The sequence below is a fragment of the Erythranthe guttata genome, chromosome 13 (assembly GCF_056151865.1).
Source record: "Erythranthe guttata isolate IM_541 chromosome 13, IM_541, whole genome shotgun sequence".
Taxonomy (NCBI): domain Eukaryota; kingdom Viridiplantae; phylum Streptophyta; class Magnoliopsida; order Lamiales; family Phrymaceae; genus Erythranthe; species Erythranthe guttata.
Window position 1 is genome coordinate 13,575,095 of NC_142545.1, and position 123,584 is coordinate 13,698,678.

Below are 123,584 nucleotides of genomic sequence, written 5' to 3' on the forward strand. Positions count from 1 at the left end.
ACTATAAAAACTATAAAAATACATTTCTATCTAGAGTAATGCTTAGAGAAGACTCTAATCAACCGTTTAGGAAAGGAAAATTTCTAGCAAATTACCAAATCTTCTGGGAGAAAATGTTAGAAACAAAATTAGAAAAACTAGTGGAAAACAGGTTATACAGTAATGAATTCAACTTTTTTTGTTTTTCTTTTACAAATGCTAAGCCCAGAAAACACCTTCTCCTTGTGTTATGAATCATGGAGCTCAATAAATCGATTTTTTTTTTCTTTCTAATAGTTATATCTAACTAATCTCTAGCGAACCGCGGTCAAAAAATTGTGCATGCAGCAATCCGTTTTTTTCCGGAAGAGAGGTTAGCTGGAGAGCTTAATTTGTTGACGGCAATATATAAATATCGCGGATAGCGATCCAATAATTATGAGAGCTTAACTGATGTACCACAATATGTTAATAACCTGCATTCTATCCTTTTAAGCGCACACCGAGACCTTCATAGGCAAACCGTTTTCGGCAAATGAAAAAAAATATCGTTACAGTTTTGAAGGTGAGCAGAAAAAAACCGAAAAACCGAACAAAAAACCAATAATTCGAAGTGTTTCTAGCCGTTCAGAGTGCAAACTAGTTCGGAGTGGAAACTATTGGTATGGTTCGTTTTTTTTTCGTTCCCCTGAAAATTTGAACAATTCGATTCATGTATAGTGCAAGGGTGAATAATCGAAGCGAATAGAAACTTGAAGAATGATTTCGTTTTATGTAACAATATATGAAAAGATGCCTCTAGAGAACATGAATTAGGCAGCATCATGTTTCCTAAGTTAATAATACATGCAAACAACCACCCAATTGCTTCGGAACGGGAGCCCCGCAGAAGCAAAGACCACGCATTATATTCGAAAAATATTACAGCATAGTAAGAACAATGTGATTACTTAACTCAGTTTTCAAATTACTTTTAACACCACCATAATCAAATTCGAAACTCTTGCCCCGATTTGGAAACTTTTCGTCATCATCTTTAACGTTCTGCAGAGGTGCTCCCTCTGATAAGTGAACCTCGTCGGTTGCCACCTACAATCACGTCTTTAAACCTATATATCGGACCCAGCACCCGGCCCATCCTCTGCACACCATATATACATGATCAAGTCAATATAAACAATAAACCAACTAAATGCAAGAGCCTAAAACACTACTTCTGATCGTCTATATTAATATACACAATGTTCACATGTCAAGATCACATAGTATATGAGATATATTTAGTAGCAAAACATTTACTATGGCCGATATAAAGAGGTAAGGAGCAACAGCTACAAAGCCCATGAATGGTTTCTATCTGTAAATTACAATAGTGAAGTTTCGTCGGAGATCTTCAGCCAGTAATAACAAGCAGTCTTTGGGAAAGTGTGAAATTTGTTACATTTCTTTCTCCTTTTTGTCCAAGAACGGAGGGAAAGGAATTACGTTGATGAGGTACACCGAACAAGGCAATGCTTTATAGAGCTCCCTCAAATGGAAAACTGAAATATCTAATAACAAACTCCATTTTGGAATAGGCCCTACGCAATCTACAACCGGCCCTTTTTTCGTTTTTTTAAACGTATAATTGTATTTTTTTTTAAATTTAACTGAGAATGATTTTTTTTTTAAATTAATTCTTTAATAAGACCTCAAGAAACTAGAAAACATGTATATAATATGTAATAAGGCCTTGATAAACTTGTTCTGGAAAGATCTGTAAATGATAAACAGAGCCAGAAATATATTGTTGCTCTCTGATTCCTTCCCCCCTCAACAAGCAATCCACTGTCACTAAGGTGAAGATACTGGTTTCTCATACAGACACGAGTTAAGACACACGCACAAGGTAAAAATAGCATTTTGGGACTTCACCATGCTCTCCCTAATAATTCATGGAAAGTAAACACAACTACAATAATCAAGTCGGACATAAATCAATTACATATCAGTAAATTAGGTCTACCATGATCAAGAAGATAGTTCACATATAAGCATGGCATACTGATCTGGAAAATACAAAAGACCATCCATTACTAGCTTTCTCAGCAGGTAAAATCACTAACTAAACAGTTACTATGAGTTGATACATATGTTAAGAGTGATTACCTCGTCGTTAATACCAAACTGCGACTTGAGGTGCAAAATCTGCCACCTCCCTTGCTGCCACCTGTGACCGATAATTACAAGTCCCATAACAGTTGCCGCAATGAAAATAGACCAAAACGTATTCGCCTCCTTAGCGTGTTCATATAGAGAAATGGCCCGTCTTTTCCACCAAGCTTCACAAGGAAGGTCAACACCATCATATTTATCTCCCTCAGCCGACTTCTCGAAATTCTGCAAGTCTGAATCCAATGAACTTTCAAGAGGTTCAACCGAGTCACCACTCTCCTCGGTATTATTAGAATTGCCTATTGCTGTTTCACTATGCAACGAACTAAACTCGGCAGTGCTGTAAATATTCTGCACTTTGTCAAAGGACCCATCTTTTGCAAAATTCTCACCACTGACAGACAACGTGTTAGCCTTCTCGTCGAAAATCTGAGTTCCAGGAAATTCATCAGAAATCAATCCTTTGATAGTCGCATTTTCTTCATCCTTCAACTCCGATGTAACCCTTTCCTCTTTAACCAACTCAGAAACACCATCTTCACCATCCTTTTCATCATCTATCTCATTGTATTCAGGTTCCACTGGCAAATTCTCGTGCTGACTCGGAGGAAAAACGAAGTGGCCGGACATAAACATAGGGGTTGAAGTTTCGGCGTCGTGTTCTCCTCCACCTAATTTACCTTGGCTATCTTGGCTTGAATCAACATGCTCGGGACCAGGAGCAGCAGCATATGCTGATGCAGTGAGTGATACAACTTCCCACTCATTTCCTCTGGGAGCAGTTTCCTTCTCTTCTTCATTATCCGCCATCTAAATCCAAGAACTCCTATTTACAACAAAAATCGGTGCAAAAATATAGGTAACAGATATTAATCACAACAAAATCGCACGAAGCTCGATGTACACGAACCGCATGACATAATCCTGCTCAACGAGAGCATTCAGCTATAAAACATCGCTAATAGACATATTCTCAACTCAACGACGACAAAAAAAAGCACAATTATTTCCGAGCCAATTTACTTTTGTCTGATATTTTACACATGGTATCAATCTGAACTTATTCGGTGAATAGATGCCAGGAGATTACACAATCAGCAAAGAGTTCGATTAATATTCGATTATTCCCCAAAAATAAAATATTCAGCAACAAAAGCTACAACAATCATTCAATTGTACAAGCAAGCACACACGTCTGCTGCAGCTGGATTAACGATCGGCGACGATAAATCAATTCACAGACATAATCGAGATTCCAAAATAATAAATTAAAATCAAAACTCATCACATAAATCAGCTAAAACAAAAACACGCAACAGATCCGAAAATAGAGAATCGGAACACAGTAAATAATCCAGTCAAAGCAGAGCTTAAAATTCGAATCGGATCGTTTTAAATTCATCACCACATAATTAAATGAAATAATTGATTGCAAATCAAAGAATACTTACGGAAGAGGAGAGTAGAAAAGATAACGATCGAATGGAAAGAAGAGAGGAAAATGATTGAAGATGTCTTGGGAACTGTAATTGCTAAAAGAAAAATAAATAATTTAAGGGCCAGTATTTATATGACGATAATTTTGGGGTGAGGGGACAGCCGGTGATGGAGTAGTGGGGGTCTTTCATTTTTTACCGGCTATGGAATGGAACGACGTCGTTTAGAAATGGTTGCGTGCGTGGGGAGGGAAAGGATTTACTGTTTCGCGGTTTATGTGGGCTTGCTTTTTTTGGCTGTAAATTTTTGACGGCTGAGATTAAGAGAAATATAAATTTGTGGTGGATATGAGTTGTTTATTCATCAGGCGAAATGTAAATTTGAGGAAGCTTATATTCATCAGGCGAAAATATAAATTTGGCATCACACTTATAATTCAATAAATTCAAATATTCTCAATTTTACAGTTTATATTTAAATCATACATACATTGATTGCATACATCAAGTGTTTATATTCCATTAATTTGTAGATTCTACTAATTAAATGGGTTATGTTAATTTTTTTATTCATTTCATAAAAACTTAATAGTTTACGAATTCATAGAATTATTTAGGGTTGGGCATGGGTCGGGTTGGGTAATTATCGGCCAATTATTTACCCGACCCGACCACCCAATTTTGTACAAAATTGAAAACCATTATCGGTCCGATTATTATGGATCGGATAATGGTTGGCAACCGACTTTATCGGGTAAACAATGGTGGTTGGTCGGTATTATCGGTGATTTATTTATTGTTATTTTATTTTATTTTAATTTTTTTTACAGTAATATGATGTTTTTTTAAAGTTTTTTAAAAAATATTCAAAATTTTGGGAAAATTTATATTGTAAAAATCTTAACTTTAAAATTAAGAGTTTTTTATTAAATTTTTACAATAAGTAAATATGTAATGAAGAATATGAAATAAGAATTATAAAATAGAAATAGTACGGAGAGGTTTATAAATTTGTGTTTTGAATTTTTGAATTTTAACTTTTTTTATATATTATTTTAACAATTAAAAAATAAAAATTACAAGTAAATATTTATAATAAGAAAAATTATTAAAAAAGTTGTTAGGTCGATAATATCGACCAACTAACTTTTAAGTAAATTGAAAACCACCGGCCGATCCATTTATATATGGGTCGGTTAAAATTACCGGCTCGAAAAAAAAAATTATTGGCCGAAGAAGGGGGTCGAAACTGGGTCGGTTGGCCGATACAACCGACCCATGCCCATCCCTGGAATTATTAGAGGAAAACAACTTTATTCATCTATGATCCACGAAAACTTCTATACACCCGCGTTTTCACGTTTCAGAAGTGTTTTGGGGTTGCTTCTCAAATATTTAAAAATATTGGGATGTTTATGGTAATAATGAAAAATACTTAAATGCGCTTCCACTAAAAAAAAATCCAAAAGCTATTGAAAATAAAGACTCGGAATTACCTACACCTAAAAACATCTTAAATCTTACATCTCTTTTTTCACTTCTAGTAGTGTATTAATATATTTTTATTTAAATACTAACTCCATACTAAAATAAATTTATATGTCCGAATGTAAGTTGGGAATGATAATTCAAATTGAAACTTATAAATTATCTATAATTTGTAAATACAAGTATGTAATAATATATATATATATATATATATATATATATATATATATATATATATATATATATATATATATATATATATATATATATATATATATATATATATATATATATGGGGTTATTTTACATACCCCTAGCCACCAAATAAACTAGGGATAAACCCAAGCACAAATCATCCTTTGACATACCCCCTGGAGAAGCGAAAGTACTATACTACCCTTCTATGCAATTTTCGGCCGAACTGCATCAGCATATATGGTCCTGCATTTATCATTTTCGCTGATTTATTTATTATTATTTTCAATTTTTTTTTAAATAAACCTGTTTGTAAAATATATATATATATATTTTTTTAATTTTTTTTTAATTTTTCTTTTTTAATTTTCAAAACAATATGTTTACAGTTCTGAAAATAACTACATGTAACTATAGTACCTATAGTAATTCATAGTTATGTCCGTTTTCTTTCCCCATGGTTTTAGTCGATCAATTGTATGCACACACGAATACTGACTTATACAAAATAAATTCATAAAACCCCAACAAAAAATTTACAAATTTCAAATTATAAATACCATCAGAACCAATAAAATACAAATAAAAAATACATACGCATATGTAACTACATGTTACTATAGTAATGTATACAGTTTATTGAACAAATCAGATGTAACTTCAAAGAAAAAATTTGACACCTTCAAGGAAAGGATCAATGGCCTTCATTAAGCTGCAATTGCAAAATCAAAACAAACAGAAATTATTTTAGTGCAAATCAACAAAATTTGAAGAAAAACATCAAAACACTCAAAAATCAACAAACACTAAGAGATCGAGAGATAGAGAGAGAGGTTATTGCTGGGGAATGCAAAAAAATATAGAAATAAATATGAAAAGATAAAAATAAACGAAATTACCATCAACATATAGATCCCGACGAGAGGAATCCAACGGTGGATGACCCGTCAAATTTCGACGGGTGGAACACAAAATAAAGCTCCGGCAAGACCACCGTCCTCGAATGAAAAAAAATTGCAGAAACAGATCCGCGCTGGAAACTGAATGAAATCACCACCAAAAGAAAGAGCTCGACGAGAGGAATCCAACGGTAGTTAAACCATAGAATTCCGACCACCGGAGAGAGAGTTATGGCTCCGGGAAGCAATTTCGCCGGTGAGAGGTTTGTAGAGGCGGAATTTTGAATCTGGGAGAAGAAGATAGAGACCGTGAGTGGCTAGGGTTAAAATTGATTTTAGAAGGGTATTATTGGAACTTCAGGGTAGCCCAGGGAGTATGTCAAAATATTTTCGAAATGACGGGGGTTTCCCCGGGAGTGTAATCCACTTGGTAGTTTGTTCTATATAATTTGGAAATAAAGGGGGTCTACAAAATAATCCATATATATATATATATATATATATATATATATATATATATATATATATATATATATATATATATATATATATATATATATATATATATATATATATATATATATATATATATATATATATATAAGTTAAGCATTATAATATTTTTTAGAAAGTATAAATATACCCCAATACTTTTATTATTTACATATTTTCCCCACATATCCGTATCCAACTTTTTGAAAAATGAGGTTTTCCCATGTCTATTTTCCGGTTTCACAATGTCAGCGTTCCGGTATACCGTATACGTGCTACATAGTTATTCATACATCATTTTTCTTCAATATTCAAACAAACTCAACTATTCGTTTCTTGAAATCTATATATAATATAAAAAGAGGATCTATGCCCTCAATGATTGACATGTGGCAAATGATGATGTCATTTATCAAAATTGCTTAGTTGGAGTTCAATTGATGATGTGGATTTTTCAATTGGTGAGTTGTCAATTTTATTTTGGTATGTATTTAAGTTATTTCCTATTTACCATTTATACACTCATTTAAACAATTACCACGTGTATATATATTATTTCCAAAATTAATATTTTATAAATTCGAAGTAAAAAAAATCTTATTTACATTTCCAGTATTTCAAAATATATTTATTGGCAATCTTTTTAAAAAATTCAGTACACTCAATTTTTTTATGAATATTCAAATAATTTTCAGAAAAAAAAAATATTTTTTTAATATTCAAATATTAAAATAAAGGAATACAGTTTTTTTTTTTAATTTTCAATATTCTGGAATATTCGAATATCCATTCAATAAAAAAATATTAAAAACCATATATTAATATTGTTTAATAATGCATTAAAATTCGATTTCAAATTAACATATTAATAATATATTATGAAATTTAAAATTTTATTATTAAAATACAAAAAAAAAGACAATAAAAAATAAACCGTGTATATTTTATTTATTTTAAAATTTTCTAAAATCAGAATATATATTTTATGATATGAAATTTGATTTCTTACCTATTTAAGATGATTATATTTAATTGATATAGTTAGTTTAATGAAAATATTCAATAACTATAAATATTGTTTAATATTTTAAAATTAATTCCTAATCAATAGAAATCAAATCATCCGAATTAAATTGATTTGATTTCTTACCTTTTCTTTTTTTCCTTTTCCACCTATAATCATGTCATTTGAAATTTGAATTCAAAAAATTTCCTAATTACTATACACTTATCAAAGCTATATAAACCCCCATCTATTTTTTTCACCCTACACTATTCTTCTTCACCCATTCCATTCGAGTTGTTTTTGTTTTCCGTTTTTCGTTTTCTCTTTTTGGTTTTTTTTTTCTGTAATTTTTTTTGAATTGATTTCATTCATTTATCGTATTATAATTGAATTTAGATGGTTTAAATTCGTTTAATATTTTTATTTAATTGAAGAACTATGCTAATACTTTTTCTTTATGTATTTCTTGCAGATGTTGTTTACGAATCCAACTTATGTTCTATGTGCGACATTGTTGCGGTTTGCATATAATTTCTGTAATTTCATTTATTTATTTATTTATTTTATGTAAAAGTTTGTATTTAGTTTTTTAATTTAATTGACTTATACATTTACCATTATCAAAAAATCCATTATTGTTTTGTCAAACAGAAATGAAAGAAATTGACATGTATTGCATGTGGAAACGTGAACATCAAAGATTTTTTATTTTTCTTTGATTTTGAAAAGAGGATTGGACAATATTGTTGTATGAATAAGTTTCACCACAATTGACATGTCAAACGATATCTGTACTTTTGCTTCATTAGTGCAATTTTGGAGTTTGATTTTATTTTCTTATAGTTTACATATCTTACATTCATTATAATTTTCTATTTTATGTTTCAATCTTATTTTTTTTTTTGAATAAGTTACTACATTAACATTAAGAATATTCAAATATATTCGTTTGAACGTCCATTTTTTATGAATATTCAAATAAATTATCAAAACAAATTATATATATATATATATATATATATATATATATATATATATTAGAGTAAATTAAAATCATTTATTAGGATATTATAATATTATATATGGTAGTTATGGAAATGGTAGACAAAACCGATGGAATATGACAAATCATATTAAAATTTATTTTTTTCAATATTTTTTTAACATTCCAAAATCGGTGCATTAATTGTTAGATATACTTTCATAATTATTTTTATTGTGTTTGACTTTTATATTAACATTTGATTTTATTTATATAATCGATTTGTTAATACGATTTATTACTATTTCAAATAAAAGGCAAAAAAAAAAAAAAATGATATTACCATGTTTGACTACAATATTCCGACAATTTCTATTAATGAGGATTCAGTCCAAATTCAAATAAATGTAGAATAACATTAAAATGTTAACTTATGATCTTCCGGATTTGATTTGAAGATTTTCTGCCGATTTTATACCATTATTTCGTGATTTGATTTAATAAATTATTACAATTAATAATGATTTCCTTAACATGTGTTATTAACTTATTTAGTGTTTTTTTTTTGAAGAACTTATTTAGTGTTTGAAATTAAGTATAAATAATCTCAACCACAACTCACTCATCTCATAATTCATCTACACATTTTCTTATAATCACATCAAACAACGGTTTTCACCCTAATTTTTTTTTCCATCTTTCTACTTTGCATTGTATTATTATTATTTTTTCACGTGTTTGTTTAACTATGTTATAGTGTATTATTTGCTTTGGTATCCGTTAAAATGTATGCGTAAATACAACGATCTAGCTCAGGATTTTTTCTTTTTAGATCCATGGATAGCATCACTTGTGTCATATGCGGCGACATCGATAAGGGAGAAGTCCTCCAATGTTGTGTAGCACGCAACGACACGATTCACTTTTAGTGTATTGATGAATATTCAGTGGATGCACGGGGATATTTTTCGATGATTGTTAAATTGTTTTCGATAAAGAACCATTTGATATAAATGAAGTTAAACATGTAATAGCAAAAAAGGTAATCGTGTATTTATTGATTTGTAATAGGGGTTCCTCTGTCGTTTATTGAATCCATTTGAATAAATTTTCTACATTCTTTCATGTTCTTTATTTTTATTTTTTATGAATCTAATCATATGATACATGTAATTTCATTATTTTCTATTCTTCAAGGAATGATAATATGCATTATAATCTTGAAGTGTTTGATTTGTTTATTTTATGTGAAAATCACTTATTTCTTCATAAAATTAATTAATATAATATAATATAATATAATATAATAATATAAATAAATAAATTTATCTTTATTTATTCATATTATAAAATTTCAAATTTAAATATATATCTACAAGTACATCTATCTCTCTCTCTCTCTCTCTCTCTCTCTCTCTCTCTCTCTCTCTATATATATATGAATTTTGTTTTTCAAGTACACATAGATTTGTAGATATTTTAAATCAAACTCTTCAATATTTATTCTTGATCAGTAATATATATATATATATATATATATATATATATATATATATATATATATATATATATATATATATATATATATATATATATACACATTTGTGTGATATCGAATAAATTTTGTATATTATGATAATTCTGTCTCATTCTTATTTTTTATTTTTTTTATGTGCTCGATCAAAAGTTATATTGTGCTATTTTAATTAATCACGAATTCATCATAATTAATTAAATGTTCTTATACACATTTAATATATAAAACATATATTCAATTACTATTTCTACACTTCCTATAAACAAAAATGTTAATTTTTTTAATCATAACTTTTTAAATATAAATAATAATATTTAGATATTTAAGTATCCAAAAGTGGTATCCTCAAAAAAAAAAAAAAATCCAAAAGTGGTAAAATATGTTTTTTTTTTCCGGCTTGATCTTACACTTCTAAAAATGAGTGAAATACCATTCAAATTACTCTGTATACAATATCATAAAAAAAAGTTTTTTATAAATTTAAATGGTTTAATACTAATATTATTAATTTTTTTAGTGACATATGTTTGGTCAAATAATTGAATATCTTTCTTCACAATTGTTTCAATAAATTAGTGAAATAATTTATAAACTATTAAATATATAAATATTTATTTTTATAATCATATATTTATATATAATTATATAATATACTTAGAGGGTGTTTGGCTAAGCTTATTTTAAACAACTGATAAGCTCTTACGTCCGATAAGATATTTTTTGAGCTGATAAGCTGTTACAACTTATTTTTAGGATTAATTTTTAGAGTGTTTGAATAATGAGCTTATTTCCTATTTTTACTCATTATAAGATCTTAAATAAAAATGTCGGATAGATGTACTTTTTTTAAAAGATCTTATTTGCTCTCCAACAGCTTATTTAAAAAAAATAAGATTTTTTTAAAAAAAATTACCAAACACTTTAGAAGAACTTATAAGCTCTAGAACATCTTATAAGCTCCTTTAAACATCTTATTAGCTTAGCCAAACACCCTCTTAATGTGATATAACATGTCCAGTTAGTTATAGATTTGATATTACATGATATTTAGTCACTTGCTATATTATGTTTAATTAGTTTAAACAATAATTTAAATAAAATCTTAATTGAAAATTGACATTGGAAAATTTGGTTTCTCTTAATTTTTTTTTAATATTTTCAAAATTTATTTAATCAAATAATGAAATACCAACTATCTTAAGAAATAAATAAAATTAAGGATTGTGGTGATAATTCAAATATTAATGAAATTTTACTTTAATTAATAATTCTATATTTTGCCAAAATTATTTAAATTTAGATTGATGTACAATCAATATTATTATAATTACATTATATGTGTAATCATTGCTTGAGGACTCATTGCTTTTTGCTGTGCTTGCACATTCTTATCTATTCAGTAAGGTATTTTTTTCTTCTTAATCCTTTGAGCTGATACATGTATTTTTATCAAAATCTTCATATTTGCGATTAGATTCAATGATTCGTTTCGAGTTTTCAATGTTTCAATGTGAATTTAATAAAAATCAAAATATAGTGAATTCATCATTGTTAGTGTTAGTGTTAATAACTTAATATAGTGTTAAGATTAAGATTACGATTGCTATTAATATTAGTATTAGTATATCATTAGTATTAGCATTAGCACTACCATTACTATTAGCATTAGGATTATCATTACTATTAGTATCAGCATTAGCATTAGGATTATCATTATAATTATTATTAGCATTATCATTAGAATTAACATTAGAATTAGCATTAGCATGATCATATGCATTATCATTAGTATTAGTATTAGTATTAGTATTAGTATTAGTATTAGTATTAGTATTAGTATTCTTAGTATCATTTTTAGTAACAGTATAAGTAGCAATTTCAATACCAGTATCAATATTGGGTTCAGTATTAGTATCAATATTAATACGAGTATCAGTATCAATATTAGTATGAGTATCAATATGAGTATCAGTATCAGTATGAGCATGATTATCAATATTAGTATCATTAATAGTATCAGTAGCAATATCAATATTAGCATCAATATCAGTATGAGTGTGTGTATCAGTATAAGTATAAATATCACTATGAGATGAGTATCAACGTATCAGTATGAGTATATGTATTAGTACCAATATAATTAGTATCAATATGAGTAGCAATATCACTATCAATATCAATATTAGTTTCAGTGGCAATATTAGTATCATTATTAGTATCAATATTTGTATCAACATCAATATCAATATGAATATTAATATGAGTGTACTTATCGATATTAATAGTATTAAGTATGAATATCAATATTAGTATTAGTATTAATATCAAAATCAATATCAGTATCAGGTTTAGTATGAGTGTAAGTATCAGCATGATTATCAGTATTAGTATCATTATTACTATCAGTAGTAGTATCAATATCAATATGATTATCAATATTAGTATCAACAGTACTATCAATATTAGTATCGGTGTAATATCAGTGGTATTAGTATTAGTATTAGTATTAGTTTTTTTTGTTATTAACCCGGAATAGGCGACTAATATTACTTCCAATGTTGTTTACAATTAAGTTTTTTAGGGAATATGAGGTACATCATAAAAATTGTATATGTGATTCAAATAAACATTTATTTTTTGTATTATTTATAAGCATAATTATTTTATCGTGTTAAGTTTATTTGCAGTTTATGCTAATTTTATTGTCGACTCCACTGAAGCTTTTTTTTTCTTTTCTAAATCAATGTACTTTAGTATAAATTGTATTTATTTCTTACACTTTTAGGTGATTTGTGTTTCCGTATTGTGTATCACTTATTGCATTTGAACAATTAAAAATGTGCATGTTACTTGCAAGGTATTAGTTGAGTTATAGGCGATGTCAATGCATGTGTTGTAAAATACTACTTTGATAATTAAATTTTCTGTTAAGGATGCGAGCGTATGGGATGGGATAGTAGTACCATTTGGGTCAAATAATGTATCTTATTTTCATATCACATCTTTTCGTATTTTATATTTTCTTTATCATTTATTTTGTTTATCTCGGTACTTAAATCAAATGAAATTGATATTGTTTAAAAAAAATAGATTATACCGTATTATATATCGACCATTCAAAATTTCGTTCGATTATTTTATCTAAAAACGTATTTTAATTTTTTATATTAACACCATGCATCACATAAGAATGCTCTTTTTATTCGCAAAGGTGTTTGATTTACATTATCAACGTGTTTTAGTCATTGAAAAAATTGAATTTAAAATTAATCCTCGTGCATCGCACGGGTGAGTTACTAGTACAAGTATAAAATGAATATATTTAAAGAAAAAAATTCCCAAATATACCAAAAAAAAATATAAATAAATAAATAAAGAAAAATGGGAATTATTTCAATTTCTGGTTCTAGAACTTCTGTACCACAAAACGCAAAAACAGAGAACTCTATAACCAAAAACAAACCCCAGCATAACACCCAGATTACTCCATTTCTTCGTTTTCTCCAAGCCCTGCCGTTTCAGAAACTCATCCCCACCCACCACCGCACATCCGCCGCCGCCGTATTCATTTATCACCAAGCTCTCAAAAGGGTATTTAAAAAGGCTCAAATAATGCATAAACATCCAGTAATCCGGTATACTCTCCTTCTCAATAAAATACCCAGAGAACAAGAAGAAACACCCCATCAATCCCGCAGCCACCGACGTACCCATGATGTAATTCGGCACCACCGCGCCGCAGAACGCCGTGAACGAATTCGACATCAGAACCACCGCCCACACCACCAGTGTGAAGTACAGGAACCCGCCCAAATCGGGCCTCAGCCCGACTAGCCAATACGACGGCGTACTGTAGAGAAGAGCCACTAGTAGCAGAAACGGGAAGAAGACGATTGCGTTCGCTGCAACGTACGATGATACTCTGTAAGCTCCGGCGAAAGTCTCCCTCATGAAAATTGTTCTCTCCTGCAGGAAGATCGGCAAACCCTCGGTTGTGGAGGATAGCAGGAAACTGAGGCTGAATGCGAAGAACCCTAATCGGGTTTGTTGGGCGATTTTGCTCTGATCGTTGCTGATTTTCATGTAGACTGTACCGAGTATGATTCCGACGAAAATTGATTGCAGCACCCTCGCCGCGAAAAGCTCCTTTGTCCGGAAAATGTTCTTCCCGAATCTCTCGCATAGGATTGTAATTTCTCGAAATTGGGGGTTTTTTGTGTATGTGGTGTTGTTGTTGTTGTGATCGATGGGTGAAAAGTTCCCGCCTTTATCTTGATTTTGATTTCTAGTTTCCGAAATTTGTATGTCTCCTCCTCTGTTTGTGGTTTCGATTGCGAATTCGAGGACGTTGATGCGAGGAGGAATACGGTGGCCTGAATCCTCGAGACTCTCTCTGAGCGAATTCAGCGAGCCATGGTGAAGAACACTGCCGTTGGAGAGCAAAACGAGCTTATCGAATAGCTCGAGAATTCTGAATCCCGGTTGATGGACGGTCAAGATTACCGTCTTGTGCCGATCGCTCGCCATTAGTTTCAGGAGCGAGATGATACGGAGGGCTGACGCTGAATCCAATCCGGAAGTTGGTTCGTCGATGAGTAAAATTGTGGGGTCGTGGACTAATTCGACCCCGACCGAGAGCCGCCTCCTTTCGCCGCCCGATATCCCGCCCGTTGCTCCTCCTCCTCCGCCGATTCTTGAGCTGGCTATATGGTCGAGGCCGAGCTCTTTCATCAGCTTTTTCACACTTTGATAGGTGGCCCTCCGGCTGCCATCTGGCAGCCGGAGAAGGGCGCTGTACGTGAGAGTTTCTTGGACGGTGAGGAGTGGGAATAGGGCGTGGTCTTGTGTGATGTATCCCGATAATCGGGGGATGTTTCTAGGGTTTATGGGATTGCCGTTGGCTAGTACTTGGCCAGAGAACTTTCTTGGTGGGATTTTTCCGGCGAGGATTTCGAGCAGTGTGGTTTTTCCGGCTCCACTAGGTCCGGCGATTGCTGTGATTTCTCCCGGTTTCGCCTCGAGATTGACATTCTTGATGATGGTTTTTTTGGGCGATGTTTTGGGAGTAGAACAAAAAAGCCAACTAAATTCGTCGTACGGGATCTCGCAAGTGTAGGTCAAGTTCTTGGTTTCGATTGTGTAGGGTATTTTCCGGTCACCGGAGATTATCGCCGGTGTCTTGATAGGCAACTCCATAGAGTAAAAAGTGTGAAATTGGAGCAAAGTAAAGGAATTGAGAAAGAAAAGGTTTTGGTTTGTGAATGAGGAAGGGAGGATAAAAGGGGGATGAGCTAACACACCAAACTTTAGTTTATATGATATATATCTTTTTGGTCAACATTGGCTTGACTTGTTAGTGTTTCTTGTGGGATGATCAAATGAATTTTGAGGATTTGTTGAGAAATGCAGAGAGAGAGAGAGAGAGAGAGAGAGAGAGAGAGAGAGAGAAGAGAGAGAATATGGTTGTTGCTGTTTTTGCAGGTAAACAATATGTTGACCATGCATGGTTGGTGTTGGGACTCTCTCTCTCTCTACTTAGATTTTTGTTTAGTATGTCCTACATTTTGGTAGTCTGGGTCTACGTATGCTACATCTGATTATTTACATTGGATGTATTTGATCTGTACATTTGATTAAATGACCACCTACTAAACATAAACACACATACGCATATCTACGATTTAAATCCACCCAATGTAAATAATCAGGTGTAGCATCTAATTTTATCCTTATAACGGATGCGAACCTGAAGCTTTGTTCTCGAAGTGAAGCGATGAATCATGAAGAACTCGATAGATTTGCAGCTGAATTACATTGGATATTTGCGGTTCGACGTTGTTTAAGGCTAAAAAGTAGGTGTTTTATTTTTCGTTATAATTTCTTTATAATATTTGAAATTGTATTATTTTTAGTTGGAAAGTTGAATTTCAACTCAATAATTTGGTTGTTGTTGGAATTTTCAGTTCAAGTAGCAATAGGCTTTACCTATTTTTCCTATTCGTGGTAACGTTCATATTTTTGTAGTTTAATAATTGAGATAACTAACTAGACACTCCTTATTTGAAATTTAAATAGGTGAGAATTCATTTTGTTAGAAGGATATATGTATAGGTTTATTGACTAATAAACTAATATATACTAAATTAATTTATTAATGTATAAACATAAATATATGGAAATAATTATTTTGAAAATTGAGGTAACAAATTCTACGCCCTTTTTTTCTCACGCCTCTCTCCTCTCATATCTCTCAATATTTTCTAATTGATCCGGTTCAACAAACAACAAAAATAATTAGCAAATACATATTTAACGTCACAAAACTGTTATAATATATTAATTTACTTGCTACATATTTTGGTACGATTTCATCACATACATTTATTTGCATATTTTTTTCGATATTATTTCTGAATATCTAGTTATTTTGTCCATCAAATTTCATAATTTGTCCAAGTTATAACTTATAACACTAAAATGTAAATTGCATGCAACTACAAAATGCAAATTGCAACGTGTTACAAGCTGCAACAACAGAATAAAAATACAAAAGAAAGGATAAACAAAATAGACATTAGCTTTTATAATGTTACATGTTCTAACTTTTGTGTGGAAGAATGTCTAATGTTGGTGATTGCTTAGTCTTAATTACAAGTTTATTACTTTGAAGTTTCTTTCTTCTTGAAAGCTGAATTATTAGGTAACGATGTAATGAGTAATCTATGGAAAGTCATTTTTTTTCTCTTCCTACATTTACAACAATAATTACTTCAAAAATTCAAATGTAGTATTATATCATTAAATATGTTTAAAAACTACAATAACTATAGTTTAAATTAACTAAACACTAATATCTTATTAACACAATTTTATTTTCTTTCTTGAAAAAACTAAATATATAATAAGTGACCATAATTACATTATTTATATCTCTATAAACGAAAACAAAAACCCAAAAATAAAATAAAAAATGAAACTGAAATGATTTGTGCAGGCACAAATTAAACATTCAGGCACATTTTTTACCATTTCTCAAAAAACAAAAGGTAAAAAACTCAAAAAACTCTCTCTACCCTTTCGATTTTCGTTCGCAAAGCCCGTGCAAATCGTCAACAGATCGGAGGTAATTTTTACGTTTTTACGATCCTCTTGTTATGTAGATTACGAATCCGAAAAAAAAACGAAAAAAAAACGATACTTGGGAACGCTCGCGCGATTTCACGCGAGCGCATCCACTTCGCTCGCGTAAAATCGGGCGAGCGTTTCAATTTTAATTTTTTTTTTTTTTTTTTTTTTTTTTTTTTTATAAATTTATTGCTTAAAAAACCGGCTTTTAAGTTGCTCGCGTGGATTTACACGAGCGCATCCACTGCGCTCGTGTAAATCCACGCGAGCAACTTAATTTTAATTTTTTTTTTTTTATTTTTTTTTTAATAAATTTAATAAACTGCATTTATTCTGCTCACGCAAAAATGCACGAGCATTTCAACAGTGCTCGCCTGATTTCACACGAGCACTGTTGAAATGCTCGTGCATTTTTGCGCGAGCAGAACCAAGTAATTTTTTTTTTTTTTTTTTTTTCGTTTCATTATTTAAATGTTTTTTTTTATTAAATGAAATATTAATAAAGTGTTTATTTAAAATGTAGAAAGGTAAATAGTTATGGTAAAAAGGTAAAAAACCATGGTAAAAAAGTGCCTGAATGTTTAATTTGGCCTGCGTATATCACTACCCAAAATGAAACAATGGAAATTAAATTCCTAATTTAGTTTTAAACATATACATATGGTATTATTATATACACATTGTTAAAAATTTGGTAATAAAGTGACTAATTAAATATTTATACAAAAATCAAGCTAGTCGAACTCGATCAATAACCCACTCAATTAAATTTCACCCAAATTGAATTGAATTGATAATCAAGTTAAACACAGTTTTCTAAAATTTCCAGAAAACATTCAAATAAATATGAAAAATAATATAAAAATAAATAAATATTTAACTACACTTTTAACCAAAGAGTACCGCAAGTACAAATAAATAAACAACCAGGGCCTAAAAAAACAGTTGTAAATAATCTGAAAAACCTATTAAAAACCCTGGTTTAATAGAGCACGTCACCTGCATAATTCTCTCTGTTTATGCTTCTCCTTCATCACCAGGGTTTTGCCTTTCCCTTACTGGTATTATTTCTTCACTTTCTTACTCGATCCTCTTTATTTTCTCTCTCTATATATATATATGATGATGATGATGATGATGATGATCAGTATATATATATATATATATCTGGGTGTGCGCATATTTTTTTTGAATTGATTGAATGCTATTTGGTGTGGCTTCAGAATCTGAGATAGAAATCAAATAAGTGATTAATGTTGTGGATTAGCTTTCTGACAGACAGGTTTTTTTTCGTAAATTGTTCAAAAAAAAATGATTCTTTCGTATGATGGTTTTCTGAATTCTGTATGTATACGGAGCTGTTTAGATTGGTGTAATAATGATTTATTTTTTTAAAATTATTTAGTTACCAAAAATTTAGTAATTTTGCATCAGATTAATGGACTTTCTTGTTTAAGAAATTAATGTATCTTTCTGAAGATCGAAAAATTTCGCGAGTTTTTAATCGTAACCGATCTTTGCTGACAAGCATATGTTAATCGTTAACCGATCAATTTTTTTTTAATTTTTTTTTAATTTGAGGGATCGAATCCTATTGGTTGTTCGTTTCGGAAACAATGTAGGTGTTGCAATGGGCATAGACTTGAAAAATTTACCATGGGCTGGAAACGTATACAACCAGCTCGAGTCCCTTGTTCAGGATGTCGATGAGTTTATGAGCCAGGTTTGTTTCTTTTACTACAAGGCATTGTGTGTTTATCATTGAAAATAGGCGACGGGTTATTATTTTATGCCTGTAATTCTGTATAACATGCGTAGTTCAAGCGGTTAAAATTTGTTCGGTTTTTGTATAGGACCCTGTGAAATTGGTCGAAAACCAGATGCAAAATGTTGGTACGAATTTCAAAAGAATATACTCTAATGTGTTGCAAGATTTATTCCGTTTTGAGGACATTGGGGACATTGGAAGCCCTAAATCACAGTCAGTGGACCCTACTTGCATTGATGAAGAACAGCCGTCGGTGAATCAAGATTCCGTTGATAATACGGAAAACTCCGATGCGCCATTGCCGATTGAATGTACGCCTCTTCATGCAGATTCTTCACAAGAATCGGAGACTTGTCAACAGCATTTGAGAGAACATGAACATAGTGAAACTGTCATAATGAATGAAATATTTACTGAAACCTCTAGTCAATGTGATGAAAATTCCAAACTAGCCATTGAAAAGGAACAAGGGAAGGAACAAGGGGTTTTTAACGAACGGAAAGGGGACGATGGCCCTTCAATTGAAGGTGAGTGGGTACCTAATAATATTCCGAGCTGTCGTTTGTCTTTGTCTGAGATTCAGTTACGGTTGTTACTTGCGTATTCAAGTTTTGATCCATATTATGATGAATATATTGACCTGTATGCACCACAAGCAGAAGAAGAAGGTTATAGTCTTGAGATGGATTTACCCATTGATTTGGCTGATGGAACTCTTTGTCGCAAGTTCTCGATGAAAGATACTTTTGATTCGTCGAGCTCTATCCAATTACCTGCAATTGTCAATTGTGATGATGACGATGAAGAGATGGGGTTTACGAAATCCACTTATTCTACGTCCACAAAGTGTTCTTATACTTTGGCAATCGAGAGGCCTGAAAACATCTCCCGCTTTCCTGCTGAACCTGATGACTTTGCTTATGAAAGGAAAATCGAGGACATGCTTCCTTCTTTTCTACTCTCGGAATTATACGGTTTGGCATTTCTTTTAATCACTAACTTCTTCATAGATATTTAAATAAAGCTTTATGTAACTCATTTTCTTTGTTTCCTTTCTCTAAAATCTCCTCACGTTTCTGTATCTCTTAGTTTCTTTTTCTTCCCCAGTGATATGTTCCTCAACACAAACTTATACTTTGGCAGGTGGTAGTTCTTTCCCGACAGATAGGCCAGATTCTCCACTTGGTTCGTTTGAAACGAGGCATGAACAATCGTACGAACATGATCAATCAGAAACTGCAGTAATTCCATCTGAAACTGGTAACTATTAGCTGCCACCTAAGCATTTATTACGAATCTTTACATTGGTTTGTCTAGGCTTTGACAGTCTTAACTAACTCGAGAATTTTTTTTGTTGAACAACGTTAGTACCAAATTTCGAATACATACACTAATTTGTATGATTATCCTCGCTACTTTACAGGAACCTCGTCCGAATTTGGTGTTGGTATTGATGATGATAATATGGAAACAGTGAACCTCTCCCCTAAAGTGAAGCACAATGCGACAAGTGTTGGCTCGAACGTTGACCTTGCCCATTCTGCACCTCGTAGAAGAAAAGATTTCAAGTATTTTAAGGTATATCTTCTCTTTGCACTTGTTTATAAAAACCGTAAAAAATAAAAAATAAAAATATTTTCACAATTAACAGAAATCCGTATTTTATTTCTTCACCAGAATGTAATACAGGGTGCATTCACCTCTCAAAAGAGATTGACCAAGGAATACGAGCATTTAGCCGTACTGCATGGGGAAATTGATTTGGAATCAAGTCAGAATTTCGAGGCAAGTTCAATAACCATTCATTCGGTTAAGAGTGAATCCGACTGGGAGCTGCTCTGAATGTTAGTTTTTTCCATTAATCGTTTAGACAATTGCCGATAAACGGTATCTATTTACGATAAAGCTAAAAGCTACGGTTTTTTTTTTTTTTTTGAGAGAAATTTTTTATTACTATTATTACTGTGCACGATAATCTTGCAAAAGAAGTGCATACAGAATTTCATTCCACGTATCGGGCACTCCAGGTGAGCACCAGTGAATGCAATCAGCGTAATTTTTCGGATCGGATCTTTGTTCTTTAGTCAATAGCTTGCCTTTTCTTTCCCCGTAAATCGAAGTATGACCGTCTTTTCTGTATTCAGACAGCTGTGTAATGTTAAGCACAGTTACCTTAACTTTTTTTAGCTTTGCAAGAACATCTTCAACTATTCCCATTATTTCCAGATTCGAACCGGTTCCCCAGTACTTTGATCCTTCAACGGGTCCCGTTTCGTTGAAGCAGTTGCCTTCTGTTCCAGGCTTCCACTCCCAACTCCTACACACCAAATATAATTGTACATCTTTTGTCTTAATTTTTTTTTTATTTAAAGAAAAATGAAAAGAAAAACGGAGTCTCACCATAAGTGTGTGGGCGACATTGTTGTGAAAAAGATTTTCTGAGTTTGTGGATTTATTCTCGATTCGATCCAATTTGCCCAAGTTTCCATTGCCAATCTATATGCAGTGGTCACATTGTATTCTTGGATGTTGTCAAGAGATCCATATCTATAAAAAAAAAATCTTTAATCGATTTTTTTTTTCCGGAAATCGGGATTTAGAATTCAGAATTTTAAGACAAGGAGATTTATTACGTAGCGTTTATGGTGGGTTTGTACATCCACCAAACGTAGCTCTCGAAGATCAAAATGTCCGCCCCTTCCCACTCTCTGCTATGTTTAGCCACTGAATCGAGTTTCACCAAACGCTTGGAAACAGTGTGATTCGTAGCGTGGTCGGATATAGATTCGATTATGAAAGGTGCCCAATAATACTCGATTGTCGCATTGAATTCCTGAATTTTGAAATTAATCCGAAAAAAATAGGTTTATAAACAACATAATCTATTTGTGTTTTTTTCATTCTTTACATATATAAATATTAATTACCTCTACTCTGAAAACTTTCCTTGGAGGTATTCTATGAAGAGATGTCTTTACATAACTAGGAATTGCAGAGTGAACTAAACAAACCATCGACTCGAACATGCCTCGTTGCACTGAATCTCCGACAAACATCAGCCTTTTGTCCCTCACCATCTCAATCATTTTCAAACCGTCGAACCTGGTGGTTATATATATATTTATTTATTTAATTTAATTTTGTTCATTATTGATGAATAATGTTTAGTTAGTTTATATATTACCTCGGCAAATTGCATGCATTAGGCTGCCACCTCAAATTCTGGTAGAAAGAGTCAGGCCTCCCGTTTTTCAGACAAGTCGTCTGTTTAACTAAAAACGGACAGCTTTGTTCACTGTACAGAGGATAACTTGTGTTGTCCGTAATCCATTTGCCTTCGAATACGTTGCAATTATCTTTAATGGTTTCCTTTTCGGAAACTTCGATAGGCACTCTTATTGTATACATATGCCGGAGAAGAATATTATTGTTGTTGTTCCTCAGATTATCCAGTATCACACGTGTTGCACCTAGTGTCAGCAGTGCCGCTAGTGCGAGGCGGAAGAGGAGGTCGATCTGGTGGTGGTGACGTGTCGTCATGGGTGGTGGTTTGAGGGCGGAGCAGTGGTGGGGGCTGGTGGTGGTTTTGCAGTTAGTGTGGTTGTTTTATGTTGTGTATATATTTTCCTTGTGAATGAAGGCTGTAGTGCAACTACTGGTTGGTGAAGTTGGAAAGTGTAACAGAAACTAAACATTACTTGGAATGTTTGTAATGAATTGATGGAATTGCATTACATTTAGTTGGTAGTTTATTTTTATTTTATTTTATTTATTTTTTAATTGGTCAACATAAAAATTTATTTTGGCTTTCAAAATCTTGATTTATTTCCCTTTAGTTTCTAATAATCTTTCAACTATTTCGTTTTATTCAAATAAAATCATAATTTTCGTACTTACTGCTTCTTTTTATTCTTATAATATTTGTCACTTTGAGTTGTTGCGCATAGATTACAAAAACCAATAAATATGCATGAATTATAATAAACAAAATATGAAAATTACTAAAATACTCTATCATTAGTTGTTTATCAACTAATTATTTTTCAATCTTTTATTTAATTAAGAGTGCTAAACGGTAAAAAAAATATTGTATTTAATGCATCATTAAAATTCTAAAGTTACAAATAATTTGGAAAAAGTTCTAAAGCAACAAATATGTTGGGAACTGTACTTGACAGTGGGGTTATTAAAATCTTATGATTTACGGTTCAAATCTTACAATTCGAGTTCTACCTTAATCGAGTCGAATCTATGATTAAATCTTAAATGTCAAAAGACAGGTTATATTACGATATACGATTCCATTCTTACGACTCACAATTTTTACGATTTTAAGAAATTGAAGTTTACTACATTTTTCATGATAAAATTCAATTAAGAATACTAGACTTTAATTATTGAAAGAATCAATGGTCATGAAGTCGTAGTAAATAATTAAAATAAAGATGTTATGTGGAGTGTGAGAACACTTGACATAACATGTAGCGGGATAATTGGAAAGACACATAATTTAGTATTAACAAGTAAATAATTCTGGGTTGTCTTCAGAGGCGAAATATACTTATATAAACAGTATTACAATTTACTTGAATACAAAAGAAAAGGAATTAACATTTCTTACACAGATCCTTCGTACAATCAAGTCTACATTCTTCAACACAAACTATCAGATTTCTAGACTTACAAACTATGTACTCAAGATGAGTACTTACAACAGACTTTAAAAGGGATATTGATACAAACCTCGCCAACCATGTGACGAGACCCGATATCAATATTTCGGATATCAAAATCCCGGACCGTCCTAAAGAAGGAATCAAAAGGGTGTATGCGAAGACGCCACAATCGATTGCGAAAGTTCGATTGATAAGTCGGGGTGAACAAACGGAATCCACCGATATGTTCGAACAGTTCTTAAAGAACCAAAGAAAATAAACTCAATTTAAATCATCAAAATTCGTTCCTATAAAATAAGCCAAATTGGCAACCTATTTATAAGGTCTAAAAAGACTCCTTTTTTACAAGGAAAATGACTCCTACCTAAACTATAATAAGGAAACTATTAAATAAACAAATCCTAACCATAAAGAACTCTAAAATAATAAAAACATAATAAATACTAAATTAAAAACGTGCATAAATAAATTAGATAGCTTGATCTTCAAGTCGGCTTCTCGGTCACCCTTCTTAACTCGCGACATTGGGCTGTGCACGTGCATGCAATTAAAGCTCAATTTCGACACTGTTCCACTTCGAATATCTCTTTGCTCAAAACATGAAAGTTGTAGATCTCTCAGTTAGCTTTCCGAATCATTTTTAATCAGATTAAATGGACTTTATAGATCTCTCGGTTAGCTTTCCGAATCATTTTTAATCAGATTAAATGGACTTCAGATGCGAGAGTTATAACTCGAATGGCAAACTCTGCCAGAATAGGCGAGAATCTCGGATGCATGGAATTCGACTTGTCCAACGAATTCTTCTCTTTCTTTTCTTCCAATTCCAAACCATACACATCTCAAACATTTGATTCCAGCCTTTCTTCTCCAAGGAAAACTCGAATATCCTCTTAAAACTCGTACGCTTGCGCTTCTTCCAATTCTTCATCTTTGAGGTTATTAGGATCGTATCATACTCCCCCCTCTTTAAAAGGATTCGTCCTTGAATCCGGACAGATATAAAAAGGAGCATATAGAAACCATCTTTCACGATCATCTTCAAACAATTGTAGCTCATATGGTCTAGAATACTCCAAAGTTGATACACATAACATTCCCACTGAAGTATAGCTAGTCACATGGGTACAACCAACTCCATCAATAATTAAACTCGAGTATACACCTTCATCGCACTGTGTAGGAACAAGACAATCTTCATGTATTGCATCACCAACTTCATCAGCATGCACAATTGGAGTTTGTACTCCGGTTAGTTCAGCAGTAACTTCGATGCATGGCTGAATTATATCAGATATATAAATAACTCAAATCTATTTTTCTTATTCTCTCCTTAAAAGCTCTCATTTTTCTCTTCTAAACTCCACAGTAGAAATGGCAATGTGGACGAATATTTATAGATTTCAGCACGCGTCCACAACATGCACATATTAAGCGAGCAACCAAACACTAAGATAATAAGTTTGTGGATTAGTCAAATAAAATAAATATTCAACCACTAATCCATTATTAATAAACCCTTAACCCATGATCTAAATAAGGTTTTATGAAAGCTAAAAATGGCATAAATGAGCTTGTATTAGACGAGTATTTATTTATATTTAATTCAGTCAATTCTTTATATTTTTTTAAATTTATTATATATACATTTGTATATGCAATTAGAGTTTATAAATTCTAAAAGAAATAGTTTATTCTTATTTCACTATATAAGTTCATTTTAATATATATTATCTTTAAAAGAATTAAAAATTTACGATTTACTATTCTGATATTTTTATAATTCGATTTGTGATTGGATCTACGAGTTAACATTTCTTACTCATCAATGAATATAATGTAAAGAAAACGTTATATTTTTACAAAGGGTTTTTAATTAAAATGAAATTAAATATTGGAAAAATAGATATTTGAAAGAGGGAAGCAAATTGCAGGTTTTTTGTCTACCAAAAATGATGAGTGGCTTTAGAGTTGGAGGCTTCCGGATGAGTTACCTCCGCCTGCCTCACGCGGCGGAGGCGCCGCTCGGCACTGGGGCCACCCTCCTCCTCCTCCGCCCCTCACTGCGCAAGGCATGTAGACTCTTCGCCACCACCTGCTCGGCGGCGCCGCCCCCGAAAAGGAAAGGCGAGCGGCAGAAAGTAATTGTAATATCCGGTCCTACCGGCGCCGGCAAAAGCAGGCTCTCATTGGAACTCGCCAAACGACTCAACGGAGAAATCATCAGTGCTGACTCGGTCCAGGTTTTTTTACCCCCCCTGTCAATTGTCATTTATTTCCAAAAGTATTTGAGTAATTTCTTAATTCATTAATTCATTAATTCGTCTGTTGGTATTGGAATATGTGTGGCAGGTATACAAAGGTCTTGATATTGGGTCTGCAAAACCTTCAATTGACGAAAGACAGGTTTTTTTTTTATTCTTTTTATTTTTTTATTTTATTTTATTTTATTTTATATATGTGTATATATATATATTACATTATAGGTTCAAACATGATAAATGTAGATTTATACATTGATATGTAGATGTGATTGTACGGAAATTGTTAGATTAAAATCGTTTGTTGTTTCAATTTCCCCTTTGTTTGGTATATTGACAGGAAGTCCCACATCATTTGGTTGACATATTGCACCCATCTGAAGGTAAAGTAAATGGCTGCTCGATAGTTTTGAATTTTTTTACGTATTTCGTCTCGATGAAATTTTCTGCCGCGGATACAAAGTCTTGCTTGTGTGATGTTTTTACTTTATTTTTGGGTAAATACGACCCTCGAATATTTCCGATTATTGAGAAAGCAATTTCAAGAATGCTTAACATCATTTTAACCTTTTTTCGTTATTATCATCCATTTGCTGGTCATATGTTAAGACTTATAATTCGTATTATCTCCTAGTATAAGTATTGTATGTAACTAAATTGAGTTTGCGTTGCTAATTTAGTCACCGTTAGTGAAATTAAGGTAATTTATAAGCTGTTGTTTATGCAACTACTAGAGTCGGATCTCGTAACCTGAAAACCGACACTTCAATGAATTCTCGTTTACTTTGCTACATATTTGTAACATTAGATATAGTTACAGATGTTCACGAAGGGCCATTGGAGTATAAAACATCTGTAATATAACTTAATACAATAAATTATTTTGATAATCAGATTATTCAGTTGGAAAATTTTACGAGGATGCAAGGGAAAAAACAGAAGAAATTCTTAGTAGAGGTCGTATCCCGATAGTAACAGGTGGCACAGGGTTGTACTTACGTTGGTATGTCCTTTCTATTCTATTCACCGTCTTCTTTTTAACTTGGGTAAATTACAACCACCCCTTGAGGTATGGTCAAATTACGAAAACCCCCTCCTGTTTGGGTAATTACAATCACCCCTCTCAATTATAAATCTTCTTACACGTCCACCCTTGCGGTTTCAAATTTAGTGAAATCTTCTTGATTATATGGAATATTATCACTTTTGTACCCGTTTTATCCCATTCGAGCTCTAGATTTTGAAGCAAAATGATCATAAGATGTGTTGTTTGGCTTGTATATACAGATTGTGGTGCATCAGAAACTGTATTTTTACACAAAACGAGTACAAACTAGAGCACATTCAACAAAATTTAGATGATTATGTTGAATTTGACACCATAAGGATGGAGGTGTAAGAATATTTATAGTTGAGGGGTCCAAACAAGAGGTCGATTTTCATAATTTGACCATACCTCAGAGGTGGTTGTAATTTACCCTTTTAACTTCTATTGGTGCCTTCTTCGTTTTTTAAGTATGACTTATCCATTTATGCCGATTTATAAATGTTGTAAGGTTCATTTATGGGAAACCAGATGTTCCGAAAGCCTCCCCAGAGATTACATTTGAAGTGCACTCAGAGCTTGCGGTTTTGCAGAGAGACGGTGATTGGGATGGTGCATTGGATTTAGTAGTTAAAGCAGGCGATCCGGGTGTTCGATCTTTGGCTGCAAATGATTGGTACAGACTACGCCGTAGACTTGAAATTCTCAAGGTTGACTTTTGTTTGCTCGATGGTTTTTGACCGATATTCCCATGTTCGAATAATGTGTGAATTCATGATTGTTTTTACTCGTGCAGTTAAGTGGTGCGTCTCCATCAACCTTCCAAGTGCCTTATAATTCTTTCAAGGAAAAGTTTGAATCGAGTGAATTTGACTCAACTGCCGAAAGTCGAGAGCGGAATATAAAGGATTTGGACTATGATTTCATTTGTTTTTTCCTCTCGACCCAAAGGCTTGATCTTTACCGATCGATTGATTTCCGGTGTGAAGATATGCTTTTAGGTAAACGAGCTTTCTGCCTTATATGAAATTATTCAATAGTGGCAAGAATGTAATTTCTATAAGTGTCCTTATGCTGTGCCAGATGATGGGATTTTGTCAGAGGCGAATTGGCTTCTTGATTTGGGCCTAATGCCTAATTCAAACTCTGCAAGTCGAGCTATCGGTTACAGACAAGTATGCTTTTAATAGTTTTATTTTTTCTGTTAAATGAATTAAATATCGGATCTTTGCGAATTCATATAATAGAAGGATGGTTTGAGTATAGTTTCGTTTCGCTTTCCCTCAGGCTATGGAGTATCTGCTAATATCACGAGAACAAAGGGGTTGCAGTTCGTCTAAAGATTTCTACTATTTTCTGACTAATTTTCAAAAAGCGTCCAGGTATTCGTTTTTTTATTTTTTATTTTTTTAAATAAATTATTCTGGAATAATAACTTTGAATATTAACATGTGCAGAAACTTTGCAAAAAGACAATTGACATGGTTTCGAAACGAACCCGTCTACCAATGGATTGATGCCTCAAAACCGATGGTATGCTTAGGCATTGTAGACAGCCGAATAATTCATAGGTGGCTGTCGAAATATCTTGTGGTCTTGTCAACAAACTGAACTCACCCGTTTTCCGTAACTGCAGGAACAAGTGGTGAACTTCATATGCGACGCCTATGAAGACCAAACAGGGGAACTTAAAGTACCTCGATCCCTATACATGGACAAGGATATATCGAACCAGAAGGAAGTCCGATTGCTAAAAGCTTATCGCACGAAAAATAGGTTTGTCTGATAAATGTTTTGCACCTCGTACATAAAAAAGAAACCCGAATAATTATATAGATAACATTGTTTTTTTCATTCACTAACATGGCTCGGTTTTGCATGTGAATAAAAAGGCATTTCAGCTCGCGAGAAGATTGCGACGGTATTATAGATTGGGTGAGGAGAACTCAAGGAGAGCCCACTCTCTCCGTTTGTTAGAAACAACACGGCACTTTTTGAAACATGTAGTTTCGAGTTCTCTCTCTCACACACACACATAGGTGTGTCTTTTAGAGAGAGAGATTTTGCATAGAATTATGTACTCTGAGGTATGATTTTTTTATGCATCATGTTTTCACTTTGCCAGAACAACTCTTTGCTCGTAAATTTCGATCTGAAATCTCTCAAACTACTCGAATTGACCTGTAAAAAAGAAGAAGAAAAAGAAATCCCTCGCAATAGCTTTTTATAACTAGAAATACGTAACAAGCACATAAATTTACATCGGCTACATTCTGCCGTCACCATCATAACCAATCAAAAATACATTCTTTCTAACAGAAAGAAAAAAAACCTCCTTACATATTACACGTTCAAATGATGGTATGAATGAGATGTTGGAGCTGTCACAGACCTACAAAACATCGAAGAAAAAAGGTACAGCATTTCGCATCGAACCATCATTTGCAGGACAAATGCCTTTTGATCCATCATTGTTCCTGCAATGTACAACAAACTTCTCATCAAATTTGCTAGTGTCAAAAGTCAACTCTCGATGCCGAGTGTACCAAAAATACCATTCCTACTTGAAGAAATGGTAAAATAAATTCTTTTACAGGCACAACTCTGTAATAAAGACTGCTTTTACTTTTGGTTCTCCATAACATAATTGAAAATAAGATTGACCATGATATTTCCCTCCTAAAGACGAGCTATAAGTAGCACAACCAACAAAAATGGATTGGAGAATTTTTTTGAACTGTGGAACTGGTCGACAAAAGATTTCTGAAACCATCTTTGACTCAGAAAACAGTATACCGATTGCTCCAATACCTTAATTATTATGCGTTCATGTTTGTCCTGCATCTGATCCATTCTCAGAGGAACTGTCGCTATCCGAATCTGTAAGTTAAGTAGAAAACAAGGTCAACATAACTAGAGTCGAATCATACAGAAAGAAGAGAATCAACATTTACCACTCGAAGATGATCCATCACTGCTGGAACTACTTGAACTGCTGGATCTACCATTATCGCCTTCAGCGGCACGAGGTGCAGCACTCTTCTCAAGGGCTTAAAGAAAAAGGAAGAAACTAAATGTCAGGTTTCTGCTTCGAGAGTATAATTAAACCATAGTCCATACGATGAATCCTAAACACGAGAATCAAAAACAGAAGTAGCTTAACACCTGTTCCATTTTCAATCTGGACTTCAGCTACTACTGCACTTGTCGGGTTCTGCAATAATGTGAATCATAGATAGTTTAATGCATCTTGATAGGATCTGAAGATCTGAAGAGCACATGCAACAAAACGCAACCGAAAAATGAAAGGTCAACAAGCTCTTACCGTCAGTGCAACTGTTTGATTCGATGCCGATCTAGCTTGCAGCGCAAGTTCGGCTTTTCTTTTATTCTTGCTCAAGCTCTTCCTGAAGTTCGACACAAACCTATCGAGCTCCCACAATGTCTCCGCGTCAACATTGTCGATGTCCACCTCAATCTCATCGTCGTGTTGAGAAAGTGCGGTGCTCCTCTTCTTGATGATTTGAACAATAGCGTCGAGTTTTTCGGTGGGCAAGCTCTGAAGCTTTGTGCTAAGCCTTTGCTTCTCCTCGTAAGTCATGTCCCGTTTATCGAGATCCTTAGCTTTAGGTTTCTTCGGAACTCGCCTCCTTCCAACGTGGGTTCGTTGACCTTTCGGGTCAACAGCCATAGCTGTTGCCATTGTATCCGGCCTGTCGAAAGTCCTCATATGAGGAGCAGAAGGAACGTACAACGGAAACGGAATAGCTGGGGCAAAATGCGTTTGAGAGGGAGCATTTGGTATTTGGTATTTCAAGTAAGGATTATACTCGGCTTCTATAGCTGCCCACTTCTCTTCAAATACCTGCGATAATTCTTCGGCCATAATATGAACATCCTGCCCTTTCGGATTATAAGTCATGGCGTTTCGGAAAACAAGTCTCACATCCTCGGCAAACTCCCTCGGAATCTTGTACCAATTCTGAGAGAGTCGAGTCTTGATTGTACCGAAATCCATAGGGTGTTTAATGATGTCATGGTAATCGACCAACCCCATGGCCTTGGCATCCACCGGCTCGTTAAACACCCAAGCGTGCTTGTGCTTCATCAACTTCTGAAGTAAGCTGCCACAACTCCGAAAGGCCTGGTTCCTACTCTTGTCGAAACCAAAGCCGAACCGCATTGCGTGGTCCTTTTCTCCGTTGTGTTTCCTCCCGTTACTCGTCTTCAGCCGTTTGTTGCTCTCGGGCGGTAGTCTGTCCTTCCCCAGAAGGAACTCCGACTTTCTGTAGTACTGATTGGCCTTTGGAGTTCGTTTCTCCTTCTCAAGAAATACACCGGGCCCGTGGTCGTTCTCCATTACTGCAATAGTGAGCTGCCTACTGTACGTCCGCGGTTCTCGATTCCGTGTGGAGCCCACATCAGAATTCACTCTCGATAATCCGGTAGGTCTGATTTCCTGGTGACCCACCATACCCATATCTGAGTCAACTCTAACCAACACCCTCTTATCTACGAGGTCATGAAGTTGACTATAGCTATGCCCGCCTGCATTACCACCCTCGATACTAATATAATTACTATTACTAAGATTACTACTGCTAATCTGAGTGTTACATGAAGAAAGCTGAAGCTCCTTGGCTTCAACCTGTTCGACTAATCTCCTAACCTGATCGAGCTGAAACTCCAGTTTCGTAGTAAGCTCCTTAATCTCGACCTTCGATGTTTCTTTAACTAATTGAAATCTAATCTTATCATCGTCTTTCGATATAACCAGGGGCTTGACAACTCCATTCACCGTTGGGATTGATATCAACTGCCCCTCGTTATCTGAGTCAATCCCGATGGGAATCTGCGCCGATGCACCTTCTCTGCCGTTTGACAAACCGTTCTCACAGGACCGAGGCGACGACTCTCTCAAATTATGGGCTTCGTTACCGTCGTTGAATTGTTGCACTTGATGCTGAGTCGAAGAAGTGTCGACATTTTTCTCCACTGAATTATTCGAGGGACTTTGTTCTTGACCCAGTGACAAATCAGCATCTTTGCCTACTAAGGCTTCCAGAGGCTGGTGCAGTTCATCATCCGCGGCAGAACGCCGCGGAGGAGTGGCGGTGGGATAACCGCCAGAGGTGATGGGTGGAACAGAGGCGGCTGCAGAATCCTTGTGGCGGTCATTGAAGTCCTCGGAGGCGGAGGCGGTGGAAACCTTGGCGGTGGAGGGGGAGGCAGCGGGGGAAGAGGGAACGTTGGTGGGCGTGGGGGTGGTGGTGGGATTTGGGGTGGTCTCACGGGCGGCAACGGCGGTGGGGCTACCGGCCGTTGAGGCTTCGGTGGCGGCAGTATCGCTATTATTGCTGGTTCTATTGGGTTTCCGGTTGATTCTTCTAGTATAGACTTTGCGATTTTCGTTCCAGCGGCACCTTTCTCTCCAATTCAAATCATCACTAGAATCCCTTGTAATCCCCGAATCCATACATGTAATCACCGATTGGGATTATAAAAACAAAAAACCCTAATTTCTTAAAAATCGAACCTTCGAGAACCCTAACATGACCCGAATTCCAGAAACCTAGGGTTTCAAAAACCCTAGAATAACAAGACGACGAACATCACTCACTGCTCAGTACATCAGCAGTAACGATTTCACACAATAAATTGGAAACACTAGCTAAATTAACCCGGGAAAAACTGACGCTTTAATACATCAGCAGATCCAATTTTTTTTTTTTTTTATCACAGACTAAAAAAATCCCCAAATTGAAGAAGAGAAACTAAAGATCTAATGGTAGAACAGAAAATGAAAAAGAAAAAATACCAATTTTTTTGAAAAAACCGAGATAAGAGCCAAAACTGAAGACAGGAATTAGGGTTTGAGGTACGAGGGAGCGCGATCCGAACGAACTCCAGTCGATTTTCTCTCTCTAGAAAAACATATGTTTCTCTCTCTAACCGGTCCCGTCGAATGATATTTTTTTTTTTTTCGGGCGGCACAGTTGCTTCAAATCTCACGCGCTTTTTGACTAGTTACAAATGGGTGTGAGGATTTGCCACGTCGCACGCGAGCATTATCGATAGCCACGAGGATCCGTTCAATTCGTTGCATGAAACCACGCGCTGGCTGTGCGAAGATGATGGAGTTTTGTACCACGTTTTGACAATGCTGTTTCACGATTGGCTTTTGCTACATTTTGTAACTAAATAATAAATAAATAAAAAATCCTTTATTTTTAGCGAATCTTAAATAAAAGTCGTTAATCGTTGTACTTGTATTTCAGACTATGTAAGAAGGAAAATCTTGTTTCATACTGCAAAATTACTACATCTTAAATTATCTTTGTACTTCTTTTTTTTTTTCTCTTTTTTCTTTGAGAATAAAATATGCTTCTTGTACTTTGATTTTAATTGTAGAGACTTTATTTTTTTTCAATTATAAATTGATTTAAACTATTTTTATAGAGAAAAAAAACTCATTATGTATTGTTTTATTCATGTCCTAGTATTATTAATTTAATCGAAGCTAGGTCTATTCCTATTACACCTTAAGTTTGGTGAATTTGATTATTAAATGTAAACCTCGGTTGGCCTTGAATCGATTAGTAACAGTGTTGTTAAATTATGCATAAAAAAATTGATTTTCTTGAGTTTCATTCGCGTTTGATTTGAATAAAAATTATTAAATCTCAACTCAACTAACTTTAAATATATCTCAGTTACAAATTTTAAGTTGAATAACATTCCAACAAATTAAAATAATCAATGATTATACTAAATAATAATCTAAACAAAAATACAATTTTTGTTATTTTCTTTGAATACCATATAAAAATGAATGGGAAATATTGCTAATTTTGAAAAAGTCAAGTGACAAATGACTAGGTATTACGACCTTTTAGATAGACGATTGGCATATCTTGGTTCAACCAATAGTCTGCATTCTAAAAGTTCACAAATTTTACATTATCTCAGTTAATAGATAATTCGCATAAATATATTTCATTAAAGCACTATCAAATTTCAAGAAATAATATACTCTCTCTGTTCCATAATATCTGTCTCTTTTGAGAATTTTTTTTGTTCCATATTATCCGTCACTTTACAATTCCAATGCTGCATTAATTACTTATTTTTAAATTTTACCCTTATTAACTGTATAGCACTCTTCCTGCATTAATTAATAAACAAGGGTATTTTGGTCCATCAATATCTATTTTTCTAAAATCAAGACATATTTATTGAGATTCTTAAGATTTGTGTCAAAGTGAAAAACGACACCTATTTAGGAACGGAGAGAGTAGTAAACTTTGGTACAGTAAATGTCAATAACTCTTCAAATTAATTATAGTTAAGCATGCATATTATCTTGAAAGAAAAAACTTTGAAAATAATCAAAATTTGAGGATTAAAAAAAGGTTAAATTACGGCTACCCCTAATGTAAGGTCAAATTACGAAAGAACCCCTCATGTTTGGGTAATTACAACTACCCCTCAACTATGAATCTTCTTACACGTTCACCATGGTAGTGTCAAATTTAGTAGAATCTTCTGGATTATATAGAATATTCTCCAATTAATACCTCATTCGAGCTCCGTATATGAAATAATATGATTATATGATGTGTTTTTTGGTTTGTAAATATTAGATTTGATATGCATCAAAAACTGTATTTTTGCACAAAACGAGTACAAAACTAGAGAATATTCCAAATAATCTAGAGGATTATGTTGAATTCGACATCATACGGCCGATAGACATGTAAGAAGATTCATAGTTGAGGGGATGATTATAATTACTGAAATATATGAAAGATTTTTTCGTAATTTCACCATACTTTAGGATAGTGGCCGCAATTTTACTCTAAACAAAACATTAAAGCAAGATTAACAAAATAGTAATGGAGGCCGCATGGAAATGATAATAATTAATACATGCCAAAAATACATTATCTTTTTTTTTTCACTCCAGATAAAGATATTGCGTCATCCTTAATTGGATTAACTCTGTAAAAAGTTTTTTGCTCCACACGTTTTAATGGCGGCCAAAAATGATGACGTGGATTATGGATAAAATATTTATTTTGTGGATTATGCAAACACGTACTGTACTTTGTCTGTTTCATATAGTTGAAAGGGTGGCGCCTTTTTCTGTATATATTATTATTATTATTCTTAAATATAAATACATTATATATACATTCTTAAACTCGTCATAGGTAATAAAGCAACCTCAGTTTCGACAAACAAAGTCAATTTACGATAAACTCATGCTTCAATCATTTTATTGATTTTTTTTGTTCTCACAATAATTAGTTATATATTATTAGTTTAATAATTTATTTGATATTTTAAAAAAATTACGCCCACACAAAGACGTTTTTAGCTCCATTTTAATTATAACTCGATGCCCAGATTCGTCTACCATGTAAATTCGAATGCGATCACAATGTATAAACACTTTAAAATAAACTTTCGAGGTTAAAACAATTCAATTACTTATTTTCCAGTATACGATGGAAACATATTTCTAAATCTTGCCAATTTCGATCAACAAAAACTTTGATTCTAGAATCAAGGTTTTCCATTTTAAATTCCAAATATATTATCTTTGATGTTTAAAAAAAATAGTTGAACCGGAATATATATAATTCGATTTGATTAGTAACATAAATATTAATTTATTTTCTGAAAACTACACTTATAATTTCAATATTATTACGCATTATAATTATCGTGGACGGTTGAAAAAAAAAAAAGTATTATGTATTCTACCTTTTCCATATTTTATAGTTTCACATGGGGCACCACTTCTAATTAAGTTATTGTACTAGTGCATAAATAATACACAATATTAATGGGAAATACATCACAAAATTAACTACTAGAATATATACGAGTTCAAGTTATAAAAAGCAAAAAGTTCAACTTAAAACTTATATTATTCACTAATGACATGTTACATCGTGGTCGCATCCAAATGATCACCGCCGCATCCATTAATCAACTCAACTAAACACCGCATCAAAAATATTAAGTGAAAAAAAAAACAATAAAAGAAAAAATAGGAAAAGCCTCTTCAAAATTACAACAAGTTCTCTTATAATCCTTTATAAACCCTCTAGCATTCACCGTAAAACGGCACTAATGATGTTTAGGGTCGGGTCCCCCCGGACTAACCCGATTGAACTCGTACCAATTCTCTGCAATTTCTTTTCTCCTCAAGCTCTCTTTAATAATTTCTTGGGCGCTCTCAACCAATGCACGTTTCTCAGGATGTGATGATGAAAAAAGTAAACGCGACTCGCAGATAACGAACGAAGACGTGATTAAGACTAAACAAAACCATGAGTTTAAACCAGCCATATATATATAATATATGTGTGTGCAATTAAAATAGATATAATGAAGAATTGGAATAAGTGTGTTTGAAATTCTTTGTAGATGTGAGGTAGAAAATATGGGATATATATAGAACTCAACTCCAAATGGTGACAAAAAATAAATTAATAATTAAGTTTATTGGGGGGATATATAGTCTTAGTATAAGGATTCCACTTACAATGTTGGAGTGGGCGCACGTCTGCGATACCATGCAATCAAAATACATATGAAAATGACATTTGTTCATAAAGGAAATAAAATTATCAATATATATATATATATATATATATATATATATATATATATATATATATATATATATATATGTTTGGAGTTAATCTTGTTACTATTTAATGTTTGTTCATACGCAAAGTTCAATTTACATTCCTGAATTATAAATTGAATCGTATACAAACTCCTCAATTATGAAAATAATTAAATACCTTCCTATATTTTTTGGTCAAATTTAAAAAAATATAAAAATATTAATTTTGCAACATTTTTTTTTGTAAAAGTACTATTTTACCCCACCTTTAGTCTATGAGACATATATGTGGACTTTTAGTACATAAATATTTCAGCCAAAATACTAAATCACTCTCTTTCATTTGTTTCCAACATAACTCATCTTGCAAACAGTGCTTGGATGTTATTTAAGCAATTGTGTAACTTATTTTAATATTTTATTTACTTGAACATATGTTTTTTTAGATTATAATGACAGTTCATTTTTTTTTAATTAAAATCCATCACAAAGGCTTGTTTACGAAGTTTAAATATGTTGGGAGTTTGACTTACATTGAGAGATGTTTACCCTCATTTGATGTCATATTTTAAGATATTTGGTTTAATTAAAGAAATTATGTATCGAATTACTAATGTTGTTTTATTAGAATTATTGTATGAAATTGAGTTTGTGATGATAATTAGAGTTGGATATTATAGTGAAATTAAGAAGAGAAAAAAGAAAAAAAAGGAACTAATTTCAAATAAAAAAATGTGAAAAAAAATTAGGCACATGTAAGTTTTTTAATCATTAGAGCAACTCCAATGGGAGATATCAAAATGGAGCATTAAATATTCATTTGATACTTGATATAATACTTTGATACTTTAAAAAAAAAATTCACTCCAACCACAAGTATCAAATAGATTATCAAATTTTAAGTATATGAATAATTATATTTTTAAATGCCACGTGTCAAATAGTGATAGGTTAATTGGGTGGTTATATTTTTGATACCTTATTTTCCAGGGATTATTTTTGCACCTCGGGGTGGTTGATAATCAAAATAATTCTCCATTTAATGCCTCCATTGGAAGCGGATTTTTTAATTTTAGAGCATCAAAGTGGTAGTTTTTTAGTTTGATACCTCATTTAGTGCATCCATTGGAGCTGCTCTTAGGCAGTATATATAACCAACAAAGGGGTAAAAAGGTTAAATAATTATAAAAACTGCTGATAACAAGAAAGTCAATAAGTGATGTCAACATATTTAAACCGGTACAACCGTGAGGAGGGGTTTTGTAGAATCTCATAAGCCCGTAAGAAGATATATGGTACTTTTCGGTTTCGCAATGTTGTTAGAATCGAACCGAATCGGCCGATTGGACCGGTTCGACCGTGACCCGGCAATAAAGCGGTCCGGTCTAACATCTAAAACCGGAAAAATCGAAAATTCGGTTCGACCGGGTAAAACCCGAGAACCGACGAATCAGTCAAGGAACCCTGTTTTCGGCTAAAACGTCTCGAATCACCGTTAAGTTGGTTATTTGTGGCTAGATTTGAGTGAATCTTCACATACTTACTAGTGAGTGGCCGGATCTAGTCATGAGTGGTCGAATGATTATCGGATATGAAAGAATTTATGGTCCCGAATTCGTTTAATACAGAGATGTTATCTGAAGTGTTATGACACTTGAGAAAACATGCAGCGGAAATATAAAGATAAAAAGACAATACTCAGAATTAAAAATGTTCACGAGTAAAGACTTGTGAACTTGCCCTTTACATGACGGAAAAATATATTAAAACAGTATTCCAAGAATACAAACAGAAGAGGTGCGAAAACTTCTTCCTTATGAATGAATCATTCTCATGATCATTCTTACAATCAAATCTAGATACTAAAAGAAAAATATTAAAAATTCTAGATTTCAAAGATGTACTCGTGAGGAGTACGTAAAGAACTTATGAATGAATCACTATCTTGATCATTCTTACAACCAAGTCTAGAAACATATATACTAAACAATCTAGACTACAAAGAATGTACTTATGAGAAGTACGTAAAGAATGTACTCATAAGGAGTACGTAAAGATTGTACTCATGAGGAGTACAACCAACCGATTCTAAAAACACACTAAAAAACTCATGATGTAATCTTTTCAGCTCTCGGTGTTTTTTTTTTTTCGGAATCGATCAACTTTCTTGAGTCTTGAAGTCGGTATTTATAGACATTCCAAGCTTCCACTCCTCAGCCCATGATCTGCAAGAAAACCAACCACAAGAGCACTCAAGAAAATGGGTTAGTGGGTTAGTTTAAGGAGTTAGAATAATATTCACAATTAAACCCACTTAAGCACTACTTAGCCCACTAAGCACTATACTTAACCCACTAAGCACTATACTTAACCCACTAAACACTACTTATTCCATAACTAAAATTTAGTTAGAAAATAAGAAAGTTAAAACAAAATGTGGAAATAATCCACGTGTTTCAAACTCCCCCTTTTTAACTTTCTGATCAAAACTAAATTTTAGCTTAACTCCCCCTGAGTCATTGCTTGAACTCCCCCTAAATATGATAACCAATATAGCAAATAACAAAATAGAAGTTCAGGGGAAAAATAACAAACTGAACAAAACCAAGTATTGTTCATTAAAACAAATTAAAGTAGAATATCCAAAGTCTCCTCAGTATCAGCTGCTGCTCCTCCATCACTAGCACTGGATCCACTGCTTTCCTCTGCTCCTTGAACTTCACCCTCATTCCTTGCTCCCTCTTCATTGACTCCTTGCTCCCTGCCTCTGGCATCCAAAGGATGAGAAGTCCCTGCTTCAATCTTCATGACTAGCTTTTTCTCCCCCTTTTTGATCAGAAAGATCTTCTCTGAAGTATTTCCACCATGCACTGATGATAGGTGATCTGAACTAGGGAGTGAGTAAGCTGTTTTAACAAAATAAATCTCGAGAAACAGAAATAAGGATGTCAGGAGTGTTGTCAACATGAGGAGCAACACCTTCAGTACCAAGATTATTTTGACCTGATTCAGTTGAGAGGAAATTATCTCCATTCCAGGGAATATCTTAAAATTTTGAGAAATCAGAATGGAGTGGATGACAGAGGGATTTAAAACGATTGCCAGAAAGAGTCTTACAAACTTCAGTAAAATCACCATAATTATCCTCATCAATCACAGTAGGAGTTTGTAAATGAGAGTTGATAATTTTGAAAAAAAAAAATAGAATTTCGCACAAAAACTTTTTTCAAAGTTTGGAGAATTTTTCTTTAAAAAAGAAGTTTGTAAATTGGCATAAAAATTCCTTCACAACAGAAAGATCATAAGGACAGGCAACCTCAACTTTGATCAAGAAAAACAGTGATCCTATGCCTATCAAACTCATCATTTGAAAATTTTCTTTTCCTCAATTTGAATCAGATTCAAAATAAAATATATGACTGAAAGCATTGTTTTACCTCAAAAGGAGTTGACAGTTCCTTCCCATCCAAGTCTAGCTCTTCTTCTTCTGAAGATTCCTCTTCTTCTGAGTCTTCAAGTTCATCTGGTATGCATGCTGGCTCAGGTGATGCAACAGGTGGAACAGCATCTTCTTCCATCTGAGATGAGTCCTCGGAAGAATCACTGTCTGACTCTGAGGATGGTAAATTCTTGCGGAAAGAAGGCAATGGGAACTTCCCAGCTGTCATCACTTTTCTCTTCTTCTTCAGCCTGGGAAGGTGGTGCATCCACTTGAACAGCTGCCTTTGCTAGAATTTCCAGAGGATCTTCATGAGGAGCTGAGGGTGTTTCTTCAGTAGTGGTAAAGTCCTGAGCATTAACAGTGGGAATGTCAACATGCTCTGCAGATGACATCCCAGAAAAGTCAGGTATTTCCTCATCGTGGTAGGAAGCAGCATCCTCAGCAGCACTCTGAGGAACATTGTCTGAGGCAGTAGGTGCAGCAACATTTTCAGGAACATGTGCAGCAACATCTTCAGAAACAGGATGTTGAGAGGGAGTTGTTGCCATGTTGGAGTGAAATGTCTCCCCCTGAGTTGATGCTGTGGAGGTGAGTCTTTGGAGGATGACTCAGTGAAGCTTGAGGAGAGAGCTTGGGCTTGGTTCTGCAAAAGTAGAATCTCCTTCTTCATCATCAGTTTCTTCATCAACCAAATGAAGGCCTCTTGGTGGGTTTGGCCTAACTGGAGTGCGACCGACTCTGCCGCTTCTTCTTCCACCTCTGCCGCCTCTGCTGGGAGAATGTCCTCCCCTCCGGCGTTGTGATCCAGTAGCATTCAGATCTGGGAAGGGATTCATGCGCTTGGACCGGCGAGTTGGAAACCTTCCTGCATTGGAAGAGGGACCCACGTACTCGAAGTTGTCTGGGTCAATCGGATTCAGCTCGTCACCGGGCTCAATAAAACTGATCGGCATAGCTCCAAGGTTGACAGGATGAACGATGATGGCCAGATTTGGGTCTGCTGGTTCAGGTGCTGCAGCATCGTTGTGGACATCACCAACGGCGGCTGGAAGAGGATTTCTAGGAGGAGATGCCATGATACAGTAGATAAAGAAAGATTGCTTCTTTGTGCTTTTGATTTGTGAGTGTGAATTTTCAAAGGAAGAAGCACGAAATTTATAAGCCCTAATTTTTCTTAAAAAAAATTGAAGTGGAGAAGGTGAAGAAGTGGTGTGCGTTTTTCTTGGAGAAAGTGTGATTAAGGAGAATAAAAGGTCTATGTGGCAGTTTAAAACAAAACGTGACACATGGCACAATAAGGAGTGGACTTAGTGGAAAATAAAAGACTAACCCATGTACCCCATGACCCATATAAATAGGGATAATTCAATAAAAATAAAAATAAAAACCGTAGCACTCATGAAAAATTCACAAAAATAAAAAAACATATTTATTAATGATTAATAGTGAGAAAAATTGGCTAACAGGCATAGAATTTATTATTTATATATCTCTTTTTTTTTTTTTTTTTTTTTTGTAAACTCTTATTTTCAAGTCAAACAATTCACATGGAACATGATCAAGTGTTCAGTTTGAAGGTTCTTCAGTTACTAAGATATGACTATCAAAATAGAGGAGTTTGACTTATGTGAGTGTAATTATTCCCTAAATGTTTACATGAAGCATGATCACGTTTCAAGGTGAAAGACTTCCAGTTACTTATTTAGAAAATAATCCATCACAGTGAAGTCATTATTTAAAGAAGCTAAGCTTCAGTAAATTATGTTGCAGCTTAAGATATTTGATGAGGTGCTGCAACATATTTCAGGACATGTTTATTGAGTACACATCCCGAGAGATTTTCTGAGTTTAGAAAACCTCTCATAATCTAATGCCTTTGTAAAGATGTCAGCCAGCTGATCTTCTGTAGGAATGTACTTTAAGCACACTATATTTTTCTCAACTATATCACGAATAAAATGATGTTTAATATCTATGTGTTTAGTTCGTGAGTGTTGAACAGGATTTTTTGAAATGTCAATAGCACTTGAATTATCACAATATATGGTCAGGGTGTCACTGGTTAACCCATAATCTCCCAACATTTGTTTCATCCAAATTAGTTGACCACAACATCCTCCAGCAGCTACATATTCTGATTCAGCTGTTGAAAGAGATACACAATTTTGCTTTCTACTAAACCAAGAAACCAAATTATTCCCCAAAAAGAAACATGCACCTGAGGTGCTTTTTCTGTCACTAATATCCCCAGCCCAATCAGAATCACTAAAACCTATCAAATTTGTATTAGTGTCTTTGAAAAACTGAATCCCTAAGTCTACTGTACCTGCAACATACCTAATAATCCTCTTCACAGCTTTAAGATGAGTGACTTTGGGATTAGCTTGATACCTGGCATACACACAAACACTAAACATAATGTCAGGCCTGCTTGCTGTTAGATACAGAAGGCTTCCAATCATGCTTCTGTAAAGGGTGCTGTCAATATCTTCTGCAACATCATCCTTGGACAGTTTTTGGCTGGAACCCATTGGAGTTTTCATGTGCTTGGCTGACTCCAACTCAAACCTTTTGACCAGATTGAGAGCATACTTCTTATGATTTACAAACATTCCTTCACCTGTCTGTTTGATTTGGAGTCCTAGGAAGTAATTCAACTCTCCTACCATGCTTATTTCAAAAGTGTGAGATATAGAATCTACAAAAGACTGTAAAAGGTTAGCACAGGTAGAACCAAAAACAATATCATCAACATATATCTGTACAATAATGATATGGTTATTTGTTCTTCTAACAAATAGAGTTTTGTCTGCCTCTCCTCTGTTGAACTGTATTTCAAGTAAGAAGTCAGTGAGTCTTTGATACCAAGCTCTAGTAGCTTGTTTAAGACCATACAGAGCCTTCTTAAGCTTGAAAACATGATTAGGCTTGGCAGAATCTTCAAAACCTTTAGGCTGCTCTACATATGCTTCTTCATTTAAAACACCATTTAGACATGCACTTTTGATATCCATCTGATACAATTTGATTTTAAGAAAACAGGCTATAGCAAGAAGTAACCTAATAGATTCAATTCTAGCTACAGGAGCAAAAGTCTCATCAAAGTCTATACCCTCAATTTGAGTATATCCTTGTGCTACTAACCTAGCCTTATTTCTAACAACTGTACCTTTTTCATCAGTTTTGTTTTTGAAGATCCACTTAGTTCCTATCACATTAACATGACTTGGTCTGGGAACTAAGTACCAAACATCATTTCTGATGAATTGATTTAACTCTTCATGCATTGCATTGATCCATAATTCATCCTTCAGAGCTTCTGCAATATTCCTTGGTTCCACTGAAGACACAAAACAAGTGGTTCCAGTTAGTGCACATTCAGAAGATAAATTTGCAAATCTTACCATATCTTTGTAGTCCACTCTCTCTTTTCTTCTGGTTCTTATTCCATCAAAGATATCTCCCACTACTTGAGTAGATGGGTGATTTTTCTGGATTCTACTTGATGGTTCCTTTCTGCAGACATCAAAAGTTGGCTGCAACTCAGTCTCTGAATTCTCTGTAGGATGTACTGAGTCAGATGTGGTGACACTTGGCTCAGCACCTTCTTCTCTTGAATCTGGACTGTTTGTATCTGGGCCTTCTGTGGCAGAAGTGTTTTCCTCTGTTGTTTCTCTTTCAGCAATTAAGTCATCAACTTCATCTTCAGCTGTTTTACTGCGGAGATCAGCAAAGTCATCAAATACCACATTTACAGATTCAATAATGGTTCGAGTTCTTAGATTATATACTCTATAAGCATGACTGTTATTAGAGTATCCCATAAATAAACTCAAATCACTTTTTGAATCAAATTTAGCTAGATGATCTCTATCATTTAGAACATAGCAGACACATCCAAACACATGCATGTATTCTAGATTAGGTTTCTTACCATAAAGAATTTCATATGAAGTCATCATAGATCCTAATCTTAGATACACACGGTTTGAGATGTGACAGGCTGTGTTGACAGCCTCAGCCCAAAACCTTTTAGACAGATTTTTTGCACTCATCATCACCCTAGCCATTTCCTGGATGGTTCTGTTTTTTCTTTCAACAATGCCATTTTGCTGAGGAGTTTTTGGAGCAGAAAATTCATGCTTTATACCCTTTTTATTACAAAAAGCAAGAAATAAAGCATTCTCAAATTCTTTTCCATGATCAGATCTTATTCTACGGACAGAAACTTGAAATTGAGTTCTAACAAACCTGTACAAATTTTTGAAAACTTCAAAAGTGTCTGATTTTTCTCTTAAAAAATACACCCAAGTATATCTTGAAAAATCATCAACACATACAAAGACATATTTTTTACCACCTAGACTTTCTACCTCTATAGGACCCATAAGATCCATATGTACAAGTTCAAAACAAATAGTGGTACCAACGTGTTGCAACACTTTGTGTGGTACTCTGGTTTGCTTTCCCTTCTGGCACATTCCACATATAGGAATATCCTTGATCTTGAGATCTGGTACTCCTCTTATGGCATTGTACTTGTTGAGCAGCTTCAGATTCTTGAAGTTTGTGTGTCCTAGTTTTTGGTGCCACAGCTCTACTTCACTTACTCTTGAGCTCTTGCATGAGATGGTATCACCTGTTTGATAACAATTATCCATTGATCTGGAACCTGTTAGTACACAATGATTTTGATTATTAAACACAGAACAACAGTATTTATCAAATTCTACACGTAGATCATCATCACACAATTGACTAATACTGATGAGGTTTGACCCCAATCCTTCAACATGTAGGACATTTGACAGTTTTGGAAGTCCCTCAATACTGAGTGTTCCACGTCCAACCACTTTGCCTTTAGCTCCTCCTCCATAGGTTACACGTCCTCCATTAAGTGTATGGTAGTTTAATAGAAATTCCTTTGTTCTAGTCATGTGCCTAGAGCATCCACTATCAAAGTACCATGAACCTGAAATGTTAGCATTTAAAGAGGTGTATACTGCCTTGCACAAGAGTTTACCTTTGGGAGTCCATATTTTACACTCATTTTTGGTAGATTCTACCTTTTTCTTTGAGGTGTTCCTTGGAGTGATGTGGCTTATTTTATACAACATTTTGTCACTACTAAGTTTTTCACAAAATGGACGAATGTGTCCTGGTGAGAAACAGTAATGACAAACATAACCTCTTATTCTGGAATCTGGAGTGGTGACTGTGGACTTCCTGCAATCCTTTCTGTTTGCACCATTTTCTTTTACAAAGACAATTTCTTTCTTCTTTACTGGCTTCATTTGTTTTTTGAACCCTAGCCCTTCATGTTTGTAGTGCTTTTCTATTGACACAATCTCTTCAAGTTTAGTTGTGCCAGTATTCATCCTCTTGATTGCTAGAGTTGCCTTTATGAGTTCATCTTTCACCTTTGCCAGTTCAAGATCCTTCTTGGTGATTCCAACCTCCAAATGTGTGATTGTTTCTTTAAGGGAGGAGTTTTCCTTGTTGGCTGCATCTAGAGCTTGAGACTTCTTCTCCAGGTCAAGAGCCAGTTTCTTACACATTTCTTCCTCATCACTAGCTGCTTCAATACTGGATTCTGCTGCATTTAAAGAAATAGAGTTTAAACATGTATAATGATCAGTATTAAACTCATAAATTTCAGTTATTGAAAGTGTTTCAGAAAGTGTTGCAGCATCCAGAGAGACTCCTTGTGATTCTGTTTCAGAAGCATTTCCAGTGATATATCTGACAGAGAGAGCTTGTTTAGTGGACTGCTGTTCCTCTGTCTGTTCAGGTTGCTCTTCTTCCTCATCTTCTTCTCAAATCAAGCTCATTTCTCTTCTTCTCAAGGTATTTGCACATTCATTAGCATAATGTCCAAATCCTGAACAAGCCCTGCATTTAATGTGATCTAAGTTAGGTGGTTCAGAATTTGAACGAACAAATGAAGAATTTTTTAAAGTGTTCTGAGAAGATGTTTGAGGAAATGTTCTCTGTGGAGTGGATCTGTTCCGGGGCTGAGTTTGTCGATTTTGCGGAGAGCCATCTGGAAATAATTGTCTGGGCTTGATTCCACTTCGCATGTATGCCCTATTGAATTTTTGAATTTGGAATGCAACATTGTTGAGACATTCCTCTGCATCATCATCATATTCCGGAGCAACATCTTCCTTTTCCAATTCTGCCTGGAGTGCATTTGAGATAGCCTTTCCTTTCTCCTTTCTTTGATCTTCAAAGTTCATCTCTCTAGACTTTAGACTACCAATTAATTCGTCCAGCCGTAGAGATGATGTATCTTTGGCCTCTTCAATAGCAGTAACCGTCATGCTGAATCTTTCTGGAAGAGTTCTTAATACCTTATTCACCAGTGTCTCATTGCTCAAAGGACCACCTAAAGATTGAAATTCATTAGCTAAATCAATCAATTTCTCATTGTACTGAGAGATTGTTTCAGTTTCTTCCATTCTCAGTCTCTCAAATTTGGAGGAGAGTAATCTGAGCTTAGTTCTTCTGACACTGTCTGATCCTTCACAATGTAGCTGAAGAACTTCCCAAGCATCCTTCGCAGAAGTGCACACTGAAATCAATTTAAACATTGTTAAATCTACTGAATTAAAAATTGCATTTAACGCCTTTGAGTTTTGGTTAGCATTTGATAGATCGTCTGGTGTCCACCGTAATTCTGGTGTTGGAAACACGTCCCCATCCGCATCTGTGATAGTTGGTGGCTTCCATCCAGTGAGAATAGATCTCCAGGCTCTCTCATCAATGGCTTTGATGTACGCCCTCATCTTGACTTTCCAGTAGGTGTAGTTTGTGCCGTCGAGTACAGGAGGTCGCATAGAAGCAGTCATCTGAGTATCCATCACGAATTCGTTTCTGAAAAAGAAAATAGGAACAAACACTTAGTATACGTCAAGTGTTGGCTCTGATACCAATTGAAAGAATTTATGGTCCCGAATTCGTTTAATACAGAGATGTTATCTGAAGTGTTATGACACTTGAGAAAACATGCAGCGGAAATATAAAGATAAAAAGACAATACTCAGAATTAAAAATGTTCACAAGTAAAGACTTGTGAACTTGCCCTTTACAGGACGGAAAAATATATTAAAACAGTATTCCAAGAATACAAACAGAAGAGGTGCGAAAACTTCTTCCTTATGAATGAATCATTCTCATGATCATTCTTACAATCAAATCTAGATACTAAAAGAAAAATATTAAAAATTCTAGATTTCAAAGATGTACTCGTGAGGAGTACGTAAAGAACTTATGAATGAATCACTATCTTGATCATTCTTACAACCAAGTCTAGAAACATATATACTAAACAATCTAGACTACAAAGAATGTACTTATGAGAAGTACGTAAAGAATGTACTCATAAGGAGTACGTAAAGATTGTACTCATGAGGAGTACAACCAACCGATTCTAAAAACACACTAAAAAACTCATGTAATCTTTTCAGCTCTCGGTGTTTTTTTTTTTTCGGAATCGATCAACTTTCTTGAGTCTTGAAGTCGGTATTTATAGACATTCCAAGCTTCCACTCCTCAGCCCATGATCTGCAAGAAAACCAACCACAAGAGCACTCAAGAAAATGGGTTAGTGGGTTAGTTTAAGGAGTTAGAATAATATTCACAATTAAACCCACTTAAGCACTACTTAGCCCACTAAGCACTATACTTAACCCACTAAGCACTATACTTAACCCACTAAACACTACTTATTCCATAACTAAAATTTAGTTAGAAAATAAGAAAGTTAAAACAAAATGTGGAAATAATCCACGTGTTTCAGGATATGATTATGGGTGATCGAATAGGGTTAGCCGATTGCCAGATTTGAAGAATAAAAAATGGAAAAATATAGAGTATAAGCTATAAAATATAATAGAAAGTGAAGTAATGTAGATAAAAGTGAAAATAATAACTGGGAGATTAAAAATATAAAGAAAGTAATATTTTTAAAATATTAAAATTAATAAAATAATGGCATATTAAAAAAAATCAAAAACCCGGTTAAACCGGCTCGACCCTATAAACCCATGAATCAAATGATCGTTCGGTTTTATAGCCTGTCCGATTCTGAGATTGATTTATCATAATTAAAGGTGTGTTTGCGACACATTCCACAATTCAGAAATGCAAAGTGAACTTTGTTAAATGATCGATATTCAAATAAAATAAACTTTTTGATGTTATTGGTAAAGCCATTACTGCTGTTTGACCTCAAAAGTAATGTATATAAGTGGGGATATATTCAATGGCCGACGTGGATTCAAAGGTATATTTCTTTTTTCCGCAATGTGCTGCAGTTGGCCAATTTTTTGCCACCTTTCCGGCTGAGTTAAAGCAATATTTCTATATATATATATATATATATATATATATATATATATATATATATATATATATATATATATATATATATATATATATATATATTTCGAATTATTCTAAGTTGAATAATACTTTAGGTTTTACTTCTATTTCATCCATCTCTTTAGCAAAACATTTGTCTATCTTCATATGCCGTTTTAATTTCCAGGGCTTTTTAGGGATATGATAGATTTTGTTTCAGTTTTAATAATATTGTTGCGATTTCAAACATGATTTTGACTAAATCTGAATTTGACAAAATCTTAGAGCACAAAATTTGTAAATTCTTTGAGTTAGCTTTCTGATACGATTTGAATCACAAATATTGGATGTCGTGTGAGAAAAATATGCGTGAACCAACGAACATTGTCTACAACTTTAATAATATTTTGAGTTATATAGTATTCAAAATGCAACTCATTCGTGCATAAATTTTTCATTGGTTTAATCTAGTTGATTCAATTTAAATTAGAAAGCTAACTCAAAGAACTACAGTTTTCATATTTTGATTTTTGCCACAATCAGATTATAAAAGTGTCGAAATTACGTTAAAAGTCAAAACGATGTTAGTAAAATTGAAACGGAATATAACATTTTAATTGTTTTTATCATATGTTAACTGATACGAGCCGAGCCGAGGTTATCTTGTTACAAGTATGATGATGCTAAAATGTTTAGATCATCTGGGGTGGTGTAGAAAACGAGCTGGGAGAGCAAAGCGGATCAGTAGCTTGACAACTTGATGATCCTGAGGTACCTGCGAAATGAGCACACGTGAACTACGCCGGGGGTTGATCCGGCGGAAACCCCTCCGACGCTCAAGTCAGACGTGCTGATAGTAGAAATAGTCCAGAGAATACAGTTGATAGTATTACTCAGTTAATTGGACGTACCTTAATAAAATGAGTAAAACCTCTATTTATATGTCGTTTATTGGGTTGGGTTTGCTTTGTTGGGCCCAAACCTTACTTGAAGGTGCTTGGGCCTCGGTGATATTAGTCTTCGATATTGGGCTCGTAGCCCAGTAGGTAAAGAAATTGTAGGCCCATTGGGTTGGCCCAATTAGGCATATCATTAAGCCCCCCACTCTCGAGTCGATGTGGGGGCCATGTTGTGATGGGTCTCAAATCGTGTCGAGAGTAAAAATTGTAGAAGTCGATCGTTGGCGTATGGCCTAATGGTATGCGAAAACGCGTTGGAGCGTGTGTCGGAGGGGCGTGAATGCGCGTTGGTGCATAGCGCGACAAGGTCGTCGCGATGTAAATTAATTGAGTCCTCGGTTTTGTCCCGCGACGATGTAGTAGCGAATTATCTCCTCGTGGGAGTTGTTTCGTCGCGGGGTAATAGTGTTGATCGAGTTATCTCATCGTGGGAGTTGTCTCGCGATAATGTAGTAGCACGGATCAAGTAATCTCCTCGTGGGAGTTGTCTATGGGGTAATCGAGTTGATCGAGTTATGTCCTCGTGGAAGTTGTCTCACGATAATGTAGTAGCACGGAGCTAGTATTCTCCACGTGGGAGTTGTTATTTTTCGACATTGTCGATGTTTTGACGCGTTGCTTATATGTGTTTACATATAGCCTTGTGCGTGATGTACTTGAGGACGGGATCAGACTCTCAAGATTTTTTATGGGGGTCATGCCCCTTGTTAGACCTCGTGGGTCTTAAATATGTTTGGACCGTGGCCACGTTTTAATGAAGGACACATCGAAAACAAGTAGATAAATTTGAGTAATCAAGCTGGCCAGGCTATATAGATTCCCATAATATTTCTAAGTGTTTCTAGGGTTGTAATCGTGCTAACTTGAGCTTGCGATTATATAGTGAGTTTCGGGCGAGTTGTCTCCTCATGAGAGTTGTCTCGCAGCGAAGTTGTAGAATCATTGGATGACGCGCGACTGACGAGTGTGCGGATTGATGTCGCTCTGAGCGATTTTTCTCCTCGTGGGAGTTGTCTCGCAGCGAGTCTTATTATCGAGCGAGATGGCTGCACGTGGGAGTTGCCTTGCAACGGATTTGTAGTGTCGAGCGAGTTGGCTCCTCGTGGGAGTTATTTCGCTGAGGGTTCGTAGTACCGAGCGAGTTGGCTCCTCGTGAGAGTTGTCTCGCTACGGGTTGTGGGACAGAGCGAGTTTGCTCCTCGTGGGAGTTATCTCGTTGTGGTTTCGTAGATCCGAGGGAGTTGGCTCCTCGTGGGAGTTGCCTCTCAACGGGTTATAGTACCGAGCGAGTTGGCTCCTCATGGGAGTTGTCTCGCTGCGGGTTGTAGGACAGGGCGAGTTTGCTCCTCGTGGGAGTTGTCTCGCTGCAATTTGCGAGACGGAGCGAGTGGTCTCCTCGTGGGAGTTATCTCGCTGTGGTTATGAGACCCGAGGGAGTTGGCTCCTCGTGGGAGTTACCTCGCAACGGGTTATAGGACGGAGCGAGTGGTCTCCTCGTGGGAGTTATCTCGCTATGGTTTCGTAGAACCGAGGGAGTTGGCTCCTCGTGGGAGTTGTCTCGCAAGACCCCCACTCTCGAGACGATGTGGGAGCAAACTCGAAAGGGCTACCGGATCGTATTGAGAGTAGATCGGTGCTGTTATCTTGCGTTAATCGTTGGCATGGCGTGGAGAAATAATTTTTTTTATTTTCCATTAGATAGCGAACGCAATTTGGTAGGTGCGTTAAAGAGCTCGCGCAATTTGGTGGAGCGCGTTGAAATTCTCGTGCGATTTGGTGAAGCGAGTTAAAATCTACGCGCAATTTGGTAGAGGGCGGTGAAAGTTCCGTGCGATTTAATGTCGTGTGAAAAGGCGCGCGCGCGCGATTTTATGAGGCATAGGGGGAGGCGCGCGGTGTGACGTATGCTGCCGCAAAATGACAAAAAGGAGGGGGTGATGTGATGGTGGCAGTCAGTCACGTGCTGCTGCTCCTTTTGTTTTAATTTTTTTTTTTTTTTTTTTTTTTTTTTTTTTTTTTTTTTGGTCAAATTGCGCGCGTGTTATGTCACGAGCGCGTGGCAGTCACGCGCGTGTCTGTGCACGCGCTCCACCATTCTTTTTTTTTTTGCTTTTTTTTTGGAGTGGAGCCGCGCGCGCGGCTTGGCTCGGCGCGCGCGCGCGCGGCTTGGTTCGGCTCGGCTGCTCCTTTTTCCCTTTTTTTTTCTATTTCTTTTCTTCTTTTTTCTTCTTCTTGTTTTATTTTTCTTTCTTCCCATCTTCTTATTTTTTCTTCTTTTTTCTTTTCATCTTCTTCTTTTTCTTCTTTCTTTTTTCTTTTCATCTTCTTCTTTTTCTTCTTTCTTTTTTCTTCAACTTCTATTTTTTTCTTCTTTTGTTTTTGTATTTTTTCATCTTCTTCTGGGGTCTCGCGTGCGCGATTTTACCCTTTTTTTTTTTTTGGTTGATATTCACCCCCTTGGGGATGTTCTATTTTTTGAGTAGGAAGATTATCCTCGTCTCTTGCGATGTGATGTGAACCCTCTTGGGGATGTTCTATTTTTTGAGTAGGGAGATTATCCTCGTTCATTGAGATGAGATGTGCACCCCCTTGGGGATATATGGTGCCACTGATTCAGTGGCAGCACGAGTTGAATCTTCCGTGATCATACGCTGAAGGTCTTCTTCGGTTATCTGAACCGTTCAAGAAGTAAGTAGAAATTGATCATGTTGAGGACCCAGTGGGGCCTCACGAGGAGGAGCGTTGGCTCCTGCTATGACGATGTATGGTGCCACTGCTTCAGTGGTAGCACAAGTTGAAGCTTCCGCGATTATACGCTGAAGGTCCTTATCGGTTATCTGAACCGTTAGAGGAGCAAGTAGAAGTTGATCTTGTTGAAGGTTCGGCGATCATATTCTGAAGGTCCTCTTCGGTTATCTGAACCGTTCGAGGGGGGCGGAAGTAGACCCCCAGAGAGTCGATGACCCATGGCGAATGAAATGTTTTGGGGGCACTGTGAACCCCCAGGGAGTCGATAACCCTTGGCGAACGAAATATTTTGGGGGCAGATGTAAGCCCCCAGGGAGTCGATAACCCTTGGCGAAAGAAATATTTTGGGGGCGATGTAAGCCCCAGGGAGTCGATAACCCTTGGCGAGCGAAATATTTTGGGGGCAGATGTAAGCCCCCAGGGAGTCGATAACCCTTGGCGAGCGAAATATTTTGGGGGCATTGTATACCCCCATGGAGTCGATAACCCTTGGCGAGCTCAATATTTTGGGGGCAGATGTAAGCTCCCAGGGAGTCGATGACGGTGGTGCCATAGGTGGCTCCACATGTGGAGCAGGTGCTGGTATCGCGTTGGGAGCATTTGCTCCCATCGTGGCGATATATTGGGTCACGGCCTCTGTGGCAGCGCGAGTTGAAGCTTCTGTTATCATGCGTTGAAGCGCATCCTCGGTTATTTGAACCATTCGAGGAGCAGGGAGTGGTGGATCGGCGAGTGGTGTGTCCCGAGGGGGGATCACCTGAACCTCGCGAGGCGGATCCATGGGATGGGGAGGATGTGGCAAGCCAGAGCCTCCACGAGGTGGGAGGTCGTTAGCTGTGTCATTTTCTCTCCGAGCAGACGCCTCAGGAGGATCTTGTTGGCTACGTGATCTGGTTTGCATCGTTCCCACAGACGGCGCCAAAATGATGATGCTAAAATGTTTAGATCATCTGGGGTGGTGTAGAAAACGAGCTGGGAGAGCAAAGCGGATCAGTAGCTTGACAACTTGATGATCCTGAGGTACCTGCGAAATGAGCACACGTGAACTACGCCGGGGGTTGATCCGGCGGAAACCCCTCCGACGCTCAAGTCAGACGTGCTGATAGTAGAAATAGTCCAGAGAATACAGTTGATAGTATTACTCAGTTAATTGGACGTACCTTAATAAAATGAGTAAAACCTCTATTTATATGTCGTTTATTGGGTTGTGTTTGCTTTGTTGGGCCCAAACCTTACTTGAAGGTGCTTGGGCCTCGGTGATATTAGTCTTCGATATTGGGCTCGTAGCCCAGTAGGTAAAGAAATTGTAGGCCCATTGGGTTGGCCCAATTAGGCATATCAAAGTACTTTGAGTTTTCTTATCAAAACGATCAAATATCTTTTCATAATTCAAGATTAATATAATTGATTATTACGTAGTTATAGGTTTGATTAATATTACATAAGTACTTTTTGAGTGTGTCACAAAGTAAGCTATTTGACCTCTATTATTTATATATACAAACTTCTTGTCTCTATAATCTAGAGTGTAGATTCTTCCCCCATGGGATTCTCAAGGGCCAGGATTCCACTTTGTGTTTTGTTTATACATGAAGGGTTGCAGTTTGTATTTAATTTAAAAGATAATTAAAACTAAGCTTAAATTTCCTCTTAATTTAAGTGTTTTATGTCTAAACTATGCAAATAAGCCACAAATTAAAGGGCATCAGCTCCTTGTTTTCTAATGCTTTTCTTCTCCTATTGGAGAAAGCCCTCCAACTTCAGGTCTTGTAATTGGACAGGTACACTTCACTAATGCACATCTAATACATTAACTAAGTTCTCATCCTTAATTAATAGGATAAATTACGCCCACCCACTGAGATAAGGTTAAATTACAAAGAAAAAAACATTCTTGTTTGGGTAATTACAACAACCTCTCAATTATAAATCTTCTTACACGTCCACACTCATTGTGTCAAATTCAACAGAATATTCTAGATTCCGTGCAACGTTCTCTAGTTATAAATGTAATTTCTGATGCACCACAATCTAACATTTACAAACCAAGAGACACATCTCGTTTCAGGATGTGGAGCTCGAATCGAGTGAAACATGTACAAACTAGAGAATATTCTACATAATCTAGAAGTTTTCACTAAATTTGATATTGCAAGGGTGGACGTTGTAAGAAGATTCATAATACAAGGGTGGTTGTAATTACCCAAACATGAGGCGTTTTCTTCGTAATTTGACCTTACCTCGGGGGTGGCCGTAATTTACCCTAATTAATAAAAACAATGATGTCAACCTTTTTCGACCTCGTTTCAATTCGACGATAAAACAATGATGTCAACCTTTTTCGACCTCGTTTCAATTCGACGATAATCAAAAGCAGGAGTATCGGTCGATCAAATAATGATTATGTGAATAGGCAAAAAAAAAAAGGTAAACTGGCTTTCCATACCATAAGACAAGAAGGGATGCAGAAAATAGGAAAACTAGTGTTGAATGCCAGCTAGAGATCATGCAAGTTTTTGGAGTTTGAATAAAAGTTAAATCAACTGCTAATATAAACGGACATGATATTATTAAAATTAATCTCTAATGTCATTTGATTAGCAGAAAGGATGAGTGCTTTATATTGGACATTAGATTTCTTAAGACAAGTGCTTAATGTGCACTTAAAACATATTTTGTGATCCTCATGTTTGATTTGGTCTGCACAAAGCACCAAACACAACAAAAAGCTATACTATATAAAAATAAACAAATGCAGATGGATTTTTGAAAGCGGTTTTCGTTTCCATCACTAAACAGTTTTACTCGATTAGTGAAGGTTTTTCGTTTCTGTACTCGCTCGCCCAAACGAAATGCATAGGAGATAGTTTTAGAAATATATATGTACAAGTGTGTAGCGGAAATAAGTCGAAAGTGCAACTTCAATACCTTACAAATGTTGTTTTCCGAGCAAACGTCATTCTCGTACGGACAATACTTTGGATGTCGACGTTTTCTCCACCTAAAAAGGTGCAAAAAGAGTGAGGATGATCCCAAAACTGAAAAATAAAATAAACAGAAGATCCATTAACTTTAGATCCTTTTTTATTTATTCATTTAATTAGTTGGAGGGGTTATTATTTTTATCTCTAAAAGACAAGATTTTGGACGCATTCAGACAAATTAGGATGCTGAGTTGGAATGACCGGAAAATCGTCTAGTAAAGGCAAAACAAATTTCCAATTTCTACATAGGTTCTTGCTGGACACAAACAGATAGTTAAAAGGTCGAAGTTTGTTTCTAGAAACCTTGTTAATAAATTGAATTAATATTGAGAGCAAGAAATGAACTTCAAAGCAATAAATGCGCAAATGAAACTATGTACTTCTTGACAAATCTAAGTTGCACGATCTCCGTGATAAGCCGTTTGTTACTGCCATCACAGGAATTAACACGTGACTAGTTTACCAGGAAAATTAGTCCTCATCAAACAAATCAACATGGATTAGATTCAAACAGAGAAATGCAATGCATCGTTGATATTTATCGTTCTTTTTACCAAGTGTTGCAGTTAATTACCTCCCATTGTACCAGGTATATGTCTTAAAATGAACCGCAACGAACCAATATACTTCAGTTATATATAAAAATATGCAATACCACAACAATCCTTCAAATAAAATAAAAAAGAAAATGCCAATTGCCCAGGTAACCCGACTGACCCACCAACAATCTTAGGTCAACTACAGTAAAAAATATGATATTTAAGTCAGTGCATGATTAGATGATGCTTAAAGAAAACTACTAGTAGTCAGGGCAATGAATTAGACTCCTAAAAAAAGGTTTGACTATGGGATTCTGGATAAGCATTTTTAATACTGCTTCAAGTGGGAAAAAAAGAGCATAAAACATGAATTTAATAATTGAATCTTTAGCCGAAATTCGTGTTGGGCCACTAACTTTGATATACTGTCAAACACTGAAAGCTATCCAAATTTCTCATAATTTGAAGTTCATGTCATATTTATGCTTATCTTGTTTGTTCCGAGTGTTTTCTGGAGTCGGTTTCCTTCCAAAAGGCACGAAACAACTAACCGAAAGAATATTAATAGCATAAAAAAAAACTAGCACTAATAAATGGTCTACCTAATCAAATCTAGATGTGTTGCCTCAAGATTTGCATTTTCCTGAAGCAATTTTTTATTATTATTATTTTTTTTCTTTTTTTGTCCTTTTGCTTTTCTTTCTCTTATGGACATTAACATAATGTTTTTAGAAATAATCAAATAAAACACATAATACTTTTGTTAGAGATTGACATTCTATATAGTTTCCATAAACAGTGATGTAACAAAGTCAATGTAGCAATTGATTACTGGATTTTAGCCCTATCTTAATATAATTAACAACATTATGCTATGCCATTTTTTTTTTTCAATTTTCCGTTACAAATATAAGTTTACTAGATAACATAACTTTTATCAACAATCTTCACACATAATGCATTATTTTTTTTAAATAATTAGCAAGTTTGACCAAAATAATAAGAGATTTGCAAACATACCTGTGTTTTTGTAGTATTTTCTAATTTATTTTGCACTGCTCTAGTCAGGAAGGAGAGGTAATCTATCAACACCAAAGACAGACCCATTTGTGTGGTCGTTTAACCCGTATAACTCTCCAAACATGCTACCATCATCATCAGGTTCTTCACCTTCATGATCATCTTCATCTACTGTACTCTCGAGGGGGAGGATTCTAAGCCGCACACCGATCTCAGATTCTACTCTCTCAGTTTTAAGATTATATTTACGGATGAGTTTCTTCTGAAGCAACAATATATTTGATGGGCGGGGAAGCAGGTCGACTGGCTCCCCTTCTGGAATTACTCTTTGCTCGACCGCAATCCGTGCTTCCTTTTTGCACAAGAAACGTAACTTTGTTGAATAGGTTTCAATCAAACTATTACAATTAGAATAATCGTCATTGCTACATGGCAGAGGCGTTAGGGTATGGACAAGTTTCTTCCTCTTGAGGGAATTAATGACTTTCATTAGCAGATTCAGTTTTATGAGCTATAGGAAAAGTTTGTACTATCAAATATTTTAGCGTTAGGAAATAGTCAACTTGCAATTAGCTTATATGAGTAGTCTAACATTTTTAACCACTCAACTATAAGTTTTCCATATATAGTATCTAGCACATAGCACAATTTGCAACAGCAATCTTCAGAAGAAAGTAAGTATATCATATAAATGCACGGGGAAAAGAAATTTAAATTACCTCCAAGGCATCAATTTTCTCTGAGTCATTTGCCTTAACTTCTGATTCATAGAAGTCAAAACCATCGGCATAATCGGACATTAAAGCTTGCATGGCCTTTGTTATCTGAGCCAAAGAGCTAGTCTGCAAAAGAGTGAGAAAAGAAGAGGAAAATGATCAAGCATGACAAGACGGAAAGAGATATTCATCAGATAAAACGAGGCTAAAGATATTTGTATATATGTATATATATATATATATATATATATATATATATATATATATATATATATATATATATATATATATATATATATATATATATATATATATATATATATATATGTATTCAGTGCTTACTGTTAGTAATGATAAATGATAATTCATAATAAGAATCGAAAAACTAAACAATCGCAGTAATACCTTGCTGATATAAATAGGAATGCCACGAGATCTTGTAGCAGCTTGAAGACGAGAATTCTTTTTGAGCTTGGACTGCAATGCTAATAAGACATCTGCTTCACTGATGTTGTCTGTAAATTCAATTGTATCATCTAGCTTCAACTGTTTCATCCCTTGTACAACACTCGCCTCCGATATCTATAACACTGCTTGCATGTAAGTTCATAGTATACCAGTTCTCATAGTGAATCTAACCAAGGTATATCAAGTTTTCTACAATCTTGCTACATTAATTGATTTGAAACAGATTTATCATTCCCATCTACAAATCATGAACTTTTTAAAATCACAGAAGAAATGAAATGTGGTATAGAAGGAAGATGATTCCTTGTATGTTGCACTTCAGTTTTGCATAAGAAAAATTGCATGATAACAAGATCTTATAGATATGTATGTATATATACGTGAACTATGATGGTTCTTACCCCATAAAGAAATATACAGATGGCATCATCCTCTTTAGAAGAATCCTCTTCCGAGACAACATTGTCATGGCATGGGGATCCATCGTTTATTTCTGAACTATCTTTAACCCGACTTTCCCTGCTTGTCTCAAATAAATCATGCCTGTGTAATATTGGTCCAAATTCGTCTGTTGACCCCTGATTTATCTTTCGAATCTCATAATTTGGGTTGCGGCCTACTCAAGGAACAAGGGAAAAACAGCGCATTCAAAATGGTAAAAGGATAGTTGAAATGAGAAAAACAACAGAAACATCATTTGTAATACAGAAGGAGGAAATCAAACCTAAAAGTAAAGCATCCACTGTCTCTTCTAAATTACGATGGACTCGTAATTCTGTCCTAGTAATTATCTCCACCCCGCAACTGAATGTTGATGGCCCTTTCCTCTCCAACACGGATTTTTGAACACCCCTTCTACTTGCCTCTTCATCTCCTAATGTGACACTCTGGGAACAGTAGCGATAATGTGAAATATGTGAAAAAGTTAATCCAGCCAAGACATGAAAAATAACTGAAAGATGCCGTAAATAAATTCAAGTCATGAGGTAACTCTCAACCATAGCAATGTATTGGATATGATTCTAGCTTTTTATAAGCAACGGGTTGAAGTTTTTATCCACCATGTTCACTGTACCAGGGTTCCTGCTTCTATATAAGCAACATCAAGGTTCCATATTTTAAATCCTTCATATAGGATGTTTTTGAAATTTGCTTCAGCGTATTGATAACGGGTCTCGTAATAGATAAGGTTCATATTATAATCATATCAGTACTGACATTTCCATCTAATACAAAAAGTCAATCAATATACCTCCGTATGGTACAATCACTAGATTAAGAATATAGCAATATCAACAAGGACTTGATATTCACGAGTAAGGAAAACATAAGCCTGTAATCATTCCGTATAGCTAAAGTTTATGTCAAGCATCATCATCTACTCTGAGAAATGTGTAAAATCATAATGAAGAAAAAATGTTCAAAAGTCAGCCCTATAGATGACTAAAACTTCCCACGGCATGTGATGCATGATACAGAATTTGGGCCTGAACATGATCACCAACTGTCCAATACAAATTTTGCAGAACAGCGTGAGAGTTTGTTTGTCATCAAAAGCTGGTTGCAAGGGGTAAAGATCTAAGTAACGAGTGCCAAGGCAATCTAGAAAAGTTTGTCCAAGGCAATCTTCAATAGTTTTGCCTATCAGACCAAACATTCTTAATAGGTAAGAATAATTTATTTACGTGATCTTATTAGATTCCAGAATATTCATACCGAACTTCTTGCATTAATGGGCTTCTCAATACCCAACTACAGTATCACACATTTTTTTTTGCAGCAGGATCCCAATTAATATTAGCCTGTGAGAGTGTGAGTTCAAATGAGGTTTCTACCATGCAGAAAATTGAAAATATATCGAGATCATGTCTTAGATCAGTAGAAAATAATTTCATTATTACTTTTGAATACCTTAGTTTCACATCAGAAATTACCTGTACTCCACCAACAAGCATCTCTAAAGCAGGATTCATCACTAAATTTTCAATGGTTATTCCATGAGCAGTTGCAACAAGCTGAATTCCACGTTGTGCAATCGTACTTGCAGCCATAGCTTCAAGCTTTGTGCCAATTTCATCTATCACAATCACTTGTGGCATATGATTTTCAACAGCTTCTATCAGTACCTATAAGAATAAACCAAACATGCATTTGCAAATATAATTAAACTGTTTAGAAAGCTCTTACATAGAATGTAGAAGTCCAAACTTATTTTTGAGTTTCTTAAGCCAAGTAGATAATCAGCTACGCATGACATTCGCAGTATATTAAAAACACTTTATTCGAAAATGTATGTTTCCGCTAGGCAGAACCTGATTTGACAGACTGAGTTAACGCATAACCAAAAATTATTACTTCATACGAGGACCTATATCATTTGCATAAAGAACTAAGTGTCAGCTGAAATAATACAACTCGCTGTATTCATAATTGAGTAAAATGGTTCACAGTCATCTAAAACTTTGATGTGATTATATTTTTTTGGTAGAGATGGTAGCAATAAACTCTAGTCTAGATACTATAACCAATTTATGAAAATAAATTAGTAACAGCCACGTAGACCTTCTACTTCCATATCTATAATCACACCATTTTCAAAAAGTAGCATTTGTTGCATTTTACTTGTATCATCTTTTGGACATAGGGAGATGGTAGCAATTTTCATACCTTATGTTGCACATCAGTATGTGGGACTTGCATCCTTCGAGCATTTCCTATTCCGGAGTGTGGAATATCTCCATCACCCCCAATTTCATTTGAGGTGTCAACAATCATTACACGCTTCCCATACTCACTTGCCAGCATGCGAGCTATGTCCCTAAAGAACAATAAGTTAACAACCATTACTTTTTGCATGTTTGAACTGATACCTAAATATAAAAAAATCAATCAATTTTTATAGTGTTCAGTACCAGTAAGCTCCGTTGAAAGCATATACTGCATTTTTATCAAATTTATTACTCTTGTGTCCATCCATGTCATCCCGAACTCCTTCCTAAATTAGATTTTTTCAAGACTATCCTCTGATTGACGTAATGAGTGACTCCACTAACTCTCAACCCCGACTTTTATGGGGGATAAATACATGAGAAGAAGACTTTGGCACGTGAATTTTAGCGTGTGACTACTAACTTATTTCTGAATGTAGAAAAAAAAGTTCATAGAGAGAGATTGAGGGAGTCCACAACTATTGGTCACGGAATATATGGCATTGGTAGAAAGATGTTTCAAACTTAAACCGATCTTACTTTCTTTTCCAATTAAATGATATGTACTGTAGCTTGAGTTCAAGAACCAAGATTGGGGGCGGAAGCAGAAAAGAAGGAAAACAATGTCACGGGATTTAGACACCCACAGATCCGCACATGTCCAAGCATATATTAAATGGTACTGTTAAGTGACAACCTGTCAGAATTTAGATCAAGGTTTCATATGCCGACTATCTCAGCATAGGTATACAATATAACACTGAAAATAAAGCTTTCCTGAAATAGAAATGGGCGAAAATTAACATTTTTATACATAGTAGTGCGTGAGTTATGTCAAATTTGACTCATCTCACTAACTATTTTAAATATAAGCAACGCTCAAACTCAAGTACATCTGAAGGATCAGTATTCAGAATTCTAAAACTAATTAGTAGAAATTCAAGAAATACGAACACAGATAGAACCACCAAAATTAATGTAATCGTTTGTTCCAAATAATAGCAAAAATGAAAAAATTATTCTCACAATGCATTTCACATGCTAAAGTAACCACATCAACATGCACAACATCAAAAGGAGAATAAACAACATTGCCTTTTTACATAAATGTGCAAAATATTGACCTGATAATTGTGGTTTTTCCCACCCCCGGAGGTCCAATAAGTAGTATGGAAGCCTCATCTTTAACCAAATCTCGCAATAAGTTAGCACTTCCAGACACAGCACGACCAACGCGGCAAGTTAAACCAATGATTGCACCTTTCCTATTTCTAATGGCGCTAATCCGGTGCAATGTTCTGCTAATTCCAGCTCGATTATCAACTGCAAAATCCCCAACCTGTGACATGTAGCATCATATCATCAAGCTGCAACACTCACATGTCATGGAGTTAAAGGATTTTGAGTTATAGATTTCAATATTTTCCGATGTTTTTTCATATCATTCTAATGGATTTGAAATGCTCCCCATCGATAAAAACTTCACAATATTGCAAAAGCATGATTTCAAATGCTTAAGAAAGCGATTAAGTTCCAATCAATAGAAACTAAAACTAAACGACACAAAATCAAAGGATTCCAAATTCACCATAACTGAAATAACCGAAAACCGTCTAGTAATCTATATGTTTTGATTTTGAATGCACGCCAACCGGATGATTTACCTTCTATTTCCGCTTTACTAAAACAAAACCCTGACAAAACGTTGCAGCAAAGAACAAACACATGAAATCGAAACAGTATAAAAGGAACTGGGGGAGGAGATCAAAAGTAGAAATCACTACCTCCATACTATATCTGATTTCACACTAAATGAAACACATATACAGTCACCAAACATTAAAGCCTATTTCCCTCCATGAAACTAAAAAGCTAGTATAATAGAATCAGCACGCACCTGCGAAACGGCATGTTGGATTTCCTCCGTGGTAATAGGGTGCTCCGACAATACGAAATCCCCCGACGGAAACCTAGCCAGAGGCTTTCGTCCCAAGTCCATGACCACCTCAATCAAATCCTGGAGCTCCGGGTGTTCGTTCACCCTGCGCCGCATCTCCTCCGGCAAAAGCGCCAGCAGCCGGCCCAATTCAACATTGAAATCCTCGGCGGTGGCCGTGACATTATCATCAGACGAGTATTTCAGCGGCGATGAGTGTAGAAGAGGAGAAACCTGGAGGTGTCGATTCGGGAGACCCGGCCCGGAAAATGTGAGTTCGGTCGGGATGTGGAATCGGAGGCAGGAGAGTATTCGGGTCGGGTAAGGATTTGGCGGAGGTTTGAGGTGGAGCAGAGGATGAGAGTGGAGCATTTGTGTTTTTTGGCGGTAAAATTGGCATGCGGGGGTTAGGTTTTGGGAGTTGGGGATTTTTCGAAATGGGGACTCTCTCTCTCTCTCTCTGCTTATCCGAGATTTTTGGAGGAGAAAGAAAGCATATTCCAATTTGTATTCACAGACAAATAATATTTTTTTATTATTTTTTTTATATATATATTATGAATATCCCAGTTCTAGAACAAGGGTTTGACAGTAATTTGCAGACGCAGTTACAAAAAAAAAAATGAAACAAATTGTATTTAGTTTTTGCATCCCTAATTTTAATTACATACAAAAATCGTTATGAATACACATTAATTAAACTGGAAATAGGAGAGTGCATTCAGCTCATACATGCACCGTGCAATCGAGCGATTGAATTGAAGAGTCGAACCATGTGCGACAAGTTAGATTTAGTAACCGCTGGTAAAGAGATTCGATTTTAGGTCAATTGACATATACTTACTTGTTCCAACCGCTTAGTCATCAATATTCACTCGTAATCATAGAACACATTTTTTTTTAAGTCCAGGAAGATTGTTAAAGAAATATTATTTAAGAAGATGCATGTAAAGTACAGATCGATGTATAATTTAAGAGGTAAAATGCTACTTACCTTTTATCTTTGCAAGATTTTGTTTTTCTTTAATGCGATTAATCTAGTTTTTCTATTCTGTAAAGCTGTCATTAACCACCTCAATCGACAAATGAAGCCGCAAATGATTAATCACAATAATTATATACGGATTAATCACAATAACTATATACTCCGTACTACTTAATGATCGCAATTAACCAAATCCACTTTATAAATTGACATTAGCATAATTAAATAGTAATCAATACCGGAATGTCCTTCTTCGTGACAATATATTTGAATATTTTATTCCTTACTTTAATTGAATATTGTTTTTGTGTATCATAAATGTTTAACTTTAGTTTTCCATTTTTTTTTATTGATAATTGATAATTAACCGACTCATATATAGCTGGGCCGGCAAATTTTACCGGGCCATATATAAATGGGCTGGCCAACGTTTTTTAGTTTAATCAATAGTCAGTTGGTTGGATGACACCGGTCGATGAATTTTTCACTAATAAAAAAATATTATAAATAATTAATGTAATTCTTTATTTTATTAATGTTAAAATAATATATAAAAAAGGTAATACTCGAAACACAAATTTATAAACCTCTATGTATGATTTCTATTTTTTAATTCTTATTTTATACTCAAATACTCTTCATTATATATTTACTTTTGGGTTAATTACTACCGCCCCCTTGGGAGAAGGTCTATTTATAAAAAAAACCCATTATCTTTCCATAATTACATCTACACTCTTGAAATTTGTAATTTTTTTTACATTACCTCCCTTTTGAAGGGGGTTGATGTAAAAAATTTACAAACTGCAGGGATCTGCATGTAATTTCTACAAAATGAGGGTCTTTCTATAAATTGGCTCTACTTCAACTAGGTGGTTGTAATTCACCCTTTATTTTTTTCTAAATCTTTAATAAAAAAACTCTTAAATTTAAAGTTTTAATTTTTGAAATACAAGTTTTCACAAAATTTGAAATATCTTCAGATTTTTTTTTTATAAAACATCTTATTATTCTACAAATAAAATCAATAAATAAATAGATGGTAAATAATACCAATCAACCGACTCATTGTTTACTCCACAAAGTGGGTTGTCAACCATTATCTGACTCATAATGGTCGGCCCGGTAATGATTTTCAATATTCAGCAAAATCGATTGATCAAATCAGGTAAATAATTGGCCGATAATTTTTCGATCCGACCAATGCCCAGTTCTACTTTAAACTTGATAATTGGATTCAATGACGATGATTAAAGCTCGGTTCTTTATCATATCGATAAACTTTAACACGTATTTAAAAGTTGGATTAAAGTTTACTCAATTGATGAATTGGAAGAATTGTACTAGAGAAAAAAAGAGGTGACAGCTGGTGGGGTCGAGATGATTGATTTTTAGTAAGAATAGTTGTCGAATTCAATCTTGCAACAAAGTGATAGTAATTGCTTGTATAAAAGTATTGATCAAATTTTGGTGCCATTTTTGGAAAATACTTGGGAATATTGTTCTATAAATTAAATAACATTTACTTTCACTGCTGGTAAATATTCTAATACTTTATAAAACATTGTTTTGCTATTTCTGATGTTTATGGAGCCTCCCTACAAGCATCTAGTTTGTCCAAGAAAAGAAAAAATTGAATGGTTTTATTTATTTATATTTAGGGTAAATAACACTTAATCGTCCGTGGTTACAAGCTTTTGCAGATAACCTCCTTGTGTTCGTAATAGAGGTAGTGTCCGTTAATTTTTCCGTCAAACTTAACTGCGCGTGTCAAACTTCAAGTACTGGATCATCTGCAAAATATAGTATTTTGGCATTTGACATGCGTAGTTAATTTTGACGTAAAAACTAACGAAAGTTTCAACTATCAACCGCAAGGGAGGTTATGTGCTATATTACGAGCCACAAGAAAATTATCTGCAAAAGTTTGTAACCACAGAGAGATCAAAAAATAGTATTTACCCTTATATTTACCATAACAAACCCTAAATGTCCAAACTGAAATCCAGTATTGTACAATATTAATCTATGTTTTGATATGTGTTTGAACTATTCACATTTTCTTATGTTTGTTTCTTGACATAATGCCTTTCTTAATTTTATAATTAATACTAATTTCTCTCCTCTAAAAAAAAAACCCAATACGGAACCTCCGGTTCATGAACCAGGCTCGGAACTGTCAATCTCCGAGCCGATACTTCTGGTTCATGAAATCACGGAAACCGACAATTACGAAACTATGGACATGCTTACATATTTACCCACTAAAAATAAATGGAAAATGAAATGAAAAAGAGATGCCGATGGTGGTGTTTTTTTCTTCTTTGAAGTGAAGCAATAAAGAAAGAGAGAGAGGAATTCAAAAAAGGATGCCAGAAAAACCACAAAAGCTGTATTAGGTCACTTTCAAGATGGTGGCATTTTGGAGGATCTATTCCTCTACAATCACACACATATACACACCAATTTTCTAAGCAATTTTCTTAAAAGGTAAAAATTGAGAAAATTCTTTATTAAAAAAGAAAAACAATTATTTGGCCCTTTTTGAATTATTTTCAAACACCTCCCCCAAATAAAATTATATTGGTTTAAGATTTCTATAATTGACATGAGAAACTTTTGGATACCGAAAACAAATCTTTGATAGATATTTTCACTACAAATTAAAAATCAGTTTATTGTTTGGGTAAATTACGGTCACTCTCTGAAATAAGGTCAAAATACGAAAACTCTCCTCCTAGTTGGGTAATTACAACCACCCACCTCAACTATAAATCTTCTTAAACGTCCACACTTATAGTGTCAAATTCAACATATTTTTCTAGATACCGTGGAATGTTCTCTTGTACTCGTTTTGTGGAAAAATACAGTTTCTAATGCACCACAATCTGATATTTACAAGCCAAAAGACGCATCATATGATCATCTTATTTTAAAATATGGAGCTCGAATGGGATAAAATGGTACAAGCCAGAGAATAAATACTCCATATAATCTAGAAAATTCCACTAAATTTAACACCGCAATTGTCGAGGTGTAAGAAGATTAATAGTTGAAATATGATGGATTTTTTCGTAATTTGAGGTTACTTTAGGGCGACTGTAATTTACCCTAAATAATTTAAACAAATAAATAATCTTATAAAATAAAGAAGGAAAAATATTAATATTAATATCTCCCAAAAAGAAGCAAACATTGGCTTTGGGATTGAGAAAGCTGAGGGGTGGGAAATCGAAACAAGTAGGCAAGTAGACAGGGCAAATTTAGGTTGTGAATGAAAGAAAACACCACTGTATTAATTAATTAATTAATTTATTATTATTTTAAATATAGTTGAATTTGGGGGTTTTGTGTAGGCTGTACAAAAAGCAGAAGCAGGAAAGCAGAAGCAGAAGCAGAAAAGCAGAAGGGCAGTGATGGTATCTCTACAGAGATCTTTAATCTCCCTTCTGACCCAAACACTGCCTCCCACACCACCCCTCTTATAGCCCCTTGACAGCGACACACCTTTTTCTACCTTCTGTTTTCTCATATTATATTATTATAACCTCTATTCCCTGTTTGGATAACGATTATGAAATAACAATCACTTCTTCATTTAGCTTCCAGCTTTTTCGGTTGCTAGAGGAATTCCTTCATTCAGAAGCTTTGTGTAAATTTTAAAGAGGATGGGTTAGGGCCTTTAAAACGACGCTGTTTTAAGGTTGATGAAATTATTAGGGTTTTGATTACTGGTAATTGAAGGAAAATTCAAAATCTGGACGAGGGTTTCAGTCTGGAAGAAGAGGAGGGAGAAGATCAGTCGCAGAAGCACCGCCGCTATCAGGTGGAGCCGCCGGAGGGAGAAGTTTTCCGGCGGTATTTTTACGGAGGATTATTAGACGGACAGACGGAGAAGAAAAGCAGCGTGTACTTTCCTTCTTCTTCCTTATCGCTGGAGGCCACCGCCGAACATGCTACTAGACTGGCCGATAAAATGGCAGAGAGCAGCCATCCGCCGTCACGAGTGCGCCTGAGGAACGGCGGCGGCGGCGGCGGGGGGGAGATAGTGGAGGTGCAAGGCGGGCATATTGTGAGGTCCACCGGGAGGAAGGACCGGCATAGTAAAGTCTGCACCGCCAAGGGGCCGAGGGACCGGCGCGTGAGGTTGGCCGCACACACCGCCATACAGTTCTACGACGTTCAGGACCGGCTCGGCTACGACCGGCCGAGCAAGGCCGTTGACTGGCTCATTAAGAAGGCTAAATCCTCCATCGACGAGCTCGCCCAGCTGCCACCCTGGCACCCCACCAACTGTTCCGCGCCGCCACCGAATAACTCGAGTTTCGAACAACAACATGAAGCGGCGGCGGCGGCGGAGCTAGACCACCACCACCACAACAACCACCAGCAGCAGCTTGGTTTGCAGCATGATGATTTGATGATTAATAGTGTTTCCGGCGCTTCGAGTAAACGTTCGATGGCGGCAATGCTCGGAGGAGAAGACAGAGGACAGAGTTCGAGCTTTCTTCCGCCGTCGCTGGACTCGGACGCCATTGCAGACACCATCAAGTCCTTCTTTCCGATGGGCGCCTCCGCCGTGGCTAGCTCCTGTTCCGCCGCTATGCAGCAGCAGCAGTTCCACAGCTTCCCAACTCCCGATTTTCTCCAGTCAAGAAACACTAGCCATAGCCAAGACTTGAAGCTTTCTCTACACTCTTTTCAAGACCCAATTTTGCTCCACCACCACAATCAGCAGCAGCAGAACCCTACTCACCACAACACAGAACAAACAAATCAAGAACAACAACATATTCAAGGTCATGTTCTGCTAAGCGGCATTCCACTAGGTTTCGACGGTACTTCAGGCTGGGGGACGGAGCACCACCACCAGCAGGCGGCAGAGCTCAGCCGCTTCCACAGGCAGCAGTCTTGGAACTCCGGCGGCGGCGGCGGCGGAGGAGGAGACGGTGGAAACTACTTGTTCAATTCGCCTTCTCAGCCAATGCTGCAGCAGCTCTTAAGCCAAAACCAAAACCAGTTTGTTTCACAGAGGGGACCCCTTCAGTCCAGTAACACACCTTCGATTCGTGCTTGGATGGACCCATCCGCCGCCACCATATCAACAACTTCCACCACCACCACCACCTCCGATCAACACTACCACCACCATCTGCCCATCTATCCATCAGGATTTGGCTCCGGCATCGGTTCTTTCTCGGGGTTCAACATTCCAGCACGAATCCAAGGTGACCAAGAGGTGCACGATGGCTATCCCGACAAGCCTTCCTCTGCTTCCTCCGATTCTCGCCATTAAAAGTCCAGCTCACAAGACTCCCTTTTTTCCCATTAACAGGTGATAACACTAACAATTCCCTCTTTATTTTTTTCTTTTTTATTCACATTGTACTTTGTAATAATGAGTTTATGATACATTTTTTCTCTATAATGTACTCACTTTGCAGGTGTTACAATTTCAAGAAAGCAAAGGGAACAAGTTTGAGTGAGCTTTACTGAACACGGCAACTTACCGTTGAGGTGAAGAATCCCGACACTAGTTTTCGGGTTCTTTTTCAACTCCGGTTCGTTATTCTACGTCCGTTTCTCTTATTTTCAATTTTTTTTTTCTTCTCCAACGTTTAGTTTCCGTTCGATGCCTAAATGAGATGAATGGCGTCTGATCGACTATGTTTTCTATTTTCCGTTGTTGTCAAGACTCTCTACTATGTCCGGTTACTAATAATGCAGCTTCTAATATTCGATCACGAACTTTAGCATCATAGGAGGGGACAAGACATGTTTTAATGAAATAAAGTTTTTCATTTTCGTGCAAAATCTCGACTTTTATTTTTTTCTAATCTTGTTTGGGAATAAATAATGCAATCCAAGCTGGAATAGGGCCTTACAATTTTGAATATTCCAAGCAAAATACATACAATAGCTGTGTTGATGATGATTTCAGCTATTTATTGCTCCTTTAACTTCAAATGAAAGTGAGAGGAACAATTAGGTTGTTTCCTCTGTATAGAAATGGTCAATTCTTTGTTCATTTTATGTGATGATATATTGATATCGATACTTCTTACTCATTTCTTGATTTACTGCCTTCTAATTCATCGGTAAAACGACGACGACTCGTTTTTACATCCCTATCGCTGATTGGTTGTCGATCGGGGAGCATTCCGGATAGGGGGTCGTTTTCCATGGGGGGTGGGGGTGAAATGTTTCATTTTTGGTTCAAAGATTGGATTTTTAATTTTTATTTTTATTTATTTTTACAAGTAGCATTTTTAGGTAATTTACTGGTAACTCTATAGCTGTATATATTTATCCTTTTTGGGATTGGTTGGCAGAGATTTGAGGAGATTATTCTGTAAATGGACAAAATAGAGATTATGATACCTCACCCACCACTGCATTTCTATTGGTTGAGACTATATTCAAGAACCAATTTTTAATTTTATTTTTTAACAAATAATTTGTTTAATATTTAGTAAATTTAATTTGAGATTCTTTAGGAGGGTGTTTATTTGAAATTTATATAAGGTGATACTCTACTATTAGATTAGTATTTGTTGATTGTTAGTAGGACTACGATAATTCAGGGTTTATTTAATGCTATGCCCGATGAACTATATTAGGTGATTATTAATCGTTGATCGATATCAGATAATAACACCAACATAAACATGTATGTGTGTTTAGTAAGTGGTTATTTAAGCACACCAATGATTAAAAATCACCGGGTGTAGTATCTCAATAACGGATAATTCCGCTCACACACACACACACACACACATATATATATATATATATATATATATATATATATATATATATATATATATATATATATATATATAGATATGTAAAATAAAAAATATCTCAAGAAGATGGTACTTATTAGCTACCAATTCATGGTCCCCTAGCCTGTAATTCCCTGTCTGTACCTCTTAAGAATTTGTTATTTTAGTTGTAATTTCTTACCTTACAAAAAAAAAAAAGATAATAAATAAATAAAAAGTAAAGGAAAAAAAGATTTGGATAGTATTTAGATGGTGACAATTGCTGGATGGTTGTTGCATTGTTGGTTGGTACTTCATTATTGCTGATGAGTAACAACTCAGAAAACCTAAAAGGGTATTTTAGGGTTATATAGTGAGTTGACGGTGCAAAATTGTAAATCACCATAAATTGAGGCAAAGCATGTAGAAGTAGAATCATATAAAAGATAATGGGAAAAAGTAAAAAGACAAATTTGACAAGATAAGAGATATATGTCTATTATTAATGTACTTTTTAACTTCATTTTGTTCCTCTCAATAAATGTATTATATGATTTTTTTGCAAAATATAATATTATTCTTTTATTAAAAATCCTCCGGCTGAATAACTCATGTTGAGGTGGAGTATGACGAATGGTGCAAGTGGTATATTTCTCATGTGAGGCGGTTTTATGCCACAGTGGACACACCAACGAGAGCATTTAACGTATCGAACAAAGACCCATCTAGCTAATTCATTATGTTAGGGACTAAATGACACACGAGAGAGAGAAAGTGATCATTATTATATTGCTTGTGAAGAGAACTGTATGTTGTGAAGTTTTCTTGAGTGATTCTTTTTATCTTGTAATTTTTGAGTGTGTGTGTGAGGCGTTTGTGAATCAATAAAGAAGTTTCTCTCTCCCAATAAAGAAGTTTCTTTATTAATTTTTCACAAAATTAGGGTTTGCATGTATTGTGTCATTGATTTGTGTTGACGGATCAATTGCGTAGTTGTTTGTGTGTGATCTGCTTACTTTGAACTTGATATACAATATGGTGAAAGTCGGACATTGCGAATCAAAATTAGTCTTTTAATAAACTTTGCAACTTTTTTCCAAGTACAACACTACTTTCAATTCCAATTCCACATAATTCAAAAATTAGAAATCTATTTTAGATCTAAAAACTTTTGGAATTTTTTTAATTTTGAAAATCATATAATTTTCAAAAACTTTCAATATTTTTCGTGACCGAGGTGAAGAAAATAGTGGAGAAAAAGAAACTAAGATTTTTTTTTCATAATTTTTTTTTGGGTAAATTACACCCACACCCCTGAGGTATGCTTAAATAACTTCAAGGTCCCTGTGGTATCTATAATTACACTCACCCCCTTGAAACGTAGTTATAAACTCTAATGGGATCATGCATTGGATACGTTATTACGATAGAGTTCTAACGGACTATTGGTTTCAGGAACTGGTGAAGACAACAAAGAGTTATGGGTGATTTAAGAAATATTGGGGGAGCTATTTCACCACATAACTCCCCATAACTCTATGTTATCTCCACCACTAGCTAAAAATAATAGTCCATTAGAACCCTATCGGAATAATGTATCCAATGCATTATCCCGTTAGAGTTTCTAACTACGTTTCAGGGGGTGAGTGTAATTATCGATACCATAGGGACCTTAAAATTATTTAAGCATACCTCAGGGGTGTGGGTGTAATTTACCCTTTTTTTTATAATAAGATATACCATGCCAACGGAAAAAAAATGTATAAACTTTTGATTCTCATCATAGTCGCTTACGGCTACGTGGAACCCTTGTCTTTCCATCTTGGAGCATTGGATCATATGGCAGTTCAGTTGCTTATGCATTAGTCAACTTGAAATATCATGTCGAGTTGGCTTGTACCTCCACTGCAGTAGATGATTCGGATGGACCAGCTTGGATATCCATCTTTTTGACGTTAGTCTTCTACATAGGTGTCATGATTTTCACGTTTTTTTTCATTTTCGGCAGTGTCTATTTTAAGAGTTTTTTTTTCTATATTTGGCATGTTCTTGTTTATTCTATGTTGGACAATTTTTGGTTGTAGTCAGTTTGGTTGTATTTGGAGTTGTTTGTTAGCCGCGTGGTGTCACATTTTTTGCAACCGTTATACCTGCTTCGTCCATATTTAAAAAAAAACACAAATATATAATTAAACATTTATTGTTAGTAAGATAAAAAAAAAATATAGCTTATACATATGTTTTTTAGTAAAAAAAAGATCGGAACTTTTGGATAATTGAAATTCGATCGAAATTCCAATTATTTATATCTACTTCCAATCCAAAAAAGAAACCGCAAATCAAAATTCTTGAAATTCGGAATAGAGAAATTTGTTGCAATCTTGGAAAGAAAAATATAAAAGTGCACGATTACAAATCATACAATGAAAATTTTATAATATTTGTAAAGAATAATATTAATTATTTTTATGTCCTAAATTAAGTATAAAAACCACGAAATTGGGAAAAAATGTCACATGTGGGAACTCTTCCCTCTTACCAAGTAACCAATTTGGAGTCAAAGAGAAATAAAAAGTTCAAAATAGGGTCACATATATATTTTATCAAAAATGGTGGGGCTAAAAAGAAGTTCAAAATATGTAGGTCACAGATATATTCTGAACAAAAGGTGGTGTAGTCTCAAGACTCGAACCCACGACGCTGCCTACTAAATAAGTAACTAATTTGGGGCTAAAAATAAATAAGACTTTCAAAATAGGTCAAATATTAATTTAGTAACTAATTTGGGGCTAAAAATAAATAAGACTTTCAAAATAGGTCAAATATTAATTTTATCAAAAAAGGTAGTCCCGGCGGGGCTCGAACCCGCGACCTTCGGCTCATAAGACCAACGCTCTAACCAACTGAGCTACGGGACTATTTTGATAAAATACTTTATAACATCATATATAACAATTAACACAACATTTTCCCTATAAATGGTGCTGTTAATTAATAATTCTAGATTCAGATTTTATTTGTTGAACTAATTTTTTGTTAATTATAATATGTTTTATGAATAAACTATTTTAGTAAATAGACATTTGACTTTTTATTTTATTTTTTATTGAGAAACAATACGACAGTTGACTTGAACCATATCATGAAAAAACACATAACTGTACTTTGCAATTAAGTTAATCACATAATTAAAGAGTCAATAGCGTTTTAAGTGCTTTTTTTGGATTCGAAGTGATTTACATATCCCTTTTAAGTTTTAAACAACATGGCATGAAGAGTTGATATGATTTCTCTATGAATATTTCGATTATTTCATCTAAAACTTTAGAGTGTTATAACAGATGTAACAAATTTCAAATTGACGAGGACAAAATATTTATTAAATGAAATACAAAAGTGACATATTGATATCGATAGCGCAAAATAACCACGCGGTCAAGTTCTCGATAACGACTAGGTCAATGACACAAGCTTACTTCCAACTGATAGACCAACTATCGTGGGACAAAAAAATGATGGCATTGTGATTTGAATCATATATAACTACATGATTTCAATTATGAGATTGATGAAAGTAAATTGACGTTAGTACATATATTAATCATTTAAATATTTTATGTTATGTTGTATTTTATTTGAGTTTTTCTACTCCTTCGTAATATAGTCAAGTTAAAAAAAATATATAATTTGGTTAATCTCAACGTTTGTCATAGAATTAAGTTCTTTATCAGGCAACTTGCGCATGACAGCATTTCCACTTTGGATTTTTTGTTCAAAAAGAAAATCTTAGAATCCAATATATGCCCTCTTTGTCATGAAAAACCTGAAAATACCTTTCACATTTGCTTACAATGCCCGATTTTCAAACTTTTACTTTTAAAACTTCCCAACCTCATTCAAAAGAACAAATTACATTTATGTAATATGTTCTACTCATTATCCCACCAACCAACTCTATCGAACAAAGTAGCCGTTACGTTGTTTTTTAGCTTATCTGGAAAGCTCGTAACAAAGCTATCTTCCAAAACAAACCTATCAATAATACAAAAAAATGGTTAAATATTGACAAGTGCTTACTTCCTAAAGATCCGCAGGTTAATACTATCCAACAAAGTATTAACCTTAAGTGGACCCCCCCCCCGGGATGGTTTAAACTTAATATTTATGGCTCGTCTCTTTATAACTCAGCTTTTGCTAAGAATATTGGTATTGCTTCGAATAATAAAGCTGAAGTTTGGGCCTTTTATATGGGATTGAAAATCTCAAAAGACATGCATATTGAAAACTTTTTTATTGAAACTGATTCATCTTATCTTTTATCTTCTCTCAACAGGAAGGAGAATCATCACACTAAAATGCTTACGCTGTTCCAGGACGCAACATAAATGATTGAAGAATTCGAGCATGTCAGCATGAAGTTCTGCTATAGGAAAGTTAATGGTGTTGCTGACACACTTGCTAAACTTGGTGCATCCTTAGATCCTAACAAAGCTGTGTTTTTTTGATACTGCTCCAGCTTGTCTTTTTGAACCCTTGTATAATGATCGTTTTTGCTCTTTTGTTAGATGTATCACCAGACTATGTAACACTTCCCTCCTTTTGAAATAGTCTAATGGAAGTTGGTTTTTCTGCTTAAAAATATATATAATTTGGTTGTATGTGTCTACAAATAAAACAAATCGTTTATCTTGAACCGGGAAAAAATAATAATAACCCAAACACAAAGTGGAACCGAATTCAACCGGTCCATTACATAACCGACGTATTTGATTTTATAACTTTAGAGTGTGTTTGGATAGAGGGATTTTGAGGGGAATTTGATTCAGGGAAGGGGTTTGAAATGATTTCAATTTGGAGTCATTTGAAATCCACACCAATTGCTCAAAAAACAACTAAAAAAGAGGGGTGTGGATTTGAAATTCATCCCTAAATCCCTCAATCCAAACAAGTTCGAGGAATTTATTATTATGGATTTGAAATCCCTCCATCCAAATGGATCCTTACAACTTTTTTTTATATATATTTAGTTCATGTTCGATTTTAGCCAAACATCGAATCGTACCGTACACTGCACATCCATAGTGATGGATATATACTCATCATAGTATGATAGTGATGATGCTAGAAATTGATCACCTGGGGTATTGGAGTGGAAAGAAATGAGAGAGCAAGTTGGATCACGTGCTCACGAGTTAGATGGTCCTAAGACACCTTAATTAACTTGAGAATCATGCGAACAGAAAACACGTAATCTAAGTCGGGGGTTAATCCGAGGGAAACCCTCCGACGCTCAAGTCACACGTGCGGATAGTCGATGTAGTTGAGAGAATATGAATTGTAGAATTGTACAGATAGTAGGGCGTACATTTTATAAAGAGTAAAAAACAGTTTGCCCCCTAAACTATGACCCGTTTTGCGTTTTGCCCCCCAAACAATTTTTTTTGCACGTTTTTACCTAAACTCATTTTTTTTGTTGCACGGTGCCCTAAAAGTGGTATTTACCGGCAAATGTCACCGGAATCTCACGCACGTGCCATTCACAAGCCCCAAAAATTTACCGAAATCCCCCAAAATTTTCATCGGAGAAGCATTCTCCCCCGAAACAATTGGGCCAAAGATTTCGACCTATTTCTCACAGCCATGGATCAAATCTGTAAAGGAAAACGACAAGAAAATAGGTGGTGATGGATAGAGAGAATGGCAGAAATGGAGGCGGATCGAATCGGCGGCATGGGGAAGAAAGATTTTCTGGCTGGGGATGGGTTTGGAAGGGTTGGTGGGCGACGGGAATAAGAAGATGACACTTTCTTTTTTAATTTGTTTTGTTTTTTTTTAATGATTAATTCATAGTTAATACATAGAATATAAGTGAATGGACGAATTTACCCCTGTAAATATCACGTGCAACGCACGTGTTTTAACATTCCAATCGAAATTGTCGGAAACTTCAGTTTAGGGGGCACCGTACAATGAATTAACGAGTTCAGGTAAAAACGTGCAAAAAAATTTTGTTTGGGGGGCAGAGTGCAAAACGGTCCATAGTTTAGGGGGCAATCTGCTCTTTACTCTTTAATAAATGAATTATATTGTTATTTATACCTTATTGATTGGGCTGAGATTAATTTGTTGGTGTTGGGATGTGAAGCCCAGTATTCAATGAAAATTCGCAAGAGGTTCTAGATTAGCCGGTTTTAATTTTATTAACATGCTTTGATTAGATTCGTTTAAAACGGAATAAATCTAATCTAGCAACTTACAGTTTTCGCGAGCAAATTCGTTTCTATCTTCGGCGCACGAACAAGGATCCACACCAAGCCTTCAATCCTCGAAGAACTGCTGTTCAGAAATTTCCAGCCATCTTCTTTCACCGATATCTCCGTGATGGTTGATCTGATTAAGAAACCCTTCGGACGGATTATAGTTCTATGGGTTAGGAAGCCATGTATAAATTTCAAGTCAATCGGATAAACGGTTGATTTATGGTGAATTTCATCGCAGGACTGCTCAGAAATTTCGGGAATAATAGTTTGCTCTAAAAACATATAGCCTTCTATTGTATGTCCCGCATTAATAATTCTTCTACAAGGGTGGACTTGTACTTGAAGAAATCTAAACCTATAATCGAGAAATCTAGAGGAAAAATAAGAAGAGAAAAATATTTTCTCTTCACGTGAAATAGGCGTGTAGGAATTAATTATCTCATCAACCTAATCTCTATTATATATAGCTAGGGGTGGAGATCGGACGGATCGGATCGGATACGGTCCTTTCGGAAAATTTCCGATTTTTTTCGGAACCACAAAATCGATTCCGAATCCGATTCCGATTTTTTCGGAATTCAAGAACTGATTCCGATTCCGATTTTTCGGAAATTTCGGAAAATCGGAATATTTCGGAATTATTCATTTTTTGGATTTTTCGACGGTTTTCAAAGATAGAATGAGGGGCGGCGACAGGGCTGAGGCGCTGGTCATGCCAGAGCGAAGGAGGGGCGGTTTAGGTGTTGGTCGGCATAGGGAAATAGGGGCGGCGCTGGCTATGCTGCCGGAGAGAACGAGGGGCAGCGCTGGCGGTGCTACGCGCGTAGAGAAAGAGGGGCTGCTCAGGCGGTGCTCGGCGGAGAGAACAAGAGGCGGGGCTAGTGGAAGAGATAAGAGATTCTATACAGAGAAAAGAATGGCTGGTGGTGGAAGAAATGAGAAATTGCAGATGGAGAGAGTGGCTGGTGTGAGGGGAGAGAATGAGAGAGAGAGAGAGAGAGAGTTAGGCTATTAGGGTTTAGAATTCACGTAGGAAGAAATTGGGTTTGGGCTTTTGTTAGTGTGGGCCTAAGGTGTTGATGGGCTGATGTAGCATATTTTTTAATAAGAAAAATGTAACTTCAAATTTATAATAATTAATAAATAGTAATAATTTTCGGAAATTTTCGGAATTATTCGGAAATACTTTCGGAAATTTCGGAATTATTTTCGGATCGGAATTCGGAATTTCCAAATATTTTATATACAATTCCGATTCCGATCCGATTTTTTTCGGAAAAATCGGAAATCGGAATTTCGGAAATCGGATCACAAAAAATGGTTCCAAAATCGGAAATATTCCGATCGGAACCGGCGGAAATCGGAAATTTCGTTCCGATTTCCACCCCTATATATAGCACAAGGAATTAGAGTCACACATAGAGAGAATTACATGGAAACAAATCCCACTCCTTCTATAACTCTAAATGGTCGAAAATTGCAGTCCAATGGGACTTAATTTTCGCCTATATTAATTCCAGTATATAATATTGGTTGAACTTTATTTTCTCGATTAATTAGAAAATCCATTGGGCTACAATAGGGACTAAAGGAGAAAATATAAATCGGGCAACTAATAATTAATTAAATCCAAACTCTTAAAAGAATTCATTTAATTAATCATTAAATAATTATTTATTTTCCACTACCAAATAATTATTGAACTCCCGTTTATATTCTCAAATATTACATTCGAGCTCCGGTCGATCATTACTTAGATTTTCCTCACATTAAAATATCTTATAACCACCAAATATTTTATCTACTGCTAAATAAATTAAATGATTTCTTTTCATGAGTCTTACCCACTTAAATTATTTGAGTATGCCGGATACGAAATCCACCTGGCCAAGACTTGGCATAAACAAATCTTATAAGCTACTCAAGGGTTATTATCAATCTCATATTTCAGAGATGTGGATTCCTTTCGATAATTAATTTTCACCTGTTAATTCTTAATGTCTCTACCCAACGCACTGCGGGGCCATTTGACTCAATATAGGAATCTCTCCCATTGTGACATCAAAGTAGAGATCATCAATTAAATATGTACGTTAATTATCTAGAGATTAAGAGAGTAAGTAATTTACTGTCAACTAGAAATAATACATTTTCATTTTGAACAGTGATGAAACAATTATTTCACTTTGTCCGGTTCAACACATGCCGGGTGTGCTAGCACAATAAGTCAAAACAATAACTACAAAAGTTATTCGATGTTTACTGTGATCAAGACCAATCACTTAAATATTATGCTACAATCTTTTACCAATGGTTAGTCCATTTCCATCTAGATTGTGAACGTTTATCTTTACATTCTAAACGAACTTTCAAAATGATCTTTCTGTACGCTGTAGCACACCATCTCCAATACTATTAGAATATTAGACTTATGCTTTTAATTAATTGACAAACAATTAATTAAATGCATTGAATACCCTAGTGCAGATTCTCATAAAATGATAATAAACTATTTTATTAATTCAATAATAAAATTATGTAGCTAAAAGCGAGACTTTTAGTCTACTATCCTAACAGTTGGGTCCAAATCTTTTCTGAAGGTGATTGGGCCTTCGTAATAGTGTTCTTCTAAATGGGGTTCGTGGCCCAATAAATAGAGAGTTTGTAAACTTATTGAGCTGACCCAATTTGGCATATCAGATAATATACTAGTATTTATCATTTTATTTATAAAAATGGTCTAATTTTTAGAGGGTGAACAGCATAAAATCCTCCTGTATTTAGCAAAACCTGCACCAAACCCCCTGTTTTTCTTTGCATGAAATCCGTTTTATCGTTAAGTTATATATCATCGGAAATTGCAAATTGATAGAATGATAGTTCACAATAAAATTTATTTTGAATATATTTTTACAAAAGTATATAAAAAGAATTTATATATAAATAAAAAGTTATATATGTTTATATAGAATATTTATAAATATACCCATATACTTTTAATATTTACACGTTTCCCCAAGTTTCCGTATCCTCATTTTCAGAACATGCCGTTTCCCCGTATCCATTTTCCTTTTTCTCCGTATCGCTGTTTTGCATGTCCGTGCTACATAGGTTAATAGTTAATCCATCAATTGTAGAGTGGATTTTATGCAATTTTTTCGTAACATACGAGATTTTGTGCGTGTTTTTTACAAAACATGGAGTTTTATGCAAAATTAGTTTATTTGATTAAAAAACCGAACACATTTATTCAGTCATAATATTAAAAATAAAGAAAATAATATTTGGGGGTTAATTATTCGTTTAAAAAATCGAACACATTTAATATATATATATATATATATATATATATATATATATATATATATATATATATATATATATATATATATATATATATATTAAAAACAAAGAATGGAGCGACGATTTGGGCGAGAAGTTAGATTGAGAGAGAAAGGGCTTTAGATTTTCATTCAAAGAATTGAATTTTGAAAACGATGATGGAATTGAAATTGAATTCTCTTCTTCGATTTCTCTCCGACAAAAATGCAAATATTTGGATTGAAATTAAAAAAAAAAAAAAAAAAAAAAAACACAACCTAATTTGTGCTTACCTTTCTCTCTATCTTCATTTGCTTCATTTGGTATGTGTGTGAGTGTGTCTATATATGTATATCTATTGTTCGTTGTTTCCATATATATATATACATACACGCAATCTTGACTCCACTACATTCGAGATTTTTTGTGATCTGTATGATGTAGATTGTGTAGGTGGGTTGAATTCTCTCACATTTTTCAAACCCCTCAGATTTTTTCATGTTTTTTTCTTACAAGGACTTTCCATATCTAAGAAAGAAAAAATAAAAAAAAAAAATTAAAAAATCGAATTTTGGAAATCTAGGAAAATCGTTGGGATTCGGTGGATCACTTACCATTTACAATTAGCCCCCTTTTGATTTTCTCCCTTTAAATTCAAACATTTCTTCGATGGATTGGATTGGAAGAGGAAAAAATGGCACAGGAAGATCAGGAACAAACCCTAACCGGCAGCCACTGTGACAGCGCCGGCGGCGGAAGCGGCGGCGGTGGCGGCGGCGCCAATAATAAACCATCGAAAAACGGTAAGCCAAAAAAAGTGCCGCAGAGAGGGTTAGGCGTGGCGCAATTGGAGAAAATTAGATTGGAGGAACAACGAGAGAGGGATGCCCTAAAATTATCCCCTGGTTATCGTTTCGTAAGTGTTCAAACCCCCGATTTCGATCCACCGCCACCTAATTCAGCCCCATTTCGTATTACGAATCATCAATTAAATGAAGGCGGGGCAGAAATTAGCACCGAGGCGATTTCGAGTGTTCGAAACAGCAGTGAGTTTGAGGGGAAAAAGAAGCAAAAGGTTGATCTTGGGTTTACGTTTCACGGAGAATCGATGTTACGGAACGAATCGAACCCCTCCCCGTTTCAATCGGCTCTTCTGAATAATGTGCCTCAGAGATCACATCATCAGATTCAGCAACCTTCTTCTTCAGTGGTTAGTTTGAGTCTCTAGACCATACTCTGTGAGTTTTGTATTGCAGAATATCAAATTTCTTTTATATATATATATATATATATATATATATATATATATATATATATATATATATATATATATATATATATATATATATATATATGTCATTGTGTTTTTTCATCTGTATCGATTTGAACTATTACTTAATTGATAATTTTACAGGTGAATGCTTCCACAGAGATTAATTCACCATCGCCGCTAATAAGTTCCCAAACGGAGCTCCCTTCGAACCAAATTCTTCATTACAGCGGTGATCATACATCTTCGTCGCTAGAGGAAGATAAGGTATATATATATATAATATATTTACTCGTTTTTTTTTCGCTTTTCAAGATTTCTTTCTTCCTCCGTTTGTTGTTTTTGAGTTTCTTCGACTTGGTGCATCTTGAGTTAAAGTGTTGTATGATTCGATTGTTTTCTTATATCTATATGTCATGATAGTAGATACAGTTATATTTCAAAAATCGAAGTTTTTTTGAACTGCGATTCCGTTCATTTTATGGTTGCTCGAGTTTTTTTTGCATTTCTCAATTTTGTTGTGATGCAATGTAGATGATTGGCATGAAGAGGCCATCCCCCTTTCCTCTAGAAACTTCACCGCCGTATAACTCCCCCTTCGTTTTTCATCCTATCTTCGCTCCTTCAAAATCAACATCAGACGAATTACCTTCTAGTAACAGTGGGCATACAGCTAAAATCGAATCAATAAATAAATTCGTCAGGTTCATTCACTTTTTAGAAACATGTTGTTTTACGGGTTTTTTTTCGTGTTTTTGTGTGTGTGTGTGTGTGTGTGTGTGTGTGTGAATGCTGACAACATTTCGTTCACTGACGTCTCAGGGATGGGAAGCTAAATCGAGATTTTTTAACATTGGCTCCTCCTAAGTCTGCTTCTCCTCTTCCGCCTTTGAACTCGGATCAGGTGCCCTGCAAATAATTATTCATCCTTCGATTTTTTTAATTTAAAAAAAATCGATTTTCTTTTGACTAAAATATCACATTTATTAAATTGATAGGAAAATCTAAGGAGCCAAGTCGATCATACTTTTAGCTTCTTCCCAGATAAGTCAAACACCGACGAAACATCGAAGAGTGTAAAGAATGGCAACGGAGAAACGGGAGAATGGATTGATCTCAAACTGAAGCTTTAGAAGCTTGATGATGTACAACTTTTGTTTGGCTTTTCGGAATGCCTTTACATTTCGTCGAATGTCCATGAAAAAAATACTGGTATAGGTTTCCAAATTATTGCTAAGGCGTAATCGATTTATTGAAATTGTTTATTTATTTATTTTTATCGGTTAATATATTGTGCTTAATTAATAAAATAAATTTTATTTTTATTTTTGCATTCCCAAGTAAATGTTAATCGATTTGATTTTATTGCATTCTAGAAAATACTTAATCATCGATCTAGGGGTGGAAATCGGACGGAATGGAGGAAATGACTTTTTTGGAAAATTTCCAAAAACAAAAATGCGGAATTAGAAAAAGGGTTTCAATTTCCGTTCCAAAAAAATCATAATACAAAAATTCATTCCGATTTCAGAATAACTCGGAATATCAAAAAAATTGGAAATTGCATTAGTTTGTAATCTCTTGTTCCAAATTCGGATATAATGAAAATTTTCAGAATATTTTTCTATCGGTTTTTAAATTTTGCAGAAAAATAGTAGAAAATCCAAGGAAGAGTTCGACAAAATGCAATAAATAAAAATAAATGTAGGAACAACAAATTGAAATATACATTTCATTACAAGATAAAAATACAACAAAAAATTTCTGACACCAATTGATCTTTTCTTGGCTTTTAATTTACTTGCCTCCTCATTTTTTTCAAATAAAATATAACATATTACATAAGTTATATTATAGAATTACAAAATATATCATAAAATTATACAATATATACTTCAAAAAACTGTAGAAATATTCAGAAGTAAAATCATCGGAAATCGGAACAAAAAATACAGTTCCAAATTCAAATATTTTCGAATCGGAATTGACGGAATTCGGAAATTCCATTCCGATTTTCGCCCCTACATTGACTAAATGAAAAAAAAAAAAAAAAGGCACCGGTATATCAAATGAAATGAATCAAAATTTAAATCTCTTGCATGGAATATAAAATCGTGCTTACTCAAAGAGCGCTTTCTTACTTTGGAGAACGGAATCGCAGATTAACAAGCGGGCATCTCCTATCCTCGTTTTCTCCTTATCTACTCTTACCATCAAGAAAAAAAAGAACCAAGCAAAGCAACAATGGCGTCAGCTTCTCCTTCCACCTGCGCACTGATGATCTCAAAACCACCTCTTGCCCACCCGTACTCATCTTCTTCTCTCACTACTCTCTCTCCTTTCAAATCGAACAACCCCATTAAAATTCCTCAGATGGGTAGAAGAGCGAACCCAGCGAGAGCAGCGTTCACGCCGGCGAAGGCGCAGTTCGACATCGCGTTTTTCGAGAGAGATTTAGGTGGAAGCGATTCCCCACCGATGCCGACAATACCGGAGGCGGGATTTCCGGAAATGGAGGATAAGGAGGAGCCACAGTGCCCACCGGGACTCCGTAAGTACGAGTCCATGGTCGTTTTACGGCCCGACATGTCCGAGGATGAGCGCCTCGCCTTCACCCAGAAGTACGAGGAGGTATTTTTCTACATTCTAATTTTGTAGTTTCTGCTTCTAATTATTACAACAAGAAATACCACATTGTGTTTGAAATTGCAGGGTGTGGCATTTTAATGTGTGTTCTTTATTATATATATTTATGTATTTATAAAGAATTGGGAATTTGGTGTATATATGATTGGAAATACGAGTTCGGTTGGTTGATCGTATAGCGATGAATATCTCTCGGTCTTTTTCGGCTCAAACACATGGCCGGTTTAACATTGTACTAGTAGATTTCGTTAGTTGTAGGTACTAGGTAATACTAGGGGTGTGAACGAGCGGAGCTCGCCTCTTTAGGCAGGCTCGAGTTCATTCTTTTTTGGCTCGAGCTCGGGTTTCGGGTTCAATTTTGAATCGTATCGAATTTTGAAGCTCGTATTGAATCATTAGTGCCGCAAAAAAAATTGGGATTTTACAAGTCTAGGTAGTTGCTTCGTCTCCTCCAATTCTTGCAAATGCAATAATGGAGCCAGGATTTCAAGTCCGGGGGGGCGAATGCATAATTTTTTTTCTCTAGGGGGTGGTTAATGCTATTATACATGAAAAATGTTGGGGGGCCATGGCCCCCCTTAGCCCTATACTGGCTCAGCCACTGCGAATGGCATTGTGGGTTTTTTCAAGATGTTGTGTAGCAAAAAAATAAAATTTAAAGAGTAAATTATTTTTCAAGAAAGTGTGCTTAAGTTTCGGTTTTGTGCAGTTGCTAGTAGCTGGTGGAGGTATGTACGTGGAGGTGTTCAATAGAGGCGTAATCCCGTTGGCGTACGGTATAAGGAAGAAAAACAAAGCTGGAGAAAGTAACACGTACTTGGATGGAATATACCTTCTCTTCACCTATTTCACCAAACCCGATTCAATCACCGTTCTCGAAGACACGCTACTAGCCGATGACGAAGTTATCAGATCATCGACTTTCAAGATTAGGAAAAGGAAGCTGTTTTGAGGAGATGATAATAATAATACCTATTTTCCGATTTTGAATTATTCAATGTAGAAATTTGGGCAGAGAGGTGAACAGAACAAATTCGTATACCTCAGATTTCGGATTAGGAGGTGCGTAAATTCGACATTCCTGTGTAGTTACATAACCTTTTGTAATGATGTTCGGTTTTAATGATTCTTGTATCAAACTTCTTGCAAGTCATGTTTTGTTATTTATCGAAGGCTAATTCTCCTTCCCTTCTGATACATTATTGTTGCAAATGTTTATTCAAACACAATTCTCTAGACCCTCGTATAATAACTTGCAAACCATATGACGAATGTAAACCACACTATTCACGTGTGACAAACTCGATTTAATGACCGTTGGCAAATTGATTCGAATTTGGGTCAATTAACACAAATTGATTTACCAACTGCTTGATTATCCTTTGGGGACTCTGTATGTTGAAGTTTTACTATTAGTGTTAATGATTCAACCATTATCAATAGGGACGACAACAATTTTGGTTACAAGTTAAGATTATATATTTTTCAAAAAAAAAAAGATAGTTTCGAGTATATCTATCCAAATTTGGTTTTTTTTTTTTTTTTTTTTTTTTTTACAAATCCTGATACTCGATATAGGATTATTGAAAAGTCCCTTAGACGGGACCTAATTTCTTTTGATGTAAGAGCATCTCCGACCGGTCTCACTATTTTTTCACCAAATCCTATTTATGGTGGTGAAAAAATGGGTTCATCTCCCACCGGTAGCGCACCATTTTACTCCTCCACCATTTTTGGTGGAAAAATGGTATTTTTGGTCTCCAATGGGTTTCACCAAAATTTAGACCAAATATTAAAATAATAATATTTCACCATTTCACCCCTTATAGGAAATGGGATTTGGTTTGGTCTCCCATGGCATTTCACCATATTTGCACAAAAAATGTAAATCTTTAATCGTAATTTTATAATATTTTATTTCATAAATATTAATTATAGATAAATTTTCTTAACTATATAATTTACAAATTATGTTATCATTCTATTAAATGTCTACAAATGTCTCGTCCTGTATTTCATCAATTAAAGTGTGTTTCGTTAATTATTTTATTGTTACTTATTATATTTTATTAATAGCAATTAGCGTATTAGTTAAGTAAAGAAATGAACTAATAAACATTGATACCAACAAAATATGCAGATTAATTAAAAATAAGCATATTTATATTATTAGAATTAATATTTTGTTAATAATAACAAATGTGTTTATATTTTAAAAACTAGTTTAATAATTAATACCAATGTATTTACGATAAATATGTTAATAAGTTGGTAATCGGGTGCAATTAATTAAAATCGTCATTTTATATGGTACTTAATAAAATGGTGTTAATTACGGCAAATCCTATTTTCACCTCTATATTTGGTAGGAAAAATAGGATTTGGTGGAAAAAATAGGAAAATGGTGGACCGGTGAGAGATGAAAATTCTTTCACCAAAAATTTTGGTGGAAAAATAGAATTTGAGTATTTGGTGATATCGGGGTTGGCCACGGTGGGAGGCTAAAACCAAATCTCTATAATTTTAGGTGTAATGGTGATATAAGAACTTCGAGTGGGAAGCTAAAAACACCTAAATTAGATAAAAAAATGGCGTTATGGCGTCCGGTCGGATATGCCCTAAGGGCATATACTTATTTTGAGTTTGTCAATTCCCTCTTTTAACTTAACAAAATATTGTTATTATTTTTATTTTTGTAAGAAAAACTCTTACAAATTAGTTTAGTAGACTAATTTGATTCGATTATCCCTCTCCCCTCCCTCTAGGATCTACTAATTTAAAAATAGTTAATTGGTTTATTATGTCACTTAAACTGATTTACAATCGAGTCGTGATTTAAATTGGTTGATTCAACTGATTTTGAATTAGTTGACTGTTTGAATCAGTTCAATCAATTGAAGCACAACTCAGAAATCAGTTGATTCAATTTAGTTAGAAAAACGAAATGTAGCGTTTGAGAAGATTAGGGATCTTTTCGCCAACAAAATTATTAAATTACTCAAGTAGACAATAAAAAAGTAAAAATTCAAATAATTAATCCTTATAACTTTCTATTAATAAAAGTATCAAGAAAAGAAGGGGAAACAACACCAAGCTAGCTAAGCATCAATGGCGTCGGCTTCTACCTCCTTCCGCGCCGTCGTGATCCGTAAACCACCTCTTGCCCACCCACACCCAAAACCGCCTTCTCTCTCATCTCTCAATTCCAAAAACCCCATTAAAATTCCCCATCTCGGGATACGACCAAACCCTCCGTCCGCCGCCGTGAAGGCGCTGTTCGACATCTCATTTTTCGAGAGGGAATTAGGAGGCGGCGCCGCCCCTCCGACGCCGGAGATACCGGAGACGGGGTTTCCGGAGATGGGGGACAAGGTGGAGCCACAGTGCCCCCCGGGCCTACGAACGTACGAAACTATGGTCGTCTTAAGGCCCGACATGTCCGAGGATGAGCGCCTCAACTTCACCCACAAATATAATCAGGTAATAAAAATTATTTCTTTTTTCTTTTAGTAGAGATTTGGGGTTCTTTGTTTGGGTGAAATTGATATATGCTAGTAGAGATTTAGGGTTCTTCGGATGAAAAATATTAAATTGCAGTGTGTGACATACATTATTTGATCAGGTATTTTGGTAATTTGGTGTGTGTGTGTGTGTGTGTGATGAATTGAAAGTTTGGTGTATTATATGTTAGGAAAGATGAGTTCAATTGATATAGAATCAGAGCTTATATATTATTACTGCGCGGCGCATGAAAATTTCCGGCTGCGTATTGTAGTCGACATTGTTAGTTGTTAGTGTGAAGGTAATTGATACTCTAAATCGACTGTTTTCGAAGTTCGTATCGACAATCGAGTAATTAGTGAGGAACAATTGAATTCTTATGGTTTGTGCAGTTGTTGGTGGCTGGGGGAGGTACGAATGTGACAGTGTTCAACAAGGGTGTAATTCCGTTAGCGTACGGTATAAGGAAGAAAAACCGAGCTGGAGAGAGTAACACATACTTGGATGGAATATACCTTCTCTTCACCTATTTCACCAAACCCGATTCAATCACTGTTCTCGAGGAAACCCTACTAGCCGATGACGAAGTTATCAGATCTTCCACTTTCAAGATTCGGAAAAGGAAGTTGTCTAGAAAAGAAAAAAAGAAAAAAGAAAAAGAAGAAGAAGAAATATTAGGAAAATGATGGTGTTTTAAGTAGAGAGTCGTACTTTCCGATTTTGAATATTCTTGGGAACGAAAACGTAAACCTCACTCGGTTGAAGAGAAACGCTAATTCGACATTCCTACGAAGTCATGATTCTATCGATTTTGTTTTTACTTTGCTTTGTAATGATGTTGTCATTGTAAACTTCTAATGCAAGTCATGTTTCTTACTATTGAGAATTCTTTTGGCGATCCAACTTAATTACGTAAAAATCCCAACACAAAAAACGAAAAGAAATGAAGAACGTTAAACAATCACATGTCGTAATCAAACAGAGGTACTTAATATTATTTTCCGTTTAATCAAACGACCAATTACCAAGGCCGAAAATCTTAAAACATTACAAGCTCGGAGTGTAAAAAAAGTCATACCTCACACCAAAGATGGCATGTCTTTTCCAGAAAATTAGAACTTGTTATCGAGTTTTACAGAAACATAAACTCGTAGAAAATTGTATTGAAAAAAAAAAAATTAAGCCCCACAGGTAGATCTATGACCAGCCGAAGACGTAATCAAGAACATAAACAAGCGCGAGAGAAAACGGGTAGAGCAGAAAAGCTAAAATAGCAGTCCAAAGTGGGAAAGTAGTGCGGACGCTGGCAAAGACTCCCATCACAATGCACACGATCAAAATAACGAGCACTTCCGACGAGAAATCCCACGTCAGTCCTCTCACGTAAACAAGCCCCAAGAACACTGATAGACATAGTGCGTTGTTCATCGTAACCGCTCCATACAGCTTTAAAAAGAAAAAAGTTTTAGGATTATTAATCGGTGATTATAAATAAGTTGTGAGCTGGAATACTTAATGGAGTATTAAAAGTAGGTGTACCTCGGAAAATGTCAAGGAAGCAGATCTTATCTTTTTCCTGCTGGCGAATATGATGGCAGAGACTGCCTCGCTGGAGTTGGTAGCCAATGGGAGTGCAATAAACGATATGAAGAAAGTAGGAATGCTTGTAGCAGCGGAGAAATTATCCACCGCATCGACCAGAGGGTCGGCAAATGCAGCTGCGATGAGAGTTCCAAGAAGCAATAAAAGCCCAGCTTTGATCGAAGTACTTCTCGGATTCTCTACCCCCTCGACAATCTCGTCACTTTGTTCTCCCAAAAGCTCGTGCTCTCTCTTCGTTTGCTGCCAAAAAGAAATTATACCATCTTATATAACACTATCTAAATATCAATAAAAAAACTTGAAAAAAAGAAAAGAAAAGCAACACACTTTGTGATAGTCGTCTATGTATTTCATTGAACCAGCCTGGTTAGAACCTCCTCTGGCACCCTTGGCCTCTTCGAGCCATTTCCCTATTCCAGCGACGAACTCGTTCAAATCGACTTGAGAGTCGAGACTGGTGTCGAAATCCTTGATTACTTTGGCCAAGGCGTCATCCTCGTCCATATTAATCTCGTTGAATTGGATTCCGACAATCAGAGCTCTCAATTCTGCCTGTGAAAGGAAGCCGTCATCATTCTCATCGATAGCTTTAAACAGCCTGTCATGTTGGAGATTGGAGAAGATGATGAACTAAAACAAAAATAAAAACCCCGTAAATAATGAGCAGAGTATAGCCCCAAACTTACTTTGTCAATACTTCTTCATTAGGCTTCCCATCGTCTGTGGAGAGTCTTCCCAAGGAACGCATTTTCAGTTGTCTCAAGATTCCAGATATGACATGCTTATGTTTTACAAAAGCAAGCCGTCTCCTTTGAACCACGGGCTGGAATACCTGCAAAACAAAGTTCACGGCGATTCTAAGAGTTTCTTAAGAAAGAAAAAAAATAAACTTTTGAAATGGAATGAAAACAAGTAGACAATTCTAAGCTTAGAAAAACGCAAATACCTGGTACAGACAGTAGGAGATCAGAGAGGTCACGGAAACAATAAGAGCAATCAAGACAGACAAATGCCTGCCTGAATCTGAATGCAAAATTTGTGGTAATTGGACTATGACAAACGGAATAACGGATATAGCCATGATAATGCCTGCATAGCTTGTCCATACATCGGTAGTTATGCCCGAACCTGCAAGGACCAGTAAACAGTGAGATATTGCGCACACCTAATTAAAAAAAAAAATACAGGGTAAATATAGAAGGAGAAGCAGAAAATGGAAAGATAAAAGATCAATTCTCTCCAACGAACCCCAAGGTGTAACTACGCAAGAAAACTAACACGCAGTTACATCAAGATTGCTTACTGTGCACCTTCACAGTACTCCATGCACTATATTGTTTAATCTGTGTGTAAATGGGATTCCCCTTGAACAAGTTGTTGACCTATTTTATTAATCAGACGAACACAGTAATATTCTTTTAATAAACACAACGGTTTTCTGCACCTCGAAAGAAACAAGTCATCTAAATGAATGATCTCAACAGTGTCACGTGACCCTCTGCTAAAATTTGGTTACACAGACCGATCTTTTGGAATCTTCTATGTTGCTAAAACAAAACTGTTTTAATTATAATATTATAGCCTTAACAGATAAGCAGCTTGATCAAACTTTGCAACCAGTTAAATATTTCGAAGCATACACACGCACGCATAAACAACACAAGAAGAAAATGCAAGGCTGTGAACTACTTTCATAAAGAGGGGAGACTTGTAAGCAAAAAAAAAAAAAAGATCGAGACAAACCGGTTAAACTCAAGCCTTTTGTGTCTCGTGAGTCTATGGCAAGATCATTTTCGATATCGCACTTTCCCACAATAATACAGGTTCCCCAGATTACTGTAATAAGCATGACTGTTGAACCGGCTAACAGCCCCATTCCAACCGAGACCTGGCTTTGAGCAGTTTCAACGCTTCCAGACAGTCCAGAAACTGAAAATTAGAGGGAAAAAAAAAGCAGCAATTTTCAGCAAATACTCATTGAAAATGATCATTCATCAAATTATAGACTGATTACAAGTAAATTAAATAAAAAAATAATGCATATCTGAATCTCCGTATTTGCGAAAACCAAAAGATGCTTGAAGGAATCAATTAATCCCAATATCAAACAGCCATATTATGAAACATCATTACACAGCTCAAATCTGTTTATTCGATTCCTTCATGTAAATGAATTTTACGCATTCTCGTCATATATAAATTATCAGTAATTGAAATATTGCACTCCAGATTTATACTCATGACTGACAGTAATAACTGTAAATTAGTAACAATTAAAATACGATTTCTAGAGAGAGAAAGAAAAAAAAAAGTAGAATTACCGAGAATTAGCATAGCATCGGGAAGCGCGCCGAGGATGGGGAGGAAAAGGCCGCCGACAATTCCGGGGCCGAGGATCTCGAGAAGAAGCTCACTGCCGGTGGAGAGATACGTTGCGGCGAGGAACATGAGGTAACCGTACACCAGAATCAGGAACAGATTTCCGAGTCCGGTGGAGGTGCACGGCAAGAAACCGTAGGTCTGCTCGCAGGTTTCCTCCGCCGCGTGGAGGCGGAGGAAGTGCGGCACCTTTGATTCGCGGACCACACCATCGGAGACGAGATCTGGTTGGTCGGAGATGAAGCGACCGTAGGTGAGGCCGCAGAGGATCAGGAAGAAGACAGCTGTAAAAAGAGGCCTAAACTTTGCCTGCCGTCTCATTGTAGCTTAGATTTGTTCAGTCTGAGCAATTGCTAAAATCTATGGAGTTCTATATATATATATAATATATGTATATGTATATATATATAAAATAAATGGTTTGCAAGCTATTGTACGAAAGTGTAGGTTTACCCAGTGCACCTATATGGTTGGCTACGGGTTCCTGCATTACAAAAAAAAAAAAAATTATAATTTGATTTTAATATTAACAATATCTTTTCAAATTTTTGTTATTTATTGCTTTAATAAGATACTAATAATGGAGTCCCACTTATTGAATATTGACTACTTAAACACCATCATCAAATGTCAAATGCGGAGAAAATATTATACTAATCCCCAATAAATTAACAAAATAAAATTTAAAATATCTGATCTTCTTTATAAAAAAAATTATTAAATTGGCACTCATCTATTTATTCTACTTATTGAAAAAAAAAATCTTGATGTAATTGAAAAAACATAGAAAACTGAAACCTACACACTCACTAGTTGGAGGGTATGTGAGCCTAAAAGAACGCATATAGGGGAATTTATGTTAATAGAAATATTGAAAAGGACCTCCCTAAAACAATTTCCCATTTTTTTGATAACTGAACTTTTATTTTATTTTTATTTTTTTGCCGAATTACAGTCATCCCTGAGTTATGGTCAAATTATTAAAACTCCCCTCACGTTTGGGTAATTACAGTCACCCCAACCCCTCAACTATGTATTATCTTACAAAAAAATTCCTCGAGAGGTAATTTTAGGGATATTAAATCAGTAAAAACGAACCGAAATTTCGGTACGCCAACATTTTATACCGTTTAGTGAACTGAATATACGATTTAGTTCGGTAAATAACCGAATTACATACATTTTGTGTAAAAATATTCAAAAAGAGTGGTGGCTGTAATTAACCAAACAAGATGGATTTTCGTAATTTCAATATACCTCAAGGGGTGATCGCAATTTGCCCTAATTTTTTTTTTTTAAATTGAACCTGATTAAGAATGTAAGTCAAACACGACCACGTCACGCACATAAATATTGTAAATCAATTTTTTTTTATAATTTATAATTAATTAATTACTATTTGTATGGTTGTGAACCACGCGTTGGTTACGCGTTTAGCTATGTGGGAGTGGAGGGTTCTTCGTTTTTTGACACGGTGAGAAAATATATAATGTGAATGCCACTAAAAGATATGAAAAGCAAAATGCAGAAAATAAAATGAAGAAAAACTTTATTGAAATGTAAATTATCGTAGGAAAAAAATTATTTACAAGATAACCTACACCCATTCGAAATTCGCTAAGTAAAGATCGCTTCGTACAATCAGTGGCGAATCCATGAATATATTCAAGGGTGATGAAATTAAGCAAAATAAAAAATATAAATCACTTAATAAAAATTGTAGAGATTTTTTTTGTTTTTAAGTTGGAGAGTACAAAGTAGCGTATTTGATTAAGAGTTTGAACTTTTCAATTTAACCTTGTCGAAGAATTCGAACCGTGTAACCTAACTTATACATACTCTTTATCACTTGAGCTACATCCTATGTTGATGACTGACGAGTATTGTATGATTTTCAAGCTATTATGCGAGAGTAAAAGTTTACTCAATGCACCTATATGGTTGGCTGTGGATTCTTTTATTAAAAAAAAAAAAGTGCAATGTGTGACATTTTTTTTGTTTTGATAAATGTATAACATGTGACATCATTTAATTCAAATATATACAATTTTTTTTTTTAAATCAAGGATATGCAAACGGCACGCTTTTGAGATAGGTGTCAACCACTGTGTACAATAAATACCTCACAAATTATACAAAAGATATAAATAATATTGAGCTTACAATGTATGACAATCTCGACTTAAACTAAACTCTAATAAAGTTGTAGCAACATTGAATAATTAGAAGTAATTAAAAAGAAAAACAAAAAAGAAAATTGTCTATGGTTATTTTAAGATTTTCTCGTGAACTCGTCTATTTTGGTCCAATTTTTATTTTTCTTATTTTAACACGGTTTGGCAAAAATAGTATTTTAACTCAGATATTGATCAAATTGTTTAAAACAATAAACATCTTCTAATTATGTTTTAAAGTTTAGTTAATGGAATCAAAAGTAAAAAAGTTGGTGCGAAAATATTAAATTATGATTTTTTTAGACCAAAAGCTAAGAATAACTTTGCAAAAGCTATTCGAAAAGACTAGCATAATATGAACAAATTATTTATTCGTTTGCCGTTGTACTTATACTTTTTTCGGTAAATATTTATCAAATCGAGATTATTAGCTTTTAATTGAACTTATAATTATATATTCTCGGTTATTTCTATGCTACACCAGATAAAGTATTGTATAAACGTCCCCTAGCTTTTCGTCACCTTGGAACAATTTTAAGGCGATTAATTAGTAAGCAGTAAAAATTACTAGTCTAGGATAAGTTTCTAAGCAATGTTTGGAAGTGTTATGGTATTTTCATTTTATTCCGGGAAAAAAATCGTTCATGTGGAATAGTTTAATAATAAAAATAATGTTTATTTATATTTTGAACCGAGACAACACTGATTACTACAGCATCCAATTTATGCATGCGTCCATGAAAATAATGTTTATTTATACTCCATCCGTTCCTAAATAGGTGTCGTTTTTCATCTTAGCACAAATCCTAAGAATCTTAATAAATATGTCTTGATTTTAGAAAAATATATATTGATGGACCAAAATACCCTTGTTTATTAATTAATGCTGGAAGAGTGTTGCAGAGTTAATAAGGGTAAAATTGAAAAATAAGCAATTAATGCAGCATTGGAATCGTAAAGTGACAGATAATATGGAACAAAATAAATTCTCAAAAGAGACCGATATAATGGAGTATTTCATAACATTAAAATGATTTCTAAAGATTAGTTATTATTCATTATCTTGTTACATAAAATCCAAAGGCACAATTATTAAATATACATAAAAACCCATAACCTTATCTACAAATAGACAAAAAAAAAAAAAAAAAAAAAAAGACCAACTCGTGAGTTTAAAGACTATAGTCTAAGTTGTAAAAATCAACTCACTTAATAGTTAATAATATTATTGGGGTCCATTTTCATGTTTGTGATAAATTATTTGTTGGGACAAAGACAAGTTGTTGGCAATTTATAATTTTTGTATTTATCCATGGTGATTAAATCAGACCGACTCAATATTAATATATTATTGTCTCTGTGTGTGTACCGTGTGTGGGTGGTGGTGGGGGCTCATTTATTAGTTGTTCTATTTATTTATTACAAAAACTAGTTCAAACTATTGCTGTTTGAACACCTACGTGGCGGAATGTGATAGGTTCTGCCGACATGCCACGTTGTGAGATCTATTGGTACATTTGGAATTTTGTACCAATCTGCTCCTTTTTTTCTATTTGCACATTTGTTGTTTTTTTCTTTCTTTTGAATTTTTAAAATGTTTTACAACAAAATAGTAAGAATATAATAATAATAATAAATTATTGGATTATAATTGGTCAAGTGACATTCTCTATTTTATATTGCTTTTTTTTTATTAAAATTATTAATATTAACCAAGTGCACGCACATACGTGGTGCTTGTAAAAGCTTATCCAAATACATAACTCAGTGATTTTGAGTTAAGTGTATATTAAGTGTTTATTTCTAAAATTTTGGGGTATTTGCAAATATTTTTGAAAATTAACTTAAATAGTAAAAGTAGGGCTATAAATGCAAATATCTTAAAGTAGTTTATTTTAAAAGAAGCAAAAGTTAATTTTACAAACGCTTAAAAAAAGATTATGAGCAATAAAAAGCTCGGAAGTTGTTTCTAAAAGCTTTTACAAACTATCATAGTTGTGTTATGCATTTTCTTTCACTTTCTTGATGAAGTTTTAGAAAACCAGATTTTTATTAATTAGATAAATCCATTCTTAAGTAGTATGATTAAGAAAATAGCTTCAGATTGTTACTCTAATTGCAAATTGCCTGGAGAAATAAATATTTTTATGCATGATTTTTTATGTATTTTATTACTTAATAAGTAGTAGTCACGTACTCACGTTGGGAACCAATCATTAGTGATTAACTTATCAATTCATTCTTAAGACTTTATAACTTATGATTATTCCATTTTTTTGGGGAAAATTATACTTATGATATCAATATTAGTATGCATTATATGTTAGTTAACTAAAAAATTGGAAATTTTCAAATTCTGCTAATTCCGATTCCAAAAAATTCTGACTTTGGAACTAGTTTTTTCATTCCGGTTTCAGATTTCCGATTTTTCAATACCTATAAAACGAAAGTTGGGCCTATGTCACGATGACATGTTTCATTGACCTTCATGTATTACTAATTAAAACTAAGTTTTTAATAGGTAGCATAGTTTTAATTGACGTTGATATATTACGAATCTAAATTATGTTTTTTATTCGGTAACCTAATTTCATTGATATTTTTTTTATAAGAATAATTTCATTGATATTGATATATTACAAATAAAAAATTAATTTTTTTTTTGGTAGCCTAGTTTAAAGTTATGCATTCAATTATTTGCTATAATATGCATAATCAGCTTAATTTTTTTTTTCTTGTTAAGAATATTTTCAATAATTTTATCCAATATTAGATGTTTTTTTATTGATATAAGAAATATGGAAGTGTTAGAGATTGGATTAAATTGCAAGTGTAAATGCACATGGGAGGGAAGGAGAGGTGGATCTCTAGAATGATTTAGTTGCTTTTATTGCTCCAATGCTATTTAAAACATTTAAATAATATTTTTTTCGTGTTAAAGTACTCTGTCATTCCTTGTTAAATGTCGTTTTTAGCGTTGCCTAAATATTAAGAATCTCGATAAGCGTGTCTCGATTTAAGTTAATTGTGCATTTCTGGAGAGATTCTTTGTAAACGATTTATCGTGAATAATAAAGATTGATCCTTACCGAATGGATTCAGGTCAATTCAATCCGCGGAACCATATGAATTTTGAGTGTTCTTTATTGGCTATTGCTTTCATAATCTTCTTCATCATAGTTTGTTATTATAGTTAACAAACTATAATAACATATGAATTGTCAAGTCGATTTCCCTTTTTAACGCATGCATCAATTAATTATAAGAAGAAAAAAACCTATAAAATGACAAAAATACCCTCTCATTGTTTCAGTTTTAATTATCTTTTAAAATAAACAATGATTTAAAATATATAAAATATGAATTTCAAAATTCCCAAAGTTCAAAATTTTAGAAGTTGGAATGAATTTTTAGTTTTTGAATTTTTTTTAAATCAAAATTTATTGTGCACTTCCCAAAAGCAAAATAGAAAATTACAAAAATTGTATTTTCCATATGTACACTTTATGGAGACCCACTTAAAAGTTGATGAGAATTTGCAATCATGTCAAATCTAAATCATATAACTACTGTTTGATGATTTGTACACAAAGTAATTTAATAATCTTAAAAGTACATCTCATTAGTTTGTCACATCGCCGACTGGGAAAAGAGATTTTATTTCTTTCTTTATTTCTAAGTATGTAAATATAAATATAAGACAAGAAAAAAAATAGGAACAATTTATTATTAAAACGAAAGAGTACAATTTTTGGAAATTCCCTTTATTTTTCTCTTCTAATAATTTCTAGGAGGAGGCTCGAGACTTGAGCTTGAAAACTCGATACGTGTCTATGTGAGTCTAAATTTACATGAATCAGATGTCTCTTTTTATGAACACTGAGCTAAGATTTTGACTTGTAACATCTGCCGCGACATTGATAAAGCCCAAGTTTAATATTGACTTTTAATTTAAGACCCAAATTAATGTCCACTTGATGATTTGTCTCAAATTCCATTTTTACCAATTCAATCCACATATTTATTTTTTTCTTGTGGTATGGTGGATCGAATAAAATTTATAATTAGCTTATTTCTGCACTTGTCATTCAACTTTAATTTGTATATATTGTCATCAAGATTCTCAAAATTGAACAAGAAACCAAATACTTATTCATATTCCTTTTCAAAATAATGCAATTTGTTGAATTTCAATAGACAAATAAATTTTACTGATACTGTACTATGATTATAACCAGTTGAAATTACCAAGAACAGTAACTAAAACCAAAGACAAAGGATACAGCATACAAGCAAAGACAGCTGTCCAAACAGGAAAAACAGTGCTGAAACTTGCCAAGCATCCCATAACAGCACACACAATTAGCACCATTAGAACCTCGACGGAGAAATCCCACGAAAATCCACGGAAATAAATCAGCGAAAGAAGTACCGAAAACCCCAGAAGATTGTTCATCAACACCGTCCCGTATATCTTCACGCAATATTTAAAATAAAATAAAATTAATATGTTTAGTGCCAAAACAGGAAATAGTATTGAGTCATCAAAGAAGAGTGGAGACAAAAAGAAACTCTATTATAATTACCTCGGAAAATGTCAACGAAGTGATGTTTAGCTTCTTCCGTCGAACTTCACCGATAGCAGATATTGTTATTCTGGCATTTGTGGCTAACGGGACGAAGATGAAAGCAATGAAAAACGAGGGTATGCTTGCAGCTTTCGAGAGGCTCTGAACACTGTGGATAAGGGGTTCGGCTAAAAGACCTAACATGACAATCCCGAGTACCAAAAGGGATATCGCTTTAATCCATGCAAACGGCGATTTATCGACGAATTTGTTTTCCACTAACTTGTCCGTCTCTTCCCAGTTTTGCTGCATTGTTGTTATAATAAAAAAAAAAAAAAAAAGGGTTCTTTATTCATTAATCATCCCTTTTTGGAGTAATCTTGAATATGAGTTGTAAGAGTTGTGCTTACGTGATAATCAGATTCTTCATTAATTTGCTCGGGTTTTGGAGTTTGATTAATACTGATTCCGTTCAGCCATTTCGACAATCCAGTTACGAATTCATCCTCGTTTATCAATTTATCTCCACTTATATCGAGTTCTTCCATTATTTTGGAAGCTGCTTCATCTGTATCGTCTGGTATGCTACCGAATTTGATATCCATCAAAAGATCTCTGAGCTCGGAATACGAGATGAGGTCATCTTTATCATGGTCAATGTCTTTGAACAACCTGCGCCATTAACTAATCACTCAGTTGATCTTTCTGTTCAAGAATCGTGTTATAGTTTTCGAAATCTAGATATTTTACAAGTACGATTAATAAAAGAATGGAATTGAGTAAAGAAAACTGTTGGACCTTTTTATAGCAGGTACGTCTGGGGTTCCATCTTCTGTTAAAAGGCTGCCGTGTGTGGAGCTCTGAAGATGCTCTAAAATTTCTGGAACGAGATTTTTCATAATTTCTCGTTCCTCCCTTTTCTTCTCCATCCAAGGGCGGAGAACCTGTTCAAGATGCATAGATAAAAACTAAATTAGATAATCGACACATTGTTACTTGGTGGACAAAACTAGGAGTTGAAATCGGGCGGATCGGAATTAGCACTATCGAAAAAAATCCGATTTTTTTCGGAAGTGAAAAACTAATTCCATTTCAGTTGAAACAAAAAATCGGAAATTGGAATTTCAAATTGAAATAAAGGAATTTGTTCCAAAATCGGAAATTTTTGGTTCGGAATTGGAGGAATTCGAAAAATTCCAACTTCTTAGTCACCTACAATATAAAATGCATTATAATATAGTAATATTGATATTATAAGTGTAATTTTCGGGGTGGGGGGTTGGAATTTTCAAAAATTAAAATCCGATCGTTAATCGGGATTTCATATATACTTCAATTCCGATCCAAAAAAAATTTAGAAAAAATATATACTCGAATTTGATCCAAAAAAATTGGAAAATAATAGGAATTGGAAGTTTGAGACTTCGGAATGCAAAATATTGTTCCAAAATCAGAAAAAGAATCGATCGGAATCGACGAAAATCAGAAATTCGTTTCCAATTCCCACCCCTATACAAAACACACAAACTTTAGCAGTATGCAACTTCATCAAGAATCCTAAAAAAAATATTTTGTATTACGATAAGAAAATACGTTAATTTACCTCATCTAAGCGATAGGTTTCGCCCAAGTCCTTCTTTGTCTCCTCAACCCATTTCTCCATTCCCTTAACAAACTCATTAATATTTATCTTCTTGTTATCGTCCACATCGAATTCCTTCATCATGTCTTGGGTTGCTTTGTCCTTGTCGGAGTACATTTTTCTAAATTTGATTTCTTGGAGAAACCCTTTGAGCTCAGAAGCATCGATAGTTTCGTCTCCATCTCGATCCGTTTCTTTAAATATTCTAAAGAAATGCACTAAAGATGTCACATATATAATCAACAATGCTTCAACAAATACAATCGAAATTCAGAATCGAAATACCTTCTTATAACGGATAAATCCGGAGCACCGTCATCGGTGAAGAGAGTCTCGTTCGTATGATTTCGCACATGTTTAAGTATGTCTACAACTAAATGGCCATGCTTTAGATACAATAGTTGCCTCCTTTGAATCCAAGGCTGAAACAACTGCTCAATTTTTGAAACAAAGATTTCAATAAGAAATTCCACTTTACCATTTAAAAAATAAATTAAATTAAATTTGCACTCTCTTTCTAGTTTCTACATATAAAAAACTTCACATAAGAAAGAGAAAAATACAATACAGTTAAACCTCTATAAATTAATACAGTTGAGATTAACAAAATTATATTAATTTAGCTAATTATTAAATTATCGAACTAATAGTTTACTATGTTCTTACGGAGTCGAGACCCGAAGAAATTATTATTTAAGCAAGGTTATTAATTTATCGAGATTCTACTGTACCTGATAGAAGAAGTAAGAAAGCAAGAAGGTGACAGAAACAAGCAGAGCGACCACGACGAATATTCGCTCCCAGAAGTAAGATAAATCGAAGAGTACTGGAATTTGGATGATCGTAAACGGGATCGCTGAGATAAGCATTATCCTTGCGGTGTAGCCCGTCCATGAATCTGTCACTACGCCATAACCTGAAGCAATAGAAAAATACCCAATTCGGAAAATTAGGGCAAAAAAACGAAAACGAAAACCTAATCCAAAAATGGATCCAATTAATTCAACAACTAATATGAATGATTAATTGAAAATGATTGCTTGGAAATAACAGAATCTAGAATTACCAGGCCATAGTGATAAGAAGAAATTTTGAATAGGGTTTTGATTTGTGGAATCTGAAGATTGAGAAGAATTGGGAAAATGTTGACTGCCGAGAATAACGCAGGTTCCCCAAACAAGAGTGAGAAGCAAAATGGAGGATCCGGCGAGCAACCCGACTCCGGTTAACACGCATTCTTGAGCTACTTCTTTGTTGTTCAACAATCCAGATACTGTCAATTAAATGGAGGGAGTAATTTAGGATGATATTTAAAAACATTGACTATAAGTACCTTTTAAATTTCAAATTATGTCTCTCAACCCGGATTTTCTATTTATAATTAAATTTAATTTTTGGAACTAAAACGAAAACATGATATGATACGGATAAATAACATGAATAAAAGAAAAGGTAAATTACAGACACCTCTGAACTAAGGTTAAATTATGAAAAGATCTCTTGCGTTTGAATTATTACAGTCACCACTTAATTATGAATTCTTCTTACACGTCCATTATTCGCGATATCAAATTTCGTCGAATTTTCAAGAGTATTCGAAGTATTCTCCAGTTTGTATCCTATTCGAACTTTATATTTTGAAACAAGATGATCACAAGATGTGTCTCTTGGCTTGTAAATATCAGATTGTGGTGCTCAAAAACTGAATTTTTGCAGAAAACAAGTACAAACTAAAAAACATTCTACTATATATAGAAGATTCTGTTGAATTTGACATCATAATAATAAATATGTAAAAAATTCATAATTACTCAAATATGAAAATGTTTTTTCATAATTTAACTTTATACAAGGACAGCCACAATTTACCCTTAAAAAATTATCTTAGAAAAATGTAAACCAAACACTTTTAAACCTCAATAAACTTTTCTCACCACATTTTCCTAGAATTCCTAAAATAAATTAAATTAATCTAAAAATGGTCAAAATTAACAGAAAAAAACATCTAACTGCGGGCCTGGTGAAGCTGTCAATTGTGATAATGGCAAATTGCCAAATTGTGTTTAAAAGAGAAAAATTATATTAAAAAAAAAAAAAGTCCACTATACGTCTATACGATTAAGTTTAGCTAGTGAATCAAATAAATATATATATATAAAAAAAATGGTTAGGTAGGTTTGCATATGCTGCATGCTTTATTCAAACTTAAACAACTACACCCTGACCAACTAATCAATCAAACGACATGATTTGATTGTGCAATTATTTTAGTCAATACCAAAATATGATTTGTTAAATGATTTATTTTAATTAAATCCATCTTAAAGAAAAAGCAATGCCAGCTCATTTAAACTGAGAAAAAAAAACAGATGAAAAAAAAACCAAATCAGGCAAAAAGCAGAATGAGAAAGGAAGTTGTTACCAAGAAGTATAAGTGCTTCTGGAAAAGCTCCGATGATCTGAAAAGCACACGCGCCAAAAACACCTGGTCCAAGAATCTTGAAGATTCTCTCTCCTCCAGCAGCAACGTAAGATTCCCCATGAAACAATAGATACTCGTACACCACTATCAAGAAAACGTGTCCCCATATACTCTTCGAACACGGCAGAAATCCGTACATTTGCTCGCACGCTTCTTCTTCTTCCAATCTTATCACAGAAAACGTGTTTTCATCCTCTTCAATCCGGCCGTCCACCCCATCCAATATTAATAAATCGGAGGCACCGTTTGGCTCACGCCGACTTATCGCCCGATTGGGTATTAACACGACGAATATGAGAACGAGAAAATACGAAAGAAATCGTGTTTTCATGGTGTTCAATTTTTTTTGTTTTCTGGAGAATGATGGTTCTTTTTTGGTGGTGTTATGTTATATATGTGTGTGAAATGATTAGTTAGTGTGTGTGTGTGTGTTTTTTGAAATTAGTTGACCGTTGACCAATATAGTATAATAGAAAATTTTCAAATGGACAGATAATGTATGTATAGACTATAGATCTTACAAGAACATGGCTAATCTGGAATTTGTATCTTTATTAATTAATTATTTACTAAATCATTTATACAAATACAAATAATTAATGAATAAAAGAATGCTGTATAAAAACAATTATGCTTCAATTTACAAATATTTTTACGACGAAGACGAATAAAAATGTCCGAAGATGTAGACCAAGACTAGTGACAACGGATACATCAAATACGCCGAAATCGAAGTCCAGACGGGATAAATTCTACTCAAACTCGAAAAGATTCCAACTATGCCAGACACAATCGTAACAGCCAGAATTTCCGCAGAATAATTCCACGCCAAACCGCGGAAGTAAACGAGCGAAAGAAGAACAATTAATCCCAGAACGTTGTTCATTAACACCGTACTGTATATCTGCATTAATAAAAAAAAAATCAAAATTGAGTTAATTTCAAGAATTAAACATCATTAAACTAATTAAACTCGTAGTAATTAATTATTCAATTAAAATTAATGACCTCGGAGAATGTCAAAGAAGTGAGGTGCAGCTTCTTCCTACGGGCCTCACGCACAGCGGATACAGCTATACGAGCATTCGTAGTCAACGGGACTAATACAAACGCGACGTAAAACGACGGCACTTTTGCTGATTTAGAGAAGTTTCTAACACTTTGTATAAGAGGCTCTGCTAAAAGGCCAAGCATAACTAGCCCGAGCAATAAAAGGCCTATAGCTTTCGCCCACGCTAATTTTGATTTATCGATGAATTTTTCCTCCAATAGCTTGTCCGTTTGTTCCCACGTTTTCTGCACAATTAAATTAATGTCGTTTATTAAGGTTTCGTATATTAATTAAAAAAAATACGGTCTTAATTAATCGAAGTTTTTACTTACTTGATAAGTATCATCTTCACTCTCCTTTGAGTTTCGACCGCGAATATCAAGAGTGGTGTTTAACAATTTGAACAATCCATCGACAAATTCCTCTTCATTAATCACGTTGTCTTCGTTAACATCGAGCACTTTCATTAGCTTCGATGCTGCTAATTCCGCATCGTACGGAATCGTGCCGAATTTTATGTCCGTCATCATTTCCTTTAATTCGGAATACGATAAGCATCCGTCTTTGTCAGCATCGATTCTTTTGAATAACCTGCAATTTGTATATATACATGATCAAACGAATTACTTATTATACCGATTTTATTTATTTTTAATAAAATAAAATAGATAGGTACTCTTTAATAGCATGAATATTCGGAGTTCTATCGTCTGCCAAAAGGCTCCCATAAACAGAGTTCTGAAGATAATCCATAATATCCGGAATCAAATGTTTCATGATTTCGCGTTCTTCCCGTTTCTTTTCAATCCACGGTTTAAGAACCTGCAACACATAATATAATTAAATTTCACAAAACATCATGAATTTATCCATTTAAATAATAATAATAATAATAATTAAAACTTACCTTGTACAAGTCTTTCAGTGATTTAACAGAGTGTAATCGTTTATTCATCGCATCCTTTGTGTCGTCGAGCAATTTGGTCATTCCTTGTACAAATTCTTCCTCCGTTATTTGCTGATCGTTGTTCGTGTCGAACGCTTTCATAATCTCCGCAGCAGTGTTTTCCTCATCCGATTGGAACTTTCGAGTTTTGATTTCTTGCAAAAACGCTTTGAACTCCGCAAAAGATATCACCTTATCGCCATCGCTATCAGTTTCTCCGAATAGCCTGCATTAAAATTATCGGATAAAATTAACATAGACTATTTTTATTCCATACTACATAATAAATAAAATAAATCAATAAAAAATCGGAACCTTTTAATTGTCGATATATCTGGCATTCCATTTTCATCCAAGAGGTCCCCTGCTGTCTGATTCTGGACATGGTTTAGAATGTCGACTGCTAAATGCTCGTGTTTTATGTACAGTAAGCGCCTCCGTTGAATCGAAGGCTTGAAAAACTACTCAAACAAAAAGTTGTCATAATTATTATAATTAGTAGGATTAATTAATTAAATAATGTTAGTTAAGATAAATCAAGAATTAAGTTACCTGATAGAAGAAGTAGCAAAGAAGGAAGACAATCGAAACAACAAGAGTGAACAACACGAAAACTCGTTCCCCGACGTACGATAAACGCAAAAATGTCGGAAATTGGACCATGATTAATGGTATTATAGATAGAAGCATGATTATGGAGGTGTTTCTTGCGCCGGTAAGTGTAGATACACCGTTTCCTGTAACGCAAACGACAATCGAAATTAATTTTTTTCTTTTTAAATTTCAATAATAAATAATTAACCGAAAAGAATTTATTCGTGTAAGAAAAACTGAGCAAATATATGAAATGAAATTAAACCTGGCCATAATGAAAAGAAGAATCTTTCAATAGGGTTGTATGATATATTATTAATTTCTGAGAGATTGTTCTGCAAATGAGTGGAGAAATCTTGACTGCCAAGTAAAACACATGTTCCCCAAATGAGAGTGAGGAGCAGGATTGATGAACCGGCCAGCAAACCGACTCCGGTCAAGACCAATTCCTCGGCGGTTTCGTTGCTTCTATTGGTCAACCCTGATGCTGTAATAATAATAATATAATAATTAGGAATAAAAAATAATTAATTATATTTTTGATGATTAAATTTAAATAAATAAGTCTGATTGTATTACATGCACGCACCCCTAATGTATGGTCAAATTACGAAAATCCCCCTCTTGTTTGGGTAATTACAACCACACCTCTCAACTATAAAACCTTTTACACCTCCACCCTTGCGGTTTCAAATTTAGTGGAATCTTCGAGATTATATGGAATATTATAACTTTTATACCCGTTTTATCCCATTCGAACTCCACAGTTTGAAGCAAGATGATCATAATATATGTTTTTTGGCTTGTATATATATCAGATTGTGGTGCATCAGAAACTGTATTTTTACAACTAGAACATATTTCACGAAATCTAGATGAGTATGTTGAATTTGAAACCATAAGGATGGAAGTGTAAGAAAAAATCATAGTTGAGAGATGTAGATGTAATTATCCAAATAAGAGGGGTTTATCGTAAATTGACCATACCTCAGGGGTTGGTTGTAATTTACCTTATATAATATGAAACGTACCGAGAAGAATGAGGGCCTCCGGGAGGGAGCCGATGATCTGAAAAACACTGGCGCCGAAAAGACCGGGTCCGAGAATCTTGAAGATTCTTTTCCCACCTGATGCCACGTAGGATTCCGCGTGGAAGAGTAAGTACTGGTAGACCAGAATCAGGAAGAAATGCCCGGGGTTTGTCTGCGAACACGGCAGAAACCCGTACATTTGCTCACATGACGACTTCTCCTCCTCCTCCTCGCCGGAATATTCCATTATTATTCCTTTCGAAGAAGAGAGACCGTTTTTCTCGGGAAATTCGTCCGCCACCCCGTCTGAGACGACCAACCCCGGCGAACTATTCGGCGACGGCCGGGAAATAGTGACGCCGGGGAATAGTAAGATGAATATAATAAGATGAACAAGTGCAAAACAGAGAGTTTTCATGGTAATAAATGGAAATATTGAACTTTTGTTTCATTGGGAATAATAATTATGCTTAACTACATATATATAATAATAATTGCTGAATAAATCAAAGTTGGAAATTTAGTCGCCGAGGAAGTTTCATCGTGGCGTACATGTCGTGATTAATAATGGTACTGTATGCTAAACGAGTTGTACCATTTGCATGTTACACAAGAAAACGGTTTCTTGCAAGCTACTCTTGACGTCATCAACATTGGTTAATAATACGTCACACCAAATTAATGATGATATATGCTTAATTAGATTTCCTTTGATTTTGAACCTTTGTAACTTATATACACACATTTCATACGTCCTCGTATGGATTATGATCAAAGAATTAAGGGGCTAAGCGTAAGATGTTTAATAGCTTCCAAAATATTTGATAATTTTTTTAAAAAAAAATCTTAAATTTTTTTAAAAAACTAAGTTGTTGAAGAACAAATAATTTTTTTTTAATAAGTACATCGACCCCACCTTTTTATTTAGGATATTATAATGAATAAAAATATTAAATAAGATCATTATCCAAATACTCTAAAAATTAATTCTAAAACTAAAATATAATGCTTATCAACTCTCAAAATATCTTGTCAGACGCAAAAGCCGCTTATCAGTTGTTTAAATAAGTTTAATCAAACGGACCCTATATCCAATCAGCAATGAGGTGCAAGATGTTAACGTGTACAAATTTGCATAAATCGTTAATTAGGTTTTGTTTGACTTTGTCAAATTAAGAAATTGTGTACCATTGTTAATTACTTCAAAATACCAAAAAAAGAAAGGAAGACCTTCAAAAAATATTGGAATTTGTTTTTTGAAAGTCCATTCAAAAGTTTGTAAGTTTGTATATCTAGAGATTAAATTGTTATGCGTTGACTTTGGTACATGAGTAGTCACCTAATAAATAATAAATAATTATCATAATACAAAGACATATATACTAGGCAGTTTCATTCCGATAAACATGAAAACATATTAAATTAACTATCACTAAATTTTGGAATATGGGATTGTCTTCATTGTTGACTTTTATATGGCTTTAGATAACTCTATATATATATATATATATATATATATATATATATATATATATATATATATATATATATATATATATATATATATATATATATATATATATATAAAACAATTCTTTATTGATGAAAATGATTGAAAATAGTTCATGACGCCGAAAACAAATTAATTAATTAATTAGGGCTCTTTCAATTACCTATATCTGATTAGTTTGAATTAGATGAGAATTAATTATTTAATATATAATGATTTAAGTTAAATATCTTGTGCTGGTCATTATAATTTCCTAACTCGGAATATTTATCACTTTTGACTTCTTCAAAAAAATAAAAATCTTTTAAATTGACAAATCTTTAAAGAATATTGAGGTTATATTTTCCACAAATTTGGTATTTTCTGATTCCAATTCTCCAAGAATACTTTCTCAAATAAAATGATTTCTTTTGTAATTTATACATAATGCAGTGACTAATTGTAATTTCACATTAAAATAGTAGCTAGTGTTACACAGAACTCAAAAAAATGATTTATTTACTCAAAACTAGTAAAAATCAAACAAAATTGAAAAATAAAGACAAGGATAGTTCATTATTGAAAGTTGATTCTAGAAGCGCCCAATTTAACTCAAAGATTAGCAGCTTGTGAAATATTAGGGTGCATTTGGATGGACGGATTTGGGGGAGGGATTTCAAATCCATAATAACAAATCCCTCCGACTTGTTTGGATTGAGGGATTTGGAGATGGATTTCAAATCCCCACCCCTCATTTTTAGTTGATTTTGGAGCAATAGTGATGGATTTCAAATGACTCCAAAATTGGAGTCATTTCAAATCCATTCCCCAAATCAAATCCCTCCCAAAATCCCTCTATCCAAATGGACCCTTATTTTATTTGTGAATTGGAAACTTACTGAAAATTTCATCGGCCAAATTGTAATTAGAGAAACTTTAATAATCTTTCAATATTTTTTATTCGATTTACCTAACTTCAATAGTGACAAAGAATTGCTGGACCACCCCCAATTTAACTCTAGCTTTACATCTTCATTTGACTCTTTCCAATAAATCAATAAATAAATAAATTTGGTTCTTTTATTGAAAAATCTATAGTCGTATAAAAGTGGGCACGACTAGGGTTGGAAATATATACTCCGAAATTTCGAGTTCTGATTGTTCCGAAATTATTTGGATCGGAATTGGAATATATATGAGATTATGATTTTGTGATCCAATGTTAAGTTTCGAAAATTCCAACTTCTTTTTTTTTTTGAATATTACGCTTAAGATACCAATGATATTGTCTATTTTACATTTTATATTATGTGACCAAAAAATAGAAATTTCCGAAATTTCCATTCCGAATTTTTTTTTTGGAACGAAATCGGAACTAGTTTTTCACTTCTGAAAAAAAAAGTCAAGGTTCAATTTCCATTCTCAAGAACAAGATGCTGTCGATTTAGTCACGGTTCAATTCATTTTTTGGACTTACTTAGAAACTTGCCCTGCACTTTCTTAATTTAGTTCTTTTCTGGAACTTCACTGTCACACTTGTTTCCATGAACATTCTTGAATACTAGTGTTCCATTTTTATTTTATTTTTTTAATTATATATATGTAAGAGTAACCCTTCATTGAGAATTCCTTTGGTTTCTAAATATGCTTTTTCTTGTTGATCATTAATTAATTTCTAAACCTGAAAATGAATTCATATAATTTCTATGTGCTGCTTTATTTTGTGGCATTAGCCTTTGCTTCAGTAAATTTAATTACTACAAAAGGGGATGAGAGTAGTGTTTTAGGTGTCATTTTGGATTGCAACAGCCGCGTCGGTAAAGAAGAAATCGTCGCAATTGAAATCGCAATCGAAGAGCTAAACAACCAGCAAAACCGGAACCTGATTCTCCGCGTCAAATGCTCTCGCGGCGAATCAGTTCTCGCAGCTCAAGCCGGTAACAAAATACTTTCATATTTATTAAAAAAAAAAAAAAAAAAAATAATAATCTTGATTAAGTTCTACTGTCATCATATTAACTGGAAAAGTTGTTATTTTTTTCAGCCAGGCATCTAATCAGCAAGAGCCACGTGGCAGCCATACTCGGACCAAATTCATGGGAGGAATCATCCGCAGTCGCCGAGGTTGTGGCTGCCACCGCCCACCAATCCGACATTCCGATTCTCTCCTTCTCCGATTCAGCTCCGCCGTGGGCCACCGACCGGTGGCCCTTCTTCGTCCAGGCGGCCCCCGCCACTTCCAACCAGATGAAGGCGGTGGCCGCCATAATCCAGAGCTGGAACTGGCGCCGCGTCAACATCATTTACGAGGAAACCGACTCATCGTCGTCCGGAAACATCCTCAACCACCTCTACGCTCCCTTCCGGGACGCCGGAGTCCAAATCGACGCCCTGTCCCCGCTCCCGTTTTTCGCCACGTCAGCAGCGCTGTCAGACGAGCTGGATAAGCTGAGGCGGGCCCAATGCCGGGTGTTTGTGGTCCACACCGGCGTAGCCCTGGCGGAACGTATATTCGCCAGGGCCCACCAAATGGGGATGATGGAGAAGGACTACGTGTGGATCGCCACCGACTCCATCACGAGCCTCGTCCACTCCATGAGCCCGCCCGCCATCTCGTCGATGCAGGGCGTCGTCGGAGTGAGACGCCACTTCCGCGACTCCGGCGATAAATTCCGCGAATTTCGAACGAAATTCGTGGAAAAATTTAGCAAAAGATACCCCGGGGCCGAGAAAAATCACGGCCCCGGGATTTTCGCCCTGCAAGCATACGATGCCGCAAGGTCAATTGGATTGACAATCAACGGCACCAAAAAAATCGATGAGATCGATTTTGATGGACTAAGTGGGAAAATCGAGTACAAAAACAGAAAATTATCCCCTGTAGTTCAGTTCCAGATAATCAACATCATCGGAAGAAGTTATCAAGAGCTCGGGTTCTGGTCCGATGGTTCGGGCTTCTCTACGGTTCTCGACAATACGGTAAAATCGAACAATTCCTCCATGGAAATCTTGGGGCACGTGGTTTGGCCCGGCGGGCCGTGGTCGACTCCGAGAGGGTGGGTTCTTCCAACCGTTTCGAATCCTCTGCGAATCGGCGTCCCCAACGTTTCCCTCACAAGCAAATTCGTCAAAGTCGAGTACAACGCGGCGACAAAAAATTACTCCTTCTCCGGATTTTCAATAGAAGTGTTCAACAAAACTGTACAGAACTTGAACTATTCACTACCGTACGAGTTCATACCTTATAACGGAAGCTACACCGATTTGGTGAAGCAAGTTCGGTTGAAGGAGTTCGATGCAGCCGTGGGAGACATTGCAATAATATCGGGAAGATACGACTAAGTAGAGTTCTCGCACGCCCACACTCAAGGGGGACTCGTTATGGTGGTCCCGATCGAGAAGTACTCGAACCGAGCCTGGCTGTTCATGAAGCCGTTCACAAAGGCAATGTGGCTGCTCACGGGCCTCATAAACATATACAACGGCTTCGTTATATGGAGCATCGAGAGAGAACACTCGACTGATCTCAAAGGGCCCTTTTTCAACCAGATCGGCCATCTCCTCTGGTTGGCTTTCGCCACTCTGCTCTCGCTAAACGGTAACTTTCTTTTACCTACCTTAAATTTACTTTATCTGGCATTTTTCACTATTTTACTTATCTTTAGCTAATTTTAATCTTTCGAACCAAACGAGCCCCTATTTGACTCGTTGTTTATCTTGACTTGCGCGACGGACGACAGGACAGAGATTGCATAGTAACCTATCGAAAATGGCGACGGTGGTGTGGTTGTTCGTGTCTCTGATCATCACGCAGAGTTACACGGCCAGCCTCACGAGCATGCTCACCGTGCAACGGATAGAGCCCAAAATAGCGAATATCGAGATGCTGAAGAACGCGAACGCGTTCGTGGGGTGCTCCAAGGTCTCTTTCGTGAAGACTTACTTGACGGATGCCCTGCAGTTCAACTCGGGCCGCATCAAGAGCTTCACCACCCCGGAGGCCTACGCGCAGGCCCTCAGGAGCGGTAAAATCGCCGCGGCCTTTCTCGAAATCCCCGTCGCCAAACTATTCGTGGCTAAGTACTGCAAGAGCTTCGTCATCGCGGGCCCCACTTACAAAGTCGGAGGATATGGATTTGTAATATATAATTACTAATATTTTTTTTCTATATATCAACTCATTACATATATTTCTACAATGTATATTTATATATGTTTGGTTTTTTTGATGTTTAAAGGCTTTTCCAAAGGGTTCTCTATTGGTGGCTGACGTGGACAAATCATTGTTGGATGCATTTGAAAAGGGGGTGGTGAAGGACTTGGAGAAGAGCTTGATAGAGTCGGAGATATGTGTCGATATTCCGGTGGATAATGAGACGACGAACGCGAGTTTGAGCCCTCATAGCTTTTTCGTGCTCTTTATATTCACCGGCGGTACTTCCACCGCAGCGCTGGCCATCTACTACATTCGGAGCAGACGGAAAGTGGATGACGTGGCGTACGAGCACAAAGGGATTTGGATGTTCCTTGTACTCATGGTCCTCAAGAAATGGAGATATCGGAGAAACCGAATGTCCCGAAAAGTTAGTGATTTGGAAAGTCCCGCGGATTCTCATTCTTGATGGATCACCATGCATCAACATGTATATACATGTACGAAGTTTACATGATTAACTGATCTTAGAAATGCCATATCATAGCCTTATAATATGATTCCGCGTAGAAATGTATAAATGCACGATTTTTCATGCAATTTATACAAAATAAAATTAGATTTTTTTTTAATTAAACTTTGTACATTTCTTCAACAATATAAATAACAAGTCATACAAAAAAAGAAACTTGGATAACGAATTTCTAACCTACAATTACAAAAAAAGAAAAAGTAAATACTCACAACCCCAACACCAAACCAATACCTACCTTTTGACTCCCAATGTTGACTTTCAACCAATTTAAACTACAAAAAAATAAAAATAAAGAAAAAACGAATTTTTGAAATTAACCAAGAAATTAAACCCTACCCAAATCAAGAAGCACTACAATAAAGTCATGTCATCTGCAACTGTTCCACGTGTCCTTCTCACAGGCTCCAATCACCAGGCGAGGCGGGTCCCACCACGACATTAGATTTTTAAAAAGAAAAAAAACGAAAAAAAATATATATATTATATATAGAGATAGATATAGATATAGATAGAGACACACCATGTGACATCTCGCATGCACCAATTGGCCAATTAATCGTTAAAAATGCGTTACAGCTCCCAAATCATGCTTTACTAGCTAGTCCCACGAACTCATTATTTTTATTATTATTATTCCTCGCCCGTACAATTACCCCGCCTGTTGAAAGCAGCCACCGGCGGCGCAGCTGCCTGATGCGGTGGTGCTGCGGCGGCGCCGGCCGCTCTGTCGTCCATCTTCTTGATGCTCTGTTCGTGGTACACTTTTCTTAGCCTTTCAATTTCCTTCTTCAGTGCTTCTTGATGCGCTGATAAACGCAATGCTAATTAATTTAATTAATGAACACATCACTAATTTTTTATTTTATTTTATTAAATTACTCTCTCTACTTATTATTTAAAAATTAAAATTAAATTAATAAATGCAAGTAGTTTCTTCACTGAAAACTACAACTACCCATTTGTCCTATTACATGCAAAATATTCTACTATTCAATTATACACAGTTTCTGGATCCATCTATCTTTATCTTGACAATCAAACGAGACAAATATATATTATATCGTATATGAATATTGTGACGAAATATGTTAATTAATAAGTTATTATTATTATTATATAAGGTAACTATATATATATTAAAATTTATTTGAGGTATGTTACCATCTTTGAATAGTTTGTCTTGAGCCAAAGCTGCAATCCTCTGCTTAAGAGCACTGTTATCCACATTCAGTAGAAGTCTCTGATGGTCCAAAAACGCAACCCTCGGCGACAATGCCGATACCTCAGTCTTTGTCGCGTCGATCGCAAATATATATATAATTTTCATTAATTATTACATAATTGGAATTAAATTATAAAGAAATTTAAATTAATTATTACTTTATTTATTTGTTTATTATAATTATATATAATACCTGTAATGATGTAACACTCCTTTCAAGCTCAGAAATGTATTGCAACTTCCTCACTCTTGACCTCTGAGCTGATTGCCGGTTCGCCAAGATTCTGATTTTATTAATTTATTATTATTATTAATTATTAATGTTGAATAAAATAAAAAACTATTGATAAAATAATTGATTAATATAATGTACAAAGTGGTACCCCATAATGAAATTATATTAAATAAATAAATTATTGCGACGTGAGTTTTTGTTATTACCTTTTAATCCGTTTCGGGTCAACAATAGTATCGCCGGAAGTGTTATCAGAAGACTTATTATAAGTCGGGTTATCCGCCGCCGCCGCCGCCGCCGCCGCCGGATTATCGGACGAGCTGTCCACCTCACCAGGTTCATTCTTCAGCTGGACGCGGTGGTGCTCCGCCGCCGATTTGTCACTGTTCTCCTGATCCGACGGCGTTGACGGGTTGGCGCTGGACGAAGGGTTCGACGAGGACCTGGTGGAGGGCCCCACCGCCACCACGACGTCGTCGGAGAACATGCTCCGCAGCTGCTCGTCGTCCAGCCTGTCAAACCCATTGTTGCCGCCGTTGCTGTGGTGGTGGGCGGCGGGCGGCTCTTCGACGAAGGCAATTGGGTCGCTGACGGTGCGGCGGTGGGAGCTCCGGCGAGTGGCTGAGAAGTCTAGGAACTCGTCCATCCATGAGTTGGGATGCGCCGCGGCGGAGGACGGCGGCGGCATCATGTGGAATGGAAATGAAGACCAGTTGTGCGCCATGTTAATCGGGGGTTTGGGCGGTAATTGCTCCATGCAGTACTAATTAAAACAATTGGGATTAATTTAGAGCTCAGCAAAAATGTTGGATTCTTGATCGAGATATATATATATATATATGTATGTATATGTATAGAGTATCAGTTATTTGGTTACTTTGGTTCTGTTTGTGTTAGTTAACTGTTCCTATAATTAAGATGAAGAGGTTTTGGAGGGAAGATGGGGGGGTCACATGGGGGGGGTGGGGGGGCGGGGGGTAGAAAATGGGACAGCTAGCAACAGCTGGTATGAGAGAAGAAGGGTCATAACGATTTTCTGTAGTAGGGAGTTGTAGTTTAATAACCGGGGAATCAGCCCACCACGTGCCGATGTGACTTTCTTTTTTTCATATCTTTTTTTTTTAATATTCATATCATTTTCTAAAAAATAAAATTAAACATCTTCTTTTAATGTCTAAAGCTGATACGAACTGATTTTTTTTTTTTTTTTTTTTCTATTTTATGTTTTTGAATTTATGAAGTTCGAGCTCGCTACGACTACAATTAGAACAGAATACCAAAATATGTAACAAAAGGTCAAGCTACTCAAGTGCAATTCTTATTTGAAATGCTCGTTTGAACTTCTACTTGATTTGTTTATCGAATCGAATCTAAACACAACTTCAAATCGATAAGAGATCAAAAAATTAAACACACGTATACTGACTTGATTCTGTTTACACCCTAACGAGGTAGGAATGAGGTATAAACGCATTGGCGTAAACTCAGCATTAGGTATTGGTGAAATGTTTAAATTAGATTTTACGGTAAATTACAACCACCTTCCTAAAGTTTATTTATTAAAACACCTCTCAATTTTGAGTAATTACACCCCAACCCCTGCAGTTTGTTACTTTCTTGCATCCACCCCCTACAAAAGTGTGTTAAAAGGGGGTTTGATGTAATTATATACAGCTAATTTTTTTCGTAAGTAGACCTTACATCAGCAAGTGGTTCTAATTTATCCTAGATTTTAATGATCTTAAAAAATTATGTATCAACCAATCAAAAGTGAAACATTTCCACAAAATAGAGGAAATAAGAGTTTAAAGTATATATCCATTGAGATTCAATAATATACAATATTGATATAAATATATTATTAATTATACACTTGAAATAAAATAAATAGTGGTAAAACAAAAAAAAAAAAAAAAAAGATAGATAGAAGAGATGAGCTGTGAAAGAAAAGGGGCATGTTAATGTTAGTCCACCCCCATGTGCCACTGTTTCTTAGCCCCCACCCCCCTCTTTGCTTTGTCTCCAAATCAGAGTCACATGGACTCCTCTCTCTCTCTCTCTCTCTAACTCTCTCTCTCTCTAACTCTCACTTTCTCTCTCTACACAAGCTTCTTGCTAGTTTTCCACCATCTCTCACCCAATTGGCATTTATTTATTCTTTGGTATATTTATTTATTTAATTAGTTAATTAAAAGTACTTAGGCAGACAGTAATAATCATTAGACAAAAGTTTAATATCTTGTCTAAGTACCTTCTGTCACACTATACACTGTCTGACCGGATAAGAATTAATTAATCTCCAAAAGTTTCCCAACCGTTAAATATAAGTTGAATCAATATACACAATTTACTTCATTTATTTTCAATGTAGGAGCTAAAAGTTCTACAAGCCCAAATTGTCGATTGAAGGATTCAGAAAAATTCAGACCTTCCATTGAAATTTAATCATTTTATATAGGAATATATGTAACCCATATTCAAGTTAAATGATTTTTCAAAGATTAATTCGTAGGTCGAGTAATTCAATTAACTTTTGGCTAATTTTATAGGGGATGATAATCCATATGCACACTCTATTAATTACACTAGCATTTTTTCCATAAGAAAAAAAATGTATGTGCAATATATACATATATATATATATATATATAATATTGTTTTTTTTATAAATATACCATTATAATTTATTAGATTGGTTCTAGCATTTCTTTCTTTTAAATATAAGATTTCAAAGTTGATAGGGTCACACCCAAAGGATCATATCAACAAGTCCACAGAGACATGCAAACCGAGCGTAAATAGGCTCAAGTTAATAATATAAGTTAAAGTTGGCCACAATATAAACGATCAGGCCCAAGTTAATCTAGATTAAGAGGTTTAAGCCCATAAGAATATATATTTCTGCATATCTGGAACCCTCACAATCAAACATAACTCCTTATGGGTCTATAGAATTTTATGAATTCTTTCACCATCTTGAGCGTTGGAGGATTTTCGTCGAGACCAAGCTCCGGCGCCCCAAACGACTTTTTGTGACATAGATAGTGTTTACGCGAGTAATCAAGAATGCGATGGAGGAATTGCGAGACGTGACGTTGAATCGTACGACATCACAAGTCAAGGAATAAAATAAATGATGTGGATTGAAATGAAATAATTGGGAATTAGAAAATGAAATAATTGGGAATTAGAAAATGAAAAATGGAGGTAAGTAAAGGAGATGGCATGTGCAATGGAGAACAAACTCACATTCAAGATACCAGAAAATGATACAATAAGCTAATTAATTTAAAGAAAAGCCAAAGATTCCTACCTAATAATTTAGTTAATGTCTCTGTCTATTATATAATTAAATTAAATGATTAAATAATTAAATTATGATCCCCAAAAATTCTAAATGGATCCGTACATGGGCTGGGACAGAGTAGGACTCATTATTGCACGTGGGAGGAGCCACCAACTTTACCCCTACTACTACTTGCTCCCCCTACCCACCCCACCCCCACCCCCAAACAACGATTATATGATTTAATATTTATGCTTCAATAAATTGAAGCTCAAATTACGCAAAATTATCCAGAATTGTATAGTTACAAATTATAATTTCTCATCAACTATGTATTGTTTCACACGTTCATTATTCCGGTATCAAATTTACCTACTGAATTTGACCAAAAGAATAATAAATTATACCTCTCAATGTTTTTGCACATTAATCTCTTCTTTTGCTAAAGCTATTTCTCCATGTTTATGCACAATTTCTCATTCACTGACCGAGTTGAGTTGAGTTGAGTTGAGTTGTGGGCTTCCTCTGTTCCCACCTTGGTGTTCACGAAGGCTCCACCAAGCATCCAAAATGTTTGCCTTAGCTGGATCCGAATTACTTAAATATTACCCTTCTATATTACGGTCTTCGTTTAGTTTTTTTTCTTTTTTTGGATAATGCCATTGAATTGAGGGATATGAGCGATCAATTTTTGACCTACAAATTATATTCGATAATCGACCCGTTAAGGTCGAGATGGTTGTTTGAACCGACCCATGATAGTTTGGTATAGTTTGGTCAGTTGGTAGTTTCTGAAATCTTAAAATTTCAATTGATCGATAATACGCAACCATTCGACTTTTTTTGTAGATTATCGATATACGTATTTTATTTATCCATTAACAGTTATTCAGAAACAAGAAATCACATTCTATTAAATGTTAGTATTAATATTTAACTAAAAACAGTATTAAATTTAAAAGATAAATATTTTAAATTTATATAATTGACCGATAATAGGTTGTCAACCATTACCCGACAAATAAAAGTCGGGTCAGTAACGGTTTCGGATATTGGTAAAAGTCAGTTTGGTTGGGTCGACCCGATAATCAACTGACCCGACCCATGAACATCCCTACAAATACTTGGAAGTCATGGTTAACCTCTATGGAACTAAAATCATTACATTCTTCACATACATTTTATTCCATCTTATATCTACATATCAATTTACCCTTCAATCATACGAAAGTTTTATTTAGTAACGCTTCCTCACTTCTTCTTTACATCTTGGCTATCTTCACTAATGTATTCGTCACCCGTAAAATGGGATTTCAAACCAATCCAGCATTGGTAATAATCATGATCCATGTAAGGAGATTCGAGTGCCCACGGACATACCCTAGGCATTAAGCACGACTCGAACATGAATGCCATTGTGTCGGAAATTCTTTTCGGTCCTGCTTCGTTTCCGAGCGCTATTGTAGCCTGGTTTAGATGTTATTAATTTAAGAGTAGTAAATCTCCATTTCGAGCACTATGAGAGTAGAGTTTGTTAATTACCTCGTATGTTTTTGTGTCTGGACCATGAGGAGTCATGCAGCTGTGGAGGCTTGCACCACCTGGAAGAAATCCATCGGCTTTTGCCTGAAAACAAGATTCGATTTATTAACTTTTTAAATTCATAATTAATTTAAAACGGAGGGATTTATTACCTCATATCCTCCGTAAATTAGACCCATAAATTCACTCATACAGTTGCGATGATAATACGGAGGGCGGAATGTATGTTCAGCAACTAACCACCTGGGCGGAAAAATGACAAAATCAAGCAACGCCACACCGGGTCGATCAGTAGGTGCTGTTAGAACTGCATTTCATTTCAGAAAATTTAGAGAAAAAAAAAAATTGCTCAAAGAAAACCATCATATGCTAAAAATAGACCTAGCAAGAAAAATCACAGCAGAAAATAATTAAATTTTCGTACAAGCAAACTAAATACCTGTATTTATGGACGGATCACCATGATCGATCAAAACGGTATTGTACGGGCAGAATTTGCTTAAATCATACTGAAAAATAAAAGAACCAAGAGAATAAATATCATATTATTTTAAATCATCATTTCATCTATTTAGTATAATGAAAAAGACACATGTGCGGACCTTATACGGAGCATAATTTCCATGCCAAGCTACCACATTGAAAGGCGAAAAATCCTGTTTCGCAGTGAAGAGCTCACCGCCAAACTTCTGCACAACGGTATACCCCGGGATCGAGATATCCTCGAACCAGGCTACAGGTACTAGAAAATCCCTTGATGCAGCAAGCCCATTAGCACCTAAAACCCCCAAATTTATGGCCCAATAACCGATCAAGAATTCATTGTGCTAGCGTGAAGGTTTAAAAAATAGTAAATAATAAATAAATCAAGAACTCGTGGATGTACCAATTGGGCCAAGATCAGGAAGTTGAAAATGGGTTCCGAATATTTCAGCTACATAGCCCCTCGATGGGCCGTCTGGCAGATCAACAGCAAACCTCAAGCCCTGGGGTATAACTACTATTTCGCCAGGACTAACTTCCAATCTTCCACATTCGGTTGTGATCCGTAGTCCTACATAGAGCATTTGCGGAAAGGTGTTTTTTAATGTAAAAAACAGGAAGAACCCTACTTGCTGATAACTGATATGTAAACGAGAAAAAAATTAAATCCAACGATATGAGGTTCGATTACGTAAAAGAAAGCATTTTCTTTTTTTGTTCAAAAGAAATTACAAACCCAATTATGAAAATTATGCATGACTTACTTCCTTCTTGAGGAACAATCAGAAAGTCTCCGTCGGCACTGCAAAACGCACAGTCCTCCATTGATTTATTGGCAGAATACCTACATTTTCACTAGCACCTGTGGTTAGATTCTGAAAGAGCACATAAATCAACAAAAGGGATCGTTACACCCACATAGATGAGAATGAGAGATGAATTAGAAAAAAAAAAAACAGAGTCCGAGAAAGAAAAACGAGTAGTTATAGTTTGCAGCTGAATTATGAGTAAAAAAAAAATAGGATAGTAATCATACATCTATCGAAATGATCTAGTTCACTTGAAATTGATATTAGTACAAATTCGGTAAGATCGGATAAATTGCAATGGTTTATTTTGTTGCCCTAATTTCTCTCTCCCAGAGTTCATATCCAAAAATAGTAACATAAGATTAATAATCATAATGATTACAGTAATAATTAAACAGAATGATTAACACAAGCTTAAAACGATTGATCTTATGTGCTTCCTTCACCACTCAATTTAAATAGATGCACTTAAAATAGAAAAAAAAAATCAATCTAATTACTTTACAGTCAGATCCTCAGAGATTAATTAATAGTGATGAAATTGCTGAAATATCAGTATAAATTAGAGCGGCGAAGATAAAAAAAAATCAAGGAATACTAATTTACATGTGAATTGCAAAACCATGGCGGAGATACGAGCTGCCGGCGCCGCAAACAGTGTACAATCCGTCGACGAAATCGGTGGGCGTTTCCGGAATTTCCGCCGGCCGCCACCGCAGCTGAGTGGGCGTGGCGGCGCTGTTTGACTGATTGAATTCGCTCACCAGCTTCACGTGATTTGGGATTCTAGGTCTAAATGGCTCATGCGTAACGGATGGTTTCACGCGATATAACCAGCTGCTTGCACATAAATTCAATTCAACGGCCAAACAATCAATTAACAACTCACAGAAATAAATAAATAAATGAATAATAATTAATACTATTGTGCATTTATGACCTGCGCTGGTTGTGCTTGCGGGGGGAGGTGAAGGAGGTGCCGGAGATCTGCTCGGCGTAGAGGCCGTAAGGGCAGACGAGGGGGCTGTTCTGGCCGCGGGGAAGAGCTCCGGGAATCGCCTCCGACGAGAAGTCATTGCCGAAGCCCGATTGGTAATCCAACATCGCCGGGAACGCCGGCTGCGCCGCCGTGCTCTTGGTCTCCATAGTTAATTAGTTAAGTGAGGGAGTGATTAATGATGATAAAGTAATTTGCTTACCGACAAGGTAGAGAGAGAGGGAGAGAGAGACGTGCAATTGACTGTTTTGGACACTTGGCTTAGCTACTAATACCTAATCACAATCACGTACGTTCCAAGTGAGATGAATTAAAAAGAAATCGATCATATAACTTTTAACTTTGTTACTATACTGTAACATATGAAAATATTAGTACCAAGAATAATAAATTAACTACTATCGTTTATGTAACATGTGCATTTTTCACTACGTGTAATCAGTGATACACACTAGTTAAACAATAATCGCAAACATGTGTCAAAAAATACAGAACATTTATATCTAATTAATTAATTTGAAAAAACCAAATAGAAGATATGAAAAATAACTGAATTCCACCAATTTCAATCAAAAAAAATTCAATTTTGTAACGATTTTGTTTTTTTAATTTCAAAAAATTAGGATTCCAATTTTTTTGAATAGAATTGGAAAGCATATTAGATTCTGAATTTTGATCCCACTTTAGCTATTGAAAATATTTTCAACAATTTTTTTTTTTGAAAAGTACACTTATAAAATCGATGTTATGATGTATTTGATATTATAGATGACTAAAAAATATTACTTTTCGAATTCCGCCGATTACGATCTCAAAGTTTCAGATTTTGGAACAAAACATTTCATTCCAAATTTTGAATTTCCGATTTTTTATCTTTTCAATATTTTTGTAACGAAATTGAAATTATCATGTTTTCGCTTCTAGTTAAATATATATTTTTTTTCCAAAAGTACCAATTCCAAATCGATTTGATCAGGTCTATTCGAATTCCATCTCTATAGGTAAGAACACCATCTAATGCATATACAATTGTACACGCAAAATATGTATACATGTAAATAACAAATACATGTTGAATCGAATAATAATATGACATTTGTACGATGTACCTCCATATTCCTGAATATTTCTTTATACACAACATTGCTAGTAATATTAGACAATTTACCGAATTTCGACTTGATTAATTTTTTTAATAACATCTCTATTTGATCCCGTAAAAGGTGGCCTAGTGGGTGGAGCAAGAGAGTGTGATGTCATTTGACCTAAATACGAATTTCATTGACACTCTCTATGTCAAACTCGTTACATATGGATAGCCTTTTGGTTTACATATCTCATGCAATTTACGAACTATTATATAGAGATGAAAATACACTCAATGCACCTATATAGTTAATTGCAAATTAAATTCATTCATTTTATATAAAAATGTAATAATCTAATAAATAAACTAACTTAGATTTGGATTGTTGTATTAAATCAACTTGACTTGACTATTTATGGTGGGCTTACATAGATCAAGGCCCATCAGTACTCCTAGTTTAAACATATGTCACAAATCACAAGTCACAAGCCTCCCAAGACTTCCATAATTAAGTTTTATTTATTTTTAATTATACACTAAACTAAAAATTACTCAGTAATCCTCCCATTTTTTAAGAGACATATTAGCAAACATAAAAATCATATCATCTTTTGATCCGTCCGTCGAGCGCGCTGGGGGAAGGTCTTCCTCTGAGCTTCACTTGCCCTAAAAAGTAAGAACAGTCGGACTGACGTCATAGTTAGCACTTTAATAGTCAAGTCAATAGATACTTAGGTAGTTAGGCGTTTTTTCAAAGTGCCAACCGGAACTCGGTACTACTTTCCGATCGCACCTCTCTCGACTACCCGATAGAAAAGGCGGGCCCTGTAGCTGGGCTTAGCATCTTGGGCCTGAAGGACCCGAGTCCAATTGTTTGGACTTCCATTGCACAAAGGTATATGATATTTGGGGTCGGATCATTTTTATTTTGTTTTCCTTAAAAAAAAAAACACATTTATTAATGATGGATTAACGAAGGAACTAGAGAAATAAATGACAAATTTATTAATGAAATGAAATGTCATGATTTTTGTTAAGATTTGTGAACTTGTCTAAAACAAAATTGTCATTTGAAATAGTAACACGATTCTATTTATCCGTTTTACATAATTATACAAATTCCAGCAGGAAAAAGAAAATAACAAATGGATTAAATTCGGAAATTATTTTATGTAGGCATATAAATAATCAAAACACACACTTTTCGACGTGCCAACAAATAAGATTGTGTACTGAAATCGGGAGTAGCCAAGAGGCCCAAGACCGCGTTGATAAAGACTGAAATTTGATTATTATTTATTAGGGTAAATTACAAACACCCCCCTGAGGTATGGTCAAATTACAAAAACCCCCTCTTGTTTGGATAATTACATCTACCCCCCTCAACTATGATTTTTTCTTAGACCTCCACCTTTATGGTGTCAAATTCAACATAGTCATCTAGATTCCGTGAAATGTGCTCTAGTTTGTACTCTTTTTGTGTAAAAAATACAGTTTCCGATGCACCACAAACTGATATATACAAGCTAAAAATCACATATTATGGTTATCTTGCTTCATAATGTAGAGTTTGAATGGGATAAAACGAGTACAAAAGTGATAATATTCCGTATAATCTCGAAGATTCCACTAAATTTGATGAGTTGAGGGGGTGGTTGTAATTATCCAAACAAGAGGGGTGTTTTTGTAATATGTCCATACCTCAGGGGGTGTTTGTAATTTACCCTTATTTATTATTTGAATAAGAACAAACATTAGTCTTTGAAAAATAAAATAATAAAATATTTACACTCTAAAAAATCAGATAGATATGGGGATCCCCTTATTTAGAAAATACAGTTAAACCTCTATAAATTAATACAGTTGGGACTATCGAAATTTCATTAATTTAGCGAAATATTAACTTATCGATAAATTAATAATTATTAATTTATACATTAATTAATAATTTATTAATTTA

General features: G+C 34.9%; 17 protein-coding genes and 1 non-coding gene across 23 annotated transcripts; 7 read left to right on the forward strand and 11 right to left on the reverse strand.

Annotated features, from left to right (window-relative positions):
* Positions 1 to 731: 731 nt before the first annotated feature.
* Positions 732 to 3,701, reverse strand: ATI1 (mesoderm induction early response protein). Of its 2 annotated transcripts, none has more exons than XM_012992670.2 (3): positions 3,585 to 3,701; positions 2,128 to 2,959; positions 732 to 1,120 (listed from the first exon to the last, which is right to left on the reverse strand). In XM_012992670.2, exons 2-3 carry the CDS (start codon positions 2,941 to 2,943, stop codon positions 1,016 to 1,018), a joined length of 921 nt encoding a protein of 306 aa, XP_012848124.2. In that variant the 5' UTR covers positions 2,944 to 2,959; positions 3,585 to 3,701; the 3' UTR covers positions 732 to 1,015. The 2 variants fall into 2 exon arrangements, with proteins under 2 accessions (XP_012848124.2, XP_012848118.2); XM_012992664.2 differs by having other exon boundaries at positions 2,128 to 2,943; positions 3,585 to 3,690.
* A 9,703-nt stretch (positions 3,702 to 13,404) lies between these two features.
* On the reverse strand, positions 13,405 to 16,101 carry LOC105968511 (ABC transporter G family member 10). Its single transcript, XM_088812017.1, has one exon. The coding sequence runs from the start codon at positions 15,362 to 15,364 to the stop codon at positions 13,562 to 13,564; it is 1,803 nt and encodes a 600-aa protein (XP_088668143.1). The 5' UTR covers positions 15,365 to 16,101; the 3' UTR covers positions 13,405 to 13,561.
* Positions 16,102 to 18,199: 2,098 nt separating this feature from the next.
* On the forward strand, positions 18,200 to 21,018 carry LOC105968501 (uncharacterized). Of its 2 annotated transcripts, XM_088811958.1 has the most exons (7): positions 18,228 to 18,354; positions 18,916 to 19,016; positions 19,147 to 19,588; positions 19,721 to 20,035; positions 20,205 to 20,321; positions 20,485 to 20,639; positions 20,739 to 21,018. In XM_088811958.1, the coding sequence occupies exons 2-7, from the start codon at positions 18,924 to 18,926 to the stop codon at positions 20,901 to 20,903; spliced, it is 1,287 nt and encodes a 428-aa protein (XP_088668084.1). In that variant the 5' UTR covers positions 18,228 to 18,354; positions 18,916 to 18,923; the 3' UTR covers positions 20,904 to 21,018. The 2 variants fall into 2 exon arrangements, with proteins under 2 accessions (XP_012848591.2, XP_088668084.1); XM_012993137.2 differs by having other exon boundaries at positions 18,200 to 18,354; positions 19,147 to 20,035.
* Positions 20,981 to 22,680, reverse strand: TBL31 (trichome birefringence-like protein (DUF828)). Its single transcript, XM_012992650.2, has 5 exons — positions 22,246 to 22,680; positions 21,989 to 22,163; positions 21,695 to 21,894; positions 21,462 to 21,608; positions 20,981 to 21,378 (listed from the first exon to the last, which is right to left on the reverse strand). Exons 1-5 carry the CDS (start codon positions 22,599 to 22,601, stop codon positions 21,021 to 21,023), a joined length of 1,236 nt encoding a protein of 411 aa, XP_012848104.1. The 5' UTR covers positions 22,602 to 22,680; the 3' UTR covers positions 20,981 to 21,020.
* Positions 22,681 to 25,507: 2,827 nt separating this feature from the next.
* On the forward strand, positions 25,508 to 29,173 carry IPT9 (isopentenyltransferase 9). The gene is made up of 11 exons (XM_088812126.1): positions 25,508 to 25,980; positions 26,090 to 26,143; positions 26,339 to 26,381; positions 26,893 to 27,001; positions 27,555 to 27,753; positions 27,840 to 28,044; positions 28,127 to 28,218; positions 28,331 to 28,425; positions 28,501 to 28,576; positions 28,680 to 28,819; positions 28,936 to 29,173. The coding sequence occupies exons 1-11, from the start codon at positions 25,690 to 25,692 to the stop codon at positions 29,018 to 29,020; spliced, it is 1,389 nt and encodes a 462-aa protein (XP_088668252.1). The 5' UTR covers positions 25,508 to 25,689; the 3' UTR covers positions 29,021 to 29,173.
* Positions 29,174 to 29,241: 68 nt separating this feature from the next.
* On the reverse strand, positions 29,242 to 33,289 carry LOC105968031 (transcription factor GTE4). Its single transcript, XM_012992626.2, has 5 exons — positions 30,369 to 33,289; positions 30,209 to 30,257; positions 29,998 to 30,093; positions 29,855 to 29,923; positions 29,242 to 29,520 (listed from the first exon to the last, which is right to left on the reverse strand). The coding sequence occupies exons 1-4, from the start codon at positions 32,517 to 32,519 to the stop codon at positions 29,871 to 29,873; spliced, it is 2,349 nt and encodes a 782-aa protein (XP_012848080.2). The 5' UTR covers positions 32,520 to 33,289; the 3' UTR covers positions 29,242 to 29,520; positions 29,855 to 29,870.
* A 21,545-nt stretch (positions 33,290 to 54,834) lies between these two features.
* LOC105968023 (P-loop containing nucleoside triphosphate hydrolases superfamily protein) lies at positions 54,835 to 63,261 on the reverse strand. Its single transcript, XM_012992614.2, has 10 exons — positions 62,532 to 63,261; positions 61,759 to 61,973; positions 60,594 to 60,744; positions 59,861 to 60,052; positions 58,651 to 58,813; positions 58,328 to 58,542; positions 57,864 to 58,040; positions 57,462 to 57,584; positions 56,743 to 57,094; positions 54,835 to 55,200 (listed from the first exon to the last, which is right to left on the reverse strand). The coding sequence occupies exons 1-9, from the start codon at positions 62,940 to 62,942 to the stop codon at positions 56,783 to 56,785; spliced, it is 1,959 nt and encodes a 652-aa protein (XP_012848068.2). The 5' UTR covers positions 62,943 to 63,261; the 3' UTR covers positions 54,835 to 55,200; positions 56,743 to 56,782.
* A 3,434-nt stretch (positions 63,262 to 66,695) lies between these two features.
* LOC105968013 (transcription factor TCP4) lies at positions 66,696 to 69,369 on the forward strand. Of its 3 annotated transcripts, none has more exons than XM_012992603.2 (3): positions 66,696 to 66,822; positions 66,912 to 68,890; positions 69,000 to 69,369. In XM_012992603.2, exon 2 carries the CDS (start codon positions 67,532 to 67,534, stop codon positions 68,849 to 68,851), a length of 1,320 nt encoding a protein of 439 aa, XP_012848057.2. In that variant the 5' UTR covers positions 66,696 to 66,822; positions 66,912 to 67,531; the 3' UTR covers positions 68,852 to 68,890; positions 69,000 to 69,369. The 3 variants fall into 3 exon arrangements, with proteins under 3 accessions (XP_012848057.2, XP_088668254.1, XP_088668253.1); XM_088812128.1 differs by having other exon boundaries at positions 66,726 to 66,799; XM_088812127.1 differs by having other exon boundaries at positions 66,757 to 66,822; positions 66,889 to 68,890.
* A 3,794-nt stretch (positions 69,370 to 73,163) lies between these two features.
* TRNAI-UAU (transfer RNA isoleucine (anticodon UAU)) lies at positions 73,164 to 73,237 on the reverse strand. Its single transcript has one exon. It is a non-coding gene; the product is annotated as a tRNA-Ile (tRNA).
* Positions 73,238 to 79,979: 6,742 nt separating this feature from the next.
* On the forward strand, positions 79,980 to 82,495 carry LOC105968001 (uncharacterized). The gene is made up of 5 exons (XM_012992593.2): positions 79,980 to 81,110; positions 81,315 to 81,437; positions 81,705 to 81,874; positions 81,993 to 82,074; positions 82,169 to 82,495. Exons 1-5 carry the CDS (start codon positions 80,595 to 80,597, stop codon positions 82,301 to 82,303), a joined length of 1,026 nt encoding a protein of 341 aa, XP_012848047.2. The 5' UTR covers positions 79,980 to 80,594; the 3' UTR covers positions 82,304 to 82,495.
* Positions 82,496 to 83,284: 789 nt separating this feature from the next.
* Positions 83,285 to 85,013, forward strand: LOC105967989 (small ribosomal subunit protein bS6c alpha). The gene is made up of 2 exons (XM_012992584.2): positions 83,285 to 83,801; positions 84,526 to 85,013. The coding sequence occupies exons 1-2, from the start codon at positions 83,415 to 83,417 to the stop codon at positions 84,766 to 84,768; spliced, it is 630 nt and encodes a 209-aa protein (XP_012848038.2). The 5' UTR covers positions 83,285 to 83,414; the 3' UTR covers positions 84,769 to 85,013.
* Positions 85,014 to 86,682: 1,669 nt separating this feature from the next.
* Positions 86,683 to 88,203, forward strand: LOC105967983 (small ribosomal subunit protein bS6c). Its single transcript, XM_012992574.2, has 2 exons — positions 86,683 to 87,296; positions 87,710 to 88,203. Exons 1-2 carry the CDS (start codon positions 86,925 to 86,927, stop codon positions 88,001 to 88,003), a joined length of 666 nt encoding a protein of 221 aa, XP_012848028.1. The 5' UTR covers positions 86,683 to 86,924; the 3' UTR covers positions 88,004 to 88,203.
* Positions 88,204 to 88,288: 85 nt separating this feature from the next.
* LOC105967972 (sodium/calcium exchanger NCL) lies at positions 88,289 to 91,695 on the reverse strand. The gene is made up of 7 exons (XM_012992561.2): positions 91,241 to 91,695; positions 90,663 to 90,848; positions 89,866 to 90,047; positions 89,606 to 89,751; positions 89,247 to 89,517; positions 88,857 to 89,159; positions 88,289 to 88,763 (listed from the first exon to the last, which is right to left on the reverse strand). Exons 1-7 carry the CDS (start codon positions 91,617 to 91,619, stop codon positions 88,515 to 88,517), a joined length of 1,716 nt encoding a protein of 571 aa, XP_012848015.2. The 5' UTR covers positions 91,620 to 91,695; the 3' UTR covers positions 88,289 to 88,514.
* Positions 91,696 to 97,601: 5,906 nt separating this feature from the next.
* LOC105968479 (sodium/calcium exchanger NCL) lies at positions 97,602 to 102,552 on the reverse strand. Its single transcript, XM_088812131.1, has 9 exons — positions 102,105 to 102,552; positions 100,749 to 100,955; positions 100,414 to 100,598; positions 99,968 to 100,113; positions 99,644 to 99,887; positions 98,839 to 98,984; positions 98,451 to 98,712; positions 98,059 to 98,346; positions 97,602 to 97,946 (listed from the first exon to the last, which is right to left on the reverse strand). Exons 1-9 carry the CDS (start codon positions 102,493 to 102,495, stop codon positions 97,701 to 97,703), a joined length of 2,115 nt encoding a protein of 704 aa, XP_088668257.1. The 5' UTR covers positions 102,496 to 102,552; the 3' UTR covers positions 97,602 to 97,700.
* Positions 102,553 to 102,696: 144 nt separating this feature from the next.
* Positions 102,697 to 106,368, reverse strand: LOC105968469 (sodium/calcium exchanger NCL2). The gene is made up of 9 exons (XM_088812130.1): positions 105,787 to 106,368; positions 105,021 to 105,242; positions 104,714 to 104,898; positions 104,477 to 104,622; positions 104,123 to 104,387; positions 103,892 to 104,037; positions 103,548 to 103,806; positions 103,173 to 103,460; positions 102,697 to 103,068 (listed from the first exon to the last, which is right to left on the reverse strand). The coding sequence occupies exons 1-9, from the start codon at positions 106,202 to 106,204 to the stop codon at positions 102,817 to 102,819; spliced, it is 2,181 nt and encodes a 726-aa protein (XP_088668256.1). The 5' UTR covers positions 106,205 to 106,368; the 3' UTR covers positions 102,697 to 102,816.
* Positions 106,369 to 108,865: 2,497 nt separating this feature from the next.
* LOC105967964 (glutamate receptor 2.6) lies at positions 108,866 to 112,060 on the forward strand. Its single transcript, XM_012992553.2, is given in 4 exon segments — positions 108,866 to 109,212; positions 109,320 to 110,873; positions 111,016 to 111,413; positions 111,514 to 112,060. Coding segments are annotated over 4 exon segments (2,586 nt in total). The 5' UTR covers positions 108,866 to 108,962; the 3' UTR covers positions 111,898 to 112,060.
* Positions 112,061 to 112,099: 39 nt separating this feature from the next.
* LOC105967954 (basic leucine zipper 61) lies at positions 112,100 to 114,450 on the reverse strand. 2 transcript variants are annotated; one of them, XR_001173714.2, is made up of 5 exons: positions 113,627 to 114,450; positions 113,379 to 113,469; positions 113,125 to 113,251; positions 112,484 to 112,769; positions 112,100 to 112,365 (listed from the first exon to the last, which is right to left on the reverse strand). XR_001173714.2 is itself a non-coding variant. In XM_012992543.2 (4 exons), the coding sequence occupies exons 1-4, from the start codon at positions 114,175 to 114,177 to the stop codon at positions 112,594 to 112,596; spliced, it is 945 nt and encodes a 314-aa protein (XP_012847997.2). In that variant the 5' UTR covers positions 114,178 to 114,309; the 3' UTR covers positions 112,100 to 112,593. The 2 variants fall into 2 exon arrangements, 1 of the variants encoding a protein (XP_012847997.2); XM_012992543.2 differs by having other exon boundaries at positions 112,100 to 112,769; positions 113,627 to 114,309.
* Positions 114,451 to 117,660: 3,210 nt separating this feature from the next.
* Positions 117,661 to 120,793, reverse strand: HGO (homogentisate 1,2-dioxygenase). Its single transcript, XM_012992533.2, has 9 exons — positions 120,481 to 120,793; positions 120,147 to 120,377; positions 119,496 to 119,575; positions 119,135 to 119,302; positions 118,851 to 119,026; positions 118,688 to 118,757; positions 118,401 to 118,555; positions 118,249 to 118,332; positions 117,661 to 118,173 (listed from the first exon to the last, which is right to left on the reverse strand). Exons 1-9 carry the CDS (start codon positions 120,684 to 120,686, stop codon positions 117,958 to 117,960), a joined length of 1,386 nt encoding a protein of 461 aa, XP_012847987.2. The 5' UTR covers positions 120,687 to 120,793; the 3' UTR covers positions 117,661 to 117,957.
* Positions 120,794 to 123,584: the final 2,791 nt, after the last annotated feature.

Bases quoted from the DNA above. Each gene is read 5' to 3' on its own strand.
- ATI1 (XM_012992670.2), bottom strand. From the start codon at position 2,943: ATGGCGGATAATGAAGAAGAGAAGGAAACTGCTCCCAGAGGAAATGAG. The intron at 1,121-2,127 runs GTAATCACTCTT...TATGGTGTGCAG, and splicing joins AGTTTGGTATTAACGACGAG to AGGATGGGCCGGGTGCTGGG.
- LOC105968511 (XM_088812017.1), bottom strand. From the start codon at position 15,364: ATGGAGTTGCCTATCAAGACACCGGCGATAATCTCCGGTGACCGGAAA.
- LOC105968501 (XM_012993137.2), top strand. From the start codon at position 18,924: ATGGGCATAGACTTGAAAAATTTACCATGGGCTGGAAACGTATACAAC. The intron at 20,322-20,484 runs GTAACTATTAGC...GCTACTTTACAG, and splicing joins AGTAATTCCATCTGAAACTG to GAACCTCGTCCGAATTTGGT. The intron at 20,640-20,738 runs GTATATCTTCTC...TTTCTTCACCAG, and splicing joins AAGATTTCAAGTATTTTAAG to AATGTAATACAGGGTGCATT.
- TBL31 (XM_012992650.2), bottom strand. From the start codon at position 22,601: ATGACGACACGTCACCACCACCAGATCGACCTCCTCTTCCGCCTCGCA. The intron at 21,609-21,694 runs GTAATAAATCTC...TTTTTTTTATAG, and splicing joins AAACCCACCATAAACGCTAC to ATATGGATCTCTTGACAACA. The intron at 21,379-21,461 runs GTGAGACTCCGT...TTTGGTGTGTAG, and splicing joins ATGTCGCCCACACACTTATG to GAGTTGGGAGTGGAAGCCTG.
- IPT9 (XM_088812126.1), top strand. From the start codon at position 25,690: ATGATGAGTGGCTTTAGAGTTGGAGGCTTCCGGATGAGTTACCTCCGC. The intron at 25,981-26,089 runs GTTTTTTTACCC...TATGTGTGGCAG, and splicing joins TCAGTGCTGACTCGGTCCAG to GTATACAAAGGTCTTGATAT. The intron at 28,426-28,500 runs GTATTCGTTTTT...TAACATGTGCAG, and splicing joins AATTTTCAAAAAGCGTCCAG to AAACTTTGCAAAAAGACAAT.
- LOC105968031 (XM_012992626.2), bottom strand. From the start codon at position 32,519: ATGGATTCGGGGATTACAAGGGATTCTAGTGATGATTTGAATTGGAGA. The intron at 30,258-30,368 runs GTAAGAGCTTGT...ACATTATTGCAG, and splicing joins ATCAAACAGTTGCACTGACG to AACCCGACAAGTGCAGTAGT. The intron at 30,094-30,208 runs GTGTTAAGCTAC...TTTTTCTTTAAG, and splicing joins CCAGATTGAAAATGGAACAG to CCCTTGAGAAGAGTGCTGCA.
- LOC105968023 (XM_012992614.2), bottom strand. From the start codon at position 62,942: ATGCTCCACTCTCATCCTCTGCTCCACCTCAAACCTCCGCCAAATCCT. The intron at 58,543-58,650 runs GTTTGATTTCCT...TTCCTTGAGTAG, and splicing joins AGTGGATGCTTTACTTTTAG to GCCGCAACCCAAATTATGAG. The intron at 58,041-58,327 runs GTAAGAACCATC...GCAGTGTTATAG, and splicing joins TCTGTATATTTCTTTATGGG to ATATCGGAGGCGAGTGTTGT.
- LOC105968013 (XM_012992603.2), top strand. From the start codon at position 67,532: ATGGCAGAGAGCAGCCATCCGCCGTCACGAGTGCGCCTGAGGAACGGC.
- LOC105968001 (XM_012992593.2), top strand. From the start codon at position 80,595: ATGGCACAGGAAGATCAGGAACAAACCCTAACCGGCAGCCACTGTGAC. The intron at 81,111-81,314 runs GTTAGTTTGAGT...ATAATTTTACAG, and splicing joins AGCAACCTTCTTCTTCAGTG to GTGAATGCTTCCACAGAGAT. The intron at 82,075-82,168 runs GTGCCCTGCAAA...TTAAATTGATAG, and splicing joins CGCCTTTGAACTCGGATCAG to GAAAATCTAAGGAGCCAAGT.
- LOC105967989 (XM_012992584.2), top strand. From the start codon at position 83,415: ATGGCGTCAGCTTCTCCTTCCACCTGCGCACTGATGATCTCAAAACCA. The intron at 83,802-84,525 runs GTATTTTTCTAC...GGTTTTGTGCAG, and splicing joins TCACCCAGAAGTACGAGGAG to TTGCTAGTAGCTGGTGGAGG.
- LOC105967983 (XM_012992574.2), top strand. From the start codon at position 86,925: ATGGCGTCGGCTTCTACCTCCTTCCGCGCCGTCGTGATCCGTAAACCA. The intron at 87,297-87,709 runs GTAATAAAAATT...TGGTTTGTGCAG, and splicing joins TCACCCACAAATATAATCAG to TTGTTGGTGGCTGGGGGAGG.
- LOC105967972 (XM_012992561.2), bottom strand. From the start codon at position 91,619: ATGAGACGGCAGGCAAAGTTTAGGCCTCTTTTTACAGCTGTCTTCTTC. The intron at 90,849-91,240 runs GTAATTCTACTT...TCTAATTTTCAG, and splicing joins CGATGCTATGCTAATTCTCG to TTTCTGGACTGTCTGGAAGC. The intron at 88,764-88,856 runs GTACACCTACTT...TTCTTTTTAAAG, and splicing joins CTTCCTTGACATTTTCCGAG to CTGTATGGAGCGGTTACGAT.
- LOC105968479 (XM_088812131.1), bottom strand. From the start codon at position 102,495: ATGAAAACACGATTTCTTTCGTATTTTCTCGTTCTCATATTCGTCGTG. The intron at 100,114-100,413 runs GTACAGTAGAAT...AAAATTGAGCAG, and splicing joins TTTCTTACTTCTTCTATCAG to TTGTTTCAGCCTTGGATTCA. The intron at 98,713-98,838 runs GTCCAACAGTTT...TTAATGGCGCAG, and splicing joins GACGTACCTGCTATAAAAAG to GTTGTTCAAAGACATTGACC.
- LOC105968469 (XM_088812130.1), bottom strand. From the start codon at position 106,204: ATGAAAACTCTCTGTTTTGCACTTGTTCATCTTATTATATTCATCTTA. The intron at 104,899-105,020 runs GTTTAATTTCAT...TTTGCGTTACAG, and splicing joins CTTCTTTTCATTATGGCCAG to GAAACGGTGTATCTACACTT. The intron at 103,069-103,172 runs GTCATTAATTTT...TTATTAATGCAG, and splicing joins CTTCTTTGACATTCTCCGAG to ATATACAGTACGGTGTTAAT.
- LOC105967954 (XM_012992543.2), bottom strand. From the start codon at position 114,177: ATGGAGCAATTACCGCCCAAACCCCCGATTAACATGGCGCACAACTGG. The intron at 113,252-113,378 runs GTATTATATATA...GACGCGACAAAG, and splicing joins GGAGTGTTACATCATTACAG to ACTGAGGTATCGGCATTGTC. The intron at 112,770-113,124 runs GTAACATACCTC...TGCGTTTATCAG, and splicing joins AGACAAACTATTCAAAGATG to CGCATCAAGAAGCACTGAAG.
- HGO (XM_012992533.2), bottom strand. From the start codon at position 120,686: ATGGAGACCAAGAGCACGGCGGCGCAGCCGGCGTTCCCGGCGATGTTG. The intron at 118,758-118,850 runs GTCCGCACATGT...TTTATTTTTCAG, and splicing joins GAAATTATGCTCCGTATAAG to TATGATTTAAGCAAATTCTG. The intron at 118,333-118,400 runs GTAATAAATCCC...TCTTGTTTTCAG, and splicing joins TAATTTACGGAGGATATGAG to GCAAAAGCCGATGGATTTCT.